Source organism: Monodelphis domestica, chromosome 5 (genome assembly GCF_027887165.1).
Source record: "Monodelphis domestica isolate mMonDom1 chromosome 5, mMonDom1.pri, whole genome shotgun sequence".
Lineage (NCBI taxonomy): Eukaryota > Metazoa > Chordata > Mammalia > Didelphimorphia > Didelphidae > Monodelphis > Monodelphis domestica.
In genome coordinates this window covers 221756932-221901110 of record NC_077231.1, presented here as the reverse complement: position 1 = coordinate 221901110, position 144179 = coordinate 221756932, and positions in this window count along the sequence as shown.

Sequence of the window (144179 nt, the reverse complement as noted above, 5' to 3'; positions counted from 1 at the left end):
TGTGAAATATGAAAGTGTGTTTGTTTGCTATTGTAATTAATTGGCCTATTGAGAATTTTGGGGATTTTGATATCTACATATTTGTACTACTGTATTTATAAAGATGAAAAAATTGTTAACCTTGTTCAATTCACTTGCCTTCTACTCACAGTGATCATGGCCAGATATTAAGAGGAAATGGATCTCATTTTTGGTGAGCAAGCCTTGCATTTTATATTTTCTTAGCTGACACAGAGTGTCAATGATTATAAGCTATATTTTTGAATTTTTTAAAGCTCTTTTATTATTATATTTTTCTTGCATGTGCAATATACTTTTTCAGGTTTTATTTTTTTTTTCTCTCCTTTTTATATTTGAAGCACATGTCACCAGCATTAAGATTTTCTTTAACTTTTTGACTTTTCAGTGCTACAAGTTTGAAATACATTTGCTAATGCATGCCCTAAAAAGCTAGAGACTATAAAAATGATGCCATTAATTATTTAATAAATTATGGGACTTTGCTTAATGATTCTGTCTGATTCCAGGACAAGATATACCCAAAAGAGCCACTGCATAGTGCCAATAGAGCATAAGGTCAAAGAGACCAACCAATCCTGGTGAAATTGATGTCACTTTGAGCCTATACAAAGAGGACTTGAACGTGTTTGGGGTTCGAGGTTGTGGCTGTTTAACATGTGTTAAAAGCAGGTCTTCCTTGTTCCACATTCTACCAAGTATCTCAAACTTGGATCCCAGAACCTTGGCTCCTATAATCTGGTCCCCTTTTCTGCCTTCCATAATGTGGTACCTTTCTGTAGTCCTGGCTACTGACTGGGTAAATGCATCATTACTTAGATCATTTTGATTGGGCCCTGATTCAAGGACCTGTTATACATTTATTTTTCTTTTACTTGGAATTTTTACACATAAGACTTTGATAGTCTATATTTTCATCCAAAGATTTTTCTTTTCTTTTTTATTTTTCTGATGTCTTTTTAATATCTCTTGACAATTGATTCATATACCTCAGCCATGCATCCCTAAGTGATCCCGGTTTTTTAATCACCCTCTTAATGGGGGGAATGTAAAAAAATATTATTATTTAAATTGCAAAGTTTAAATTCCTTTTAAGAAGAAGTTTAGGTAAAGAAGATGCTACCTCTCTGAATCCAGAACTGAACTGTTGGAGAAGCCACCATGAAGAAGCCTCCAGACCACAAGCTGCACAAAATTGAACTTTGGGTGTGGTTGATTGAACATTAATTTGTATCTGTACTTTCATGCCAAAGGGGACTGCCCCCTAACTGGCTTTTTGTCAATGCATTCAGCAATTATTGGTTTTATTCTTTTGTTTCTCTTATCCCCAAATTATTGTAATCTTTAAATTGATTATGTTTTCATGATCCTTCGGAAAAAAATTAATTTTTTCAAACAATCAAATGTGGGAATGTAAAAAATAGACTCGAATACAGGACTACAATCCCCATGAGCCTTTGCTCCACTTCCCCAGAATGCCTTGTAATCTCACCTGGGCCGAGATCAAGATGGTATTTAAGCTGATTCAAAGGCTTTTGAGGGCTCTCTCAGACTCTTGGACTTCCCTTTTGTGGCAGGCCTGGTTTTTTTTGTAGGTAAGGTTGTGTCTAGGCCACTCTATGGCCTGGACACGTGTTTCTTATCCTGTATTTTCTTTAATCCTTAATCTTCAATAAACCTCTAAAAAATATAATACTCCTTGCAGAGAGAAACTAATTTCTACCTGCCTCAGATGCCTCAGTCTCCCCTAAATTTTAATCTTTACACATGCAGGTAGAAAATTGATTGTGTGCCAGAAAAGCATGTACTCACTGAACCTATAAAATAAACGAACCTCTGTGCCATGGCAGAACACTATGTGATGCCTATATATGTGGGACTGAACACGTAGTGCTTCTCACTCTATTATTCAACTGAAATCATCACACTTGGACAGAGTGGATCATGGACCATCAGAGATACCATTGGAGGGATCTCTAAATGTTTCTGGAAGACAACATATGGTAGGATTTTGGTTTTTAATCTACTCTGCAATTTGATTCAATTTTATGGATGAGTTCATTCCATTAACATTCAGGCTCATGATTAGTAAAAATAACATGGAAATAGCTTTTGATACATGTATAACCAGTGGAATTGCTTGTTAGCTCCAGAATGGGGGAACGAAGTGGGGGAGGGGGAAATCATGAATCATGTAACCATGGAATAATATTCTAAAGAAAAAAAAAAAACATTTATAATTACCACCTGTGTATTCCCCATCAGTTTGATTTGCTCTTTTAATCCTGGCCTTTCTTCTTTCACTATTTCCTTTGACACCAGTGTTTTTCTTTTAATCAGTCCCCCTTTTCCCCACCTTATTTTTACTTTCCTTCCCACCCTCTCCCCTCTTATCCCCCTCCTATTTCTCATTAAGGTTGATTAATTGCGCCACTCCAAACCATTCTCTCCCTTTTAATACTCCCCATCCTTCACCCCTCCCCCCCTTATTCCCTTTCAACTTCTCTGTAAGGTAAGATAGGATTCTATATATCTCAATTGTCTCTTTATAGCTATTTGCAATTTTTTCTCCTTGACCTGCAAGCTCTTGAATTTGGTTATACCATTCCTGGGTGTTGTCTTTTGCTGATTTAATGTAGGGGGTGATCTGTGGATTCTTCCAATGTCTATCTTGCCCTCTCATTCAAAAATATGAGGGGAGTTTTCTTGAAAAAATTTGTTGTATTATGATGTCAAGGGTTTTTGTTGTTGTTGTTGTTGTTGTTCAATATCAATGATATTGAAGCTACAAATATACTGATTATGAGAACTTAACATTTGCTCATACATAATCCCAATTCAAGATCTTTTGAGGACAACTTTGACTATTAGAGGTTGATAACTGAGTTGTATTACCAATAGAACTGTCAATCCATATATTAATTTCTTCAGAAGACATTTTATACGCATGAGCAGTCCCATCCTTGGGCCTAAAAGCAGATGCTATTCCAGGACAAATAAACCAAGTTACCTTAACTTCATCTTGACCTGGAGTATTTTATGGTCAATGTTCATAACTTTGTGGATCAAACCATAGCTTTATACCAATTGTCCTAGAAATAACTTCACTTAAATATTTTGAAAAATGATCCTCTATTATGCAATCATTATTAAGTAATAACCTTATACTTTTTAGTATAGCTGAGATATATTGCTCTTCTTAAAATGAAATGCCACAACTTATTACTTCCACATGATCATTAACAATCCTATTAATAATTATCTCATTATTCTGCATTTACCAACTTAAAATAATAAATCAAACATTAATCCAAATTACACCCTCAAATGAACAAACAAAAACTACAAAAACTACTTTACCTTGAGAAATAAAATGAACAAAAATTTATCTTCCCCATTCATCACAACAACAATTATAGGTATTGCAACCCTACCCCTTATTATTATATTCCCCTGAATTATCTTATCATCCCCAAAATGATGATTACCAAATTGAATCCAAACCCTACAAATCTGATTAATTTGCTTAATTACTAAACAAATGATGGCAATTCACGATAAAAAAGGACAAACTTGAACCCTGATACTAATATCTTTAATTCTATTTATTGCCTCAACTAACATGTTAGGAATCCTACCATATTCATTTACACATACCACTCAATTATCCAGGAATATTGGTATAGCCATTCCACTATGAGGAGGAACAGTAATTATAGGATTCCAAAATAAACCTAAAATATCATTAGCTCATTTCTTACCCCGAGGTACTCCTACCCCTCTAATCCCAATACTAATTATTATTGAAACAGTCAGCCAATTTATTCAACCCTTGGCATTAGCAGTACTATTAACACCTAATATCACAGCAAGCTATCTACTAATTCACCTAATTAGATCCACAACCCTAGCCCTAACATAAGCATATTAACTATCACATTTTCAATCTTATTCCTTCTAACTATTTTCAAACTAGCCATAGCTATGATCCAAGCCTATGTATTTGCACTTCTAATAAGCCTATATTTACATGATAATTCATAATGACCTACCAAACCCATGCATATCACATAGTAAACCCAAGCCCATGACCACTAACAGGAGCTCTTTAAGCTTTACTTCTAAACTCAGGACTAATTATATGATTCCACTATAATTCAATAATACTTAAAATTATTGGACTAACCTCTATACTACTAACAGTGTATCAATGATGATGAGATATCGTCCGAGAAGAAAAATTTCAAGTCCATCACACCCCTGTAGTTCAAAAAGGATTATGATATGGAATAATTTTATTTATTCTATCAGAAGTTTTCTTCTTTATTATTTTTTTTAGCATTTTATCACTCTAGCCTAGATCCTACTCACGAACTTGGAGGTTGTTGACCTCCAACAGGTATTCACCCACCTAATCCACTTGAAGTTCCACCATTAAATATATCTATCCTATTAGCCTTAGGAGTATCAATTACATGAGCCCATCACAGCTTAATGGAAGGTAATCAAAAACAAATAATCCAAGCATTAACTATCACTATTCTACTAGGACTGTATTTCATAATTCTTCAAGTCATAGAATACTATGAAGCTTCATATACCATTTCTGAAGGAATCTATGTATCTACTTTTTTTTTTTTTGTAGCCACAGGCTTATATCGACATCCTTAATCGTGCCTACTTTGCCAATTCTACTTTCATTTCACCTCTACACACCATTTCAGTTTTGAAGCAACTGCTTGATACTGACATTTTGTAGATGTTGTATGATTATACCTCTATGTCTACCTTTCAGGTAGACCAATAATTCTCAAATTGTCTCTCCTGGATCTGTTTTCCAAGTCACTTGTCATTTCAATGAGATATTTCATGTTTCCTTCTTTTTTTTTTCATTATTTTGACTTTGCTTTATTAATTCTTGCTGTCTTATGAAATCATTAGCTTTTACTTGCTCAATTCTAGTCTTTAAAGATTGATTTTCAGCCACGATCTTTTGAATTTCCTTTTCAGCTTTATCTATCCTGCTTTTAATGGCTTACAGGTCAATTCTGGTCTCCAATTTGATTATTACTTCATTTGACTTCTGTGCCTCTTTTTTCCATAAGGGAAATGTTGTCTTTTAGTTATTGTCTTTTAGTATTACTTTCATTTCTTTTTTCCACTTTTCTTCCCATTTTTTTTCTTTCTTACTTGGTTCTTGAACTCTTATTTATGCTCCAGAGCTGGTAACCGATTTCCATTTTTTTGGGAAAGTTTGGATGTGTAAGAGGCAGAAATGTAAGGGATTGGACTAGGTTATTTAAGAGTATGGTAGTCAGGAATTTAATAAATTTCAAATCATTTAGCAATTTAGTTATAAAATAGTGGGAATGTGTGAAAGAGAAATGAGAAAGAGGGCAGAATAAAAAATCTAGCTTAATGAGCTAGACTATTGCTCAAGCCCTGGCTTTATTCCAGCAGGGCACCAGAAGCCCTGGCCAGAGTGCCTAAGGGTCAGTTAGCCAAGAGGTCTCCTCCTGTAAAAGCCTCCAGGGGGGCAGGACTGGGACCAGAGTTTCCCAGGTAAGGGTGAGGAAAAATAATGAGAGAACACAAAGATTGATGTCAGAAGGTTTTCTTTCGCCTTGCTGGTAGCAGGCGAATACAGGGTTATTGCAAGCTAATAACAACTTTTAAATGTACAGATCACAGAAAATGAAAGCATTCCTTTGAGATGAGTCCTGGAGAAAGTGCTAAGATGAGTCCTTGGAAAAGTGCAACATGGATTGTAGATATGACATCTGATACAGAATAAGGATTCCAGGAATTAGGGTAAGATGACAGTTCTAGGAATATAGAGAGGCACCTGGGGTATGATTCAAGCACCATCCAAGGCTCATGGAATGGTCAGCAACAACATGTCTTTTCTAGCAATAGACATTCATTACTACTATAAGAGGTCTAAAGAAGAGAAGGGAGAGGGCACTTGGGCTCTTTCTCAGACAGACTCTGTGCTGTCAATCTCTTGACAGAGGGTACTCAGATATTTATCTTAGATGGGCTCCAATTTATCAACCTTTGACATTCTCCTAGACGAGGGGCCCCTCCAGAGGCTAGTACCTCCAGGAAAGCCAGGGAAAAAGTCATCCTTTTTTTACTCACCCACGTGGTAATTCAAAGGTAGAGATTTAAAAAGAATCGCATGAAGTCCAGCATCTCAGGTCCAGTAAGCAGACTCTTTACCATTCTTCAACTTGAACTCTGAACTCTGAAGAACAAAGAACTGCCTCACAGGAAGCTTTAACTCCTTTTAAAGATGCTTCTTTGTGCCATTTCCTGTCTGTGTCTCTCATTTTATGTGGACAAATTATAGTCTATAGTTTTGTTTAGGATTGCCAAAGGGGTAGTCAGTGGTTTCTGATTCATTACCCACTTTCACAGACGTGGGTCACAGACCTCCCCCACTCAAATGTAAGTGGGGTGTATACACTTCCAATGATTAAATCTGAAAATGGACAGGGGAGAGTTAATCCCTTCTACACAGATGTATTTGCTTGTGTGTCACTCTCTGCTTTTGCTTCTGTATTTTGATCTTTTTTTCCACAGATATTCTCCAGAGTCAAGAGCTTTTTTTGCCATTGCTTATTCCTTTTTCAGGTAGAGGATTGAGATTCCTAAAAGTTCGTGGTCATTGCTTTCTTAGCTTCTATTTCACAGTGTTTTGGCTTGGTACTATCTTCCTTTCTCTGTCAGAAGCCTGAGTGAGGGGCAGGTAGATCTGTAATGATCTTTGTGTTATCTTCCTCAGCTGCTGCTACTTCTGCTGCTACTATTGATGCTACTGCTGTTGCTTCTAAAGCTCTGCACCCTACCTCCTATGGCTGGTATTTTCAAAGGTGGGTCTCTAGTGTAGCATGCTGTGGTGATTCTATCTTCTTCAGCTGCTGGGGCTGCTGCTACTGCTATGTAAAAGCAAGCTCCCTGCTATTTCCTGAATTTCACTGCCCAGATCTGGCACAATCCTTGGGGGTGAGTTTGTGATGCTTTAAGTCAGCTCCCAAGAATTTGGAGACTTCCCTAGCCCAGGTTGTCACTGGGTACTTTGTTGTATATTATAATTTGTCTCATTTGGAGTATTATTTCCATAATTATTTTTATTATAATTTTGATTATTGCTATATCTGTTATCTCTAAAATGACCATTATGCCTAAAATTTATGTTATTGCATACTTGATTCCAGTTTCTCCAATTTAAGGTTGTGTCATTTTTCCCCACATAAATAACATTTTTGGTGGTTTATGAGTAGATAACTCCAATGGGGCTATGTTCACTTCCTCATTTTCCAGTTTTTCTTTTAACATTTTATTTTCTTTCTTTAAGGCCTCCATTGATTCATAGTTCTCCTCATGGTTTTGTGCATGGCCCTTCAAAACATAGACTGCTACCTTCCTCAATTCCTTAAGATCCAGAGTCCTAATTAGGGCAGCTAGTCTTAAAGTAGTCTGTGACCACTGTACAATAATTTTCAATGAATTTTCTATGTATTTGTCTAATATCTCTTTCTCTGAACAAGTCCAGGTCTATATATCTGTTTCCCAACTCAATAAGTCTGTCCATAAACTGGGAGGGATTATCATCAATTTTTTGTTTGGTTCCTTCAAATTTTCACCATGTATCAGACATATCAGAGCAAGCTCTTATGGATGACAATAGTGCTTCTATGGCATGGTATAGTTTTGTATAATCTGCTTAAATATTGGGGTTCCATTTTGGATTTTCAATTGGCCACTGAGTTGCTCTTCTACCTAGCTCCTGACTAGCAAGAGAGATAATTTTATTTTTCTCTCTGTTTGTCAAAAAGATTGCTAATACATTTTTAATGTGTACCCAATTGAGATAAAATGTTTTGAATATTTTCTCCATTTTTTTATGATTATGATTGGTTCTTCTAGAAAAGGAGGGGTATCTTCTTTTGCATTGATTTAGATCTTGGGGAGTGAAGGGTGTTTTAAAGAGACCACGTCTCTGCTTTTATGGAAGGTAGGTACTTCCTTTAAGGGGAATAAATTTTTAACGAAATTATTTTGTGTTCCTGCCTCTAGGCTCCATGTTTGGTTTTCAATGGGTTTGGTAAAGGATAGGGAAGGGATGAGGGGGAGGAGTTATGGGCAGGTAGAGTCAGAGCAATGAAAGGTAGGGTCATGATGTGGGATGAATTGTAGGGGAGGGGCCAAGTAGAAAGGTCAGAAGACATTAGGAGCAGAAGGAGCATTTTGGGCAGGGAAGGGGGTGGGTTGAATAGGAGGAGCAAAATTGTGTAGGGCAGGGTGGGACAGAGATTCTGATAATGAGGAAGTATGGAGAGATATATCTCTCTTACTCTGAGTTTTTTTTTAAGTTCTTTTCAATGCTCTTTATAAATGCTCTGATCTCCCCTAAACTCTCCTCCACATTTTCCAGTCAACTCAAATTATACTCAAGCTAAGCTTTTAGTTCTGCAATTTGTTCAGTTGAAGAAGGGGTAATTGATTGGGTTGGACAGGAACTGCATTAAACAAGATGAGTCTGACATGAATATGTCGTTTGCATCTCTAAAATACTTAGTATATTTGTCTAGTTTCTCTTAAAGAGAGACAGATGAAATGCCACATATGCTGTCATTGTAAGTATCCCCAGGAATAGTGCTAAATAGGTCCATTGTGAAATGTTCTCTGGGACAATGAGACATTTTAAATACCAAAAAAAGTTGTTTCAGCTTGAGAATGGTATTAAAAACATTTTGAATGTATGTGTGTGTTTGTGTGTTTTTTGGTATGTTTAAATGTAATTATTAAATTGTTTGTAATTCTAGTTTTTGTCAGTAGATGGTGCGACTGGTTAGGGGGTTAGGGTCAGAGTGTGGTCTCTTTAAGGACATACATTAATTTAATCAAATTTTGGGTGGAGGGCAGACGAGGCTAAGTATAGAAGGAGCAATGGGAGGCAACTGAAGTCTTATAAAGCCTGTAATTTAATTAAGAGATTTGAGAGAGTTTTCTTCCCCCTCAGGCTAAAACACTAGAACCACATGCTTTTGATCATGTGTTTCCCTCTTTGGGCAAAAAAGTCTGGCTTTTCTGAGTTGGCCTGGGGCAATAAGAGTTTTATAAATTATTTTTTCCCTTATTTGGACTCTAAATTAACCTCAGGGTAAAAATGACCAGATTTTTCTTACTTTAATGCTGCTCTTCCTGACTTATCTCCCCAGGTTTCACTTCTCACTTAGGTTAATTCTAGAGACATGTGGGGCTTGCTAAAAAGGGAAAGGAGACTTTGAGGAGCAAAACAAGGCTAAAACTTTGTTAATTTCAGCTTGACAATCACTCTTTCTAATAACAACCGGTTAACTAACTTCCTTCAATATTCTGGAGGGGTTTTTGTTTGTTTGTTTGTTTGTTTTTGAGCTGAGAGATAAAATTCTTTTGGGCCCTGGATAGGGCATGGTGGTATAACTTTTTCCCAGATGAGGCCCTCCCTGCTAGTTTTTTCTAAGGAACAAAGCAGTCCGTTTGCTGCCAGTGAGGAAAAACAGCCAGTTTATTGTTGGTAAGGTAATTTTCAGCTATTTTTTAAAATTTATTTTAAGGAGAAAGAAAAGAAAATGAACTTACCTTTCTAGCAGTTGTAGATTGTAACTTAAAACCAGCTACTAAGAAGCTGACTTGGGGATAGTAACAAAAGTGAAGGAAAAGTCAAGAAAATTGAGGGAGATTCAGAGTACTCGTCACAACCTTTGTGGTCAGTCATAATGTGAGAATACTAAATTAAAGGTTTGGACTAAATTTATAAGAGTGTGGTTGCCAGCAATTATTATTCAAGTCAGAATGACTTCATATCAATTTGTTTATAAAATAGATGGAAAGAGTGAAAGTAAGGAAATTAGAAAGAGTAGATATTGACTCTGGCCAGGTCCAAACCAGGCAGGGCTTCAGAGACCCCAGCAAAGGGGCCCAGAGGTAAATGAAATAAGGGATCTAGCAATGAGGCTTCCTTGAAGGGAGTCAGCCTTTTTTACTCACTCATGTGGTAATTCTAAGGGAAAATTGCAGAGCAGTCCAAGTTCCCTAGCTGGAGCTTCTCTAGGGCCAAGTTTGAAGGTGAAAAAGCTGGTCACAGGAAGTTCTTGCCACTTTTAAAGACTCTTCCTTTTGTCATTTCCTGTGCCTTCCTTCCACTTTACATAGTTTTGCTTAGGACTGTCCAGTTAATGGGTTTCTAATTCTTCACTCACTATAGTACACATGGGTCACAGGCCTCCCCTACTTAAAGATAAGTGGGATGTATATGTTTCTGGTGATTAAATCTAAAAATTGGTAGGGGAGAGTTAATCCCATCTTCACACTATTTGGTACATATCTTTGTCACTTCTACTATTATCCATATATTTTGTTTAAATACTTCCTCCACAAATTAGGACCACTCACTTTAGACCTAGAATCTTCATACATTCCTACTCTGTGATTCATCATAGAATGGAAGCCATCTTTTATTTGTGAAGATGGGATGAACTCTCCCCTGCCCATTTTTAGATTTAATCACCATAAGCATTTACAACTCACTTACCCTTGAATGGGGGAGGTCTGTGACCCCCGTGTGCAATAGTGGATGATGAATCAGAATTGACTGCCTGCCCCCTGGGCAATCCTAAGCAAAGCTTTAGTTGTTATTGGTACACGTAAAATGGAATGAAGTCACAGGAAATGACGAGGTTAGAGGAAAATAATTAAAGTGTAGGTTAGATATCTTACCCTGTCCTCTCTCTGATTTTCTTACTTTCACTCTTTCTATATTTTGTAAATAAATTGCTAAAAAATTCATTTTGGAATTGATTAAATTCCTGGCAATCCTATTCTTAAATAATCTAATCTAACCTTTTATATTAACTCCTTACATTCTGACCCTTACGTATTCTTAATGGTTATGCCAGTTGAGAGTAAGCTTTCACATGTCCTACCAATGTTTGAAAGGTATTAAGTACAATTTTGAAAAGACAATCTGTTTTCTGAGCATCCATCAACTTAGATGTGTATGGAATGGTTCACCACTGATGGAATGGCCTCTTGATCTAGGCTAAAAACAGAAACATGGAATAAACTAAATACAAAATGATCCTCAGTTCCTATACAACTTTTTCTCAAAATAATGACAGTAGCAAAGAGGTGTAAAGAAGGCAAAGGGCCTAAAAATTATAATTCTCAGGTGTTTATAAAATATAATTTGGCAGTTGCTATTGTAAAATTGTCCATTGACCAGTGAGTAAATATACAAATGAAGGAATTAAATCATATCAGTTTTGATATGATATAAAATATTTTAAAAGAAAATGATAGAAAAATTACAGAATAGCTTAGAATTTCTCCTTGAAGAGATAAAGGAATAGGTAGAGTTAGTTTTAACATGTGTCCAAAGACAAAAAAGAAACAATTTCACCGGATATATGAGTGTTTGATATTCAATGTCCATGATAAGCAATTGTGAAAAAACACTATAAAAGTAATTCCAGTTTATGTGCCAACATCTCTTTCAGAGGATGATGAGGTAAAAAAAGTCTATAATGAACTAAGTAAGACTTTCCAAGTTTATCAACATAGACATTAATATTGGTGATTTCGGTAGAAGGTAGAAAAGGTTTATAATAGCAAGAAATATATAAGACATGGACCAGGCAAAAGGAATTTGTGAAGTCAGACAAATAAACGATAGTAAAGCTTCAAGGTTCTATATCATGATTATCTTAAATGAAGAAATATTTGGCAGTGATAATATGAGATGGATACAACATAATGTTAAAATCAGTTACATTTTGAAAAGACAGGAAATGACAGGTTATTGATTATGAAAGTCTTCCCTTAATTGGCTGTCTGTGTATTGTTATAAAAACAACTTGTTAACTGCGGAAGATCTTTATTCCTTTAGTCCTCTCTAGGCTTTACTTCTTCATATTAAAAGTACTTTCTGCCCTTCAGGCGGCTTCTTCTGTTTCGCTGATTTCTCTAAGAACCTCCACTTTAAGGGAGAGGCTTAGAGGGTCCGTCCATGAATTGATTCCATTATAGTCTGCTCCTGACCCTCTGTGCTCTCTACTATGACCTTGTGTAAGTATCTGCCTCTTCCTCTTTAAATATTTCCTTGCTTCCCCAAACTTAACTTTTTTCACGTGTTATCTTTTTCCATTAGAATATAAGCTCCTTAGGAATGGAAACCATCTCTTTTATCTGCTTTAATTTGTATTCCCAAAGGTTAGCATGGTATCTGCAGATAGAAAACGTTTAATAAATATTTATAGATTGATGAACAAAATCAGTACTTATGTAGTTCAAAGTTTACGGGTGTAATGTTAAGGTATTACATATGCAGCTGCTTAAATTAACTATTTGTGGTTCAAGATTTGCTCTTATAATAAGACACATTCCTCCACAGCATTTTCAAGTAAAAAGGTCAAAAGAAATAGGTTTGTTATTATTATGCATAGATCCAGCAATTTAGCTTGCAACAGAAAACACAAATATATATATATACATGAAAAATAGCAGCAATAAGAAGACAAAGATAGAAAAGAAAGATACATCACCAAAAGGGGGATATTCCAGCACCTGAATATTCCTAGCAGGGAAGCCCCTTTGTTCAGTATTTCAGGGTCCCATTCAGGAAAGCCCCAGGCAAAGCTTCCTTTCCATGGTTGAGATTTTGAGTCTACTTTCCAGAAGGGGTTTTTTATTGACCTCAAAACAAAGAAGACATTTTGCCAATTGTAATTTGCATCACTGCTTCTAGGGCCCCAGAGACCCAGCAAAGATCCTGAGCCCCTAGAAGCAGCCAGGCAACACATGTCTCAAAATGGAATCAAGAGTCATGAAGACAACACATTCTGTAAGACAAGGGTTAATCTCACGGAAGTCTCATTATCTTCCTGACGGTCAGACACTTTGGGAAGCTGCTAAGAACTCTGGCCAAAGTTCAAAGTAGCCCCAGGCTATACTTGGTAAATATGAAGCCTATAATATACAGCAGGGAAAATTTACTAAAATTATACTTTAATCCTTCCTTGGGGCAGCAAAGAGGCATGAATCCCAGGTTCTTCTTTCTGAGTCCAAGTCTGGACTTTGACACTTACCAGCTGTATGACTGGGAGCAAGTCCCTTAACCTTATTTGCCTCAGTTTCTTCATCTGTAAAATGAGCTGGAGAAGTAAATAACAAACCACTCCAGTACCATTGCCAAGAAAACCCCAAATGAGGTTATGAAGAGTCAGACACAAATGAAAACTGCCTATTCAACAAGAAAAATGTATGGTGACAAATTGATACAACCCAATCCTGCTGTTTTCAAATAAATGATTTTTAAAAATTTAAGTGTTGAAAGAATAGAATCATCTAGGGTATGGCAATCAAGTATAATTATTAATATGCTAACACTTTTATATCAGTAGTGAAGTAAAGAGAATATCTTTAAAAACCATCATGCTACTTTTTAATAATTTAGTGCTAATCCTCCCACAATGTGTCCAATTTTAATGTAGCCAAGGAATAGTTTACACTAGACTAAAGAGATCCTGATAATTCAGGACACAAAAATTTGACAGTTTCCTCATTTTCCTTGGGAAGCTAGAGGGAGCCATGGAAAGATGGCTAGGCCTCTAGTCAGGAACACTCAGTTGAAATTTGGTCTCAGACACTAGCTTTGTGACCTTGGGCAAGTAATTTAACTTGTTTGCCACCATTTCTTGATATTAATTTCCTTTACTGTCATTTTGGCCAATCCTCTGGGTGTAAGGTGGTATCTCATATTTGTTTTTATTTTAATTTCTTTAAACAGGAGGGATTTGGAACACTTTTTCATATGATTATTGATATGTTTTATTTCTTCATCTGAAAACTGCCTATTCATGTCTCTTGATCATTTGTCAATTGGGGAATGACTTCATTTCTTGTAAATTTGACTTAGTTTCTTATAGATTTGAAAACTTAGACCTACATCAAAGAATTTTTTTTAAACCCTTAACTTCTATCTTGGAGTCAAAACTGTATATTGGTTCCAAGGGAGAAGCATGGTAAGGGTTAGGCAATGGGGGTTAAGTGACTTGTCCAGGGTTACACTGGGAAGTGTCTGAGGCCAGATTGAACCTAGGATCTCCCATCTCTAGGCCTGGCTCTCAATCCACTGAGCCACTCAGCTTCCCTCCATTAAAGAATTTTGTGATAATTCCCCTCCTGCCCCCAGTTTCTTGCTTCCCTTCTAAATTGGGTTGTATTGATTTTGTTTGTACAAAACCTTTTAAATTTAATATAATCAAAATTACTAATTTTATATCTTATAATCTTTTCTATCTCTTACTTGGTCTTAAATTCCTTCCTTCCCCATATATTTGACAGGTATACTGTTCTACATTCGGCACCCACACCCCTCTGGTCCTGGGAGTCAAAGAATGCAGCTGGCCCAAGACTAGTAGTCTGTCCCCACCTCCCAAAAGCAAGGGAAGGATATGGGGCACTGGAACCTCCCCACGGATCTCAGCTCCTCTCCCTGGCTTCACCCCCAAACACAGAGGTCTGTGGAGCACTGCACACAGTCAGGGGGCAGGGGCAAGTAGTTGGGGGTGGAGCATAACACACAATGAGGGGTGGGCACTGGCACATAGTCTGGGGGGGGGAGGTGGTGCATGGCATGCAGTCCCTAAAAATTCCAAAAAGGTGTCCCCATCACTGTATAGGGTATGAGATACTGATCTAAACCCAATTTTTGCTAGACTTTTCCAATTTTCCCAGCAGTTTTTGTCAAATAGTGAGTTCTTATCCCAAAAGCTGGAATCTTTTGGTTTATTGAACACTATATTGCTGAGGTCATTTATTCTTAGTATATTCCATTGATCCACCCTTCTATCTCTTAGCCATTACCATATTGTTTTGATGATGACTTTAGTAAAGTTTAAGACCTCTTACTGCTTCACCATCTTTCACAATTTTCCCATTAGTTTCCTTGATATTCTTGATCTTTTGTTCTTCCATAAGAACTTTGTTTTTTTTTTCTTCTAATTTTATTTAAAAAAGTGTTTTGGTAGTATGATAGGTATGGCACTGAACAGGTAAATTAATTTAGGTAGAATTGTAATTTTTATTATATTAGCTCATCCTACCCATGAGTACTCATGAAAATGCTCTTCCAATTGTTCAGACCTAGTTTTAATTATTTGAAAAGTATGTGTTCATATAATTCCTGTGTTTGTCTTGGCAGATAGTTTCTCTCTCTGTCTCTCTCCCTCTCTCTCTCTCTCTCTCTTTCTCTGTTTCTCCCCCTCTCTCTCTTCTTTTCCTCTCATTCTTTCCTTCCCTCCCTCTCCTCTCTCTCTGTCTCTCTTTGTCTCTCTCTGTGTTTGAATTTACCATGCTTATATCCATGTATACACTTATTAACTCCCTTGCCAAACTATAAAATGTTTAAGAACAGAGATTATTTGGCTCTTTGTATGAATATCCCTGGTACCTAACATAGTACCTGGAAAATAGTAGGATCTTAATAAATTATTATTGTTGGACTGATATAGTATCTGGTTCTCTGTGACTGTAAATGCCAAGACTTATTTTGTGAAAAATTAAAGTTCTGTCAATTATCTCAGTAGGAAAGATTTTTAATATATTATAAAATTGTGAAGGAAAAGTTTAAAATATACTTTTAATTTCTAATAGTTCCATCACACATCATAATACATTTTGGTTATGATTGAAGAAGTGGTCTGTCTCACAAAATATATGAAAATCGAGAGTATAAAAATTTAAGAGACAGAGAATAACTTAACCATTTAATAAATTATGCTAATGTGTATTATTCATAGCATAAAAGATATTTAAGTGACAAAACAAACAAAAAAAAAACTACCTGTGGCTTCATGACTGATGATTTGAAATATCTTAAAATAATTAGAAGTTGGTGCTTTAACTAACAATATATTGATACATCCTATATTGGATGGGAAATGGAGGCAGGAAGCAGGAATTGTGCTTTACAAAATGTTAATAAAATCTATCAAACCAACAATTAAAAAATGAAAACTCTGTAAAATTAATGAAAAATTTAATTAATATTATGCTTTAAAGCTTAACAAAAGTATATTTAATTATCTCATTAGGTCCTCAAAAATATTCTTTTGAAGTGGCTGCTCTTACTAGCCATTATCCTCATCTTACATTTGAGAAAATGAGACTCAATGAGAATGACTTCTTCAGGATATTACAGCTAGTAGTCGTAGGGACATGATTTGAACCCTGGCCTTTTTGACTCTGAGTCCAGTAGACTATGGCTTTGCTGCCTTTCATACACCTTCTTTTATCATTTTTTTGTTTTGTTTTGTAATAAAAAAGAGTGTTAACCAAATCAAAATACATTTTTCCAAGTTCACAGTTTGGGACATTTTGATACAATAAAAGAATTTCATGAGAGGTACAGCTTAACTTAACAGACAGATGAGGGAACAGACCAAGTGCAGTAAAGCAACTTTCCCACTCTTACACAGGGCCAAATGAGAAAGCCAAGCTTAGAACATTCCTTTTCTGACTGCAGCTGGATGCTATTCCTACCAGAATACAATATGTTATAACTATTACAAATCCCATTGTTTACAAGTGTGAAGGAGGAAAAGTGGGTAGGAGAAAACTCCCCCAAAGAAAATCTATTTCACTGTCCAAAATAGAATTTAATTGCATATTAAGGAACTTACAATTTTGAGCCCCCATTCATTTTTAAATGGAGTACCCTTGGAACTGACATTCAAGGAGTTAATAGAGCCAGCAAATTGTGGTGTCAACAAAGAGAACAAATGATATTGGCAGGCACTTGGAATAAATAGCATCTATAGACCTGTCAAGACTCTGTCTTGAATAATGTGGTTCATTCATTTTGTTGTTTTTTTTTTCCCAATTCAATTGTAAACAGTCTTATTCTTTGCAAAAACAGGTTGGAAATACCTTTTTTTGATGATGTAGCTATAAACATGAAGACTCAATTAACTGGTAATAATTGAAATTGTTAAAAGTATTTTTCAATTCTATTTTTAGGACTTTGATAATATCTCAAAAACAAGAATCTAAGCAAGAGATGGGGGTGGGGGGGAGGGAGCAACATTTCTCAGGCCAGTAAGTTCCGAGTTATAAGAAAACAAACAGGCATATGTGAAAGTGGATGGGGGAAAGAAGAATCAAATATATTGACATTTAAACAAGTCTTAATACAATATTAAATAGATGTGTACAAAAGCATGTAAATCACATACATGTTATATATATGCACATACATATATACAAAGATATGCATATATATGTTCAAGAAGAAATGAATCATAGAGTAGTTGCTATGAAACTGGCCATAGATTTGGACAAATCACTTAATTTTTTAGTGCTCCAATTAATTCTCAAAGATTTTAATTTGCAACTAAATTCCAATATATGTCACAGAGAGACTTTTCTTTTATATAACTTTTATATAATTTAGCATTCCCTATACTGATGAAAGAATATGAAATTCTTAACTTGAAAAATACTTGTGTGTGTGTGTGTGTGTGTGTGTGTGCGCGCATGCATGCATATGTAGGGAACACAGCACAGTTCAGTTGCTAGGTCAGTCTTGTAGTCCTTCCTTGATACACATTGTCTGTCTGACTAAGGGCATGTCATTTAATCTTGTAATGTCTGATCCCTCTATCAAAGACTAATTTATAGCTACTAGCAAAACCAGTTTCAGTAGAAGGTACTTCCATGTTAATTTCCCATACCCATGGAGTCAAAGGCATAGATGTTGCACCCAAAGATACATTTAACATATGTAGATAGAAATGTAGACCCTATGATGGCAAAAAGTGAAGAAGTATGAAGTCTCTTTAAGATGGTACAAAAAGTGTTAAAGCCAACTTGAAAGTTGACATTAAAAAAATGATAAGATGATATCAACTGGTGCCATAAATTCTTGGCAAACAGAGAGAGAAGAATGGAAGCAGTGTAAGACTTTATATCTTGGGCTCAACAATTACCATAGATTTTGGCTGGAGCCATGAAATTAAAAGAGGTTTATCCTTCTGAAAAAAAAAACGATGATAAATGTGCAAAGCATATTAAAAATCGGAAACATTACCTTGCCAACAAAGGTATGGTGAAAGCTATGGTTTTTCCAGTAGCAATATATGGCAGAGAGAGTTGGACTCTGAGGAAATCTGAGCACCCCAAAACTGACACATTCAAATTGTAGTACTGAAAAAGACTCCTGAGAATCCCTTGGGCAACAAGATCAAATCAAGAAATTAATCCTGACTACTAAGTGGAAGGACAAATACTAAAGCTGAAGCTTAAATCCTTTGGTCACATTGTAGAAGACAGGAATCATTGGAAAGCATCCTTTGGGAAAGAGTGAAAGCAAAAGGAGAAGGTGACAGCAGAGGGTAATATAGTTACAGCAGAGGGTAAGATGGTTAAGTAATGCCATGGGAGAAGTGAAAATAAACTTGGAAAACTTTAGGAAATAATAGAGATTAGAAAGCCTGGGGTGTAATGGTCCATGCGGTCACAAAGAATTGGACATGGCTGAATGAATAAAAACAAAATATATTCTATTTACACTATTTATTTATAGAACCAGAGAGTATAGGCAATCATAATTTAAAATAAATATTTAACCAGAGCTAAGATTATAAAGTAGCCCACACAGAGGGTTTTACTCTTTCACAGTAAAATTTCTCTTTTCTGAAAATCTTTTTATCATCAGAATTTTTGTTTAAATTCTGAGAATTCTAAAATCCAGAGCTTTTAGGAAAAAATCCTCAGATATCAAATATATCTTGTTTACTTGGCTAATAAAGAAATTGAATAGCAAAAAGATTAATTTACTTGATCAAGGTTGTATAACTATTCCTTGGAAGACTAGGATTAGAACCTGTTTCCTGAATTCCAGTTGGCCATCTCATTAAATATCCTTATATATTCTGCCATAATACAGAGCTTGGGTATTGTTGGCATGTCTATTAATTCTGATAGGAATTAAATAGGTGTAACTAATATTTACTTCATTGTGCTCCACCTCTAGCAGAAACACATACTCAAAAGTCTTTGGAATGTCAGAGTAGTGATTGATGGAACACTTGAAACAAATAGAAAACATAGTAGAATAGTAAAATTTGATAATTGAAATATGCCCCTGAAATTTTTGAATGGAAATAATAATGGTTTCCTTTAGATGGAGCTTGAAAAAATAGTTAATATTTGAAAACAGAACTAAAAGTTCTTTCATAGGCAAATTCTATGTGAACTCTCTTAAACAAAGAAGTGTTAAATGGCTGAGTGAAGGATATTTACTTATAAAAATAGAGATGTTCAAGATATTGATAGAGGATCTTACTACCAGAAAATATAGAAATTTAATTTTAAGAGGACCAGACATTAATCAATAGAGGTTTCATAAGAAAATAGCAAAAAATGCAACATATTTTTACATGTTGGGAAAAATTTAGTGTATATCAATTATCTGAAACCATGATCAAACAGCCAGAAATATATACTAAGGATTCCATAATGGTCATTAGCTAATAGTTTCAAAATTATTTTACAGAGATCTCAGATTTATCCGTATGAATTCAATGAAATAAAATTCACTGTAAACTGTTCATCATCATAATTAGTGTACTTACTCTACATTTTTGATTCATATAACTTAAAAATAAATGTTTCCATACCAAAAACTTGTAACTTCTAAATTGTGTAGAAACAAAATTTCCCAAAGTATAGACACATAGCAGAAGAAATCAAAATCTTGCAAATTCAATAAGAAACACTTGTTCCCTCTTATCCTGTCACCTACTAAAGATGTCCTAAAGAGGCTTTATATAAACAAACCAACAGAAGATGAATCTGTATTTCATTTTTTAATTAAACCATAAATATCTATTTTTTGTACACCTGCAGAATAGTCAAGAAAACAACTGACCCTAGGACTGCTTCTAGTGAGATCCACTGAATATAAAAAATGAAAACAACAAAATAATAGCAAGTATTCATGGTATTGTAGGAAAAGCTCTAGATTGAAAGTATGAAGAACTCTATTCAAATCCCGTAAAGATTCCCAGTATGTCTATAGACAACTTAGTTCTCTGCATCTTAATTTCCTCATAACAATGAGTGTGAGACTAAATCATTTTAATAGTCCCTTCTAGCTAAATCCTGGAGTTTAATTAGTATTCTAATGTCACAAGAATTGCATTGTCAAAATGTGGTTACCAAATGTAGAAACAATATAGGAGGCTACTGAGAATACTGTGCATGTATACATAATTATTGAAGAAGTATTTGTTTTTAATTATGTTTTAAATATATATTTAAAAGAAACACATTAAATAGTTGCTCTTGACAGCAGCCAGTTCTTAGTAAAAAATAAAGTTAGTAAAGAGATTTTTCTCTTCACATATATTTAATGAATTACATTAGATGATTTCTAAGAACTCTTCTAGTTTTTCAATCCATATTTCTTACCTTCTAAGGTGAGCTCACATTTTGAGATGAAAATTTTCAAGGTAGTTCTGAAAACCAGAGATGTCACACACACACACACACACACACATACATAATGTGGTCTTTAAAATATATATTATATATTTAATATCTACCACCACAAAACATTTACATAAACAAATATATTAAAATTATATGTAAAACTAGAAATTCAACATTGTTTACAATTTGTTTTAAAATATGTAAATCATATATGTGTGGTAATACAAAAATCCTCTGCTTTTCAGTTCCCTTTGGATTCATTTTACTTGAGTACCTTTTTTCCTTGATTTTGTGACTTTTTTATTTAGTCATAGTATGTATTATTCTTGTTCTTTTTTCCTTCTCTTCATATATTTATCCTATTTTCTTTGTTTCCAATATTTGCCATTTCTAAAACTATAATACAACTCGATCACATTCAAATGTCATAATATATTTAGTCATTTCTCCCATTCACTTCATTTATGTTATTTTCAGTTATTTTATCATCACAAAGTTTCCATGAATATTTTCACATATACACAGTCAATAATTCCTTTAGGCTCTAATCCTAGTAATAAGGTCTCTAGGTCAATGAACCTGAATAGTTTTACATCTCTAAATATATATTTTCTTTTTTTTCTAAAAAAAAATTGATAGCTGGTCTACCAATTTAATATTATCCCTGCTTCTTTTTTCCATGTTCCTGTAAGCATTTTATTTGATCAACTTAACCCAACTTGTTTTCAGTTAACATATATTACCAAGACCATATTTAGTTAGATTGGTCCTTAGGCAGCAGATACAATCTGTTGCCAGAACCATCCTTTTTCCAAAACCAAGTCATTCCAGTATTGTCATACCCAGTGGAACTTTTGTTTCAATATCACAACTCTCCAGAATACAGGATTATTCCTATAGTATGAAGAATGTTAAAGTAAGGTTGTTGAAAAAAAATTATGTATTCTAAACCATAAATCTGGGTAAAAGAAACACACAAAGATGGGTTTGGTTTTTTTTGCCTTTGAACTCTCTGTTGTTACTTACCATAATGAATTATTTTGTGGGAGAGGGATTCTTAGGATACAGAATGGTGGTCATTATCATTATCACCATCATCCTATTCATCTTCTTAATTTCTTTCTTTGTTTTTGGTTATATTTATCTAGTTCTGAAAGGGGAAAGTTAAAATCTCCTACTATTATTACTTTGTTATCTATTTCCATCTGTATCTCATTTCATTTTTCCTTTAAAAATATGGATTCTATAACACTTGGTGCATACAGGTCTGATATAGACAATGCTTCATTCTCCAAAGTCCCCATCCCCCAACATAATATAGCTACCATATTTATCCCTTATCCATTTTAAACCCAACTCTGTTAGAGATAATGAATGTTATCCCTGCTTTCTCTGGATCAGTTGAGAATTAGTTTATTCTGCTCTAGACCCTTACCTTTATTCTGTGTCATATTTTCAGTGTACTTCTTTTAAATAATACATCGCCAGTTCCTCTTTTTTTAATCCTTTCTGCTATCAATTTTCTTCTCCTGGGTGAATTCATGCAATTACATTCATTGTCACAGTTACCAGCTGTACAATTTTATCTATTCCATTCCCCCTCACTGGTTGTCCTCTTTCTTTCTTTCAGCCATATCCTTCCTCCGGTATCTAATTTCTTCTTGCCTATTCACACCCTCTTCAATTTACACCCCTTCTCAAAAATCTTCCTTTATCATCTGCCTTTACCCCACTAGTTCCATATTAGCCCATCTTTCCAAAGTTCCCTTTTTTGTCCCTTCTCCCTTATCTTTTGATTCTTATCTTTCCATCTTTCCAAAAATCTCCTCTTTATCCCTACAACCATGCCCTTCTATTTCCTAATATGAGTTTGATCATAGAAATCCTTCCCCTACCTAGTCCTAAGAGGTTCTCCCTGCCCCTTCACCTTTCTCCTCACTTTTTATCCCATTCTCCTTCTCTCCTGTTTTTCTGTACAGTGTGGGAAAAAAAAATTTACTCTTCTAATGATGTATATCTCTAAATGTGGGTATGTCTCTTTATCCCAGGTCTCATGAGTCTAGGGTTCTAGTACTACAAACCCTTCATTCCCTCTTCCCCTTCTCTGGGGGAGTTCCTTATCTCATTCCTTCTCCAAATGGGATAGCCACTCCACCCTACCTCCTCATGGTCTATTCCACTAGTATTCTGGCTCATTCTATTACATTCACCTTTGATCTCAAGTTTTCTATCTATACGTAAGCCTTCAAAATACCTAGGAAGCAATCCTCTTCCTAAGGGTCAGAGAAGACATTTTTCCATATAAGAATCAGACAACATGACCCTTTCGGTTGCTTATGATTAGACTCTTATTATCTTTACATGTTTCTTATAGATTAGATTTTCTGCTGAGTTCTAGGTTTTTGGTGTATCCCCCCCATCTGTTCCACAGGAATACTTCAAAGTCTTCTGTTCATTGAATATCCATTTTTTATTTTTTATAAGTGTGCTCATATTTTATGGATATATTATTCTTGGTTGTAAACCCGGTTCCTTCACTCTATGAAATGCTGTGTTCTATGTCTTACATCCCTTTTAAGGTTATGGCTGCTAAAGTATTGTGTTACTCTAACTCCATGGAATTTAAATTGTTTTTCTCTTGTTGCTTGTAGAATTTTCTCCCTTAACCTGAGGTATACAGAAATTATCAGTGATGTTCCTGTACCTTTTCATCTTTAGGTCTCTTTGATGTGGTGATCAATAGATTCTTTAAATTTCTATTTTATATTCTGATTCTAGAATTTCTGAGCAGTTTTCCTTGATGATTTCTTGGGATATTTTACCTAAACTCTTTTTTATCATAACTATCCAGGAGTTCAACTATTCTTATGTTGTCTCTCCTTGATATATTTTCCAGATCAGTTGTTTTTGAAGGGATAATAAACATAATGACGTCTTAAGAAACTCTCTTCTGACCTCTATAATTTCATGCTATATTGTTGCTATTTGGGAATGGGTTTGTAGAGAACTATGCCAAGTCACGGGAAATGGGATGAAATAGTTATTGCTCCTGCTTCTGAGCTTTCAATTGTAGGTGCCAAGAAAAGTAAATGAATGGAGAATAAAGTTGAAGAGTAATTCTGCTTCTGGCATTGGTTTCTAGATTTGGCTTTATTCATTGAAAGAAATTGACAACAAAATTCAAGAGAATAAGTTCAATATATCATTTAAATAATTGACTGATGGAGTAAATAGATTATGAGGAATTTGGATTCTATGAGAATTATAGGACTTCAGAAGCAGTATAGGAAGAAGCCAAGTTCTACTTGGACAGTAAAAAGGGAAGATATAAGTTAATCTAGGTATCCAATATAACAACCTAGAAATCTCATTTATTGAATACCTACTATACACAGGACAATGTGCCCTGCACTGGAGGAATTAGAAACTTAATATTTTGTCCCTCCAAAATTTATATCTAGTAGGTGATGCCATATTCAGAGATAACTATTATACATATTGACTTATGGTATTTGCATTGGAGAAGTATGAAGCAAAGTATCTGAGATCTGATCATAAAAGTTATTAGTAGCAGGGACTAATTGTGAGACCTTTTAGAAGTAGTAACCTATGATTTGATCCTCAAAGAATAGGAGAAAATTCGATAACTATAAAAGAAGTGTAAGTATTGTATGACTAAGGAACACCAGAATCACAATCATAAAAAGGAAAAATTTCAAGGTGTATGTGAGAGGACAAAGTATATTCCAATTTGAGTGTATTATAGAATTCACCAAATGAGTAGCATGAGATGGAAAAGATAAGTATTTACTGTATTATAAAAGGTCTTGATTACCAGACAAATAATTTTGCATTCTATTATATAGGAAATAAGGAACCATGAAGGATTCTTAAAGAAACAATGGGGATGATCAAATTAGTAATAGTCATCAGTGTCAAAGAAATATTGGAATGAGGGGAAAGTAGAATCAGAAAGACTTGATAGGTGAATGCTGTAATAGATCAAGGAGGTAGTCATAGGGACCAGTACCAGCGTGATGATAGTAGATAGGTAAGCAAAGTACATTTTTAAAAAACACAATTAATAAATATGATAATATGGTGTAAGTGAGAGGAAAAAGGTGAAAGGTATTTAAATTTCAAATAAGAAATTAGAGAAATGGTGGTTCTAATGACAGATATAATGAAGTCAGATAGAAGAATAGATTTAAAGGTTAATAAACAAGTTCAGTTTGAGACATGTCAACTTAAGTTTGTCAAGGGGAAAGCATCATTGCAGATCTTTTAGTTTTATCAATGAAGTCACAAGGATCTGGGAAATACCAGGTACATCTGTTTCAATAGATTAAATATATCACAAATTGTGGTTTAGTTGTTTTCAAACATGTCTTATTCTTTGTGACCCTATTTGAAGCTTTCTTGACAAAGATATTGGTTTATTATTTCCTTCTCCAACTCACTTTACACATGAGGAAATTAAGAAAAACAGTGTTAAGTGATTTACCCACAGTCACACAGTTACTAAATGTCTGAGGCCATATTTGAACTTGGGAAGATGAGACTTCCTGACTCTGGTCATGGCACTCCATCCAATCACTCATCTATTTGACCATGTCACTAAAATAGTAAAAATAAAATATGTATTTGAAAGGTTTGCAAGGAAACCTTATGCAGGAAGACAATGGAATTTTGCTGGCAACAGGGGATGGGGTTCGAACCTCTAGCCAAGAAAAGCAGATAGACAGTTGAAGAGGGGTTCTTCTCCCTTCTGAACTGAAAGGGAGAGTAGCATCTTGCTGAGCTCAATCTGTTGTGATCCCTCACTGATCTGAAGAAATAAGATTAGCCATCCTTCCTCAGTCCTGGTAGATAGAGACATTTTTCCCTTTGGGAAGATAAGAGACTATTCACCCAAGAAGATTTCCATTGATCTCTTCAATAGCTGTATCTCTCTATATTAGGAAAATACAACAGCCTGACTCCACAACTTCATCAGGGACTCAGGTCCCCAGACCTGAGGCCTCAAACTATGAAGTGAATTTAGGTTAAAATAGAAATAGGGACTTCCTAATTTTCCATCTTCCCTAAACCTACCATTCCTAAACACCAAAAGAATAAATAGATCTTGTAAATCCAGAAGAAACTGAACATCTTATTCTTCGAATGTACTAAGGGGATTAAGGTAATATCTGTCAAGGGAAGAAAACAGAAACCAAAGACTGAAGGGGATTTCATTCTTACCTTTCAGCTCTAGACATTGATCAAATTTCTCATCTTCCCTTGTGTAGCTCTACTCAAGAGAGGAAGTAGTGTTCCCTTTTATCTCTTTCCTCTCTCTCTTAGGCTTTTTAAACTTTGGTTCCTGATCCTCCTCTAGTACAAAAGTGAATTTTAACATTTAATTTTAAGCTATCATATATATTGTATAAAATAAAATAACAATTTCTGTTCATAGCTTTTACTTCAGATTAGCTCCTCTAAATTCATAGTTGGCCTATTGATTAAACAAAGAGCCAAGATTTTCACCAGGCAGCATCTATATCAAACTACAGATGTCAAGGTTGTGTCTGCCTAACACTTTATCGGGGCGAATACTCAAGACCATTGCCCTGTTTATTCTTTTTTAGATTCAATGTCTTAGAAAAAGAGGGCAAATTGAATGTGGTGTGGGGGAAGGTTCTTAAATGCATATACTTGTTGCATTTGAAAAAATGATCTGTTTATTTTTGTTTAAGAATTAAAGAACTCTCACCCCAATTAACAGAAATTATGGAAGAGAACTTAAAATAGGTCTCAGGTTATATAAGCTGGAGCTGCCATTTAAATAAGTTTGCCTCATTTTTTAGTCATTTTTCTGACAAGATAAATGTGCCACTAAAATAAATGAAATAGATGTTCAGGTTTGAGGCAAAACCGATTACAATTACTCCATAATCAGTCCTCTTCCTAGCTGCCTGGAAGGATGTAGGAGCTTGGCATCTGCAATTCACTTATTAATTCCTTTTATCAGTTAAATAAAAACCTTGGATTATGGTAATATATTAGAAAGAATTCTTCTCTGCCTTTTCTGAAAATAAATTTACCAAATTTCAATATCATCCAGGATGGCAAAACCGACCCAAATATCTCCCACTTAACTTACTTAGATTGTTCTATTATTTTGTCAATATGAGTGTGTCCACTATCAGTATATTATAGTCTTTCTTTGTCTTCTTTTTTGTATAACACTATCTATAAATATACTATAGATTTTCTCAATTTTCTGGAGACTTTTGCATGGTTCTCTAATAATTTCTGGAGTTACCAGTACAATTTTAGAACTGTTCTGTTGTCCCTCATTCTTGCCACATATTCAGCCCATTTCCTTTTAAGGTCAAACATTCCTGACATGTTTTTCATGCTATCTTTCCCATGTAGCTATTTCTTGGTAATAAGGTGCAGCCTATTGATGACACCTATCAACTTTCTGCATTCTGTACAATTTTGATCCTTTTGTCCTTGATTCATAGACTATCTCTGGTTTGGAGGTAGCTGTGGAGTCTATGAGTCTTAATTGAAGCAGGAAAACAATTTCAGAAACCTGTGCAAAGATACCAAGATAAAAAATCTTGTTATATACAGTAAATAAATAGACATTAAAACTGAAATGGGCAACTAAGTGACCCCATGGACAGAGTGCCATGCCTGAAGTCAGGAAGACTCATCTTCCTGAGTTCAAATTCAATTTTTGACACTTACTAGTTCTGTGATCCTGGGCAAGTCATTTAACCCTATTTGTCTCAGTTTCCTCACTTGAAAAATGAGATAGGGAAGGAAATGGCAAAACACTCTTTTATCTTTTGTCAAGAAAACACCAAATGGAGTCACAGTCAGACAGGACTGAAAAAACTGAACAATCACAAATGGTTGAAATGAAAACTCTATGAAGTATAGTACAGTACTATGTGATCAGGCAGAAAATTGAGGTGCAAGTCAAATTATGAGAGCTTTAAGCACAAAAGAATATGGAACTTAAATTAAAATACAATAGAATAGCAATGAAACTTCTTTGCCTATGCTTGAGGAATACTCTTTTTGCCCCTCTGTGGTAAACTAAGAGGAGAAAGGTTAGATCAGAGGAAGAGATACCGGTTTGGAAACTATTGCAATAATTCAGGAAGGGATGATAAGGACTTTAACTATGGAGGTAGTTGAATGAATGGAGAAAGGTGGGTGGGAATATGTGTGAAGAGTGAGCAAGACTTTAGAGCTGATTGGCTGGAGACAGGCAGAGGGAGGAGTGTTGGTAAGAGATGGAGTTCAAGTAGACATTTATGTTATTAACATCCAAGCTAGAAGGAAAAAGAAAAGTTCAGAGTGGTGATTTGTGAGAGTAGAGGAGAACTGTTTCATGTATGTTGAATTTAAGATACCCATGCTACACTGAAATGGAAATGTCCAGCAGTCAATTCACAATGTGGGATTACAGCTCAGGAGACAGAAGATGACTAGTTAAGTATATATTGAGTAACCTTAGCATAGAGATAATGAATTTAAGGAGGCTGACAAACTCAATAACTATGGAAATAGCAAATTTCAGACATTATCTAGAAATATTCCCTTTTCTGGTTATTTTTAAGGACATCTACACTTCATAAAATTATCAATGTAAATAATTGTAATAGTTTGTACTTTGAGATGAAGAATTTAACTTTGTCACAAGTCTTAAAACTACACGTAAATAATGTAACAAATGAATAAAATAATTTGCAACTTCTACATTTATGATTTATTAAAATGAAAATTTTTACTATGATGAGGTGGGCTGGTTTTGTTAAAAAATGATGCCACTGATATTACTTCTTGCAACTCATTTTAACCCATAATTGAGATGTCTATTTTGTATGATAAGAACATTAGACACCCTATTTCATATAAATAAGATATTATAATAGTAACAATGTAACATTTTTGTCAAATCTAATGAGCTTATATCCACTCGAGCCTAGCCAAAATATAGTGTACTTTTTCATATTTTTATTTTTTGGCACAGTGTATTTTCATCAAATGAGTCTGTTAACCATTCTTGTTCAGATGGAGTAAGAATGAGTGTATGTCTATGGTCAACAAACCATTTAAAATACTTAGAATATAAAAATAAAATTTCAAATATTTCTGCATATTAATGAAATGACTAATAAATTAGACTTTAATTTTTTTAAATTTAATTTATAAGGAAATATTTTTATTAAGAAGCATAAATATTATTTTGCAAATTTATTTGTAGTTATCTTAAAATAAATATAGGAGCTTCACCTTTCTGGTATAACTGCAAAAATATGGTTGACAAGACTGTGAATTGCCAAAACTGTAAAGGTTTTGGCCAAACTTTAAAGATAATTTTTAGTGTCTTGATTTATATTAAAAATAAGTGGTCACCATGGGAAAATTCCTAAATATGAAAATACCCAAGTTAACTGCGTTTTATGGAGATTTTAATTAATACAAATGAAGGAATTAAGGGAAGAGAGAAAAAATAGTAGGAAGGGCCTAGGCCTGAGCCTTAAGAGAGACTAGTCAGTCTTTTATCACTCACCACAAGATCGTCCCAAGCAAAACTCCAGTCCTTCACTGAAATCCTCAACTCCTGAACTAAGTTCAGAGACCCAGCTCCTCCAACTAACTCCAAACTCCAACCTCCACAGCGAACTCCCTGAACTTAGTTCAAACACTTCCTTTTAAAGAGAAATTTCTCTTATGTCACCTCCCCTAAATTTTCACATCTACCAATCACAGTAGATGTTTTCCCCAGGACTGTTCACTCTTAGTTCTCATCTTCTTTTGTTATCACCTTCTCTGATTAGATCATATCTTCTGAGTACTTCACACCTCTTTGTTAAGCTTGCCTTTTGTAAGTTGCTTGACCTTTTAGTGATTAATTTAACCTTTATAAGCACTTAGCAACCTTTTGTATTAGATCTAAAAATAGACCTAGCTTAGGGTTTTTGCTTCACTATAAGTATGAGTTGGGGACTTTTCATTGCTCATTAAGGAATTTTACAACTTTATCTTCCCCTAAGGCATTGTCTGAGCAGGGTGGAGTAATTTTAAGGTTCTCAATACATTCCTGACTAAGTACCTGCATTGTTTAAAATGGGGAATAGCTTAACCAAATCTTCTAAGGTATAATCTGAGCAGTTTTAAGATTCACACTGGGTTATAAAATGAATCTGAGAAGTTGTAATGAATAATTTAATTACTCAATATTTTAAAAATATCCAAATACATTCTTTAAATGAGGGTGTTTTGTTATAGAATGTAGTTGCATTAACTTTTTAAAAATCATCACCGACAAAAAAAGCAAGTCATTCTTTTAGTTAGAATAATCCTTTAAAAGAAAACTAACATATTCCATAATATTTAATATAGGAAAAGTCCTATGGTCTGTTCCCAAATGTAGCCCAGTTTTATAAAGAACTTTACTAAAAATGGACTATATTTTAGTTGTTTATTAATTTTCTATTTTCTTGAAAAAACTATACCTTAGCTACTCATTCTTCTCAACACAAATGTTTCTCTGTGGTATATGTAATGGATCCAAATTTTGCCAGCAGCCATATCTTTAACTAGGGCCTCTACACTTTCATTTTAGGACAAAAAGCATTACAACTTTCTCACAATATATCACACACACTAAAAACCTTCAATTATATTTTAAATTCATCTCCTGTATTTATGTATACACATATATAAGTGTATCCATCAAGAATATATATTAATTTTTTGAAATCATTGACAAGGATTAAGAAAGATATTTTAAATGTGAATTTAATTGCTGAAAATTTTAAATGTCTACTCATAAAATCTCTTGAATTAAAAATTTAAAAACAATAGAATTTTTGCATGTTTTGAAATCAGTTCATTATATTGTATTAAGCAAAATAATTGACATTAAGAATTATATCAGGAGTTAGTGCCAAGATGGTGGCTTAATAGCAGTGAAACCATCCCTAGAATTCTCTCTAACAACCTTTAAATAAGCACCTCAAAAATTACTGGAGAGGGTCGTTGAATGGCTCAGAGGATTAAGAGCCAGGCCTAGAGATGGTAAATTCTAGATTTAAACCTGACCTCAGATACTTCCTAGCCATGTGACCTTGGGCAAGTCACTTAACCTCCATTGTCTAGCCCTTACCACTCTTCTGCCTTGGAACCAATACATGGTATTGATTCTAAGACAGAAGGGAAGGGTTTAAAAAAAAAAGAAAAAGAAATTGACTAGAGTCCCAAAACCAATAAGGGGATGAAGTGAAATGCCTCTTCTATGGAAAACAATTTGAAAGCTAAGCAGAAAGAGCATATTTTTCCAGGATTAGGTGAATCCAGAAGTAAAACTCCTCACAGGGACATGCAGGTTACTCAGGTTTTGATTCTAGAGACAAACCAACTTTGAGACACTGGGACCTTACCTAAGCCAACAGCAGAGCACCTGAAACCCACTCCTTGAAGTCCCAATCCCTGGCACCAGTTTCCAGGGAGGCCCAAAAGTCTGTAGCACTTAGCCCTTTCAAGCATGTAGTGAAACCCCTACACCCAGGGCTCTGAGTCCTTCAAGCCATCAGCAGAGGAGACTGAATTAGCAGTTTTCAGAACTCCTAACCCATAGGCAAAAAAAAAAAGGCTAGGAAAAGAGTAAACAGCAAAGAAATATCTAACCATAGAAAATTCCTATGGAGACAAAGAAGATCAAGGCACAGATTCAGTTGAGCACAGTAAGATCAAAGCAAACACATGCGAAAGTTCAAAGAAAAATGGGAATTGGTCTTAGGTGCTGGAAGAGCACAAAAAGAAATTTAAAAATCAAATAAGAGAGGTAGAAGAAAAATGGGAAAAAGAAATAAAAGTAATGCAAAAAGAAAATAACATTTTAAAAAGCAAAATTGGTCAAGTGGAAAAAGAGTTACACAAATCCAATGAAGGAAATATTTTCCAAAAAAACAGAATTTGCTAGTGGAAAAAGAGTCAAAATAACCCAATGAAGAAAAGTGTTCCACAAAAAATATAATTGACTAAAAAGAAAGGGAGAATCAAAAGGTCATGGAAGAAAATCATTTTAAAAAAACTAAAATTGGGTAAATAAAAGCTACTGACTTCATGAAACATGAAGAAATAATTAAATGAAATTAAAAAATGAAAAAAAATAGAAGAAAATATAAAATAACAATTGACCTAGAAAATAGACCCAGGAAGAATTATTGCACTGTTTTGTATGTCATGATGGAAAAAGTAACAAGCTTAGGCATTATGTTACAAAAAGTTATCAAAGAAAGCTTCCCTAATATGCTTGAACACGAGGACAAAAAGAAATTGAAAGAATCCACAGATCACCTCCTGCAATAAATATCCAAATAACAACTCCCAGGAATTGTATAGTTGAAGTTAAAAAGCTCCCAGGCTAAGGAGAAAACACTGTGAGCAGCCAGAAAGAGCTAATCAAATATCATGGAGCCCCAGTCAGGATTACACAGGATCTGGCAGTGTCTACATTGAAGGATCAGAAGGCTTGGAATATGATATTCTGGAAGGCAATGAAACTAGGTGTACAACCAAGAATCAACTACTCATCAAAATTGGCTATATTCTTTCAAGGGAGAAAATGGTCATTTAATAAAATAGATTTCTAAGCATTCCTGAAAAAAAAAAGTACAAACCTAAACAGAAAATTTGGTATCCAAATACAAAATGTAAAAGAAGCATAAAAAGATAAATAAGAAAGAGAAAAAATTAAGCAACTCAATATGGTTGTATTTTTCATATTCCTACATGGAAAAATGATATATGTAACTCAAAAATTTTGACATTATCATAGTACTTAGAAGATTGCATAAACATAGGGTATGGTATTAAGCTATTTAGGATGATGTGCAAAAAATATTAAGGGTTGAAAAGGAGGACTTTACTAAAATAAAAGGAAAGTAAAAAGAGGTAAGTTATATCACATAAAGAAGCTTGGGGAAGTTATTACAGTTAAGACAGAGTAAAAAGTAAAGTACAGTTAAAATAGGCAATGAATATACTAAACTATGTCTCTTTGCAGATGATATGATGGTGTTCTTAGGGAATCCTAGAGAATCAACTAAAAAACTAGTTGAAAAAATTAAAAACTCATCCTACCTAAAATAGTTTATTTATTCAGTGCCATACCAATCAAAATACCAAAAAACCTTTATAGAACAAGGGAAAAAATACAAAATTCATTTGGAAGAATAAAATCTCAAGAACATCAAGGGAACCAATGGAAAAAAATGTAAAGGATGGTTGACTAGCAGTACAAGATCTTAAACTATATTATAAAGCAACAATCATCAAAATAATGTGGTATTGGCTAAGAAATGGAATGGTGGATTGAAGGAATAGATTAGGTGTAAATGACCTCAGTAATTCAATCTAATGTTTGATAAATCCAAAGATCTCAGCTTTGGAAATAAGAATTCATTATTTGACAAAAACTACAAGGAAAAATTGGAAAAGAGTATGGCAAAAATTACATTTAGCTCAATAGCTCAAGACCTATTCCAAGATAAAATGGAAGTGGATATATGATTTAAATATGAATGATATTATTATTAAATTAGGGTTTTACCTGTTAGATCTATAGAGAAGGAAAGAATTAATGACCAAACAAGAGATGGAGAACATTACAAGATATAAAATGAATAATTGTAATTATATTAAATTTAAAAGGTTTAGTACAAACAAAATCAATTCAACTAAGATTATAATGAAAAAAAAACAAATTGGGGAAAGAGGGATTATGAAAATTTCTCTTATAAAGGTCTCATTTCCCAAATATCTGACAAAATAAATGAAACTTATAAGAATACAAGTCATTTCCAAATCAGAAATGGTCAAAGGATATGAATAGGCAGTTTAAAAGTGAAGAAATTAAAGCTATTAATAATCATATGAAAAATGTTCTAAATCACTCTTTATTACAGAAAAGCAAAATAAAACAACTTTAAGATGCCCCCTTCTGCCTATCAGATTTGCCAATATGGCAGTAAAGGTGTTAAGGGTAAAACTAGGGTTGTTGACTGAATATATTATATTAGTGGTCACCAGGGATATAAATTCAATCCCAATAAAATACTCAAGTCAGTTTGGGATTTTTATGGTGGTTTAATTACAATAGAAGGAAGAAATTAAGAAGGAGAAGAGGGAAGGGGGTATAAGATTTTTTCAGCCTAGTCTAAACCAAGGGAAGTTCAGAGGCCCTCGGCCAAGGGGCCTTCTCAGTAAATTCAATCTAGCTCAGCTTCCAACCACGAGGTCTCATCCAAGATGAGGGGATTCCTTGGAGGATAGTGCCTTTCAGGAGGTCAAGGAAAGGAGGAATCAGCCTAACCACTCACCAAGATCACTCAGGGAAGATGCCTCACCTAAAACACATTACAGAACCAAAACCCACAAGCATGCCAAGACAGTGCCCAAAGTTCCCAATGCTGCCAAGAGAGCCCAACCTCACTGAGAGAGAGAGGAAGTGATGTGAAATATATAGGCAGTTCTTTACATCACTTCCTGTGTCTCACATGTACAAATGGTAGCTTAAGCTTGGTTTAGGGTAACCAGGGGGTCTGTCAGTTGTTTCTAATTTGTCACTTGCTAGCACATGTTGGTCATAGGCCATCCTCCTCACAGTTAATCCTTAAGTGGGGCCATATACATTCCTGGTTGCTAGAATTCTAAAGACTAAGCAGAGTGGAGTAAATCGAAAATTCACAAAGGAAGATGATAAATGTTGGAGGGGATGTGGCAAAATTGGGACACTAATGTATTGCTGGTGAAATTGTGAACTGATCCATTCTGGAGGGCAATTGGGAATTATGCCCAAAGGCTATAAAAAATTAAGAATCTTTAATTCAGTCACATCACTATTAAGTCTGTATCACAAAGAGATAAAAAATGGGAAAAATAATTATAGCTTCGTTTTTGTGATGGCAAAGAATTAACCATTAAAGGGATGTCCATTAATTGGGGAATGGCTGAACAAATTGTGGCATATGATGGTGATATACTATTATACTGCAAGGAATGGTGAACAGGACAATTTCAGAAAGATCTGGAAAGACCTTTATAAACTGATGTGGAGTAGAATAAGCTGAACCAGGAAAACATTGTACATAGTACAGTGATATTATGGAATGATCAACTGTGATAGACTTAACTAGTATTAACAATACAATGATACAGGGCAATTCTAAGCGATTTATGACAAAGAATGCTATTCACTTCCATGGAAAGAACTGTTGGAGTAAGAATGTAGATTAAAATATATAATTTTTTCGCTTTTTAAAAATCTTGGTTTATGTTTTGGCATGTTGGTTTTATATGGTAATTCACTTACAAAAATGATAATACATGTGTAACACAGATTGAATCACCTGACCTGCCAGTATGGGGAAGGGAAAGAGAAGGGAGGAAGGGAGAAAAGTTCACTCATATAAATTTAGAAAACTTATGTAGATATTTATTACATGCAATTGATAAAAAATTATATCAGACACTGACTTTTTAGTTTCAAATGCTGCAAAAAACTAAATTTATCTGTATCATCAACCTATAACAATTGATTGTGACATTGTAGTTTGGGTCTGCCATTGAGATTTAATACCATGAGAACTAAAATTTAATTAATCAGCACTAATATATATTTACTTTCTTTTTATTTTTTAAATTATTTTATTTCATAAAATATTTCCTAATTATATGTATTTTTAACAATCATTAAAAACATTTTTGTTTCAAATTCCCTCTCTTCTTCATGCCTTCACTACCTTCCTTGAGAAAGCAAGAAAGAAATTTGCTATTAATTATATATGTGATGTCATGCAAAACAAATTTCCATATTAGCAATGTTCCAAAAGAAACAATTATATGAAAACAAATTTTTTAAAGTATACTTCAATCTGTACTCAGAGTTCATCAGTTTTCTCTTTTTGGAGGTAAAAACCATTTTTCATCATGAGTCTTTTGGAATTGTCTTCAGTTATTGTCTTGATCAAAGTAGTTGAATCTTTTAAAGTTGATCATCCTTATAATATTGATGTTATTTTGTAATATATACTACTGTAATATATTCACTTTGTATGAGTTCACATAAGATTTCCCAAGATTTTCTGAAGTCATTCTGCTTACATCACAATCATAAGAACAAACTTGTTTAGCCATTGCCCAATTCATGGACATCTCCTCGATTTCCAATTCTTTTCCACCACAAAAAGAACTACTATAAATATTTTTATACAAATATTTTTTTTGTTCTCTTTGGGATAAATACTTAGTAGTGTTATTGTCAAGTTAAAGGATGTACAAAGTATGCAGGACTCCTTGCCTTTTAAAAGTAGTTCCAAAATTCCCCCCAGAATAATTGGATTAGTTCATAACTCTACCAACAGCACAGTAATCCAATTTTTCCATATCTCCTCCAGCATGTGGCATTTTCTTTTTTCTGTTATGTTAGCCAATCTCATGCGTGTAAGATGGTATCTCAAAGGTGTTTTAGTTTGTATTTGTCTAATCGATAGTGATTTAGAGTGTTTTTTAAAATGTGAATATTGTTAACTTTGATTTTTTCTTTTTGGTAATTGCCTATTGCTGTTCTTTGACTATTAATTAGGAAAAGATTCTTATTTTTATAAATTTGGCTCAGTTCCCTATCTATCTAAGAAGTGAAGCCATTGCCAGAGAAACTTGCTGTCAAATATTTTTCCTGGTTTTCTCTTTTTCGATCTAATTTTGGCTGCATTACTTTTATTTATGTAAATGTTTTTTTAACTTCATGAAATCAAAGTTGTCTATTTATATCCTATGATGCTTTCTGCCTCATTTGGTCATAAACTATCCTGATCTATAGATTTGCTGAATTCATTTTTGTATGCTATCCTTATTTACTTAGGTTGTTATCTTTCATGTCTAAATCAGTTATCCATTTTGACCTTATCTTGGTATATAGTGTGAGATACTGACCTATGTCTAGTTTCTGACAAACTGCTTTCCATTTTCCCCAGTAATTTTCATAAAATAGTGAGGTTTGACCTCAAAAGCTCAGATTCTTGGGTTTATCATGACCTACACTACCATAACCATTTAGTACTCGGTATTGTTTACCTAATCTATTCCACTGACTGACTACTTTATTTCTTCGCCAACACCAGATTGTTTTAGAGAAGGAAATATTAAATGGATAAGGTAATAGTAAACCACTTGGGTATCATTGCCAAGAAAATTCCATTGACTGTTTGTCCACAGGCCAAGAAAAAATAGATATGACTGAATGACTGAACAACAATAATCATATTGCTTTGATAATAATGCTTTGTAATACAGTTTGAAACCTGTAACTGCTAAGACAACTTCCTTCACATTATTTTTTCATTCGTTCCAATTGATAGATTTCATTGATATTCTTAACTTTTTATTCTTTCAGACCAATTTTGACACAAAATTTTCTAGTTCTATAACATTTTGTATGATAGTTTGATTGGTGTGACACTATATAAGTAAATTTGCATTGGCAGAATTGTCATTTTTATGATGTTGCCTTGTCCATCCATGAATAATTAATATTTTTTCCAGTTGTTCAGATCTGTCCTTGTATAAAAAAGTATTTCATAATTGGGTTCATATAATATCTGTGTTTATCTTGGTAGATAGATCCCCATGTAATTTATATTCTTGTCTTAGTACTCTCCAGATAGAACAAAATATCATAGCATTTGACATATGGAACTATTTTACTGTAAGAATAAAATAAGGCATGACTTCATGTCCAATTTGTATCCCAGCTCTGGAGTTTTCCATCTATGTGATGTAAGGGTACCTTAATCCAAAAACTAATCCTTCTCTAGGGCTGTAGTTTCTACATCTGTAAAACAATACAGTTGGATTGTAAACTTTCTAAGGTTTCTTCAAGTTCAGAGAATAAGATCCAGGGCTGTCTAAATGGGACATACATTTTCAAATAGTAATTCAAATTTAGATGATGAGTGAACCAAAGTCCAGAAGAATTCAGTGACAATTACAAGGTGACACAAATAATAAATGCCAAAGCCAAAACTTGTACACAGGTGCTCTGAATAGAAAGGTAATATTGTTTACACTTCACTATCATGTAAATTCTAGCTTTCTTATTGATATTGTTTAAATACTCTGGCTATATCTGATAATGTTTTTGCCAATATAGTTAAATATGTTTCTATTTGCATTTATTTATTCACCATGATCACCACACCAATTTTCTGCTTTATTCTAGGTCAAAGGCATAAATAAATTTGGTTCTAAGTTCACTTGTTTTCAATAAGCTCTACATAGAAAAACATCAGCATTAATAAGGTGTCTTTATAAAATAGATTTCTTTAACAGATATTAATTTGATGTTAAATGTTTGATTGATCTGCATATCAGACCTACAACTATGTTTATTTTATCTATTCATCTTCAAAGCTTATAAAGTATTCTGACATATGCTTTTTAACATCCCTGTGATTTCACACTACTCATTATTCTATTACCTATTTATAGATTCATTTTTTGTTTCATTGACATATATGTGATTGAACCTGAATACATCCCTGATGGGAACATGTATTTATGTTGATGATTCAGCAAGGGAAGCGGGAGGAAAGGACCTCTAAAATATGTAATATAGGGCTGCTTTTCAGGAAGTGATGGATTGCTACTAAATTATATTATATAATAAGTACATTTTTCCTTAAAGTTTTAAAAGTCCTTGTATGTAAGGAGTGATGGATAGTAGTTACATCACAAGAATATGGACTACAATTTTCAAGCATGGAAATATACCAATCCAACAGTTATAGATCCTTGAATAGCCATAAGCAAAATCTTTCTTTGTAAATTTGTATTACATACTTAAGGAAACTTTTTGGGTAATGATGAGAATTCTTTATACAGGTAATAATAAAAAACTCCAATTTTATAAATCACAAGAAAAATTCAAACAATTTTTAAAGAATACTGATATACAGTGATGATTCCTCACCTATGTTCCAGAAACCCCTATGATAGGTGAAAATCCCAAAGTAGCTGTGTTATATTTATTTTATTATTTAATATATATTTTAAGGCTTTATAAATCCTTCCCATTCTCCTATAAAACTTTTCCACACTCTTGTTAATCTACAGTCATTGAGTCAATCAGCACCCAGGATACAGAACACAGAGCTATGGTTTGTTGTCTTTCGTTCCATCAGCCAATAGTGTGCCCTGATAAGTGTAACTCCCCAATACAGAATTATATATATATATATATATATATATATATATGTATACATATATATATATTAAAAAAAAAAACCCTGATACAGTGATGCCTCGATATAGCAAGCGACAACTGTACACACTTGCTTATGTCAGTATATTTTACAATTCAATAAGATGGGTTTTTATTCAATCATAGTTTGTAAGAAAATAGTACAACCTGATTAGAACTTCTAAAAAACTTATTTTTTCCCTTGTATATCCTCAGTACAGTTTTAATTAGTGTGTGATTGATGTTGGAAATACCCAAATGAGGAGTAAGCCAGCTCATCTTTGGTCTCAGCTCTGTTAACTAGTTTTATTAAATGGGGACTGTCATTTCACCCATATAGGCCACAATGTTTTTAGCTTTTTTGCTTCATTTAATTTTTTAATTTGTAAAACAAAGTAGTTTGGGCAGAAGATCTTAACGTGAGGTCCATCAACATTATTGGTGGAAAAATTATATTATCTTTATTTTCATATTGTCTAAATCAATGTTAGCATTTCCTTCCATTATGCATGTAGACAACATATCACAGAAGTATTAGAAGTTATTGATTTAAGAAAACATCTAATGCCCAGTGGACTTACGCGTCGGCTATGGGGGGTGGGGGGGAGGAAAAGAAAATGATCTATGTCTTTAACGAATAATGCTTGGAAATGATCAAATAAAATATATTTAAAAAAAAAGTTATTGATTTATAACTAATACAAATGAAAAACAATTTCATATAACACTGCATTTGTTTCAGATATCTTGTTATATCATTTATGCCCACCATTATCTTGGAATTACTAAAGTTATTTTATTCATAGAAAGGTCACATATAATTGCTGGTTTCCTGAGCAATGATGCTCATATAACTATCCTACTCAAAAGGTGAGGTTGAAGATGTTGATTTAACCAAAGATGAATTCATCGATCTTAGGGGAAAATTTTTTCCTATAAATGGAGTATATTTCAAACTTGAAAATTCTGCTGTTCCTTGAAAGAATTCCATCCCCATATTATTAATTCAACTATGAAAGTTTGAATTTGATTTGAAATAGCTTAGCTCTGTGATCAAGACTTTTCACACTTGTATTTAAAAATCAATTGAATTTTCAACAATATATATTATTACCTTTTCAAAGTTTACACCATACTTTATTGTTTTTAATCCATCTAATCAACAGTAGCTTCCAAAGACATGATTTTAAAAAAATAAATATTAATTATCTTATTTTGTAAATATAAATCTCACCTGTGTTAATAGAATGCAGTTAGAACTATATTTAAAATTAGATTTAAAAATGTAATTGGTTTATTTTTTATTCTGTGTATTTTGTTTTATATTTTCAAAAACACTGAGAACTCCATTGTCTTGACCATACTAAGAAGGAGGCCCATGACTCTTAACATCCCTCACACTTTTAACACTCTGAAGAGAAACATTAAGCATTTTATCTAAATTTATAAAACTCAAAAATGATTGTTATTAAAGTAGCTCCTTAACTAATTTCTACACTTACTATCTCTCCCTCTTTCTTTTTCCCTTCCCCACTTAGAAAGCTGAGAAGTTTCTTTTTTAGCTTTCTTTTTTAAGCCTCTTAGTTTGGGTTATGATGGAATTTTTCTTAGGAAAATGCTGTATTTCTAAAATTTCTGAGTGAGGACTAAAATCCAATAAATCTATGGTTCTTTTTTAATTTAAAAAACGTTCTCTTCTCTTCAAATGTGTTTTTAAATGTAGTTTAACAGAATCTATAAATTTTTTTAATGTAAGAAATTCTTTTATATAGAGAGAGAGCAGTTCAAATGAAATTTTTCTGATTACCAGGCCATGGGAGATTCAATCAATTAACATTTATTGTCTATTATGAGCCAGCCACTTTTTTAGCACTTTGGATACCAAAAAGAAAAAGACAAATGACAGTTCCTTCCTTCAAGGAGTTCAAAATCTAATGGGGTGGGGGGATAAAATGCAAACAAACATATATAAAACAAACTCTCTACAGAATAAATAAAAAATAATAGGCATAAAGGCAACTGGAATTAAGAGGGCCTGGGGAAGGCTTTCTATATAGAAAGAAGGACTTTAGTTAGAACTTAAAGTAATCCATAGGGGTCAGTAGTTAGAGAGGAAGAGGAGCAATAGAAACAAGTACTGACTTCATTAAAGAGAATGATAATGGAGAGACAACATATCAAAATCTATGGGATACAGCCAAAGCAGTACTCAGGGGAAATTTTATTTGAGTCACTATACCAGCAAAATAGATAGGAAAGGAATCAATGAATTGAGCTTGCAACATAAAAATTAGAAAGAGAGCAAATTAAAAATTCCCAGATAAAAACTAAATTGGGAATGCTAAAAAATTAAAGGAGAAATTAATAAAATTGAAAGTAAAAGAACTATTGAACTAATAAATAAGACTAGAAGTTGGTACATTGAAAAAAAAAACAAATAAAATAAAGTGCTGGTAAATCTAATAAAAAAGAGGGAAGAAGAGGGATAACAATCTAGGCATGAGGAAAAACTAGTGAGAATGCCAGAAGCTAAGAGATGTCCTGTTTTGTTTCTGGCACAGCCAAAAGGTCACAATCATATGTCATTGTGAGAAAAGATACACATCACTTACACTAGAGAAAAATTCCTGGAGGAAATGAAGAAAGATATGCTTCAACATGGATTCAGACTCCATGAGTTTCTTCTGTGGCTATGGATAACCTGCTTTGTTGTGAGCCTCTTGGGGTTGTCCTGGATAGTTCCATTGTTGTTTGGGGTGCAAATAAGTCCTTTCCTTCTATCTATGATCTCTTTGGAACTTAGAACTTGTAGTGGCATTTCTGAACCAAAGGGTATACATAGTTTGATGGCCCCTTGGGCATCGTTCCAAATTTCTCTCCAGAATGGTTGTATAAGTTCACAGCTCTATCAACAGTATATTAATGTCCCAGTTTTACCACATCCCTTATATTTTTCATTTTTCTTTCTTGTCATATTAGCCAGTTTGATTGGTATGGGGTGGCAAACTCAGAGTTGTTTAAAATTACATTTCTAAGATTAATAGTGCTTGGAAGCATTTTTAAAATATGGTTAACAGTAGTTTTAATTTCTTCATCTGAGAATTTCCTGTTCATATACTTTGAATTGGGTCTATTGAGAGTTTATTAAAACGTATGTTATAACGTTCAGTTTTAAAGCAGTAAAAACTTGATTTCTGTTTTCATTTCTTTAAATCTTACTTTAAATTATAACGTTCTTTTAAAGACTTCTTCAAAAGTTAGTAAAAATAAATTCATATATATATATATATATGTTGTTTAAAGAAAATTTTATCCTCCCCTCACATTTCTAGTCTTCTTACATTTTATAATCCCTTATATACTCTAGGACCTAATGGCACTGGCTTTCTTATTGTTCCCAAATAAGACATCCAATCTCCAGATCCTGGAAATTTTTATTGGTTTTGATCCATGCCTACTAATGCTTTTCTTCCTCATTTCCAGTTCTCATCTTTCCTGGTTTCCTTCAGGTCTCTGCTAAAAGCATACTTTCTACAAGATGCCTTTCTTGCTCCACCCTAATTCTACCAACTTCCCTTATGTGTTTACTTATAATTTATCCTTTAAATAACATTTTTCTACGGAAGTTTTATATAGTCTCTTCTTCTGATAGACTGTGACCTCCATGAGAACTCACAAATTCTCCATTTGAATCTACACTGCTTAAGATATTACAGTGCAATAGGTGCTTAATACACATTTATTCACTGACCAATACAGTGTATATTTTTATTGTGATATAGTAATAGATATTAATTAATGAAAGGGAAGAAAGAATTTTAGAAGGTCTAACAAGGAGGAAAAACTACCCTTCCACAAAAGTCAAAATCACCAGAGACCATCTATGGAGAGTTGAAATGTAATTTTTAATAAGTTGGTCTTACTGTGAAACACTGTTGTCCAGATACATTCTTAAATATTTGGAATCATCCAATTTTCAGTCTTTTGGGGGTATTTGCAAAAATTTTGTTTCCTCTTGTCTTTATCTATTTCCTAACTAATCTGCTGTGAATACACAAATCTGCCAGGCTTTTTGTGGGAATACAGAACATAATACAAAAAAATTTTGAGAAATCTTATTTCAAAGCAAATTTAGCTCCATGCCATTAACTATGAGGAGGGATACAATGGAATTATGAGATGTTCAGCAATAACTTTCTTTCTTCCTTTTTTAATAAATGAAAAGATTCCCAAGTACCAGTTACAAAGATAGATTCTTGAATTTAAGAGTCACTATTTAGAACCACTGGGACAAACCAAATCTGAATTTACCCGAAACTCATGTAGCAAAAAAGAATTGTTTTTCACTCATAAGTCCTTGGAGAGAAAAGTGGTATAAAAGATAGGATCTTGACGTGTAATTGTATGAACTTGAAATGAAAGAAAGATACTACAACAGATGCTTTACTCTAAGGAAGAGAATTGTCTTGGTTCCTAAATGACTGAGGAGATTTTGAGGCTGATTATAGTGCATTTCAAAGTAAAGTCCAATGTTTGAAAACATGTTTCAATCTTTTAAATATCAGATAGAGAAACATTAATTGAAGACAGACATTTTTATCCTTGTAGAATAATGAATATCTTACCACGGTTAGCATTTCCTTAGGTCAAGTGAGAAAGAAATAAAAAAAGATATAAATTCTCATGCTTTTTGCAATGTGAGGGTGATATTTAATTTCCACACCAAAAGAATACTGGCAAAAATGCATCAAAAGATACAAAGGAAAATATGTGGCTCTGGGAATATAGAGGACCAGAATTGACAACCAAAAAATTTAATAACTAAGATTTCTCTTAGATTTTACATTTGAGTTTTATACTTTAAAAAGTTCTAGAGGGTGACAGTAAACAGGAAAATAAAACTCTTAGACTTAAATTAAAGCATACTTTATACCCAGATTATAGAATTTGGAGGGCTTTTATGGAAGGCAAATCAGAAAATTTGTAATTGTTAAGATAAAATTGGAAAAAAGGTCAATTTCTACCTGCCAAATATTAATAATGAAATTTGACAACTATTGCCTAGTTAGCAAACCTGATCATTCTTTTTTGGTAGCTAGACTAATTGGGTTTTGTGGGTACAAATTGCTATGTAGTATCAATGTATTAGTCCTAGTTGAAGAAAAGTCTAATCATTTCATTTTCCATTATACTTGGACCTCAGAGTAAATGAAGAAGTATTTATCAGGACTCCATAATGAAAGATGAAGATTGATTGACATAAGAGTCTTCCAAGAGGTAGGAATTTTAAAAGGAGAGAGCCTTACTCAGTCATCAGCATTACCAAAATGATGAGCCAAGGCAAAGTACATGTTCACAAATTCAGGAGTTTGCAGCATTCCAATGATATTCCATAATAAGCTAAGATGAATGCTTATATAAGAAAGAATTCCAATAGGTCACTGACTTAACTTCCTGAAGCAGAGAGAAAAATGAAGCCATAAGGATTCAGATTGGAGAAGTTTTCTCATTCAAATTAAAGGCAGACTACACTAAAGTTTTTTGGGGGCAGTTAGGTGGTTCAGTGAATAGAGAGTCAGATCTGGAGATGGCAGGTTCTGGGTTCAAACCTAGTCTCAGACACTTCCTAACTGTCACATAGGCACTTTTGCCTAACCCTTACTATTCTTCTGCCTTAAAATCATAAAAAAATATTGATTCTAAGATGGAAGTTAAGGGTTTAAAAAAAGAAAGCTATACCTTTTCCCATAAGAATGGTTTTTGATGGAGGAGATTCTCACATAGGGGATGAGTATTCTCAGTTCTCTGAAGGTCTTACTTTCCTTTTTAAATGTTTCACATAAGTATATATATACCAATTTTCCACTATTCTTTGCTTGAATTCCTATTTGCACAGTGAAATCAGAGTAACTAACTCTAAAGGTTCCATGTTTCTTGCATAAAACATGGGTGATGAAAATTCAAATCATGTGGTGTTATTTCAAATAAACATGAACCAAAATCTATGATGAGTACACATATCTGTCAGGTGATTTTATGGGAATATAAAACATAATATGAGAACATTTTGGAAATTCCAATTTCAGTCCAAATTTGAGTCTATGCCATTAAATATCAAGAGGAATACAATGGGACATTAATAACAGGTAAGGGTTTAGTAAATACTTATATGAAAATATTTGATTGCTATTGAACTATTCTTAGCAAAACTCCATTCTATCAATACCTATAGTAAGCAACTACTGACATTCTAAAGAAGTGACATCAAATTTAAATAGAAAGGGAGGTCACTAATGCATACAAAAGGATCTTTATAGACCTCATATTGACTTGCTTTTAAAATTTAATATTATTTATTTTTTATATTTTGATTTATTTTGTCAAATATTTCCTAATTATATTTTAATCTGGTTCAGGCAGTACTCAAGAGACTTATGGACTACATGAATCTAGCTTTGCATTTGACACATATTCTAAAGAACAAAACACAAAATGGAATTAAAGGAAAAAGTATACTACTACTTTGCAAAATCTCCTCCCCACAATAGCATATATATATATAAAAGAAAGACTGCATGGAACACAGAGGATAATGATACCTTAGTCAGTCATAATTCTTTACTTGGGTTTGTGGTATAAGAAGCGATTTGAGTCCTAAATTGCTGTACACGAGATCAACAGTCTACCTTAAAATTACATCTTAAAACAGAATTCACTTATAAATCAGTTGAGAGTCTAATATTTAAACCTTATCAGAACTTAAAGCAGTTTTCAGGATTGCTAATTAGCCATTATTTTTCACCTCAGCTTTGCAATATCTGAATATATCATTGTAAACATATGCCAATAAAATAGATGAGAGCCAAGATGGTAGAGGCAGCAACTCAGCTGAATTCTCCCAACACTTGCCTTCAAATAATTTACAAATAATAAGTCAAATTGTATTTTGGATTGGTACACTGTGGGTCTTGTGTTCAGCAATTTTTTGTGTATGGATAAAATAACTAAATCATATTTAAGTTGACAAATTTTCTTACTCCTTTTTTGGGGGAAATCCTACATATGACCTATAACCTATGCTCCAAATAAAATTGTCTTTGGTTAATAAGTAGTTCAAATTGGGATGGGACATTTTCATAGCCTAAGACAACTAAAGAGGTTGGCAGGATAGGTCTGTAACACCAGGGTTAGGATTGGCCTGCAGCACACCAGCTGGAGGTGTTATAAGGGGCTTTGGCCATAGTTCCAGAGCAGAGAGGAAGAGTAGTACTCATAGCTGCAAGGAAGTAGGGGCTCTTCCTGGGTAAAAACAAGAGAACATTCCAGGGGAGTAGTGACAACACTTCTCCCTAGATCATATCACCTTGGAAGCACTGAAACTTGTAGATTGCCCTCAATAAGCTCTGGAAACAGCAGCACATAAAATCCTAAAGTTTGTGTCTTTCTCCTCCAACTCCCAGGTAAGCAGCTGAATATAGAAATCTATCTTACTCAACAGGGAATAGGGAATAAGAGAAATAGAGTAAGTGATAAAAGCGAGGGTAAATAAAAGGACACTCTACTAAGAAGCAAAATAGACATTTGAGGAGGGATAGCTTAAAAAGAAAAAGAGAGGAGGATAACAAGGGTGAGGGGGGAATAGTATGGAGGGAAATATATAATAATCATAACTGTAAATGTGAATGGGATGAACACACCCATAAAATGAAAGTGGATAGCAAAATGGGCTAGAGAGAAGAATCCCACAATATGCTGTTTATGATCCTTGAATAAGTGAGAGAGAAAAAGTTAAAATAAAAGGCTGCAACAGAATGTATGCATCATCTCAATAAAAAGTAAGGGGTAGCAATTGTGATCTCAGACAAAGAAAAAGCAAAAATAGAGATAATTAAAAGAAATAATCAAGGAAACTATATCTTGCTAAAAGGTACTAGAGACAAACAAAATTCTATCAATATTAAACATATAAGCAACATAAATGCAGACCAACCAAATTCTTAAAGGAAAAATTATATGAGGAAATAGACAGTAAAACTTTATTACTGCGATTTCAACTTTCCCCTCTTAGACTTAGATAAATCTCTCCATAAAATAAGAAAGAATTTAAGAAGAACAATATAATTTTATAAAAGTAGGGAAAATAGACTTCTGGAGAAAACTGAATGGGAATAGAAATGAATTTATATTTCTTTGCTGTAAAAGGCATTGTCACAAAATCTTAGCATGTATTAGGGCACAAAAAACTAACAACCAAATGCAAAAACCAGAAATATTAGATATGACCTTTTCAGACCATAATGCAATAAAAAAATTATATTCAATACATAGCCTTGGAAGTGTGAATTGACTGAAAAAAATTGAAACTAAATAATTTGATCCTAAAGAAGGGGAGGATTAAAGAAGGAAAAAGAAAAAGAATCAATAACTTAATAATAGAGAAATAATAATTACTCATGGGTAGGGCAAGCCAACATAATAGAAATTAGTCTTAACTAAAATAATTTACTTATTTTGTATAAAATCAAATTAATTTACTTATGTAGTTTTATGTCAATCAAATTACTTAAGAATTATTTTACAGACCTAGAAAAAATGAGAAGGAAATTTATATGGAAAATAAAAGGTTAAGAATTAAGGGAATCAGTGAAAAAAAAAAAGGGAAGGAAGGTTGTCTAATACTACCAGATCTCAAGCTGTATTACAAAGTAGTAAAGAATCTGGTACTGGATAAGAAATAGAAAACTAGATTAGAGGAATAAATTAGATACATAATACAAAATAGAAAATGACCCTAGAAATCTAACATTTGAAAATACACTCCAAAATTCAAACTTTGGGAGGCAAGAAATCACTATTTGACAAAAGTTTCTGGAATAACTCAAGAGAAGTTAGTCAGAATTTCACATCATATTCAAAGACAATGTCAAAATGGAAACATGGGTTAGACTTTTTGTGATACCAAAGAACTGAAGGGGAATTTCAACCAAATGGGAAATTAATAAGTTGTATATGATAGTGAAGGAATATTATTATATCATGAGAAATGAAAAGCAGGATTGTTTGAAAAAAATCTTTCCAAAAATTATATGAATTGCTGTGAAGTGAAGAAAGCAGAACTGGGTACATTGTAACAGCAATATTTGTGACCATGATGGATTGTGAAAGATTTGACTACTAAGATCAATGCAATCTTACAAGGTCCAAAGGAACTCAAGGAGGAAAGTGCAATCCATTTAGAGGGAGAACTGATCAAGACTGAATCAAAGTGAAGTATATCTCTTTCTTAATTTTCATTATTCCTCTTGTTTTTTTGGTAACACAGCTAATTTGGAAATGTGTTTTTTTTATAATTTCACATGCATAACTGATATATTACTTGCCTTCTCAATGGTTGGGGAGGCACTATGGGGAGGTGGGAATTTGGAAGCCAAAACTTTAAAAAATCTTAAATTAATAATACTATATAGTATTTTGCCACTTTTCTTAGTGGGGGCTGCTTTCTCTAAACATGACATTGTAGAAGCCAGGAACTCAACCTTTGTCACCATTTAGATGTGATCTGATAGACATCAGGACAGTTAAATTATCCTCCAAAAGGTATATTAAAAATAGGAGATATCCTGATTCACAGAATAAATAAATACAAAATACACAGTCAAAATCCCAGGAAGAACAGATACGTTAGATGCCATGGGCTTATGGTCAAAAACATGTAATAGGGTAAGTTATTCCTACTTCCATACTCATCCCAGAAACAATCATATGATTTATAGGCAGAAAAAAGGCTAAAGTGATGTCATACCCTTTTAGATATTCACTGTTATAGTGAGAAGCAGTTATTGTTTTGATACCAAATATTATTCTTAGCATTGTTCCTAGACATGTTTTAGCCTAGTAGACATTTCAACTTTTCTTCTTACTCATATCTTAGAGGTGTCCTTAATCAGCTATATGATGAATGAATGTTCAATAACATCTTTGGATACTTGATTGGAGTTTAAAAAAATCTTTACTAAAGAGAGGAAGAAAATTATAATTTAATTAGGGGTAATTGACTCTTTTATATGAATTTTAGGGGATGTATGAAACCCACTGAAGACATATTTATTGACACCATATGGTGTCTCCTTTATATGATGCCCAAATTATGTAGAGTAAGTCTCATCAGAACAAAATGTTTCATAAAAGGGCTTTTACTCTAAGAGTCTGCTATTTTAATTCTGTAAGCATATATTTGCCTTTATCCTACCAAGAAGTGTTTTCAAAATTACTTTGTGAAAGTATGCCAAGTGTTGCAGAAAGTAACTACTGGGAAATCATCAGTTATTTTCAAAGTAGAAATCCTCTGTCTTCTGGAAATACATAGCTTTCCAGAGCACACCTGGAATCAGATTTCAACAATCTATTTATTTCCTCATGACATGTTTTTAACTTAAAAATAATTAATGTTCTAAAAATAGGTAGATTAAATTTAAGATCCTGATTGGTAATGGTGTTTGACTTTATGGTATGAAAAGTATATTAAAGGACATTATCTCTGATTTTTCCCTTAAAGACTAATGTTTAGAAACAATAGAAAATGTTACAAAATACTGCAGTCTACAAGCTTCCATTGAAAGAAAAAAAATAGCCTCATCTTAACAAGATGGAAATTAAATATGAAATAAACATTACTAATTTTTCTTACCTCCCTCTTATTAAATTCTCAATGTAGTTTTTAGCCTTAATCTTTTTTTTTTCCAAGATTTTCTTTTCCAGGCTCTCTTCTTCCCTTTCTATGTTCTCTCTTTGTTGATCTCATGGACTGCTATGAATGCAATTAAATGAAGATAACACCTAGAAACCTTATCTGTCTATTAATGCATATTCCTGATTACCAACTGCTTGCCAGATATCTTAGTGTGAACGTAACAGATATATATCAAACTCAATATATCCACAATGGAAACCATTTATTTTTCCTCTGAAAGCTACCTATTCCTAAGTTCCACGATTGCTTTCAAGGGCACATCATTTTCTCAATCATCCAGGTTGGCCATGTAACAGATATCCTGAGTTTCCTTTGCTTCCGTTTAGTTGCCAAGTCTCATTGATTCTGCCTGCACAACATTTTTATCCATTCCCTTTTCTCTACTCCAATGCTCTCCATAATAATTCAAGACCTCACTTCTTTTCAGCTGGGGAAAATGCTTACTAGTCCTTATCTTTATATTTAGCCTCTCCCCTACACAAATGCAACCTGATATGTCTTATGGGTCTGACAATGTCATTCCCCTGCTTAAGAAGCTTCAATAATTCCCCATTACCTAAGAATAAAATATGAACTCTTCTGCTTGGCATTTAAATAGCCTGATTTGCCATTCTCTATCCTCACCCCTACGCATGCACTCTACATTCAAGCTTAACTAACCTACTTGCTATTCACAAATACAACAAATCACCAAACCTTTATTAAATGTCTACTACATGATAGACACTGCGTTTAGGTACAAAGTGAAAAGATAGAGAAAAACTGAAACAATTCTTAATTACTAAGAGCATTACTTTCTTATGTGAAGATAGCAAATATATATAAGCAAATACATAACAAGTATGCAAAGAATATTTCCAAATAAATATTGGATATTTGGGGAATGAGTACTCTAGGTTTAGGGAATGGGGAGAGTAGGAAAGCCATCATGTAAAAAAGTGGTTCATCAACTGCATCTTGAAGAAAGGGAGGGATTCTTTGGTTCATAATCAAGGATAAAAATACATCCTATGGCTGAGGGATAATCAGTGGAAGGGCAGGGAGAAGAGATAGAGTTCTGTGTGAGAGAAACAGAGAGAAAGCCAGATTGACTGGATTGCTAGAGGAAGGGAGTAGGAAGTGGTAAATCCAATTAAACTTAAAAGATAAATTGGGGCTAGTTTGTGAAGCTCTTTAAAAGTTAAACAGAGACTTTTTTATCTTAGAGACAATAAAGAATCACTGAAGTTTATAGAGATATAGGGAATAGTATATTCAGAGCTGAGTTTATGAAGGAGAATAATTATCAGTATGGATGATACTCTAGCACAAAGTCACCCTAACAAAACTTTTAAATTCTAACTGGATCAAAAATTATTAATAAATTCAATGTGAAACTAAAGAAAGTTAATTCTTTCATTCAAGAACTGACAGAAAAAGAGTGAGGCTAATGGGCAATAGAATAGGGTGCCTTTCCTGCAAATTAAATGCTGATATTCTAGGTAATAGATGTATATGTTTTTATAGGTTCTGAGTCCCCGGATAGCAAGAGTAGAGGATTCTTGAGAAATCCCCAAAGTAGTCAGAAAATCCCAGAATGGGAACCCTGACCAAACTGTGCCTAAAAGTGATACTACAGCCCATGCCTAGGTACTGGCATCTCTAACTCTCTGCCCTGAGGTACTAGAGAAGACCATGAAGAAAAATAGAGTGCTATGAAATCTAAAGAACCAGGAGGACCCAAATATAGGTGGCAGAGGTCAGTGCAAGGACCCAGGGTGAAAACAAGCAGCACAATCTCAAAATCATAGTAGGAGATAGACTGTCTCTGGCCAAAAGTCCCAATTCAGGAACTAAAAATGGAGAGATATAGAAATTGAAGAAAACAGTTAACAGTATCAAAAATTACCACCTATCTAATTCCTTATTACCTTTAAGCAGAGACAAGGAAAATAAGGATTTCCAAAGGGACTTTGGAAGACTTTAAAAAATGAAACAGAAGATTCTAAAATTAAATAAAAGTTCTTGAATAACTAAAATGAAAATTAGTTTAGAGGAGAAAGAAGAAAACTTTACCCAATAAATATACTCCCTGAAAACTAAAACAGATCCCCCAAATCCATGAGAAAGTAGTATTAGAACAATATCAAAAGACTTTTAAAAAGTAAGTAGGGGGAGAAAGATATATTATATCAAAATAACTGATGTGAAGGATAATGTAAGAAACATTAGACTCCCTGAAAGCCCTTATGAAAAAGTCTTGGTGTTTTTTTTTATCAAGAAATCATGTTGAAATTCCTTAGAACCAGATGGCAAAATGAAAATAAAAATAATATATTAATCTTCTGAAAGGGACACCACTAAAAAATTCTCATGAATGCTATTCAAAACATAGAGCACTTATGTCAAAGGGACAAAATTTGTCAAAATTCAAATTATATTAAACCAAGCTTACAATCACTTTCTTGGAGGAAAAAAACACATTTTTTTTTCTATTTTAGACTATTCTATGATAAGTTTCAAACTGTTTATTTTCATGCTAGTATGAACACGTTTTTAAGACAACAGATTATAGGTTTGAATACTGATGAAATTTCCAAGAAATCACAGAATATTTTTGCCTAAACTATGCAAAAAAATTTCATAATATTAATAGTTATTATTAACATCAAAGAGATATTGAGAGCTCTATGTTACAGATACAACAAATACATGAAAAATGGTATTGATCTACCAATATTTCTATTAGTAACCTATTACATTTACATGTAAATGTAAGAACAACAAATTTGGACTCTAACATCTTTTTCTCTTGTGACATTTTGAGAAAATGGAAGATAAGATCAAATTAGGAGTGGTTGAATTAGAAATACATTCAAAAGAAAAGTGTGCTGGAGGCAATATAATTTTGAAAGCATCAAAGCATTGATTTTCAAAGATACTGGAGGAAAAAATCATAGAGAGCATTAATAGACAAAAAGACAAGAATATCTACCAACCCATATGCCTTTCTCATCACTCTAAAACATTTATAAGGATGAACTATATATCAAGGTTCTCCTTGATGAAGATATGAAAGGGGAAAAAGTAAGTTTTCAAAACTTTCTTTTCTGTTCATTCATTTGTTTAACAAAAAATCTATCTATACTTCAATCTCCTTATAAAATTATTTTACAAAGATTACCACTTGTCTACTTTTCACCAAAACAAAATTAAAACTAAAATAATTAGTGATATTTTCTCTATCACATATGCTTTTATAAGAACAAGAGAATAGCTAGGAAAAACATGTCAGGATGAGGAATTTCAGTAGATCAAAAGAAATATAGAACAACACAAGTCTGGCTGCTAGTCCTCAAATAAAATCTGACAGCCATCTGTCTGGGCTTGAAGCTGCCCTCTAAGTGTGAGAATATAATAGCCTGTTGAAATATACTACTTCCCAGGATAGAGGACTTTTCAAAGTTCTTAAGGCTGGTAATTGCAGCATAGAGGAGATATTATATGAGTTGTTCTATTCGTTCTAGTGCAGATTAATTTCCCTTAAATACCTCTTTAGTCATGCTATTCCTCTAATCAAGTAGAGCCACGATGACCCCTTCTGTCTATTTTTTATGTCAAGTCCAAATATCTACTTTTGGAATTCATTGACTAGTCAGTCAATGGGTCCAAGTCCAAGGAAAGACAGATCAGCCTGGAAGGGACAAGCAGGCACTATTGTTTTATCTATTAGTCATATTGGACTTTTCATGATCTCATTTAGGGTTTTCTTGGCAAAGATTCTAGAATGGCTTGTCATTTCTTAATTTTACAGATAAGGAAACTGATGCAAATACAATTAAATGATTTGTCCAGGGTGAGATAGCCCAGTAAGTATCTGAGGCCAAATGTGAATTGGGGTATTCCTCGCCCCAGGTCCTTCTACCTCTAGGCCATGTATTCTACCCACTGTGCCACCTAGCTGGCCCTAGCAGATATTAGAGAACTTTCCTCATCTCATCTTACTTTAATTCTGTGCCACTCATTAATTAATTCATTTTTTCATCACACAATATTTGCTGATTACCTCTTCTGTGCTTCTTGTTTTTAGTCCTTTTTTCATCCCTGCTCACTTTTTGTGACTCCTTTTGGAGTTTTCTTGGCCAAGACACTGGAGTGGTTTATCATTTGCCTCTCCAGTTCATTTTATGGATGAGGAAATTGAGGCAGACATGATTAAGTCACTTGCCCAGTGTCACATAATTAATAAGCATCTAAGGCCAGATTTGAACTCAGGAAGATGAATCTTCATGACTCCAGGCTTAGTACTCCTCATCATACACCTTAGATGTTCCTAATTTGTAGTATGATAAATATTCTATAGACATTTGTGAGAATTAAAATTAATATACAATAACTCAAGTATTATATTTATAAGATGTATTAAAATTTAAAAAATAGAGTAAAACCTGCCTAACTTAACCACAATCTTGAGGAAGAAAAAGAGAGAGAAGAAGGAGTTTCAGAAAGCTATAACCAATCACATAACCACACAAATGTGAGGCACAGGGAAAGGGATGCTGGGAGATACAGAAGAAATTCTGGGGAAAGTATTCCTGGGGTTCATGATTTTCCAAATATACACTTTTAAGTTGTTTGTTCTAGATAAGAGGTCTACATCTCACAAAATATATGGCTAAATGAAATACAACAATACAAAATAAGTCAATGATAGTATATGCTTAATTTCCAAGGGTGATATAAACCATAAGAATTATGCATTTAAGTTCAGGAGAAGGAAGCGATTGTTCTGGACTAGTGGCAAAAGAATGAAATTCTGGTTCAAGTAATATCTAAATTTTTGGAAGGGATTTATTATTAGACTATTATTATTTAATTATTACAAATATAGGAAGAATGTCAGATAATTCAAGTAAATGGGAATAGCATATGGAAGTACAGAGACAGGAATGACCATTGCTCTTGGGGTATCTCTAGTGTTAAAGAGATGTATTCTTAGAGTGAAATAGGACATAAGGTTGAAAAGGTAGGTTGCTATAAGATTATGTAGTCTTGAAAGTTAGGGAAATTATACATGGGGAGGAAAAACTGTTAAATGAGTTTATCCTTCATCCTCTTTAAAATATTTTTAGGAGAAGGCTATAGACATTCAGGATCACATTCAGAAAAGGTCATCCAAGATACTAAACAAATTAGAGAATGTGTCACAGGAACACTGATTAAAGAAAATGGGAATATTTTGGGTGGAAAAAGAGAGATAATGAACTAGGGGTGAATAATAAAATAGACATTTTCAGCTGTGGCCAATGTGTAGAAGTTTTTCTGCTTCATAATTCTTATTTGTTATAAAATTGTGGATTTATTTTAGGGGTGGTTGTGTGGAAGAGAGAAATGTTGAAGTAAATGCAAGGATTGGATTTTCAAGGTTATCTCAGGAAAAAATGAGATAGAACTCTGGCTGCCAATAGGGGATGGGAATGGAACATCCAGCTAAGAAAAGGAGTGGAACAGTTAGAGACTGGTGGTTTTTCCTTTTTTGAATTGAAGAGGAAAGGAGCAAAATTCTCACAGAGCTACTTAACTACAAATCCCTTGTTGAGCAGAAAAAGATCCAGACTATTCATTTGTATTACAGTGGTTGGATAGAGACTCGTTTCCCTTCAGAGAAGGCAATAGCCTACCCTTCAGAAGACTTCTTCAAAGCTATATCTCTGTGCCAAGAAATATCATCATCTTGAACCTACAAAGATATTAAGATCATCTGGTACTTAGTCCCCAGACTTGAGTCTCAAACCCCTGAAGAAAACTATAGGAGGAAGTTACCTCAGGGACTTCCTGTTTCCTCTTTCTTAATTTATTATACCCAACCCCTTATCTAATAAATAGCTATATTCAACTTATTCAGAACTCAGGCATCTTAAATGTACTAAAAGGAGAATCATAGATACAATCAACTAAAGAAGAAAGAGATTGAAGGGGATTTTCTCTTACCCTTCAGCTCCAGTCAGATCTGACTCCATTTTCCAAACAGCTCTAGCTGAGGGAGGGAGAATTGGTGTTACTCTTTTTCTGTTTCCTCTCTCTCAATTACCTGTCAAAACTTTGGTCCCTGATTCCCTGGTAGTTTAGTAGGAAATGCATAGTAAGTGATAATGATGTCCTCCAAAAAGAAAAAGAATATCAATGAAACCTTTTTTTTAATATACAATAAGGAAGTGAGCAGGTAGGGACTCAAGAAGACCAGCATTGATTACTACTATATTAAATTTAAAATTGTTTTCAAAAATAAATTAAAAGTCATTAATAATTCCATTATTTGGGGGTATGGAAACATTTATTTGAACTGATTATGCTTTTTAACAGCTGGTCAACAACAATCAACAGCTCTACATATATATATAGTATCAAAATAAATGGTGTCAAAAAAGTGGAAAAAACAAGAAATAAGGAGCTATCTGAGGTGTTTAACAAAACTTCCAAAGCAATGGTTGCTTCTGATAGCTGTCAAGTTCAGTCTTAAAAAAAACAAAACAACTTTTTTAAATGTTAAAATTTGAGGCACTGTATAAAAGAAAAACATCAATGATCATTTCCTGTTTCACAAGCAACTTTAACTTATTTCTTTTAAAGAAATAAACATTTGTACATTTTTGTCAGAAAAGTAACACAGTGGATGTTTCCCCAACCTTATCTTTTCCCACCTTGATTCTACTGAATAGTTTCATTTTTGTCTTCATGGTGCATATACTGGGATTTAATCTATAACTGTACTGTGTTCTCACATTTATTTTATTCTGATTGCTGTATGCAATAAAGAAATACAAAAGAAAAAATTTAAAAATCACTGCTTTTAAAGTCCTATGAAGCAATTCAGATACCTCTTTGTTGTTCGTCCTACCTTTTTTTCATTTTTGCATTATCATCAATATATTTAGAAGAGCTGACCAGTGGAAGGTAGCAAATGTTAAATAGTATAATCAGTTGACATCCTTCTCCCACCTAATCTCCATCAGAACAGGTACACATTTCTTTAGCTATTGGACTGGTTCACTTTATCTGCCTAAAAGAAAGCTAGAGGAAAGATTCTGGAAGCATTTCAAAATTTCAGAAGATGCTGCTGCTAGAGAATAATAATTATGTCCAGCTATTCAGGACTTGTGAAATGCTAGGACAATGGTATACTACTGTGGCATTAAATTATAAATATGAATACAAAGAATGATTTGTACAAAGCTTTGAAGGATGGGAAAAATACCCAGACTCAAATGTCACACGATTTACCTCAAAGAGTTCTTATACTCAGAAAATCTGAGATAGAGTTCTAGCCTGGCTATTTACTAAGTCAATTTAGTTAATCATTCAACAAGAATTTAAGTATTTACCATAGACCAGGCACTGTTGTAAGAGATGGGGAATTAAAAAGAGTCATAGGCAGTCATTACTTTCAAGAAATTCAAAGTCTAATGGAGGAGAAACCACATGAAAACCACTCTGTCTAAATAAACCATAAATAGGAGAAAGGAAAATAATCAGCAGAGAGAATGCTCTACATTAAGATGGACTGGGAAATATTCCTGTAAGAACCCAAGGAAAATAATGATTATCCTGAAAGAGTGATCATCCATGAAAAATGCTACAGAGAAGTTGGAAAAGAGAGACTATTACAATTCCAATTGACATGGCAATAAAGAAATAATTTGCAATCTTGGAAGTTTTATTCAAGTTGTGGGAATAGAAGTCAAATTATTAAAAGATGATAACAATAAGTATCACAAAATCTCCCTCCACCCTACCACCCTAGGCATTTTTTTATGAAAGGGAAAAGATATGTATGATATTAATTTGAGTACAAGATTGGGTCTAGTGAATGTCCATTTGTTTTTGTCTATTTGGAATTTAAATGATGTAGAGATTTATTTGTCTTTGTAGACTATAAGGAAGGAACCAGTGGATAAGGCAAGGCTGTGGAATAGACAGGAAGTGATTGAAAGGTCCAACTGCTGTAAGGTGAAGACATTGCTTTGGCCCATGTCTCTGATAATCATCACTCCTGAATATTGTTGCCACTTGTTTCTGCAACACATTGTTTTACATTACATGGGCATTCCATTTTGACCAACTCATGACTAACATCACAGATGTAGTTTTTACCACTTCTCCAACTTATCAGCTGGTTGGGATCTATATAGCAAGCATAGGTAGCTATCGTCTTCAGTGAGGTTGCTAGGTGGATAGAGTGTTGGACCTAGAATTAGAAATTCAAATTCAGTCTCAGACACTTGCTTTGTGTCCCTGAACAGGTCACTTTACTCTGCTTACCTTAGTTTCCTCATCTGTAAAATGAGTTGTAGAAGGAAATTGCAAAACACCCTAATATCTTTGCCAAGAAAACCCCAATGGGTTCATGATGGAAACAACTGAATGACAGCAAATATAATGAGCAAAAAGGTGGCCTGAATACTCCATAGAGAAATGCCCCCCCCTTAAGTTTTCTAACTCTTTCTTGGAGTTAGGACCCTAGGTTTATCTAAGACACTTTCAGCAACATAGTACTCCATACTTTTAAAAATATTTTCACATATTAAATTGTAAAATGTTAGATTTTATAATAACCTTCAGGATGATTTGGTCTAATATATTCACTTGAGAGAGGACAAAATATAGAATTCTCTGTAAAGGAAAAAAAATGACTTGACTAAAGTCATACATTGAGTCATTGGTAGAGTTTCCCCTATGTCATTTGTTTCTATAACAATCTAGAAAAGTAGAAAGGGAAATTATTATATTTATGTTTACAGATGATGAGAATGAGACACAAAGTGGGTCAGTAATTTGTATGTAGCCAGCTGGTTTGTGGCAGGATAAGAAGTAAGTTTCTAGATTCTTCTTGAACACCTAAAATTGAATTAAAAAACTAAATACTTCTGAAATTTACAAGGAGCTAACAAGGAGAAGGTGCTTATTACTTAGGTGACATGATGGTTCAGCAGGGGAAGAATAATGAAGAATGCTTCAGTTGGAACCAAAGTCTTTCAGTGGACTGTGCCAGCCTGATCGGCCCTGAAATGAAGTTCTTAGTGGTCTGTTTGTTCAGCCTCTGTTCAACAATCAGCCAGTCAATGAGCCGTCAATCAATAAGCATTTATTAAGCTTTTACTATGTTGCAGACACATTGTTAAAGGTTGTGGGTGCAAAGAAAGGCAAAAACAAAGGGAAAAATCTAAAAAAAAAGTTGAGTACAAAGTATTGAGGAGATCCACAGATCCCTAAGAACAATAAGATAAACAAGTGGGATTTTGAAGTTTTATCTGAACTTCAGTGAAGCAAATTCAGGAACTAGGTGAAAGGAGCTTAAATAAGCTACAGGTATCACAGAGTGGAGTTCATAATGCAACTTTTTATATTCTAGGCAACTGTTAATTTGCATGTGTCATCATGTTAGTGCTATTCTTTGACCCTAACCCTTGTTGCTACCCTTGTGGGCCTGACAGGTTGATTTTTTGGAGAATTTGATTAATATTGGAAGGAGTATCCCTTGAATAAAAGAGATGGACACTATATAAGCATCTAGTTTAAAAGTAAAAAATTCTATCACCTAGACTTTTTCACACAAAATATTGGAATATTTGACTTTTTACCATCCCTTTCTTAAATGGTCTTAATGAAATTTCTTAATCTCATTAGCACTCAGTTTGGGGGTTGGCTTTTGTTTTGTTTTTAGTAATTTTGGAAATAATGAGACTTTGAGAATATGGCTCCAATATTGAGCTTTGGTTTTAATCTTGATTAGGACCTCAGTTCACATTGACTATTGGAGAAACAAGAATAAACACAAACAAGGGCTTTTGAGATACGAAATCAGATGAGAATATATTATTGATACTTCATTTCCCATTTATGAAGAATCATAGTATTCCAGTAATAGAGAAGCTGAGTGGCATGGTGACCAGTGGAGAAAAAAAATGTCAGAGACCTAGCCACGAAGGAGTCACCTCCTTTCAGGATCAAGGCAAACACTGGGGCAAAGGAGCCAAAAATCAAGGAAATCATGCATACTGAAAGCTGCCCTGTGTTTCTGTTTCATTAATTGGTGGTAGATTGGAATAAACTCATAATTGCTGTAGTACAAATGAATTTGCCTGGAGAAGAATAACCACAATTTTGGGCTTCAAGGATGAGAGCAGTATTTTTTCATGGTATGGCCACTGTAGTGTAGGACTTAAATATACACAGTAATAGTTTGAAGCATTAAGAACAAGATCTTTCCCCAAAAGCTAAATGGGAAGCTGCTGGGCTCATTTTAAATCAGTAGTATCAAACTCAAAAAGAAAAAGGGGGTCCTTAAACATATAAATAAAAATCCAAAATGTATATATAAACTTAGTTTAAAAATGAGGCATTATCTATATTTTATTGTGTTTTTATTTATTTTGTTAAAAATTTCCCCCATTACATTTTAGCATGGTTTAGGCTATATTGGGGAGGGTGGTGAGGCCACATGTCACTCCTGGGCCCTTCTACCCCTGGTAGATCACTGCCTCAGTCAAGTCTGACAGGGTTGCCTGAAATCTCAGTCACTTTGGTGCTATTCACTCCTGAATTTTAAACATTTCAAATGATTTCTTCAGCAACAATGTCAATACCCACTTTAACAATTGTTATAAGCAGGGTATTGGATAAGTCATTTTATTCCTTCTGGCCCTCTGTTTGCTCATTTATTAAATTAGGGTCTTGTGCTAGCTGATGCTTCCCAACTGGGAATCTGTAATTTTGTACCTTGTCAATTTATTTCAGTAAAGGGATTGTGTACATGGGGAGTTTCCTACATCAACAAAATCCTAACTAGATATACACAACCTCAAAAGCAAGAACTTTAGGTAAAATTATTTGAAGAATGAAATTGGTACATTTTATAGAATATCACTTTGTTGCCTTGTGCCTAATGCTAAAAACATGAAGTATTTAAGTGCCTGCCAGATGTCAGACACCGTTTTAGACAATAGAGATACAAAGGCAGAAAAAATTAATATTTATTTGTGATAGACCTATATTTCTCAACTTAAAATGTTTCTGTCAGGGGTCCTCAGTCTAGAAGACCTAATCTAGCTCTGCCATTAAGGTATTATGGGGCCTCTCTGGGTCTAAGATTCCTCTTTTGTAAAACAATAGGGGTCTGGAAAATTCCAGCCCTAATATTTGGTTGTTCATAATTTTAGCAGTTTTAAGGCATGTTTCTATAACTGAGTTTTTAGCACATGATGCTATCAAGGCAAGGTTATATTTTTTGTTTTAGTTTTGTTTTTTCAGAGGGAGGGTACAACCTGTGACTTACAGAAAAAGCTCAAATTGAATGGAATTAGAATTTGTCATTTGAGTTATAGCTTCATTTCTGTCTTTTCCCTTTTCTAATTTCTGAGCAAGTGAACAAAAAATGATATTTCTCAAAAATACAAACAGTCTTGCAGACAAAGCTTGTTGAACAGACAAATTAAAGCATGCCTGTCGGCTTCTATGGGTGCCTTCATGATTTATGTGGTCTCAGGTCAATAATATTAATCTATCCCTTCACAAATGCATCATTCACTAAGCTTTGATCAAGTCAATGCTATTATTCCCTCTCTATTCTTTGAACATCTGCTGTCTACCCATTCTTTTTTCTTTTACTTCTTTCTATCTATTTGTGTCAGGAGAAGACAGGCCTTCTGCAAAAAACTGGGAAGTAACTGCTGGCAAAAAAGCAGTCACAAAAGGGAATTATATTAAAATCATTGAGCAAGTATGAAGGTAAAGAAATTTTCATGAACTCAATTTAAGATATACTATATTCTGTATAACAGATTAATGCTTAATTTATCTCATTTTAAGAATATGTATGACTCAGTAGACTCAAATTGTGGGGAAAAACTCAGGAAGAATAAAAGAAACCAAAATATTACTTCTTTCACATGCTATCCACCAATTTTAATAATAATTTCGGGAGAAATTAGTAAATTCTTTTTTTAATCCAAGAGGCAATAAGGCATCTTGTTTCTCTGGCTATTGTCTGGGCTTACCCTGTGATAAAAAATACCTTGCAAATATTAGTTTCACAGAAATAACAAATTTCAGTAGAAGATCTCCAAACTCTTGATTATACAGAACATGTCAATTTTCTCCTGGGGAAGTTGTTTATGAAATTATGTATCTCTCTTTTTCTAATCTTGTACCTTGAAAAAATGGTTCTTGCTCAAATAAACAAGAACCTCACTTTAGATCTATTTTGAATTTCCTTTTTGAAGAAATAAAAATTTTTTGTTCTTTGTTCATATGGGTCTGTCTTGTTATTTCTAAAGCTTTATATATTTTATGTATTTTTAAACTCTCAAATAAATGAATATTGTGAGAGATTTTGTTTTGGTTTCAAAATCAACCATTTATTTTTTTAATGTAACTCCTTAACCATGATAGCTAGAGATATTTATAATTATGCAGATTATCAGCAGAACAAGGGATGGATGACTTCAAGGGTGGCCCTAAGAAATGCTAGCCTTTGGGATCAGACAAATCCTAGGAATCTCTTCTATCCAGTCTGTGAAAAGGTAAAGCTGTAAGGTAGTAGATGAGTTAGAAGAGAGGGGAAAAAACACCTCAAACTCTTAATATAATCCCCATTAGTCCCAAGGATGTAACAGTGCTTGCTTCATGGCAAAAGCAACTATAGCAGAATTACTGAACAATAATTCTCTTTTTAGCTACCCTATGAAAGCTGAGAGGAAAAGAAATTTGGTTCTTTGATTCTCCAATATAGCCCATGGAAGGTCTAGGACATCCTAATCCAACTCCCACTTCCACTAATATAGGAGGCCCCTGGAGATTGGCTATATGATTTCCTAAAGTCCCTAGGGGTACTGTGGAAGGATTAGGAACAATTTTTAATGCATATGGCTCAAATCCCATTCGTATAATTTCCTACAAGATAATAATAAATACAGTTGTTAACATTTATGAAGTGATCCTCTCTCTATATGACAGACATTGTTGTCTAAACATTCAATAACTATTTTTTTATTTGATCCTCACAACTCTGAGGTAAGTACTATTAATATTTCTATTTTAAAGGTGAAGAAACTGAGGGAAATAGGGATTGGGTGATTTGTCCCAAATCATAAAGCCAGTTGGTATATGGATTTGCATTTGTACTATGTTTTGCTATCTGATTATCACTTGAAAATCATTTAGTCACCTATACTTAGATAGTTCTTTATAAGCAGGTATTTACTTAACTAGTGTAGTAAGAATGCTTGGTCCAAAATATTTTCTCAGAGATCTGTGACATAGAGAGTCTATGGGAAAGCAAACTCAAATTTAGAAAGCACATTCAGCAGAAGGATAACTTTGCTCCTTGTTTCTAGAATTCCTATTCTCCCACTTATGATGTGCTTAAGAAGTTCCTCATAGGTATGGTGTAGTCTCTTTTCTGGACTCCTTGTAGAGGCATAAGTTCAGTTTATCCTTTGCTCCAGATGATGTAGACATCACAACTAACTTATCCAAGAATGCCAGTTAGGTCACTGATGGAAATATGGAAAATCTAACATCTTTTGGAACCTATGAAGATGGAAAGTTCTCTTCCATTCAAAGAAGAATGGGAAGAAGATCTAGCCAAGGCAAGTGCCTAGGTCTCTTTCACTGCCATTTGTGAAGAAAAAGTGTGGGGAGTTATAATTCTTTCATAACTAAAAACAAACAAACAGAATAGCATATTCATCCAGGAATAATGCTCTTAAATACTGATAAACAACCTGCTAGAGGAACAAGAACAAGGGATATGAACAAAATTCAAAATATTATACGATAAAGTCAAGAAAGTCATGAATGGAAAAATCTTGTAGCAGCTATATGAATAGTTATAGCTTTCCAAAGCTTCTTAAATTCAATATTTTAAGAGTTATTAACTCTTTTTTCCTAGTCTATCTCAGTTTCCTGATAACTTTGTACAATTTCATCACAAATGGATGACTTGAAAATAGTGTCTGTTTCACTGTACCCTATCAATGAAAAATCCAAAGAAATAAGAAAAACAACTCAAAGCATATTTCCAGTGCTGTTTGTGACAAACGTGTCACTTCATGACTTTAATTTTAAATTATTCAAATTTCTTCAATAAACATTAAGAATCTTCCAAGTACAGTTTAGAAGGCACTGATCTGTCCAAAAAGTTGCTCTTATAATTTAGATATCTGAGTCTAGATATCTAATGTATAGCTAGATGTATACCTAAATTTTAAAACTTATATCTCCCCCAAGGTTCAGATGTGATATCTGCTCATGCCCTCACTTCCCGAATTTATATCCTTATGTTTTCAGATCCTTTATTCAGTGTGTACCAAAACTCTTGGTTAAGCTTTACTCTTAAAATTATTTTACTAAATGATTTTATGAAATTTACTTTATCAGTAAAGTTTAAAACTACATTAAGAGTTTTGGGATACCTAGAACAAAAAAGTACTTTTATATTAAGTAAAATTTAAATCAAGCATTTTTAATGCTAAAACATTTATGAAAAACTTTAAAGTAAATGATATTTAGTGCATTAGGCAATCTCTAGTATTTTACTAACTTTATTCCTATTTTGCCCCCCTTTCTCCATAAATACAATAAGATAACCATAAATACATAAATACAAAAGAAAGAGTAGACACTTTCACTTATCTAACTTGGGGGAAGAAGCCTTTTTCAGCATTTATTTTCTCCAACTTGCACATGCTTAATATCAAAGATCATCATACTTATTTTTTTCAACTGCAAAAAAGCTACTCTAATCTCCCAAAGGAAGATTTGCCAATGGAGGAAAGAGTGCCATTCATCTATCTTTCAAGAAATATTCCACCATTACTCACATCTATTCTCAAGCTGTGTGTTGACTAAATCTACATACAATTATTATTTTTAACTTACCATATTCCTTTTATATAGAAAAAATGCTTTAGAATTTCAGTAGCAAATTCATTATGATTCAATGCAGTATCAAAAAATATAGAACTTTACTTTAAAGCACTATTTGAAACAAAAGAGTCTTATATAGATTTGTATGTTTATAACACTTCTGTTCTCTTGTATACATAGGTGGCAAAAGGGAAAGAGTGCTGTACTGGAAACTGAATTCAAATGTGACCTCAGACACTAAGTACCTGTACGACCCTATGTGAGTCAGTTAACTTCTATTTGCCTCTTTTATTTAACTGTAAAATTAAGATAATAAAAGAACCTACCTCCCAGAATTGTTGTGAGGATCAAATGAGATAAAAATTATGAAGCATTTATCACAGTGTCTGGCAGATATAGAGTGCTATACAAATACTAGATATTATTATCATTATTACCAATAGAATTTATCAAACTACAAAAATCAGTACTATTTTAATACTTAAACATTGTTTAAGTTTTTTATTATTATTTAGTATTTTTTAATTTTATTTATTTTTTATTTTATTAATTATATATAATTATTAATTAAGTATAAACAAAATCTAATACAATCTTTCTTATACTAGTAATAAATGACTTTGTCTAATCATCCTTATTCCATGTCTCACAAATTTTATTTTTTAATATTTAGTATTGCTATTATCTTAATAAATAAAGTATAGCGATTAATCTGAAGAATTTAGAATAGGTAGTCCTCCTAGACAAAAATTCCATGATGACATCAAATAGTCAATATGGTCACTACTAGGTCTCTATTCCAAAGAAACCAAAGAAAGGGGGAAAGGACCTACTCATACAAAATATTTATAACTGCTTTCTTGTGTGAGATGGCAAAAAACCATAAACTGAAAGAATATTCATCAATTGAAGAATGGCTGAACAAGTTGTGCTATCTGATTATAATAGAAAAAGACTGTGCCATAAGAAATAAAAAAACAAGTTGAGCACCAAAAAACTGTAAAGACATAAAAAGTGCAGCAAAGTGAGGAGCAGGAGAATATTGTACACAATAACAGCAAAAAATAGGCTAAGCAACTGTGAGAAAAAACTATTATCAGCAATGTAAGGATGAAGGACTATGCCAAGAGACTCATAAAGCAAAAGGGTACTCACTTCCATAGAAGGAACTGACAGTCTAAATGTAGATTGAAGGATACCATTCTTTATTTCCTCCAAGAATTTTTCTCTAGTGCAAGTGATTTGTATCTTCTTTCACAATATGATGAATATAGAAATATATATTATATGAAGACACTTATACAACCTATATCATATACTTCCCACCTTGGGGAGGGTAGAGGGATAGCAGAGAAGGAGAGCATGTGGATAACAAAATATCAGAAATGGTTATTAAAAATTGTATCTATATGTAATCTGGGGAAAAAGTAAAATAAATAAAAGAAAAAGTAGTTGTAAACTTTGAAACAAAAGGTGAATTTTTTGTTTACCTGTTTTCATTTTTCTATTACATTGAAATCAGTCTTTGCAATCCGTTTTGGACAGTCAGTTTTCACCATCACGGAGGGATTTCCAGCTCATAATCCAAACAGAAAAGGTATCTCCTAGATTGTCAAGGTACTCCAGATTCATCTCTTTGTAGATACTATAGTACTGATCGTGTTATATTCCAGAATATTGCAAAGCCTCCTAAATGATCACTCAAGCATTCATTTTGATTACTATGGAATGGAAAACTGAAGCAAGTTTTGGACTTTCTGCCACTCAAGTGGAAGAAACAGCAGTTGGAATGTTAGAGACAAAATATTGACAAGGATGACAGTTGGTGGTGGGAGGGGCTTCTGGAGTGGCAGTTGATCTGATGCTCTCTCTCCTGGCCCTCTGACTGGAAGGAGCATTCTCTCCCTGTCTCAGGATAGAAGATCCTCTATTCCTAGATATTTCCCAACTGTCTGCTTTACCTGGATTCCTCTGATCATGTCATTGAACAAAAGGATTGAAGGGGAATGGTTTGAATTGTAAGACCTGCCTGTAGGGGCATCTGTCCAAAGAAACAAGGCCAACCAGCACTGAAGGTCAGAATCTTTTCTTCCTCTTGCTGTCTACTGCTAAGACCTTGAACTTAAGAAAGCTAGCACAGCTTAGCTTGGACAGGAGTAATAGAAACCCTCCACAAGCCTGTGAGGCCTGACCTCAGCTCAAAAGCTGAGAGAGACTCAAACTCAATATAGGGAAATCGCGATTCCCTCTTCACTGATACCTCCCCAATCCAAACTTGTTATTAATATTTATCTTTATTTAAATAACCTGCAGTCAGATAAGAGGACTGTCATTTCAGGGGGACTTGGAGGGAGCAGAAACCAAGGACAGCCATTCAACATAAATGGTCCTTATTGGACCCCTGCTGGGTGACCTTGGTCCAGGGAGAGGCTTGTCCCTCAGGGGGGTCCATAATTACCTAATCTGGGGTATCTTCAACATCAATCCATAGAGAAGACATTCCTGCAGGCTATCGTAAGTGGCCCATTTCTTGGGAACCCCAATTTTCAAAGATAGCCTCTCAGCAGGAGGCATCTCTCTCCTTTTACCTCACCAGCAGCCATATTCCCTCTCTCCCTTCAATCCCTCCATTCCCTGTTACAAAACCTTCCATTACCCCCTGTACCTCTTCAATCTCCTCAACAATCCTTATAAAAATTACATTACTAACTCAAAAAATTTCATAAATTATATGGATAAAAATGGATGAATCATGGACATACTATTCATATTCTCATGCATTTGGGTGAACAGATCATCAAAATATTCCATCTGTACACATACCTCAGACACATATTATAACATCAGTAGTTATCTGGGACAAGAATGGGAAAAGAGGAAAAGTACACAGTTTTGCCAAAATAAATTGTTTAGTTTTTTTTTTTTAACTATTACCTTCCATCTTGGAGTCAATACAGTGTATTGGCTCTAAGGCAGAAGAGTGGTAAGGGCTAGGCAATGGGGGTTAAGTGACTTGTCCAGGGTCACACAGCTGGGAAGTGTCTGAGGCCAGATTTGAACCTAGGACCTCCCTTCTCTGGGTCTGACTCTCAATCCACTGAGCCACCCAGGTTCCCCCAAAGAAATTGTTTAGTACTTTTAATGACTCCAAATTTCTCTCTGAAACAAAAACTCTTCAATTTAACAATAGCATTCTTCCAGTGGTCTTGTAGGCTTAGTCAAGGAACACTATAGTTCTCTGAAAAATAAAATATAAGCATTGCCCAAAAGACAATAGAGACAGATGAGAGATTTTTGGAATATCAAATGAGATCTAAATCAGTGCTTCATAAAATGTTATTTATTCATAGTAATATTATTATTATTATATTAAGTAGGTTAAAATGCTTTCCTACTAAATAATTGTACAAGAGAAATGTTATATAGGATGCCATCATAAAAATGCATGATGAGAAAATAAGAATTAGTTTGGCTGTTGATGTGGCAAGAGATTGTATTTATGGAATATTGAGTCATTTAGAGGAAATATGTTGGATAGGCCTCTCATGGTACATGTGCAGGAGAATATAGACTAGTATCACCAAGGATAAAAAGTGATGGATTGGTTATAATTTGTACCTTGGATGCAGTATTAATATCAATATGATCACAAATTCTGTGAATATTAAAACTGCTCAGACTCTACCTGAGAAGATTTGGTTAAGCTATTCCCCATTTTAAACAATGCAGGTACTTAGTCAGGAATGTATTGAGAACCTTAAAATTATTCTACCCTGCTCAGACAGTGCCTTAGGGGAAGATAAAGTTGTAAAATTCCTGATGGAACAATGAAAAGTCCCTAACTTATACTTATAGTAAAGCTAGAACTTTAAGCTAGGTCTATTTTTAGATCTAAAAAATTAATCACTAAAAAGTTAAGCAACTTATAAAAATGGCAAGCTTAACAAAAGATGTGTGAAGTTTTAGTCTACCCAGAGAAGGTGAGAACTAAAGAGTGGTGAGAACTAAGAATGGGCAGTCCTGGGAAAAGCATCTACTGTGATTGGGAGATGTGAAAATTTAGGGGAGGTGACATAAGAGAACATTTATAAGGAAGGGACTTATTGAATTTGAGTTAGTGAGAGTTGTTGTTTTTTTTTTGTTTGTTTGTTTTTTTTAGTTGGAGTTTGGAGTTAGTTGGAGGAGCTGGGTCTCTGAAACTCAGTTCAGGAGTTGAGGATTTCAATGAAGGACTGGAGTTTTGCTTGGGACAAATCTTGTGGTGAGTGGATAAAAGACTGACTAGTCTCTCTTAAGACACAGGCCTAGGCCAATTGACCTAGGCCATTCCTACTATTTTCTCTTACTCTGTCTCTCTCTCTTCCCTTAATTCCTTCATTTGTATTAATTAAAATCTCCATAAAACCCAGCTGACTTGGATATTTTCATATTTGGGAATTTTTCCCATGGCAATCACTTATTTTTGATTAAAATCAAGACACTAAAATTATCTTTATAGTTTTGGCAATTCAGTCTTGAAACCCACATTTTCATGGTCACAGTTTATGGTAGACAATGTAGGTTATGACAAAAACCCTCAAAAATTTCTGTGAAATCTCTTTCCTTTCTCTATTTATTACTTGTTAGTCAGTCTTTTAAACGTGCTAACTCAGCTTCAAAACACAGCTGGAAGAGCAGGTGAGTAAAAAACATTTCAATTTCTCCTTAAATTAAATAGAACACAGCTGTTTTAAATCTTAACAACAGGACCCTAAAGTCCTGGCTAGGAGAGCTGTTTCTAAATATCCTTTCCTTTAGGGAACAACTGCCTAAATTAGGATTAAGGGAAACCTGGGAAAAGCTCTTGGCTTTGTCTTGCTCCTCCCATGTTTACTTTAGAAATATGTGGATACAGCCAGTTCACAACATACTTAACAACTGGCCCATCAGCTCCATGACCAAACTTGTAAAATTCGTATTCGTTGCCTCTCTGAAATTGTTCATACCAGGGAGCTTATGGCAAAGTACAATCGACACACTACTCCCCCTTGGGATTTTGATTGTTATAGCTGTAATGTTGTATATCCTTACGAAACCCACTTCTCAGTCAAACCAACCAAGTGTTCCTTCTACTACTCAACAAAATGCAGAAATAAATACTCGGCTTGAGCTTATAGAGGAAAGTCAGGGGGAAATCCTAGCTTTTATGAGAAACATTAAAAGAGAGTTAAGAACATTATCAGAATCTCTGTCCCACCTTGCTCTGGACACTAGCCCTCCTCGCCAACCCACTGCTCCTGCTGCCAACTCCGCCTCAGAACCCCCTGCTCCTAACCAACCCACCCCTCCCCCTGCCCATGCTTCTGATCCCACACCCTCCATTATAAGTTCACACCCCACACATGCTTTTGACCCTACCACCTCCACCCTGAGTTCACACCCCACCCATACTGACCATCCTAATGCCTCCACCTTAAGTTCACACCCTACTCATTCATCCAACCCTAACACCTCTGCATCCTTTCCCCCAGTTAATGAGACTTCTTCCTTGGCCCCTCCTTCCCACCCTGCCCAATTTAATTCTCATAGCCTTCTTGCCTCTGATCCTTCTGGCACTATGGGACAACAACAAACCCTCCCCCCTAGTGTGCCCAACCCTTCTTTTTCTCATACCTACTCCATTGAGAATGGATTAAGAAGCCTAGAAACAGAAACAGGAATGCCAAATAATTCAGATAGGTTATTTCCTTTAAGGGAAGTACCCACTTTTAATAAAGATGGAAATTTGGTATCTATAAGACATCACACACCTTTTAACCCAGAGGATTTAAATAAATTTAAGGAAGATCTTCCATCATTTGAGGAAGAACCAATATTAATTATAAAAATAAATTAGAGAATATATTCAGAACTTTTGACCCCACTTGGATGGATGTTGAAAATTTGTTAGAGACATTTTTAACAAAAAGAGAAAAAAACAATATTGTCTCTGGCTAATCAGAAACGAGTTAGAAGAGGACATTATTGGCTAACTGAAGATCCACATTGGAACCCCAATGTTGAACTAGATCACACAAAACTAAACCAGGCCAGAGAAGCATTATTGACAGCCATGAGAGCTTGCCCTGATAGACCTGAAAATGGTCAAAATTTGAATGAAACCAACAAGAAATTGATGAGACCCCCTCCCAGTTTATGGACAGACTTATTGATGTAGGAAATACATAGATGGACTTTGATTTATCCAAAAAAAGGGACATTAGGCAAATGCATAGGCAATTCATTGAGAATTGTTGTTCAGTGGTAAAAGACTACTTTAAAACTAGCTGTCCTAATTGGGACTCTATGGACCTCGAAGAATTGAGAAGAGTAGCAAACTATTTTTATAAGGGTCGTGTAAAAAGACCTGAGGAACACAATACATTAGTGGAAGACTTAAAGAAAGAAATTGAAATGTTAAAGAGACAATTGAAAAATAAGGGAGAGACTAAAACCCCTTTGCAGGAATCCACAGATGAATTAGTAACCTGCCACTTCTATGGGAAGAAGGGTCATAGAATGATAGAATGTAGAACTTTTCTCAAGATTATCAGAAGGAATAAGCAGGTTAATAACAACTTTAGAAATAATAACTATAGAAATGATGATAATGATCATATAAACCAGAATTTTAGAAATTTTAGAAATTATAATAGTGACTATAGAAATAACTATAATGACTATAGAAATAAGAATTTTAGAAACAAAAATTATAGAAATAGGAATTGGGAAAATAATGACAATGCTCCAAATGAAGAAAATGATAACACTCAACAACAATATATAAGAAATGGTGCTCATCCAAAAAATACTCGAGGTACTAAAAAACCTCAGGTGTGTGCCCTTCAGGGGGGTGCACAAGGAACTTCCCAAACACAATAAAGGTGTCTGCGGAGGAAGTCTGGGGCACAGGAATCAGAGGATACAACCTTTGATTTTCTAGACCCTGATGTCCTATTATCCCTATCCACTTCCATCCCTGTACTAATGAACACCATGTTACCTTAAAGGTGTGTAACACCTATTATGATTGTTTCTTAGACACTAGAGCTACCAGGTCTATATTAAAGAATGTACCTGATATAAATTGTTATTCCATTGACTCACAAAGTATAGTGGGAGTATCTGGAATATTCCAAAGAGTTAAAAAAACTTCCCCCTAGAATGGTGTTTGTTGGACCCCTAGAGATACAACATTCCTTCCTTTTGATACCTGACTCCCCTTTAAATTTGCTGGGGAGGGACTTTCTATGCAAACTCAGAGCTACAATAACTTGCTACCCAGATGGTTCTTTATCATTGGAAGTACCGGAGGAATCTTTAAATTTACTCCCTGTACTTCTCTCAGAGGGCCAAGAGGCAAAAGAGCCTCCCACTTTTTAAATACTTGAAGATATACTGGAGTCTCTTTGGACTTCATCTTCTTCCAATGTAGGCTTACTTAAATCTGCTATTCCTGTGCAGATAAAAACTAAATTTAGCCCACCTCCTTCCATTCCTCAGTATCCCCTCTCAAAAGAGGCAATTGAGGATATTACCCCAGTAATTAACTCGTTAATTAACCAAGGAATAATAATCCCTTGCAAATCTGAATACAACACACCCATCCTGCCCATTAAAAAACAAAACAAAACAAAAAGAAGGCCCGATGGCAAGCACCTCTATAGATTCGTACAGAATCTGAGGGATGTAAATAACCACGTTATAAAGAGACACTCCGTAGTTTCTAACATAAATACTATTATTTCCTGTATTCCTAGCACAGCTACATGCTTTACAGTAGCAGACTTGTGCTCAGCTTTCTTTTCCATACCTATACATGAGAACTCCAGGCAAATTTTTGCTTTTACCTGGAAGGACTCACAAGGTACATGGAGTAATTTGCTGCAGGGTTATATGGAAAGCCCAAGTTTATTTGAGCAAATTTTGAGCCAAGACACAGATAATATAACATTTAAAAATAGCAAATTAATCAAATATGTAGATGATTTACTCTTGGCTTCAACAGATGCAGAAACATGTCAGGAAGATAGTAAACCCCTTCTTTTGGAATTGTACAAAAGAGGGCATAAAATCTCAAAGGATAAAATTCAATCTCAATAAAGTTCAAAATCTCAAAGGATAAAGTCTCCCTAAAGTAGAATATTTGGGGTTCATCCTGACTGCAGGTGTTTAGTATTTCTCCAAAACAAATTGAGAATATTCAAAATTTAAGTGCTCCTACCACTAAGAAACAGTTGAGAGCAGTTTTAGGAGCAACAGGATTTTGCAGACAATGGATTTCTTGCTATGGGGAAATTACTAAACCCTTTATAGCACTAACAAAGGATTTGGTCCCTGAACCCCTCAAATTGGAGCCAGAACACTTGTCAGCTCTATCAGATCTAAAACAGGCTATCCTGTCTGCCCCCAGTCTAGGCATCCCAGATTACAACAAGCCATTTACTTTGTATGTACATGAGTGAAGAGGGGTAGCTTTAGGTGTTTTAACTCAGACTTTGGGATCTTCTCAGCACCCAATTGCTTATTATTCTGCCCAGCTGGACCCAGTAGCATCAGGATCACCAACATGTCTTAGAGGAGTAGCTGCTACGGCCTTACTAGTGACAAAAATGGTTGACCTAGTATTGGGATGCCCATTAGCAATCATGTGCCCACATGAGGTAGAAGCATTGTTGCTAAGGCATAGAACACAGGCATTCTCAGATCAGAGAATTACAAGGTATGAAATAGCCCTCATTTTTGCGGTCACAAATCACATAGTGTAAGTATAATATTCATAAGTAATTCCTTGGCATTTCTACTTCACTTTGTAATTGAATCAATGATCTACTCATTTTACCTGTTTGTTGAACCCTAACACAGCCTAAATGTCAATCATCACATTATAAGTCAGTCATTGAAAGAGGTGAAGAAATGACCCAAGCAATCCCTTCCAAATAACCAGTCTATCCCAGATGTCCAGACACAGAAAGAGCTTATCCATGTAGACTACTTCCCCAGCTACTTGAAGAACATTACCAATGTGGTAATATTTCTATTTTGCCAAAGAAAACAAGAGGAGAAAAATGGACAACGAACATTGGATCTGTACAAGATCAAATACTTTTTGACACCTTCCCTCAAAGCCAAGAATTAACTATTGTTTTCCTCCTCTCCCCTAAATGACTGAAAAGTCAACTGAAGCAAAACTTGTAAAACTTGTGAGCTGGGTTAGCTGAGTGAACTGAAATCAATTTGAAACTGTGATTGATTGATTTATTAAATACTTCACTATTGGTCAGAAATGGATTCATCCTTGCAAGTAGAGATTATTTCATTTATTTTATTTCTATCTTCAGTGCCTAGCACAGTACCTGGCATATGGTAAGTAATTAAAATGTCCATTGATTGATTTGTCCTTTCATTCTCTATAGTTCCAAGAATAGAAAGCATGTCAAAATGCTAAAACTTCTCCAATAACCATGAAATAACAGGTGGCTGGGTTATTCAGTGCCAAAATCAAATAGTCTGCAATTATAGAACAATATTAACATCTTTGATTATCCTAAGGAAATAAATAGCTATATAGAATGTAATCTAACCATAAATAAGATGAACAATCCAGAGTGATTATCAGCTAAGCTACCATACTCCCATCATTTGGGACTTATAGTGTTTTCTATAAATACCCCATTGTATTCATGAAGCTCAATTCATTTTTGCATAAAAAGTCTTTCCCATCTCTTGGTCATTTTGAATATAAGCTCATCTAGTTCTTCAATAAATCAAGAAGCATTTATGGTTAGGTCACAAGTAGTGGAAATAATGAATACCCTGAAGTGACCACCTGCATTTAAATTTGCATTATTCAGAGTTCTAATTTAATTATGTAAATATGGAAATTGATTCCAGTCAAATATGTAGTGACATTTCAAAATATATGTCCACTTCAAGGGATTCATTATTCACACTAATCCGGACTTAGATATATTAAACACCTACTATATTCCAAAAAATATGGCACCCTTCCAGGTGTGTGTTTTGTTATTTAGTTATTTCAGTTGTGTCCTATTCTTTGTAACCCCATTTGGGGATTTCTTGGCAAAGATACTGGAATGGTCTGATATTTCCTTCTCCAGCTCATTTTATAGATGAGGAAACTAAAGAAAACAGGAATGAATGACTTATCCAGGGTCACACAGCTAATATCTCAGGATAGATTTGAACTCTCATCTTCCTTACTCAAGACCTGGTGCTCTATACACTGAGCCATCAAGCTGCCCCATAATGTATATCATTTTCCCCCTTTCCATCTTTTTGTTCCTTCTCCCTCTAAAAAAGGGCTTAATCTTGACATACTTACATTTGATTGAATAAAAATTCCCCGTAGTTCATTCCTATATTTATATATTTGTTTAGTGTATATACATATATATATGTATATATATATATATATATATATATATATATATATATATATATATATATATATATATATATATATATATATATATATATATATATATATATATATTAATTCTTCTGTTTGTTCCAGCAGGTCTGTCTTTGCTTTTATAATGTTAGAGGACAGGCCCATATAAAGCATTTTAGCAGAATACTAAAAATAATTAAGTGTTCAAAAATGCTTTTTTGATGATGATGATGATGAAAACATTCTGAGGATTAATTAAGATTAAAACATGATTTTCCCCCAAAGAATGGCATTTTGGGGTAACTAAACATTCAAATGACTATGTTCTTGTCCATTTCTGCAAATATAAATTGATAGTACTTTAAAAAAAAAACTTTTTTCATCTTATTACTCATTCTGATCCCAACTTCAAACATTTTAAAGATTTTCAAATTTTATAAGCCACACTTTGTGAAAAAGAACTCAAAGAATCATATTTCCCCCCCATTTTCATTGAGACAACTAAGCTGCTATATTTTAATTACATTTTATCAGTACAAACCTCATAAATTTGACACCTCTGGATTTTAATAAAGTCTGCTAGCACATACAGTATATTTCCTCAGTTGAAAAATATATATATATGTATATATAATAACTGTGCTTTACCAGGGGGTACAGTCACTTCCTACTTTGCTGAATTGCACTTGAAAGTAGGTGGTAATAAGGATGCATACTTCCCCTTTATTCTTTAGGTATATGCCATCACAACAGTGACTTTGCTTCTACTTTCTTCTTCTTTACTTTAATGATCCTTAAAAAATGAAACCCTTATTCCAGTGCATATTGTGGCATTGTTGTTGTTCAGTTCTTTTTCCCATCATGTTAGATTCTTCATGACCCCATTTGGGTTTTTTTTGGCAAAGATACTGGAGTAGTTTGCCATTTCCTTCTCCAGGTCATTTGCCAGATGAGGAAACTGAGGCAAACTTAAGTGACTTGCCAAGGATTCCACAGCTAATGCCTGAGACCAAATCTAAACCCAGGAAGATGTCTTCCTGAATCTAAGCCCAGCACTCTATCCACTGGATCACTGTACTCATTTCTCAGTTTCCTGTAGGGCTACTTGAATGTCAGTAAAAACACAATGTGTGCAGTATGTGTGTAGTGTTCATGTAGAATAACACATTGGGGGTCCATTAATATATTAAGTAGCCCTAGAGGAACCTGGAAATGGAGTTTCTTAGTACCACATTTAGTCATGCTGATGAAAGAAAATTGTTGCAAGCATTTCAGGTACTGAATCAATTCACAAGGATTTATTAAAAACCTACCAAATGCTATGTGATGCAGATACAAAGGCAGTCTGTCTTCAAGAAGCTTATGTTCCACCAGAAGCAACAACATGAACACATAAATACATTCCATCGCTCATCTTAATGCCTCTCTAATGATTGTCTCCATCACTTAAAATGAATTTACTCACCTCCACATCTTGGAATTCCTGGTTTTCATTAAGAGTTAACCCTTTCTAATTCTCCAAAAGGGTTAGAACTCTTCTTCCCAAAACAATCTTCTATAATTTTTGCCACATTATATATTAATAATGTATGTGTTCAAACACTCTCCACACAACTAACACTAGATCTGAACAATTGGAAAAACATTAACTGCTCATGGGTAGGACAAGCTAACATAATAAAAATGACCATCCTACCCAAATTCATCTATTTATTTAGTGCCATACCCATCAAAACTTCCAAAAAACTTCATTACGGAATTAGAAAAAACCATAAAAAAGTTCATTTGGAAGAACAAAAGATCAAGGATATCCAGGGAAATAATGAAAAAAAAATGCAAAGGAAGGCAGCCTTGCAGTCCCAGATCTCAAACTATATTACAAAGCAGTGGTCATCAAAACAATTTGGTACTGGCTAAGAGACAGAAAGGAGGATTAGTGGAATAGACTTGGCATAAATGATCTCAGCAAAACAGTCTATGACAAATCTAAAGACCCCAGCTTTGGGGACAAAAATCCACTATTTGATAAAAATTGCTGGGAAAATTGGAAGACAGTGTGGGAGAGATTAGGCTTGGATCAACACCTCACACCCTACACCAAGATAAACTCAGAATGGGTGAATGACCTGAACGTAAAGAAGGAAACTTAGGTGAACACAGAATTGTATATATGTCAGACCTTTGGCAAGGGAATAATTTTAAAACCAACCAAGCAAGAGTCATAAAATGAAAAATAAATAATTTTGACTACATCAAATTAAAAAGTTTCTGTATGAGCAAAACCAATGTAACCAAAACCAGAAGGGAAATAACAAACTGGGAAACAATCTTCATAACAAAAAACTCTAACAAAGGTCTAATTACTCAAATTTATAAAGAGCTAAACCAATTGTACAAAAAAATCAAGCCATTCTCCAGTTGATAAATGGGCAAGGGACATGAACAGGCAATTTTCAAAGAAATCAAAACCATTAAAAAGCACATGAAAAAGTGTTCTAAATCTCTAATAATCAGAGATGCAAATCAAAACAACTCTGAGGTGTCACCTCACACCTAGCAGAGTGGCTAAAATGACAGCAAAGGAAAGTAATGAATGCTAGAGGGGATGTGGCAAAGTAGGGACATTAATTCATTGCTGGTGGAATTGTGAATTGATCCAACAATTCTGGAGGACAATTTGGAACTATGCCCAAAGGGCACTAAAAGACTGTCTGCCCTTTGATCCAGCCATAGCACTGCTGGGTCTGTACCCCAAAGAGATAATAAGGAAAAAGACTTGTACAAGAATATTCATAGCTGCACTCTTTATGGTGGCCAAAAATTGGAAAATGAGGGGATGCCCTTCGATTGGGGAATGGCTGAACAAATTGTGGTATATGTTGGTGATGGAATACTATTGTGCTCAAAGGAATAATAAAGTGGAGGAATTCCATGGAGACTGGAACAATCTCCAAAAGGTGTTGCAGAGCGAGAGGAGCAGAAACAGGAGAACACTGTACACAGAGACAGATACACTGTGGTACAATCAAAGGTAATGGACTTCTCCACTGGTGGTAATGCAGTGACCCTGAATAACCTAGAGTGGTACAGGAGAAAAAACACTATTCACATCTAGAGGAAAAACTGTGGGAGTGAAAACACCAAAGAAAAACTACTGCTTAATGGCATGGGTCGAAGGGGATATGCATGGGGAAATAGACTACAAATGAACATTCTATTGCAAATACCAACAATATGGAAAGAGGTTCTGATCAAGAACACATGCAATGCCTAGTCAAACTGCGCATTGGCTATGGGAGGGGTGGAGGAGGGGAAGGAGGGAAATAAAATGATTTTTGTAACCAAGGAACAATGTTTGAAATTAAAAATATAAAAAAAAGAACTGGGGGTTATTTGGGGGTTTTGGTTATATATGAGTATACTCTTACAACAACATCTAGTATGGAAGTGTGTTTTGCATGAAAATTAAAATAAAATAAAAAAGAACTGAGGGGAATAATTTTAAAAAATAATGTATCTGTTCTATGCCAAAAGAATGAAAGCCCTTTGAAGACAGAGATTTTTTTTTGTCTTTTTATCTCCAGTGATTAGAAAAGTTCTCAGTATATAATAGATACTTAATAAATGCTTGTTAACTAATAATATATGATATATTAAAACACAAATATATATGTATATATTATTTCCTATATATGTACATAAATAATGATGAGATAGTAGCAACGACAGAATTAGGGAGATCTGGGTATCTCTGATATAAGAGGTGACACAGAGATAGTTTGGGCAGATGATAAGGAATTGTATTTCAAACAGAGGAAGACAGCCTGTGAAATAGCACAAGAAATGGAAAAAAGGATAAAGAAAGGGAAGGAGATCATTTTTTCTGGCATATGTGAAAAGAAGTAATGGATATTAAGCCTGGAAAAGTTTGATTGAACTGATGTTTACTAACTTAAATTCCTATGTAGGTTAGATTCCCCTTGGAATTTTATATGTAAAACTGTGAATGAAAAAAAAAATCATTCACATAGTTTTTTCAAAGACTATTTAGTTGATTTTTAAAAATCTTAATAAAGAGACTTAACATTTAATAGTATTCTGTCATTTTCCCTTGGTTTCTCTTATTTAACAATTACCTGTAGAAATAATAACAAGGTATAAAATAATCTCATTTAAGTTTTGCTCTATTGGTCATTTTGTGGTAGGTGGATTATATCAATTTCTGAGTCATGTCATGAAATCAGGGGTTAAAAATGCAGACAAAATGAAAAGTTTTAATTTTTAAGGATTTTTGCTTCTTAATGCTAGGAATCCAAAAAAGAAAAAATATATATAATCTATAACACCGAATTGAGTTATAGAAATGGTATTTTGCTACTTTGTTACTTTTGTTGAAGAATATTTTTGGCTGCCTATTACAGACAATATGTTTTGCAATATGATTTAGCAGATATACTAATGATAATTTAGTATACTGATATATGATTCTATCTAGCAGGACTAATGACTGTATTTCCTTGTGCATTTGGGTTTCAAAGCAAAATCTTCTGTCTTCCAGCCCAGTTCTGTTTGTACTAACAAGTGATTCCAAGCATAGAACTCTAAGAAAAATTAATTATCTTCAAGGCTAACCCTTCATTATATGAATAAAAAATATTTTTTTACCCAAGGTCATAGAGTTGTTAAGTTGAGGTTAATGGTTCCCTATTAGTGCAGGACCAAATATAAAATCCTTTCTTTCTTTGTGAAAAGCTTCACAATCTGGACCCTTCCCACCTTTCTAGTCTTCTCCTTTAATCCTTGATAAAGACACTTGACTTCTTGATTTTCCTCACAGAGAACATTCCATCTCTTAACTCCTTGACTTTTCACTGGATGTTGCCTATATTCAGAATGCATTCCCCCTCCTCACCTCTGGCTCTTGTCAAGCTTGAATTCCAATCTCCCCTTTGTAAGATGAAAGATGAGAAAGATTGTGACCCCCAAGGGCACACAAATTAGTACAGGCACCAGGTCAAAAATCTAGACTAACTCCTTGTACTTTCCATTATATTTCCCTCTCTATTTTAATAATTGTCCTAAAAAAAGTTTTTTTTATTTCATTAGATTATTCAATAATAATAATAGTGATAATAACTTTTGTTTATATAACACTTTTTAGATTGAAAGATATACAAACTATTTTTAAATAGTAATTCATTTTATCTTCCCAACTCAGTCATTAAGAAGTAATTTAAACTTGGTTTTCTCATTTGTAAAATAAGAGACTTAAATTAGTTTTTTTCTGAAGTTCCTTCTAGATCTATAGCCCAAGAATATCTGAATTTCTGGATGGCTTAAGTAATCTAATACCCAAAAATAAAATGATAACATAATAATAAAATATTAATAAATAAATTATAAATTACAAATAATAAAATGTGAATTTTATTTTATATAAGGATACTTTCTCCATAGCACCTTATTGCTCACAGACTCCAGGTAAAGAATTCTTGTTATAATCACGTATCTAGAAGGCTACTGTGCCCAATTCCAATCCAAGAAGGATCCACAGCACAGTATGAATCACATTTTTAATAGCCACCTTCTTTTCAACATTTTTAAGGCAAATACAAATCACATCAGGTTGAAATTTAAAATCATGTCTGACATGGGGTTGGAGTAAAGGAATCACTAAAATGAAATTTCTAGCCATAGGGTAGAATACATAAGGAAGGATAGTTAGGTAATTAATTTTAAATATAATGGTTTAATTTGGGTTTTTTTTTGTGTAGGTCTATAAACCTACCAATATGCCTCTTTCTCTTCTTGTTGACTGCCTCCCTGAATTAGTCAAGGCACAACAGTTTTGGATCTTTCAGGCAATCAGAATAATATCATTTCAGGTCACGAGGGATTTTAAAGGGTACCTTCTCCAGCTCTCTTATTGAACAGAGCTCTAGGCAGGGTGAGTGACTTGCCACAGGTCACACAGCTAGTATGTAAGAAAGCTAGAAATTCAACGTTGAATCCTAGGCTATTCACTCTCTGCACTAATCTCAATTATTATATAGAAGCAGTAATTGGAAACTAAACAAATTTAGTTCATTCCAATCTTCAAACTGGCAAATTGAACTTCATTCCAATAAATTATCTTGACAAAATGACCATTTATCTGAAAAGGACTGAATTTTTACCATCAGCTTTTCCTTCTACAGGAGAAAGACATCATATTTTTAATTGGAAGCTACAATGAGGTTCAGAGCAAGAAAGATCCCTCCAATTTTCCCTCCCCTAGAGAAGACTCTATCTAGACTTCTTTCTGCCTTTCTGACATCAGCACCTTCCATCCTAGGCTTACTTGGTGCCTTGATTTTTTCTCAATTCTTTCTACATCTCTCTTCACTGAAATGTAGGTTTTTCTGTTTCATACTCTCAAGAAAACTGGTATCCTCCAGCTAACCTGATGATAGGAATGCTGTCATTGATGGGGCTGACACTAATGGTAAGATTCCTGACAGGTGAAGGTGCAGAACTTTGAGGCAGATGGGAACTTCTGAATCTCCTCCTGGGATGCATCTCCAAAACTGTTAGTTACAGAAGAATGTAACCAGACAGTGGAGGTTAGATTAGAAAGCTTCTGAAATCTCTTTGCATTCAGGTTCTGAGATTCTGTGATCTGACTTTAGATTGTTTACTAATAGAGTTGATTTATGCTTATAACCTATTTTATCTTCATAGGGAAAAAAAAAGTGAATAAACTAGAAGTCAAGGTTTCTGACTTTGAGTTCCAGCTGTGTTCATATTTGTGTAACTTTACCAAAATAACATTACTTTGAGCTCAGTTTCCTTATCTGTAAAATCAGTGAATTGGATTAAATCACTAACTAGTCAGCTTTAACTATCCACAAAAATTGGATATAGTTTTCAATTTTGGGTCTTGCAGGGAGTTTTAATCATCATTTTAGTTTAAACTCTTCATTTTGTAGATGAGGAAAATGAGGTCCAGAAAAGCTATGAATTCGCAAAAACTAGAAACCAGTTACAGAGAGAGCTAGACCATAATCCATACCTTTTGATTCTTTATTCTAGTACTTTTTTTTTACATTACTACTATATCATAGTAAATGGTAAATTGACAATTGTACTCAGACATAAGGGGACTTGAATAAGACAATCAAATCTACTTTTGGTCACTGAAACTTTTAAATCCCATAAGAGTGTTCTTGTCTTTGTGTCTATTTCTGTGTCTATTAGTGTAATTAAAAAAAAATCAATTCTGTTTGCTTTGTGACTCTAATTGTTGTGGACAGGGAGCAGAGAAGGGGGCAGGGGCAGGAAGCTTTTCTGTATCTTTATCTGTGTTTAGTGAATAATTTTTCTGTCCTAGTTCAGGTTAGAAATTTGCCACACAATAGATTTAGAAATAATCGACAATATTTTAAAGCAATGTAAGATTCTAGAGCAAATTCATAATCTTTGTGTATGTATATATGTGTGTGTGTGTGTGGTAGAGGGGTCTCCTCAGGCAACATCTTGTGACGGAATTTAAAATATCAACAAGTGTCTGTGTCTCTTTGCTTCATGATTTTTACTTTTTGAACAGTAACAGAATTTATTAACAGTAATACCTCCTATTGAGTAAGAAGGCCCCTGTGACATATTTAGTAAGGGATTTGGGGGCTTCCTGCCCCTTTAATTCTTGAAGAGCAAATCACCCAGTTTGACTTGGCATTAATTAATGGTCTCCCACCCACACTTAGATGGCTAAATATTGCTGTTGTAAATGAGGTACTCTATGAGGTCACAGTGAAGTTTTTTGTTTGTTTATTCGTTTACTATGGGAACAAAGAATAGCAAGAGTTCTCCCTAAGATAACACCAGGGCCAAGCACACTTTTTTCCTTCAAAAAGAGACAATTATAACCACATTGCCCAAAAATTGTAGAAAGAAAAAAAAAACAGGAACCCAGTAATGAGAATGATCTTGTTGGGAGGATCCCTAAGGCTAACCTTAATAAAGCATGAAGGGGAAGGGGTGAGGTCTGTGGATTTCACAGAAAGATTTTCTTTTTTCCAATTTCTTCCCAGGTCCTCTCTTCACTCTCTCTTTTCTATTAGTTTTAGCTAAGGGAGGAAAAAAATAATTGAGGGAAACAGCAGCTAGAGAGTCCATTTTCTTCCCTTTTTGTTTTTAAAGAAAATTAGACTCATTGGGGTTTTCTTTCTTTTTGAAGTTCTTCCTCCTACTATTTATTTTCAGTGTCTAATCAAATGCATCTGTTCCTCAGGGGCTTTCACACTACATGTATAACACAAAAAGTTTTCCCATTTGAAGGGCATTGTAAAGTTTGCATAACTGATTTAACTGGGAAAGAATTAAAGTGAAACAAACCACCTGAGTAAACTAGCTTCAAACAAACAATTAAAGTTTGCGCATTTAGCTAATATCACTGGAAATATTTGTAAAAGTTAAAGTGTAATTTATAAAGATGTGCAAAGTTTATTGTATTTTTTCCCTGGTTAACCACACATTTAACAAGTGTTAGAGATTTCTAAATTCAAGTATATTCAGAATTATATGTTAATTAAATGTTAGTTATCAGCTTTCATGCTGAAGTGCTAGAGCTTTCATTATAAATTGTGAATTTTCACAGAAATATAGAAGCCATAAATATTATCTTTAAGTTAAAATGTGTCTTTTAAGATTCATGTACTGGAAGCAATTAAACTTTCTAACACATGTATATATTATTAATATATACCTACTTATCCTACTGTTTAAAAAATAATTTAAACTGAACTTGAATGCATGAAGATTCAGATGTTTATTACCTTATCATTCTATCTCTTTCTTCCACAGAATACTTGAAAGACTTTTCGTTTTCCCAAAATCTCCACATGTCCACTAATAGTGGTATAGAATGCTGGTGATACATTTATTCCAAATAAAAAAATGTATTATGTTGACTTCTCTTGATCAAGAAAATATTACTAAAGTCTCCTTTTGGAAAAAATGGGGAAAAAAGAGCTTTTCTCTTATTCCTTAAAACATTATTCCCGAGGCAGAGTCAAGATGGCGGCTTAGCAAGGAGCAAACGTTCAGACCTCAGAAAACCCTTCCTCACTGATTACAAACTGAATGCTCTTAGGGCACCGAAATTCAAACTGAACAACAGGACAGAGGCAGGGAACCCTCCTTCTGGACTCAAATAAAAAGGTATGTCCCCCAAAAGCCGGAATCTGAGAATACTCAGTTCTAAAGGGAAGGCAGAGGGAAGGTCCCAGGACCCCTCCCCCCGCAACCCAGAGGGCTGAGCCCCCAGTGGCAGCGGGAACCTCTGAGCAGGCAAAGGTGCTGGTTTGGAGGGTATACCTTGTAAGCAGTGGGGCACCGGGTTTGGAGTGTCCAGTGTGGACAGCGGGGAGGAAGCCAGAGGCCTGGACCATGGCTGGGTCCCTCCATTGGGCTCCAGTCTCACCATTGCCTCGGGGCACATCCAGACCAATCCAGTTGAACATAATCCCATCAGGACTCCTCAGAGCTCAGGGAGGTGGGCAAAGGCACTGGGGAACCTTGCAGACAGCTGAGAAGCAGCTGGAGAGAAATGGAGAGAGCCTGGGCAGCCCAGCCTTCCAGGAGTTTTCAGCCTCAGAGCATAAACAGCCCAACCCAGTTGAACTTAATCTGATCAAAAGCCTCCAGAGGACAGGGAAGCTAACATTCCTCTCCTAGAGACTGTACCAAGAGATCTGACAAAGCTCCAAGAGGGGAGACTGACAGCCCCAAAACAAAAAAAAAATGAGAGGAGCAAGGTCACAGACAAATACAGGGAGCAAAGAAGGGGTAAACTCGAGCAAACAGCAGAAAAAAGAAGAAAGAAATTACAATAGACAGCTTCTGCACAGGTAATGAGCAAAGAGCGAATGAAACAGAGGGAGAGGGATCAGGAAAGGAAAAATCAGAAATCCCAGCGAATTGGACACAGGCTTTGGAAGAACTCAAAATGCAATTCAAAACACAATTAATAGAGGCTGAAGACAATTGGGAAAAGAACTTAAAAACTAAGATAAGTCATCTAGAAACAGAGGCACTTGAAATAAAACAAGAAAATAGTGTCTTGAAAGCCAAAATCAACCAGCTGGAAAATGAGGCAAAGGAGATGAAAGACGAGACAAAGCAGATGAAAGATGAGGTGAAGAAGATGAAAGATGACCTCCAAAGAAAATCTGACCAAAAAGAAAAGGACGACCAAAAAACTAAGGATGAAATCCAGTCTTTAAGAATCAGAATACAACAACTAGAATCAAGTGACCTCACAAGGCAGCAGGACACTATAAAACAAAACCAAAAGAATGAAAAAATTGAGGAAAATATAAAGCATCTCATTCACAAAACAGAGGATTTTGAAAATCATTCAAGGAGAGACAATTTAAGAATCATTGGCCTACCAGAAGACCATGACAAAAGAAAAAGCCTGGACATTATATTACAGGAAATTAAAGAAAACTGCCCTGATATCCTAGAACAAGAGGGAAAAGTGGAGATTGATAGAATCCACAGATCACCTCCTGTACTTAATCCCCAACTGACAATACCCAGGAATGCTAGAGCCAAATTCAAGAACTATCAGACCAAAGAAAAGATATTACAAGCTGCTAAGAAGAAGTCCTTCAGATACCAAGGAACCACAGTGAGAATAATTCAGGATCTGGCTGCATCCACACTGAAAAAAAAAAGGCATGGAATATGATATTCTGGAAAGCAAGGGAACTAGGCTGCAACCAAGAATCAACTACCCAGCAAAACTGACTATATTCTTACAGGGGAAAGTATGGTCATTCAACAACATAGAAGAATTTCAAGAATTCGTAAAGAAAAGACCAGACCTGAACAGAAAATTTGATGTCCAAACACAGAACTCAAGAGAATCATCAAAAGGTATTTAATAAAGAGAGGAAAAAAGAAAAACAAAACAAAACAAACAAAAAAAATTTTTAAGAGATTCAGTAAGTTAAAATGATATGTATCCCTATAAGAAAAGAGGTCATTGGTAACTCTTAAAAACTGTTGTAATTACCTGGGCAGCAAAAAGAAGTACACTTAGAGGGAACAGTGACAAACTGTATAGGATGAAAGGACAAGACATAAATAGGTATATGCATGCAAAAATATATACACATGAGTATGCATATATATATATTTACATATATATATATAACTAGAGCTTAAAATAGGTTAATATTAAAAGAAATGGGAAAAGAAACAAATGGGGGTAAATTTATATGTCATAAAGAAACTCATGATGGAAGGGGGGAGAACATCAATACACTGGAAGGGTAAAGAGGTCAGTGACAGGAAATACTCAACTTTTACGTGCTTTGAAATTGACTCAAAGAGGGAAAAACAATCCAATCCATTGGGGGCAGAGAATAGATTTGCGCCCTATAGGGGAGTAGAATGGTAACAAATGGTCTGGTGGGGAGGGAAGCAGTACAAGAGAGGGAGGGGGCGGGGGGTTAATTTTAGAAAGACTACAGGGAAAATAAGGGGGGGGAATAAGAAGGGAGCAGGGTAGAAAGAGAAGTAAAATAAGGGTAGGAACAAGGATGACTGTTTAAAAGCAAACATTGGTGTAGAAGGAAATAATGAAAGAAGAACAGGCAGGAACAGGAGCAGAAATCAAAATGCTGAGAAATACACAGCTAGTAATCATAACTCTGAATGTGAATGGAATGAATTCACCCATAAAACACAAGCGATAGCAGAGTGGATTAGAATCCAAAACCCTACCTAAAAGGAATAATAAAGTGGAGGAATTCCATGGAGACTGGAATAACCCCCAGGAAGTGATGCAGAGAGAAAGGAGCAGAACCAGGAAAACATTGTACACAGAGACTGACACACTGTAGTACAATCGAAGGTAATGGACTTCTCCAGTGTCCCTGAACAATCTGCAGGGATCTAAAAAACACTATTCACAAGTAGAGGATAAACTGTGGGAGTTAAAACACCGAGGAAAAGGAACTGCTTGACTACAGGGGTGGAGGGGATATGACTGAGGAGAGACTCTAAATGAACACTCTAATGCAAATATTAACAACATGGAAATGGGTTTGAATCAAGAACACATGTGATACCCAGTGGAATCACGCATTGGCTATGGGAGAGGTGGTGGGAGGGTGGGGAGGGAAGAAAAGAAAATGATCTTTGTTTCCAATGAATAATGTTTGGAAATGACCAAATAAAATAATGTTTAAAAAAACATTATTCCCATGGTTTAGTTCTAGCCAGAGAAGAGAACAATTTCAACTTGTTGGAATGTAATCAGATTCAAAAAGTGAAGGGTAAAGACCTATTCCAAAGAATATGGTCACACTTCTCTAGAGTGAGACAGGGAGCTACCTATTCTGCCAACCTAGGAGCTCAGCAAATAAAACATTCTAATAGGATGAAGTTGAAGGATTGTCTTAGCTTATTCTTTTGTCTGAAGAAGTCCATTTCTAGGTAGTTAATGGCAAAATGCACTTAGAAACTTATGTCAAACACTCAAATGGACACAAAATATAATTTTTTAGGGGAATTCCTTCTAATGATACAGATCACAAACCATTTCCTCCACTAACTTTGCTTCAGAAGGTGGGCTAAACATGTTAGAAGCATTCCTCTTATTTTCTTAACATTGTTAAGGGAACAGAAGAGTGTTCCTTTTTGTTATCCCTTCTTCTTACTACATGACCGGTCTGCCTTTTTTTTTTTCTGTAATACATTTCCTTGATGACACATTTACCATCAGTCTCTTGATTGCCCTCTCTTTGGTATCAATGTCTAATTCTCTGAAGATTCACTATCTCATTGCAATATGACAAAATATTGGCATTAAAATATTTTTTTCCAAAGACAATGGTTAGGTTCATTAAAGGAACTGGGCAGTTTTCCAAAGGCATCCTTTCTTGTTTAATGTCAAGCCATTGTCTATAGGTTCTGTCTGAGAGAGAGGGAGATATAGACACAGTGATATTGTGTGAAAGAGAGACAGAAAAGGTCCAAAGACAGTTAATTCAATGGCATGACATGACAAAACAAACAACATCAAGAGACTCAGAAGTGGTCTCAAAGTGAGTAAGAGAACCAGAAGAGAGGAGTGTCATGAAAACCCAGAGAGTTTAGAATATCAACAAGTAGAAAATAATCAGTAATAAAAAAGAGGAGGAGGACTGAGACTAAGAAAACATCATTTGGATTAAAAATTCAGAGATCACTAGTTAAATTTGAGGGGATGATTTTCATTGAATCGTTAGAATTCAGATAATATAAATGAGAGATGTCAGAGAAGTAGTATAAGCAAAGGCTGTCTCAAGTAGTCTAGCCATGAAGGGGAGAAGATATATAGGACAACAAGTTGTTGAAATAATTGGATTAAGTGGACAGTCTTATTTTGTTTGCTTTATTCTGTTGAGGTTTTTGTTTTTATTTATAAAATGGGGAAGACGTGGGTATGTTTTAGGCATCAATGAGGCAGTTAATAGATATGAAGAGATAGAAGATAAGAGAATGGGATAACTGTGGGTCTAATTAGCTAGAGAAGTTGGGAAGGGATGTGATTAAAAATATATGAGGAGAAGTTTGATATGACAAGAAGTATCGACCTTCTATGAAACTGTAGTGAAACAGCATAGGATTAAGGAAGACATTTAAATGGAAATAAATGAAGAGGAAGGGACATAGGAATCTCTAAATAATTTTATTTTGTTTTTTTTGGGGGGAGGATTTTTTTGGAGTTTGGGATAAGTTTCTTTTTATGTGAGAAAGGAAGAAAATACTATTGGAGAGTTGAAGAGTGAAGAGGTTTAGAATAGCTGCTATGGAAAGGTAGGATAGAGATTAATTGGATAGTAATCAAATGTTTACCATGCTGCAATGAGGGCCCAGTTAAGAGGAGATGACATTTTGAAATATGCCCATCCAGCAATGTCTTTATTTTATTTAGCTCTATTCAATGGTACAGGAATTTTAAAAAAATGAGAGGAGCACTGTGAGAGTATACCAAGGTTAGGCTTTGGCCAACTATGATCAACAGTAAAACAAAGGGTAAGGGAAATAGGGTGAAAAATAGCAGAGTTGAGTTGGTTCACAAAGGGGTTAAGATAGAGAAGAGATGCTAGCTAGTGCCAGAGTAATGACCTAACAAAAAGCTTAATTATTGAGGAGTCTAATGTCACAATGAAGATTTAAAAAAATGATAGAGCTAATGAGACATAGGGAAAGAAAAAATACAATGGTATTAATAAACATTTGTGGATGATAGCAAAGTCATGAGTATAACCATATCTCAGTGGAGCTAAAGTGTAGAGTAAGACTAAGTCATGTGTATTGAATAAATTAAGGAATTGAAGTTAAAGTATTTGAAGAAGTCTCAATATGTATGTGAAATTTCCCTTCTTTGTACATAAGAAATAGGAAGAAGAGAAAACTATGAACCAGAAAACAGAACATCCTGGAGAAGGAAGGAGAATGACCTAGAGAATTTCTAGGATCCAGGATCTGGATTGAATGATAAATTTAGATAGAGTGAATCTCAAAGGAAGAAAAGTTGCTTTGTGAAGGTATACTGTCAAGGATGTCCTGTATTTTATGTATAGTTTTCCTGGAAGCTGTGTTATTGATTTTTCTCATGACTTTTATAAAGAAAGGTTTCTCTCAGCAACTCAAGGGAGTATCCAAAAAGCCTTGTAGGAAAGAATCATCATCCAAGGCATTTATAACATCAAATATAAATGCATGTGGGGGCAGGTAGGTGGCTCAGTAGCTGAGAGCCAGGCCTAGAGATGGGAGGTTCTGGGTTCAGATTTAGCCTCAGACATTTCCTACCTCAGTGATCCTGGGCAAGTCACATTACCTCCTTTGCCTAGCCCTTACTGCTCTTCTGCCCTGGAATCAATAAACTGTATTGATTCGAAGTCTGAAGGTAAGCATTTAAAAATGTATATATCGTATATAAATATGCACATGAATATATTTATATATAATAAACAGATACAGAGACATAACTTTAGATTATATAACACCATGTAACTGCTAACAATTTGGAGATAGCAGGGAGTATTATAACTTTTTAAAGAGTTATTTTTTTTTATGATATCTCACTCAACAACTTTTCCACAATTAACTTTTTTTCTCACTGAAGAAGCGGTGGAAAGGATGAGAAAGGTTAATTTAGATCTCCATTCCAGTGAATATTTTAGGTCAGTGAAAAGATTGAGAATTTAATAGTTGAAAGAAAAAATTACTTTCTCTAGTGGCTTCTTCCTAAGGAATGGGAATTTAACAAATTTTTTCCCATTGTCAGATGGGGACATGACACATTATAAGACAGATATAAGTAGAGAACAGACAGAATATTTTATTGTATAAGCAAGATAGTCCTCAGGAAAGACTTGATCAATTCAATCCAGTTTGGGGGGAAGGAGAGAGAGAAAGAGACAGAGACAGAGACAGAGAGACAGAGACAGAGAGAGACAGAGAGAGACAGAGAGACAGAGACAGAGACAGAGAGAGAGATTTAGGGGAAAATGGCACCCACAAAACAGTAACTAAGAAATGATTCAGGGTACCAATTAGAGAATAGCTAAGATTTTGGTGAAAAACCACTGTGGAGTAACAGGACTGGCAAGAAGCAAAGAGTAATAATGACTTGCCATAGAGAACATTTTTTTTGAGGAGAAAATTGCGACAAAAAACTCGACATGGTAGAATACTCAGAGAACTTCCCCTTAGGAGACATCCTAGACCCTTTTTGTCATAACCTCATCACCCCTGCACTCCAATCTCCAAAGCATTCAATGGTCACCTATTGCACAAGGTCTTTTTAAAAAAATTATTTAAATTAAAATATCTGTGTTTTCTTCTCCTCCCTTTTCCCTATGAGAGAATGCATTTGACAAAAAGATATATGTATATGGAAAACATATATATGGCTTGCTTATTTCTATTTATCAGTTCTTTCTCTGGAAGTGGACAGACACAAATAATTACTCAAAAAATATTTCTGTTGCTATATATAATGTTCTCTTGGTCCTGGTCACTTCACTTTTCAAAATTTCACATAAGTTTTTATATTTCTTTTTGTTGTTTTTGTTTACATTTTTCTTTTAAAATTTTAATTATTTTTTCCCAATCATATGTAGATGCAATGTTTAATATTTTTTTCTGACATTTTGCAATCCATGTTTTCTCTGTCTCTTTCCTTTTCCAAGAAGGCAGGTAATAAGATTTTGTTATACACATACTATCATATAATTCATATTTTCATGTTCATCATGTTATAAAAAAAGACACATATTGCTTACACTAGAGAAAAATCGATAAAGAATGGTATGCTTCAAACTGCATTCAGACTCTGTCAGTGCCTTCATTGGAGATGATAGCCTTTTTTTTTGTCATGAATCTCTTGGAATTATTTTGGATCTTTGACTTATTGAGAGTAGTAAAGTCATTCACAGTTGATAATTATACATTATCGTTATCACTGCATAAATTTTTCTCCTACTTATGCTTACTTTACTTTGTATCACTTCATATAAGTTTTTCAAAGTTGTTTTTTGCTTATGATCACCATGTTTGTCATTTATTTTCACACAATAGTATTCCACTAAAAGAATAAAACACAACTTGTTCAACCATTCCCCAATTGATGGACATCCCTTCAATTTCAAATTCTTTGCCACCACAAGAAAAACTGTGACAAATATCTTCGTACAATTTTTTGGGCTAGATCCTTTCCCTCATTAAATATTGTATTCTATCCCTTCTGATCCTTTTAGGTAAATACTTTTAGGTCCTATCTAATCTTGATTGTGGTCCACAGTATTTTTTTTTCTTCTGTCTGTTTGTAGCATGTTATCCTTGACTTGGGATTTCTGGTAGTTGGCTATAATAGTTCAGGGATTTTTAAATTTTTTTTTTTCAGGAAGTGATTGATGGGTTTTTTCCAATTTCTATTTTCTCTTCTAGTTTAAGAACATCAGAGTAGTTTTCCCTGATAATTTCTTTCAATATGATATCTAAGTTCTTTTTGCGTTCAAGCAATTCAATGATTCTAAGATTATTCTATCCTTGATCTATTTTCCAGGTCATTTGTTTTTCTGGCAAGAGATTTCAAATTTTCTTCTATTTTTTCACTCTTTTGAGTTTATTTTATTTTTTGTTTGTTTGTTTTGCTGTCATGCAGTTGTTAGCTTCCATTTATCCAATTCTAATTTTTAGGCTGCCATTTTTTTTCCTTTGAGACTTGTTCTTTCTTTCATAGAGAGTTATTTCCCTGTTTGAAGAAACTATTTTCTTCAGTAAATTTTAATTCTAAGTTGTTGATTTTTTCTATTATTTCCTTTTCTAAATTTTTTTCTTAGTTCTTATTATTTTTCTAATCTTTTTAGAATTTTTCCAGGTGTTTGTTTTGAGCTTGACATTCATTTACATTTTTTGAGGCTTCACACATTTAATTTTAATATTGTTATTCTCTTATGAACTTCTATTTTTATCATCTTTCTTATTGAGATATTTTTCTAGACATTGACTTTTTCTCTGTCTCCTGCTTATTTGGGAGTCATCCCTCTCCCCTTGGTTTTGCCTATATGCTGAAACTTACCTCCATTCCTGGGGTGGATGAAATAGTGTCCCATGCTTTTACTGTGCCTGAAGTGGGTTCAGCAGTCTGGGTCCCAGATTCAACACTCTGCAGAGGCAGCCTAGTAGGCCTGCTATAGGAATTTTGCAACTATTCAGTTCAACTGGTTGAAGTTGGGTTTCCTCAATTACACTGAGGCTGGACCTTGTTGGCTGAGTTCCTCCAATTGCTGCCTGTGTTACGTTATGCATGGCCTATATACTGTCCAGATTATTCATGACCTCTTTCTTCCTACTTTTGTTTGTTCGGTATTGTGTTGGTTTCTGCTCTTACTATGATGAGTCTAGACCAAGTTGGCTGTTCCCTTTCTACTGCCATTTGTACTATATTGATTCTGAGTCATGTATAAATTAAAATTAATATGTAATAATTAAAATATATTTCAAGAGATTTATTATCATTAGAAATAAAGGAATAAAAAGGTAACAAAATAAAACCAACCACATGCTCATGGCTAATCAGCCTCTTTAAAATCCTCTCTTACCACCATCACCATGCTGAAAGAAAGCCAAAAGAGCCCAGAGCAGGAATTTCAACTGAATTTTATCCTCTATCTATAGGAAGTATATAACGACATAATGATATGGGCTCCAGGGAAATATAGTTTTTTAGGATAACAGATTTTCAAATATACATTCCCCCTGATGATCATTGGAAGAGTAGACTCTAACCCAAGTGAGGAAAGTTTTCAGATTCATGGTTCCCCTTAAGGCAGAGAAGATTATGGCTGTTGATATCACCTTAAACAAGATGATTAAAGCAGCATTTAAACAACCGATCAAGGAAAAGGGTCTAGATCTAGTTATGGGCAAGGACAATGGGCAATCAGAGAATGAACCTCAGGAAACTGAAGGTGGTAGTAGAAATGAAAACCAGGCTACTAATGACCCTGAAAAAAGCTGCCTATTGAAGGAAGTCACCAAGCTAACAACTAATGGTGGTGTTATTCACTCAAAGGCCCATAGATAATTCATTCCTCAGGAATTTGAGTCCATTAAATGCCATTTTCCAAAATTTGTGGACAATCCTTTTATATTCCACAAGGAGTTGAAGAGAGCATTTCGGATCTTTGATCCAGATTTCAATGATGTTGAATTCCTTTTATCAGAAGTGTTTAGCCCCCATGAAAAAAGGCAATTTTGGGGAAAAAAAAACTGGGTCTGAAAGCAATTTGACCAGCTGTCCTACTGTGGGTCAAAGAATGGATATGGGCTTTGCCAATCCAACTAGCATGTCTTACCTTAGATGATGCAGGGAGGATTTACTGCAAGCCATTAAACAATGCTGTTCCAAACCTAGGCATGGTCCAAGTTTGACAAGATAAGGCAGGATAAAGGGGAACATCCTGCCACATACCTAGACCATTTGTCAGAGATGGCAAAGGCAATCTTAGGTTTAGAAGCAGATAATGAAGAGACAGTTGACCATGTTTGTAGACAATTTCTTAGAGGATGCACACCCAATTTGAGGACATTTTTCAAGAACTATTTCCCTAAATATGACTCAGTTTCCCTAATTAAATTGAGAGAGGCTGCAGGTTACCTATTTGAAAACAATTCAGATCAGATTAAGGAAGTTCAAGACCTGAAAGATAAGTTAGAGAGGACTGAAAAGGATTTGAAACAGAAAGAAATTGAAGAAATTAAAAATTGGAACAGGGTTAGGACATACACAAAACCTGTTTCCCAGAAACCTAGTTACCAGGCAAGATCAGTGCAAAGAGAAACTAGGGAGTGTTTCTTTTGTCATCATAAAGGACACTTGATTAGAAACTGTTTATTGAAGAAGAAAAAAAGAGAGTAATAACAGAGATAAACATACTGCAGAAACTAGGTACAGAAAGTTCACTTGCTGTTCTCATTGCAAGCTAAAGTCCTCACAGCAAGCTCCTGACTTGAAGGGAATGCAAAAGGCAATAGAAACTGGAGCTAAGCCTAAGTATTCAGATATGGTTAGAAGGGAGTTATGAAGTCAGGCCCATAAGACATGTAGTGTGACACTTTGTGATGACAATAAGGCTGCAGTTGAAAATAATAGAAATAAGTTGGGAAATAGTGTGAAATTGGTGAAAGAAAGTGACCCTGTGAATGATAGCCATTGCAATAAAGCAAGAGAAAGGCAGAGCCAGATTAAAGAAAATGAGGCAGAAATTAATGAAATAACATCTCAAATTGTAAATGAAATGAAAGATTTTGATAAGAGTTGTATAGTAACAACATAGGAAAAGTCTGTAAAGGAAATCAAATCATTCCTAGAAAACTTTTTCCAGTGTAGAGTGGATAATGGGATTGAATTATGCAAAAAGAAAAAGAAACGAGTCACAAGAACTCAAGAAAAAGTTAGTGACTGATACAGAGACTCATAATTTCAATTCCCTAAAAGTTGCTGTTAATAAAGATGACAAGGCTCTAAAAACATTCATAGATACAATCCCACCAAACTTAGTTAATTCTCACAAGAGCTTTGTGGGAGAGGTACCCTTTGTAAATACATGTAATTTGAATCCAGGACCTGAGACTTTCCATCTAGTACTGAGTGATTTAGTTAAGGAAAAAGTGACTGATAATGGAGCTGAATTTACTTTTGAAAATAAACCTATTCAAAGTATTGGAGGTGACATTTCAGTTAAATTTGAATCTGGGGATGGAATGGCAGACTTAGTAACAACCAAGGATTCATTTAGTGACAGCTAGTCATAAGCCAGAGGACAGCAGTCATTGTAAGAAGAAACAGTTTCACCTCAGTTTACTTTTCTCTATTTCAATTCTTCCCCCTTAGGAAGATATTAATAAACACAGGGATCACTCAGGGATGCATGGCTGAGTTATGAGGTATATGGATCATTTGGCAAAAGAAAATCAAAAAGATCAAAAAATCCAAATAAAAGGGAAAAATAACTTCTGGATAAAATATAGAATATCAAAGTCTTATGTGTAAAAATTCTAAGTAAAGGAAAATAAACCTATAACATGTCCTTGAATCAGGGCCCAGTTAAAGTGATTTAAGCAACTTATCTATTTATTTAGTGCCATACCCATCGAACTTCCAAAAACCTTCTTTACGGAATTAGAAAAAACCATAACAAAGTTCCTTTGGAAGAACAAAAGATCAAGGATATCCAGGGAAATAATGAAAAAAAGGCAAAGGAAGGCGGCCTTGCAATCCCAGATCTCAAACTATACTATGAAGCAGTGGTCATCAAAACAATTTGGTACTGGCTAAGAGACAGAAAGGAGGATCAGTGGAATAGACTTGGCGTAAGTGACCTCAGCAAAACAGTCTATCACAAATCTAAAGACCCCAGATTTTGGGACAAAAATCCACAATTTGATAAAATTGCTGGGAAAATTGGAAGATAGTTGGGAGAGATTAAACTTGGACCAACACCTCAAACCCTACACCAAGATAAACTCAAAATGGGTGAATGACCTGAATGTAAAGAAGGAAACTATAAGCAAATTAGGCGAATACAGAACAGTATACTTGTCAGATCTTTGGGAATGGAAAGACTTTAAAACCAAACAAGAGCTAGAAAAAAATCATAAAATGTAAAATCAATAACTTTGATTACATCAAATTAAAAAGGTTTTGTACAAACAAAACTAATGCATTCAAAATTAGAAGGGAAACAATCTTCATTACAAAAAACGTCTGACAAAGGTCTAATTACTCAAATTTATAAAGAGCTAAACCAGTTGTACAAAAAATAAATCAAAAATATTAATAAGCACATGAAAAAGTGTTCTAAATCTCTTATAATCAGAGAAATTCAAATGAAAACAACTCTGAGGTATCCCCTCATACCTAGCAGATTGGCTAACATGACAGCTATGGAAAGTAATAAATAAAAAGAGGGGATGTGGCAAAGTTGGGACATTAATGCATTGCTGGTGAAGTTTTGAATTGATCCAACCATTCAATTTGGAACTATGCCCAAAGGGCACTACAAGACTGTCTGCCCTTTGATCCAGCCATAGCACTGCTGGGTTTTGTTGTGGTGAAAATCACCTTTAAAGGTTGTTAAAGTATTAATTTATGGTCGCCAGGGAAATCAGCTATGTAATTCCCTAAATGAAACACTCAAGTCAGAATGGACTTTATAGTGGTTTAATCACAACGGGAGTAAGAAAAGGGAGAGGGAGAAAAGGAGAGAGGAGGAAAGGGAAAGAGGTTAACTCAATCTTCTAATAGAGTCAGAGGGAGTTTTTAGGCCTGGAAGGCCAAGGTAAAGAAGGGAATCAGTCCTTGACTCATGTGACCAATCTGAAAGAAGCTATCTGTGGGCCTCCTCTCTGCTCAAGCTCCTTGCAGGAACTCGCCTCTCGCCCTGTCCACAGGAAGTGAGCAAATTCCAGAGGCTGTTCCCTACCTCATTTCCTATGCCTCACAAGTGCCAATGGTGGCTCTAGCTTGACCTAGGACTGCCCAGAGGTCTGTCCTTTTTTGCACATGTATGTTGAGGGCCATATTCTCAAATAATTAAATCTTGAGCTTTTTGCTGCAGCTCTTCCTAATCTCTACCTGAGTAGGGTGGAGATTGCAGTTTCCAAGACTTGACTCTGTTACTCCAAGTATCTCTATTGTCATTGATCGGGAAATAGCTAAATGCCATCCTCCAAAGAATGGTCTGAACAGGGTGGAGTAGTTTTGAAATTCACAGTTTGTACCCCAAAGAGATAATAAGGAAAAAGACTTGCACAAGAATATTCATAGCTGCACTCTTTATGGTGGCAAAAAAAAGGAAAATGAGGGGATGCCCATCAATTGGGGAACGACTGAACAAATTGTGGTATATGTTGGTGATGGAATACTATTGTGCTCAAAGGAATAATAAAGGGGATGAATTTCATGGAGACTGGAACAACCTCCAGGAAGTGATGCAGAGTGAGAGGAGCAGAACCAGGAGAACATTGTACACAGAGACTGATACATTGTGGTACAATTGAAGGTAATGGACTCCTCCATTGATGGTAATGCAATGACCCTGAACAACCTAGAGGGGTACAGGAGTAAAAACACTATCCACATCCAGAGGAAAAATTGTGGGAGTAAAAACACTAAAGAAAAACTAGTTCTTAATGACATGAATCAAAGGGGATATGAATGGGGAAATAGACTCCAATTGAACACCCTATTGCAAATACCAACAACATGGAAAGAGGTTCTGATCAAGAACACAGGCAATACCCAGTCAAACTGTGCATTGGCTATAGGAGGGGTGGGAAAGGGAGGGAGGGAAATAAAATTATTTTTGTAACCAAAAAAAAAAAAGAAATTCAAATGAAAGATACTCCCTCTTGGGAGCCATCCAGGGGTACCATGCTCTAGGAACAACTTCCCGGATCCTCTGGTATGAGACTGTTGTGTCCCATCCATTCACATTTTTACAAATGTAGATGTTCGGATATAATTGTACTTCACTTCAGCTACTAAAATGGACCCTTTACCTCTTGTTACAAATAACTCAGAGGGGAGCATCTGGGTAGCTCATTGGATTGAGAGTCAGGCCTAGAGATGGGAGGTACTGGGTTCAAATCTGGCCTCAGACACTTCCCAGCTGTGTGACCCTGTGCAAGTCCCTTGACCCCCATTGCCTAGCCCTTATCACTCTTCTGCTTTGTAACCAATATTAATTCCAAGATGGAAGGTAAGGCTTTATAAAGGCAGAGGCAGGCAAAATGATCAGAGTTACTGAAAAAAATCTAAACATCATATCTAAAGATCCCTTAAAAGTCAATTTGAGATATTTAGCTCATTAAATTTTCCAGAGGTTGTTAACAAGCATTATGGAGTCCATCTGTCATCTATGTGACAACTAACAAAGCCAAAATGGAAAAAGAAAACATTTTTATGGGCTTATATAATGATATTTTGTACAATATAGTTATAGGGGAAAGGTAACAGAATATATCTAAAAGCTAAAACACAGTAGATTAAAATGATTCAATGTAACAGAATAGTATTGATCAGATTAATATATGAACTTAAAACAACCAAATTAAATTGTATATAAAACAATCAGCAAAAATATAATAAAATACAGAGACTTTCATATACATATACAATAGAGTCTGAAAAGGTTAAAACTTTTCACCTCCTCTCCCATTAAGTCTTATTCAGTACTTCCTCCTTGTACCCCAGCAATATTGGTCCTCTTTGCTGGCTCTAAATGTTGTTCTGGACTAGAACACTGCTTTATCCCTTCTTCTGTTAGTTCTGTCACTCCAGCACTCATTTTGAGGTATTTTTGTTCTTTTTTGATCATTTGGAAGGTTGTTGGCAGGCTTTAATTTCATTTATTACTTCATCTTCTTGGTCTGATCTGCTATTGCTACTATCATAGTGGCTATTGCTGCTACTTTTTCTTTTTTTTTTAAATTTAACCTATTTTTTTATTTCTTATCGTGCATTAGTATTCCTTCACAATTATATCTCATAACTTGTTTAGTCATATTACAATTGACGAACCTTCCTTCAATTTCCATTTCTTTGTCAATGGAAAGAGGGCTGCTATAAATATATTAGAATGTATGGTTTATTTTCCTTTTTTTCCTGATCACTTTAGGAAATAAATTGAATAGAGGTATTAGTAAGTCAAAAGGTATAAAGTTATACAGTTACATAATTATTTGGGAATAATTCCAGATTGGTCTCATAAAATGGTTGGATCAGTTTGCAGTTCTTTTAACAGCGTATTAGAATCCCCATTTTTCTATATTATCTCCAACATTTGTCATTTTCCCCTTTTATCATTTTAGTCAATATGATAGGTATTAAATGATATGTCAGACTTGTGATTTGTAATTTTCTAATCTAAAATAATTTAGAGCATTTTTCATATGGTTAAATATAGCTTTAATTTCCTTATTCAAAAACTGTGTTTATGTCTTCTGACAATTTATCAATTGGTATATGACTCATATTCTTATGAATTTGACAAAGTTATATATATATATATATATATACATGCATATATATGTATTAGATATGAGAACTCTAACCAAGAAACTATCTATAAATGTGTTTTCCAATTTAATGTTTTCATTCTAATCTTGGCTGCATTATTTTTATTTGTACAAAACTTATAAATTTAAAGTATTCAAAATTATCTGTCATATCCTATGATGCTTTCTATCCCTTGTTTATTCATAAATTCTTCTCTTATCCATACATATGATAGGTAATATGTTCTCTGTTCTTTTAATTTGCTTATAATATCTCCTTTTATTCCTAGGTCAAGTATCCATTTTGATAATATTTTGGTACTGGAATTCACACACAGAGAAAGAATATGGATGAGGAACCAAATGGTGAATGCCTACTAGTAAGCAGTTATCTGATTTCTATGGTTTGATAAGCATGAGGTTCAGAGTGATTATCCTTTTCTTATTTTGGACACCTGGCCCAGATGAAAGTGTATCCACAAATATTTTCCTGGAGTTGAATTTCCTTACTTCTCTGATTTTAAAATGTATATGTATAGTATAATGTATAGTATTGTATATGTATATAGTGTAATATATGTATAGTAATGTATAGTATAATGGTAGTATATTAAACATACATACTGACTATTTCTCTGCCTACTTTTCCTTTCCTCCCTCAGAATATATTCTGATTAAATCAATAAGTATTTATTAAGAACTTAATAGATGTGAAGAATTTTTCTTATCACTACAGTGGAGATAAAATAAAATTCCTGCCACTCTTCATAGATTTTTCAACCTTTGACATTTCTATTGTATTGAAAAGAGAAAATGTAAGATTTTTGATGAGATCCAGGAAGAGAGAGGGTCTATGGAATTCACTAGGAACACATCTGTAAGACTCGAAATACAAGGACATGAGTTATCTGATGTACTGAATGCAAATGCAGAAGAGCTGCAATAAAAATTAGTTATATTACTCTGTAATAATGAAATAGTGAATTAACATGAATAGATATCATACATATATGACATGGATAATATACACATGCACTTTTTTCATTCTGCAACATAAAATAGTAATGATTGTTTCTTTCAAGCTTTTTCAGTGTTAAAGAAAAAGCTGAGGGAAAAGAGAACAAGAAATAATAAATGTACTGCTGCTTACATGCAAATATGTCTCTAAGATTAATACAATGCACTAGCTAGCTTGCAAATGTGCATTAATCTGTTTTGAACTGCTTAGGAATAATATTGCACTCTGTTTCAAATTACTTTAAAATGTATGTTCTTGGGAAAGGATATGATCACTTTAAGAACAAGCTGTGGGTTTAAAGGAAAAGATATAAACTACAGAGAATTTGTACCTTCTAGTAAAGAAATAAATTTTATGTTAATTTAGAATTATCTGATGAGAAAGGAAAACAGAGAGAGAGAGAGACAGAGAGAGAGAGAGAGAGAGAGAGAGAGAGAGAGAGAGAGAGAGAGTTTATAGGGCTGGCTGCCAAGGAATTTACTAGATAGAAAAGAAACATCATGAAGTTGTGAAGTTGAGATTTTTGGTTTGAGGGAAATGTTTAGTTTTTAGTTTTTTTTGGTTAAGCTCTTCAACAGACCAGTCTTACATTGTGATGATTTTTGTTGTTGTTTTGTTCCTTTTTTTCTGTTTAGAACACTCAACAAATTAAACATCTTTATGTTTTTCCATAAAGTAAAAGTTTTTAATTACATGCTAAATCTGTCCCATTTTCCCAAACAGCTTAGTCTCACAGCAGTTCACCCAGTCATATTCATTCATATTCTGGGAAACATTAGTGTGTCATATTGTTTTCTACAAAACATGAGCTCCCAAGTCCGAATTTGTCTGTAGTTCTCACTTCTAATGTATCTGAATCAGAGTAGAGCTTCTCTCTTTTTCATTAATGGTAGTTAGGTTGTTTGTGTTTCTGATTTTTTCCAGATTATATGTCAATGAAAAATTTAATAATTACTTTCTAAAATTTTGCAATCCATGTTCTTTCCCTTCATCCTATCCTACCCCATTCCATGCCCTTCCTCTCCAAGAAAGTAGGTAAGATGATATAGACATGCATTATCATTCAATATATATTTCTGTGTTCATCACGTTGTGAAAAAAGACATATATCACATAGGAAATAAAATGAGTGATACTATGCTTCCATCAGTTCCTTCTATGGTGGTGGATAACTTTTTGTGATCATGAGTCCCTTCGAGTTGTCTTGGATTCTTAAATTGCTGATAACTGTTAAATCATTCACAATTGATCATCATACATTACTGTTACTATGTAAAACATTCTCCTGGTTCTGCTTACTTCCCTTTGCATCACTTCATGTAAGCTTTTCAAGGGATCATCTTGTTCATCAATTCTTATGGCAAAATATCACTATTTGTTCAGATAATCCCCAATTGACCCCCCTGAACATCAATTTCTAGATCTTTGCCACCACAAAAAGAGCTGTTATAAGTATTTTTGTATAAGTAGATTTTTCCTCCTATCTTTCATCTCTTTAGGAGACAGATCTAGTATGATATTACTGGGTCAAAGGGTTTAAGCTAAAAAAAGTTTTAATTTCTTTAAAAAAAGTTTTAATTTCTTCATCTGAGAATTTCCAGTTGATAACCTTTGCCCATTTCTCAATTAGGGAATGTTTGGGTAACTGTTAATAAGAATCAAAAGGAATCATTCTGAAGTGAATGTTAGGAAAAAAATCAATTTTTTTTCTTTGATAGGCTATAAGAAAGTTTGCAAAATCTTCTCTTAATAGGCAAGGTAAATAAAAGCTACATACAAAAGTTTTAGATGTTATAATTCCCTAAAACTCAGCATCTTTCAATGTCTTACTGATCATTATGTGCTTGTTAAAACATTAAAAAATAAAATTTTATTGATGTACATTTTTACATTACCAAATTTTCCTCACTATACCACTCTCTTTCCATATCACAGATCCATAACATATAACAAATAATACAGGGTATGACAAAAATCTTAGTGTGCTTTTCAGCCAGTAAAGTTTATTATTTTTATTTGTAGAATGAATAATTTTTAATCTATTTAAGCTTAAAGTTGCATTAATCATTCAAGATATTCTGCATTTTTAAAGAAAGGAAAATGGATAATCTAATTAATACATAAAAATCATGAAAAAGTGTATAATGTTTCACACTTGTGGAATTCCCACCTACCTCTGCAAGGTGGTGAAGTGAGAGTTTCATTTTTCCATACTTGTTGTTTTTTTTAAAATAAATTTACAAGACTCATTTTTCATGCACTTTGGTTGTTTTCTCTCTTTACATTTCTATTATAATATATATATATACACATATATATATGCACATATATATATATATACACATATATATTTTTTCCTTGACTCTGTTTACTTCACTGTATAGCAGTTCATATAAATCTATGTTTCTCTGTTTATCATATTTATCTTTTTTAACAACACTGCAATTCCATAACACTGTTGTAAAATACTATGTTAATGATGTTAAGCCCACCATTTCCCAGTTGGTGGGCTTCTTAGATTTGTTTCTAATTCTCTGTTATTGTACAGATTTATATAAAAATGTTGATATAAATATTTTGATGCATATGAAGATTTTCTAATCAATCAGTACTCTGGATTATAAGCCTAGTTCTCTGGATGAAAGTTTATAGATATTTTAGTTTTTATTTATATAATCCAAATTGTTTTCCAAAATGGTTATATTAATTTACAACTCTGCCAACAATGTCCTAGGGTAGCTTTGTTCCTGAAATCTAGTATATAGACTATTTCCATATTTTGTCATCTTTTCCAGTGGCCTGATACCTGCTTATTAATAGAGATGGTGAACTGAGAATGCAGACAGAGACAATGCTTTTTGTTGTTCTTGGTCATCTAGGGAATTTGTTTTTCCTGATTTTGCCAAATTGGTATATAAAAAGGGTATAAGTCACTATGTGCAAAAATGCTTCAAGTAATTAATAATCAATAATTCACCTCACATACAGCACTTATGCAAATGTGATATTTTAAAAATGAGAAGTCTATTTTGTACATCTTGTGGTAAGGTATATATGCTCATTAATTGTCAGTGAAGCTGTGAACTAGTCTAACTAATAGACTATTCTTAGAAGAAATCTGAAAATATCCCAAGAAAGTACATAAAATATCTGAACCTATTGACCATGAAATTCCACTGAAAGAATATACCTAAAACAATTAAAAAGAAAAACCCTAAATATAAAAAAATTGATGTGTTTTTTTATAAAAGAAAAGAATAGGAAACAGAGACAAATGTTAGAAATAACTAAATAATTTGATATACATGAATATAAAGGAATGTTTCTGAGCTTTAAAAATAATGAACATACATAATACTGAGAAGAAAAGAAAGATATTTGAACTGATGTTAACACTGAATTAGCAGTACCATAAAGCACAAATGTATTACCTACACCTCATATCAATCCGGGGGCAATTTCCCTGTGTTATAGTCATTGATATGGCATGCTGCCTACATGGAAGGAGATATGTTGACTAGACAAATGAGTTTTAGAGGTGGATGCATTTCTAAAGTGTTTGGTGACTGAAAAAAATGTGTGGAATTTTGGATGGAAAACTATAGATTTCCCTAGAGTCCCAGATATGTCCTTTGATGCCTGTTGACTACAAGAGAGACTCTAAAAGATGGTTAAGAACCATTCTCCTTACCATCTCCACCAATCTGAACTCAAATCATTTTCTCTTTGATTAAGCTGGACATTTATCTTTTTCCAAAGTTTAAAAGCTAACTAATTCTAGTATAAAATATGAATGTAATAACCTTCCTTTCCCACAGGCCACCAGACTTCTCCTTTTCTTAATGTCACAACCCTATGGTATTTAATATTGTAGAAGTAATGCAAAACATAATTCCTTATTGGTTGAGAGATCACTGTGCTGGTTAATTCATTTTTTGCAGAAATCGTTTGCAATGACGGGGAACTATGAGCAAGGAACACTGTATATAATGCAAGACTTTTTCAATATGTTGCTTAGTTTTGCTGATCCGTTTTTTCTTTTGTTATTCCTTGTGTAAGATTAAAATGAATAACTAATAACTCCAAGTATTATATGTTATAAAGTTTATTAATAATCACTTGAAATAGAAACAAAATAAACTAAAAGAAATAGAAGTTCAAACACAATTATCTAACAAAAAGTAAACCCACATGTGTAGATTCTCCTGCCTGGCATAAAGACCCCTTCCCAGCCACGATCAGGGGAAAAGAGAGAGAGGTGGGGTCACACACAAACTTTATCTCCAAAATGTAAGGATTGAATGTGAGAAGGAAAATGAGATGCTGGGATTTATAGTTCCAGAGAGTAAATTCTAATTACACGCTTTTAAAAAGGGATGGCTTTCTGGGAGGGATGAATACATTTAGAAATATGGATTATCTAAAAAGATATTGAAAATATAAAAAAAAATAAAAATTGGTGGAATAAAGGCAAAGATTTGAAGTCTCTGAAATTATTCTCCAAACAACTTTAAAATGACACCTAAAATGAATTCTAGATGACAGAACTAACAAAAGAATGGAGAAAAGCAATTTGCCATCATAAGACAACTCAGAAGGATGATAGGAAAGGTCTGAGTTTTTTTGAGGTGGGAATGAAGTACATTACATTGCAGGAAGAAGATACTCATAACTCCTAATAATTTTATCATTATTAGAGCAGTTAGAAGGATAGAAGGCACAAGTTCACGACGACTTTGTTAGGAAGATATTAAAAAAAATAAGTAGTGAGAATAAGGGATGTACTGGGGAAAGGGGGAAGAGAAAGGTAGAAGGAAGTAAATTATCTGATATAAAAGATGTACTTAAGGAAAAACTTTTATAGTGGAGGGGAAGATGGGGTTGGGGAATAGCAGGCAAAGAATGAACTTTACTGTCATTGAAAGAGAGACTAGCATACATGCTCATTTGTGTACAGAAATATATATTATCCCACATGAAGGTAGGAGGGGAGGGAAAGAAAAGTGAGAGATGATTAGGGGAGGTAGGGGTCAAAAAGAAAAATATATTTAAGAGAGCCAGGGTGAAAGGAGACAAAAAATGGAAAAATATAGGGAGGGAAATGGATGGAGAGAAATATACAATAACTATAACTGTAAATGAGAATGGGATGAAATCATCCATAACATGTAAGCATATATCAGTGTATTAAAAAACAGAATTCTACAATATGTTATTTGAAGAACCCACACATGAGGCAGAGAGATATACACAGAATAAAAGTAAAGGACTTGGGGAGAATCTATTATGCTTCAGTGGAAGTAAAAAATGTGGGGACAGTAATCATATTCTCATACAAAGCAAAAGCCCAAATAAATCTAATTAAAAGAGATAATCGCTTTTGCACAAACAAAACCAATGTAACTAAAATCAGAAGGGAAACAACAAACTGGGAAAAAATCTTCATAGAAACCTCTGACAAAGGTTTAATTACTCAAATTTATAAAGAACTAAATCAACTGTACAAAAAATCAAGCCATTCTCCAATTGATAAATGGGCAAGGGACATGAACAGGCAGTTCGCAGCCAAAGAAATCAAAACTATTAACAAGCACATGAAGAAGTGCTCTACATCTCTTATAATCAGAGAGATGCAAATCAAAACAACTCTGAGGTATCACCTCACACCTAGCAGATTGGCTAACATAACAGCAAAGGAAAGTAATGAATGCTGGAGGGGATGTGGCAAAGTAGGGACATTAATTCATTGCTGGTGGAGTTGTGAACTGATCCAACCATTCTGGAGGGCAATTTGGAACTATGCCCAAAGGGCGACAAAAGAACATCTACCCTTTGATCCAGCCATAGCACTGCTGGGTCTGTACCCCAAAGTGATAATGGATAAAAAGACTTGTACAAAAATATTCATAGCTGCACTCTTTGTGGTGGCCAAAAACTGGAAAACGAGGGGATGCCCATCAATTGGGGAATGGCTGAGCAAATTGTGGTATATGTTGGTGATGGAATACTATTGTGCTAAAAGGAATAATAAAGTGGATGAATTCCATGGAGACTGGAACAACCTCCAGGAAGTGATGCAGAGCGAGAGGAGCAGAACCAGGAGAACATTGTACACAGAGACTAATACACTGTGGTATAATCGAACGTAATGGACTTCTCCATTAGTGGCGGTGTAATGTCCCTGAACAATTTGCAGGGATCTAAGAGAAAAAAACATCATTCATAAGCAGAGGATAAGCTGTGGGAGTAGAAACACCGAAGAAAAGCAACTGCCTGAATACAGAGGTTGAGGGGACATGACAGAGGAGAGACTCTAAATGAACACTCTAATGAAAATATTATCAACATAGCAATGGATTCAAATCAAGAAAACATGTAATGCCCAGTGGATTTACATGTCGGCTATGGGGGGTGGGGGGGAGGAAAAGAAAATGATCTATGTCTTTAATGAATAATGCTTGGAAATGATCAAATAAAATAAAAAAAAATTTCCTTAAAAAAAAGAGATAATCAGGAAAATATATTTCATAAATATATTTAAAATTTATTTTATATTATATATACATTATATATATAATTATACATTTAAAAATATAAAAATATATTACAATGAAGCAATATTATTACCAAATGTATATGCACCAATGATAAAGTACCAAATTTTAAAAGGAATATTTAAATGTTACAGAAGGAAATAGAAGAACTATACTAATTGGGAACCTCAACTTTACCTTCTCAGAACTAGATAAATCTAACCCAAAATTAAATAAGAAAGGAGTAAGGAGATAAATAGAATTTTAGAAAAGTTTGCTATGAAAGAATTCTAGAGAAAAATGAATGGGAGGAGAAAGGAATATATACTCTTTTCTCAGTGGTATATGGTGGTACCCAAAAATTGATCATGTACTAGAGTATAAAAACCTTACTACCAAATGCAGAAAAACAGAAATATTATAGGTATCATTTTCATATTATAATGCAATAGATTATCTTTAATAAAGGGCCATGGAAATAAAGATGAAAAATTAATTGGGAATTAAATAATCTAATACTAAAAATTAGGTGGATCAAAGAATAAATCATAGAATCAATTAATAATTTCATTAAAGAGAATGAGAACAATAAGAAAACACCACAATTTTGTGGGAATGAAGGCAAAGAAGTATTTTGGGGAAGTTTCATACCTTTAAAAGTTTACATCAATAAAATAAAGTTCAGGTCAATGAATTTGTAATTGAGTATACAACAACAAAACTAGTAATAAAATAGCTCATTTAAAATCTATTATTAAACACCAAATTAAAAATTCTGAAAAATCAGAGGAGAGACTAAGATAATTGAAAGAAAACTATTGAACTATTAAAAAAACCTAAAAGCTGGTGTTATGGAAAAATATTATATATATAACTATTATAATAAATAATGTGAATAAATTAAAATAAATTAAATTGATCAATTTGTTTAATATTAGCACACTTGATCATTTCATTAAGAAAAACAACAAAATTCATATGATTATCTCAATAGATGCAAAAATATTTTGACAAAATACAGTATTCATTCATATTAAAAATATCAGAGAACATAGAAATAAATGCATCTTCCCTTAAAATTATAAGTAGAACTAAGCTAAAAGTATTAGAAAGCATTATTTGTAATCAGGATAAGCTATAAGGCTTTCCAAGAAGATTAGAGTTGTAGCAAGCCCATTGTCACCACTATTATTTAATGTTGCTCTAGAAATGCTTGCTCTAGTAATAGAAGAAAAAAAGAAGAAAAAGAAATAAAAAAGAAAAAAAGAAGAAAATAAAAGAAAAAAAGGAGCTTAAGGAATTAGAGCAAGCATTGCATATGATATGAGATGATACCTTGAAGAATCCTAGATAAGAAATTAGGAAACTAGTCAATATAATTAAAAATTTTAGCAAAGGACATAAAATAAGCCAATATCAATATTTCCATTCTTTTTTACCAATCAATTCTAGCTGCAAGAGATAGAAAAAATTAAATTTATATCCATTTAAAATAACTGTAGACAACATATAATATTTAGAAACTATATGAATACAATGTCAAAACAATTTTTGCACAAATCAATTCAGAACTGAACAAATGGAAAAATGTTCATTTCTCATGGGTAGGCTGAGAAACTATAATAAAAAGGAGAAATCTACCTAAATTAACTTACGTATAGAGTACCATATAAATCAAATTATCCCAAACTTTTTTGCATAGCTAGAAAAGAATAAAATAAAATACCAAGATAAAACGAAAATGGATACTTGAATTAGACAAAAAGGGTGATGTTATATTCAAATTAGGGGAATATAGAATAATTTGCATGCCAGATTTATGACCAAAGAAGAAATAGAGAGCATGACTGTATAAACTGAATAATTTAGTTATATTAAATGAAAAAATAAAAGGTTTGCACAAATAAAATCAACATAACCAAGATTTAATAGAAAGTAGAAAAGTGTGAGGTAAAATTTTTACAGCAAATTTCTCCAACAAAAGTCTAATTTCTCAAAAAATATGGAGAATTGAGTCAAATTTATAAAAATACAAATCATTCTTAAAATTTAAAATGATATAACAATATGAAAAATGCTATCTAACTCCAGAAAAAAAGGACTGATGATGTATGAATATACATTGAAGAATACTATTTTTTACTTTATTTTTTATGTTTTTATATATTTTCAAAACATGGCTAATGTTAGGGGTAAAATTTAAGTTTGAGACTGAATATATATATTTTAGTGGTCACCAGGGGTTTAAATTCTAAATCCCAATGAAATACTCAAATCAGAATGAAATTTATGGTGGTTTATTTACAATAGAAGGAAGAAATTAAGAATGAGGGAGAGAGAGGGAAAAGGGAAGATCTGCTCTGGCCTCATCTGAGCCAGGGGGAGTTCACAGGCCTTAGCCAAGGGGCCTTCCCAGAAGATAAAATCTAGCTCGGCTTCCAGGCATGAGGCCTCCTCCAAGATGAGGGGTTTCCTTGGAGGCTAGTGGCTCCATAAAGAGCCAAGGAGAAGGGGAGTCAGCCTTAACACTCTTAACACTTACCACATGGTTACCTCAGGGAAGCAGTCTGAGGTCCCAAGCTGGAGCTCCTCCAAGTCAAGTCCCATTCACAGGAAGTGATGCAAAATATAAAAGCAGTTCTTTACATCACTTCCTGTGTTTCATGGGTTCCATTGGTGACTTAAACTTGGCTTTGGAAAGGCCAGGAAGTCAGTCATTTGTTTCTGCTTTGTCACTTGCTAGCACACGCGGGTCATAGACCATCTTCCTCCATACTAAATCCTTAAGTGGGGGTGTGTGCATTCCTGGTTGCTAGAATTCTAAAGACTAAGCAGGGTGGAGTAAATCTAAAATTCACACTAGCATGGAAATATATTTTTCATGACTCCATATGTATAACCTATACCAAATGGCCTCTTTCTCAAAGAGAGGGAAGGTTAGCCAGGGAGGGAAATAATTTGGAAAGAATTTTTAATTATTTTCTTATAACTAAGAACAAAATATATAATTAAAAATATATTCAATAGAACTGATTTTTTCAGTAATACATGGTGTTTCAAAATTCTTAGTCCAACTTAAAGCACACTGAGACATTTTGGACATGTTGTCCAAAAAATAGTATTTATCTATTCATTCAACTAATTTTGATACACAAACTGTATTATCACCCATTTCAGCTAGACCATTTCTCTCTACTTCGATTAATTTTGAAACAAAAACTTTTACTATTTTAAAATGGTATAAAGACTACTTCAGTATAGTACACCTTTTAGATATCATTTATATATCACTGGTTTATGTTTTCATTAACTAGTCTGGAAATTAATTAAATAAGAAGTCAACTGACAGGTTGTCATAATCCCCTTAGCTAAATTAGTAAGGTGAAATGAATGTAAGAAAAACAAATGTCCACATTTGAATTTGAATAAACAAGTTTCTAAGTTCAAAATTTGTGCTAGAGTTTGATGTGTAGACAAACATTTTGGAAAAGATCTGAAGATTTTAAATTAATTATAAGCAATTAAATTTACTCTATGACATTACAGCAAAAAAGATCCATTTTATATTAGACTTAATTAAGGAGTTATTAAGTAAGGAAGGAATAAGATAATAACTTACAATTCTAATTACCAAGTGGCCTTATTAGGCCACCTATGTCATAATGTCGTTTGTTCCAGGTCATTTAAAAAACAAGATAGTAATAAACAAAATATTCTGGAAAAGGTGATATACAACTGTCTAATTTAAAAATCCATTTGAGGAAATAGGAGTGCTTAGCTTGGAAAAGGGAAATCCTTTTGGGTCAGAATACCCAATTCCAAATATTAAAAAAAAATTTAGGGTGTCTATGAGAAACTAGATTTGTGTGGTTTGAACCCAGGAAGAAAAGATCTAGGAATAGTTTTTGGTAGTTGCAGAGAGGTAAAGTTATTTTACATGACTTTTCATTTCTATCAAATATAGATTCTGTGATTCCATGAAGTGAGTTTTCCAAAGTCACAAGGTCAGAACCATAACCTGAACTATATAGTTTCACATGCTCCAAACAGAAAACTATACCATTCTCTCTTCTATTCTAGAGATTGTTAAGCCATTTGCTCACTATTTATTCTTCCTTTTGAGTAACTTTTAAGATAAAATTCCCTGTGGGGAAAATGCTGAAAGATATTAATAACCACTTATTAATGACTTAATTTGATGCTGTCCCAGAAGGGCATTATCAGGCAACCCCTCAGCAATAAGTTTGTGGAGAATGATTGATGTCTCACTATTTGGGAAATATTGCAAGCAGGTTTTCTAACCTTGCCCTTTACCATTCAGCAAAAGTTTAAACCAGAGTTCCAAGTGAAGAGACTAAAAGGCAATCTTAATGTTATGGAGTCATAGATCATTAGCACTGAGGGACATTGGCTATCACTCTGTCTAATCTTATTTAAGAAATGAGAAAACGAAGGAAGAGAGAGGTGAGTTTCTCAGCATCCCACAGCTAATCTCCCCTGGTTGTTTTTGATAAAGGAGTTCTCAATGATGGGACTCTCCAACCTGAATACAATTTCTAAATCACAGAGCTCTCATACCTAAACACAAAAACAAAGTAGATTAAAGAAAATAAATCTAATTTCTCCTATGGTGTATTACTCCCTTGGAACATCATTCCATCTATTGAGTTACTATATTGGGATGTCATTCCTGAATAATTTTATCTGTGAAATGTGTTCCTATATTTTCAAATTGTGTTTTAATTGTTGAGAGAAAGGTTGGGGGGAAGTCATAGCATCTACTATATTCCAGGTACACAGTACAAATGTCAGAATGGTGTAGTTGTATAAAGAGAGGCCTCAGAGCCACAAAACCTGAGCTAGACCCCTGACTCTGTCCTTCAGCAAGTTGCATGAGCTTGGGCAAACTACTAAATTTTGTGAGTCCCAGTTTCATCATCAGGAAAATACGAAGAGTAGATTAGATAAATTCTAAATGACCTTTTGCATCTAACTTGTCAATGTTCATTTAATGAATGAAAAGTATTTCAGAGAATTATAGTATAAAGCTGATGGAAAGCAGAACTTAGGATTTGATTTTTTTAATAATATAAAATAGTAATAATATCTTAAAATTCTAGTTCCCAAACATTTCGTATACATAAGAAAACATCTATGAATTACAAACTTCAAGTGTCATCATAACAATTCAGAAAACTAAGGGCTGGATGCATTAAATGCCTTGTCTAACAGTTTAATTTTGGATCCAGGAAATGAATTCAGGCCTTTAGATTCCAAGTACAACTGTCTTTTGCTGATTTTAGGATTTAAAAAAAAATCTCTAAATATCAACTTTTTTTTCAGTTGAAAAATTTTATATAATTAATTAATTTAGAAAAAATTTCCATGGTTACATGATTCATGCTTTTTCCCTCCCCCTCCTCCCCAAGGCTGACATGAAATTCTACTGGGTTTTATATGTGTCATAGATCACTACCCATTTCCATTAAATATAAACTTTTAATAAGCATTACTTGGGGGCAGTTAGGTGGCTCAGTGGATTGAGAACCAGATCCAGAGATGGGAGATTTGGGGTTCAAATGTGGCCCCAGCTGTATGAACCTGGGTAGACTACTTAACTCCCATTGCCTAGCCTTTACCACTCTTCTGACTTGGAACCAATATCTAGTACTGATTCTAAGACAGAAGTTAAGAGTTTTAAAAAATAAGCATTATTAACTAATTCTGGAATTTGAGGTAGAGGTAAATAAACTGTGTAAGCAGTGGAAAAGGGAAAAGATATTATTTGAGGAAAAGGTACAGATCTTCATGTTTGGGGACTTTCTTCAACTATTCAGGGAGGAAAATAACAAAGAGAATTTTGCTTGTTTTCTCCTTTGATATTTAAGCAAAGCAGATGGAGAAGAGCTGCTGTGTCCCAGAGCTAGAGGGGCAAACCGCCAGGAAGGTTTTTATTTGTCTATTTATTTTAAATGTGGAGCTATATCAAGCCTTGGAGTTCTGTTCTTTCTAAGCATAGCCCAGGAGGTTTCTGATTCCAAAAGAATTGAGATGAGTATGCAACTTAGTGATGTTTCAAGAAAATAAGACTTAAGTTAGAATAAAATATTTAGATAATGACAGAAATTTATTATAGAAATAATGTAATCTAAACTTCTCATTTTAGGAATAAAAAAGAAGTCACAAAATGATTGGTGATGGTACATAGTTTCTTAGCTAGTCATTGGCAGAACTTGAATGATAACCTGAACTTGCTGACACCTGAACATGTTCTTTTTAAAATAAATGTTTTCCATGATTCCATGATTCTGTTTTGTCTCCTTCCTTCTTCTTTCCCCACTCCTGGAGTTGACAAGTAATTCCATTGGGTTATACATGTATTATCATTCCAAACCTATTTCAATATTATTCATTTTTGTAATAGAGTAATCTTTTAAAATCTAAACCCCAAATCATATACACATAAAAACAAGTGATAAATCATATTTCTACTCCCACCATTCTTTCTCTAGGTGTGGATAGCATTCTCTTCATAAGTCCAAAAGAATTGTCCTTGGATCATTGCATTGTTTTTAATAGCAGTCAATTACATTTGGTCATCCCACAATGTTTCAGTTTCTGTGTATAATATTATCCTAGTTCTGCTTATTTCACTCCATATAAGTTCATGGAAGTCTTCCTAGTTTTTATAAAAATCAAGCAGTTCATCATTCCTTATAGCACAATAGTATTCTATCACCATCTATACCACAATTTTTTCAGCTATTCCCCAATTGAGGAATATTCCCTTATTATCCTTTTTCTTTTGCCACCAGAAAAAGCACAGCTATAAATATCTTTGTACAAACAGAATCTTTCTCATTTAAAAAAATCTCTTTGGGATACAAACCAATAGTGATATTGCTGGATCAAAGGACATGCAGTCTTTTAAACCCCTTTGGGCATAATTCCAAATTGCCTCCCAGAATGGTTAGATCAATTCATAATTCCACCAGCAATGTATTAGTGTCCCAATTTTGCCACATCCTCTCCAACATTTATTACTTTCTTTTACTGTTACATTGGCCAATCTGCTAGATGTAACATAGTACCTCCGAGTTGTTTTGATTTTCATTTCTCTAATCAGGAGGGATTTAGAACACTTTTATATGATTATTGATAGTTTTTATTTCTTTATCTAGAAACCGAATTTTTTCCCCAGTTTGTTGCTTCCCTTCTAATTTTGGTTGCATTGGTGTTCATTGGTGTTGTTTTTACAAAGCCTTTTTAATTTCATATCATCAAAATTATTCATTTTATATCTTGTAATGTTCTCTATCTCTTGCTTGGTATTAAATTCTTTCCTTTCCCTTAGCTATGACAGGTAGACTATCGAATATTGCCCTTATTTACCAATAATATCACTCTTTATGTTTAAGTTATATGTACATTTTGAACTTATCTTGGTATAGGGTGTGAGATATTGACCTAAAAATAATTTTTGCAAGGCCGTTTTCCAATTCTCCCAGCATTTTTTGTCAAATAGTAGACTCATTCCCAAAATTTGGATCTTTGGGTTTATCAAACACAATATTGCTAAAGTTATTTAACCCATGTCTATTACATTGATCTACTCTTCTTTCTTAGTCAGTACCAGATTGTTTTGATGATCACTGCTTTATGGTACAGTTTAAGTTCTGATACTGCTAGGTCACCATCCTTCTCATTTTTTTCATTATCCTAGATATCCTTGATTTTTTTGTTCTTTCAGATAAATTCTGTTATTATTTTTCAAATTCTGTAAAATAATTTTGGTAGTTTGATAGTTATGACACTGAATAAGTAAATTAATTTGGGTAGGATGGTCATTTTTTATTATATTAACTCATCCTACCCATGAGCAATTAATGTTTTTCCAAGTGTTTAGAACTAATTTTAATTGTGTGGAAAGTGTTTCATAATTGTGTTCATATAATTCCTGTGTTTATCTGGGCAGATGGATTCCCAAATATTTTATATTGTCTAGAGTGATTTTTAAATATTGTTTTTCTTTCTAACTCTTGCTGCTGTGTTTTCTTGAAAATACATAGAAATGCTGATGATTTATGTGAGTTTATTTTGTATCCTCCTTCTTACTAAAGTTATTCATTTTTCCACTAGCTTTTTAGTTGATATTCTAGAATTCTCTAAGTATACCATCATATCATCTGTAAAGAGTGATAGTTTACTTTTTTCATTGTCTACTTTAATTCCTTCTATTTCTTTTTCTTCTCTATTTACTACCACTAAAATTTCTAATACAATGTTAAATAATAGTGGTAATATTGGACATTCTTGCTTCACTTCTCATTTTATTTTTAAGGCTTCTAACTTATCCCCATTGCAGATGATACTTGCTGATAGTTTTAAGTAAATCATACTTATATTGAGGCAAGGCCCTTTTATTCCTATACTTATTCATATTCTCAATAGGAATGGGTATTGTATTTTGTCAATTTTTTTCTGCCTCTATTGAGATAATTATGTGATTTCTATTAGTTTGATTATTAATATGGTCAATTATGCAGATGTTTTTCCAAATATTAAACTAACCTTGCATTCCCTGTTATAAATCTTACCTGGTCATAGTAAAAAAATCCATGTGATAACTAACTAGTCTCTTTGCTAGTATTTTATTTAAGATTTTTGTATTTATGTTCATTAAGGAGAATGATCTGTCTGGCTTGGGTATCAGTACCATATTTATGTAATAAAAGAATTTGGTAAGACTCTTTACTTATTTTGTCAGATAGTTTGTAAAGTATTGGGATTAGTTGTTATTTAAATATTTGCTAGAATATACTTGTGAATCCAACTAGCCCTAGGGATTTTTTCCTGGGGAATTCATTGATAGCTTGCTAAATATGTCCTTTTGAGAAGCACTATACTTCCCCTTTTCAGGATATATAAAAATAGTTTAAGTTTATCGAGAATAAGGGAGAAAGTACATACTACCTATTTCTCATGTTTCTACAGATTGTATAAACCCTTGAATTTCTCAGTTAAATGGAAAGAGTGATTCATGTGTTTAGTTATCTTAATAAAGTTATAAATATATAATTAGGTTACATTTAATATTTGTTTCTTTAGGAAGAGAGAATGAGATAGATGTACCAAGAACTGAACTCAATACAAAAATGAAACCAACTTATTTTAGCAAATATGTTAAACAAATGGTGGGTTACTGACATATAAATAATTTGAGGATTTAAAGATTAAAATTTAGGGGAGACTGAGGCAGGTAGAAATTAGTTTCTCTCTGCAAGGAGTATTATATTTTTAGAGATTTATTGAAGATTAAGGATTAAAGAAAATACAGGATAAAGAAAACGTGCTTAGGCCAGAGAGGCCTAGACAAGACCTCACCTACATTATGGAAAGAGCCACGTCTGCCCCAAAACAGAAGTCCAAAAAGAGAGCCCAAAAGCCTTTGCAATCAGCTTAAATCCCTTATTGATCTTGGCCCAGGTGAGATTACAAAGCATTCTGGGGAAGTGGAGCAAAGGCTTGTGGGAGTTGAAGTCCAGAGTTCAAATCCAATTTTACAAGGATCAATTTATTAGGCATAATAAAATCACTGAATTAACAGAGAAAAGATCAGAAGTAATCCCAATTTGTAGGAAAGAATAAAGAAGACATTATATTTAATTATAACAGCCTAAACCCAATGTCTGTACAAATACCTTGTTAACAAAAAAATGGATAAAAGTAAAGACATTAAATCTAATGATCCAAATTTCTTAGAGATGTTTTTTCTATTTATCACATCAATCAAATCATAAGATCTCAGACCTTGTCCCTGTCAACAAACACTTGATGACCTTGCTAACTAAAAAGAGATTATAGACAGGGTCAACACTTTCTATCTGCCTGTCTTTTTGGTCTGAATTCTTTGGAATATGATGCCCTTTCCAGAATAAGTTTATCACCAAAAATCATGCTGTTTTCCTCAACACTGAATACTCAACAAACATCTTACTAACTTCCTTAACTTCTCCTTTCTGATGGGAGGGCTGGAGGGTAGAACATTAGATTGCATTGAAACTTTTTCTTTGTTAGAGGGAATGATCAGGACTTTGTGACTTCCATTTTCCATTTACAGTTTTCCTTAGTCTGAACACAAAATAAGATTCTTACATGCTGGGTAGTGTGAATTGCAAAACTACTCCACCCTATTCAGATCATTCTTTAGAAGATCGGATTTTGCTATTTCCTGATCAATAACAATAGAGATACTTGGAATAACTGAATCAGGTCTTGGAAACTACATTCTCCACCCTACTCAGTGTAACAAGATTAGGAAGGGCTGCAGCAAACTCAAGATTTAATTATTTGAGAATATGGCCTTCAACAGACATGTGCAAAAAAGGACAGACCTCTGGGCAGTCCTAGGTCAAGCTAGAGCCACCATTGGCACATGTGAGATGCAGGAAGTGAGGTAGAGAACAGCCTCTGGAGTTCTTGGGACTTCCTGTGAGGAGGGCTAGAGTTCAATTAGAGGCTGGTACTTGAAGTTGGAGGAGCCCCACAGACTGCTTTCCTTCAGATTGGTCATGTGAGTGATAAGGACTGATCCCTTTCCCTGCCTTGACTATCCAAGGCCTTAAAGCCCACTATGGCTCAGCCTGAGCCAGAGTGGTTCTCAGTTAAACTTCTTTCCTTCTCTTCCTCTTTCCTTCTCTCTGTCTCTCTGTCTCTCTGTCTCTGTCTCTGTCTCTGTCTCTGTCTCTGTCTCTGTCTCTGTCTCTGTCTCTGTCTCTGTCTCTGTCTCTGTCTCTGTCTCTGTCTCTGTCTCTCTCTCTCTCTCTCTCTCTCTCTCTCTCTCTCTCTCTTTCCCTCTCTCTCTCTCTCTCCCTCTCTCTCTCTCTCTCCCTCTCTTTCCCTCTAATACTTTCTTCCTCCTGTTGTAATTAAAACACCATAAAATTTTGCCAGCTGACTTGAGTGTTTCATTTGGGAATTACATAAGTGAATTCCTTGGCAACCTTAAATTAAAATATATCAGTCTTTTAAAAGTGATTTCAATATCACAGTAGCCCTTTATGTTCATTCCACTCCCTTTCTGCTTCCTTTTTGTCTCCCCTTTAACTTCTCCTCTGCACCATTAGACTGTAAACTCCTTAAGGGTAGGGACATATTTCTTTTTCTTATTTGCAACCCCAGTAATTAGGACAGTGCCTGACACAGTAGGCACTTAATAAATATTCATTGAATTAAGCAGAATTGAATTTAGAACATAAATTCATTTGTAAGTTTTGGAAGACCATCTCACAAAAAAGAATGAATGTAAGATAAAGAAGGCTGTGAAAAATTTGACCCACCTTCATATAATACTCAATGTCTTTATAATTGAAACTGAGAAAATATGATATAAATGAAAAAGATGTCCCAATATTGTCATCATTGATGGAACTATAGTAACATTTTTGGAATCTACCACTTTAGTATTTAATGAGTTTCAGAAAAAATAAAAAATTGAATCAAAACAAAAAAAAAATGGGATCTTGGGAAAAGGAGTAAGACTAACCAAGTACAGGTATAGGAAATCAATGCTGAGAGTAACAATTTTAAAAGACATTCAGCCATCAATTCTCAAGATATTTCAAAGGATTGAAAGTTCTAAAAGAATGAAAAAATATATAGGTCATATCACAAAAACAAAGTAGTATCAATCTTATGTCTATTTTTTATGTTTATAAAACCTTAATGAGAATGCTCTATATACATATGAAACTTATCAACGGTTCCTTTGAGGAAATTTGAGAAGTGAATAAGCAGACTTATGGATATAGATATTAACTAGGAAGATATATCATTACTAAAAATATTTGCACACTATCATGAAGAATGTGATGCAGAAAGATAAAAAGAAATGTGATTTTCTTATAGACAATGAAAGTTTATTCTTATTTTTTATAAGAGATGTTAATTGAACTGACCTCTAGAACACTACACAATATCTCAGGAAGATCTATGGCCAGAAGTTATAATCACCAATGTTTAGAAGAAAAGTTAAAAGAGAAAAGAATTGAATGAGAATTCCATTTGTACAAATGATAACATACTATATAATGGTAGCCCAAATGCTTTAACATGTATTTATGTATGTATATATATGTATTTATGCATATATGTATATATACACATGTGTGTATATATGTGTGTATATAAATACACACACACACACACACACACACACATATATATACACACACACACACTTTTTTTTACAGGCAACACAATTGACCGATGAGCTGGACATAGTTGGGAAATGTTACAGTATTGGTTACTTCTTTCCACTGAAGTCCTATTTTTTTTTTTACCAAGAGTCTCATGCTTTTTTCTCAAGCTTTTTGACAATCATAGAATTAAATGATTTTAGAAGATTCATGATCTTAGGTTGACACAAAGATCAGTAGAAAAATGCTTGATATATTTAAGAAGATATATAGTTTTGAAAATGACTTAATCAGAAAAAAATAGTGTTAAAGACATCATCATCCTGTGTCAAGAAAGTTCATTCCCTCCCCCTCCTGAATAGCTTGACCTTTCCATCAAGCATTCCTGAAATAACACAGTTGCACCAGGTTTGTGTCCCTCAACATGCTCTAAGTTAATAAAAGTCATGGCTTTGGGCTTGTGAGGGAGAGAACTGAGAAGAGAAGGAAGAAGGAAGCAGTTGGGAACAAAGCAGGCAGATGAGAGGGATGGAGGAAGAGACATGCAGGGTAGGGTCCACGTGGTCAGATTACTTATAGGAATGATTGTCTACCCTTTCCAATAAACTTTAGAAAATATATATCTGGGTAGAACTATTATTTCAGTTCTTACAATCCTTAATACATGTATAAAGATAAAGGTATTCCTATCATAAAGTAAGCATCATACTGTTAAGCATGAAATATTAATGTATTCAGAGGAAATCTTATAGCAAATTAAATCTTCTATGTAGGATTTTGGAATGATAGAGACAAATTATACAGAATAAGTTGTCATCTCATTCTAAGAAGAAAAATTTTATAATATTATGAATCAATAAAATATACATATATATTGAATAATATTTTGACTAGATTATGTTTTGTCTGATTTCTCACTTGTTCCTATTAGAGAAACATTATTATCTGATGAAACTGTGATCCAAAATCCAGGATACCAACTGTTGGCAGCTACTGGCAGTTCAGATTTAATATTTGGAAGGAAATAAGGCTCTTTAAGGTTTACCTTGAAACTTTAACTTCCTTAAATGATGGAAAATATGTTTTCTCCTTGATGAAAAAGGGAAAGACATGTAACAATATTCAATGATGCTCAAAGAGAAGTTTTTAAGAATTTGTTGAGAAAAGGATCACAAAGAAAATGAGAATTGCCTGTAAAATGAAAATGCAATATCGGTGTGTTTGAATAGTAAAATCTCTTTGCAAAGAAATATATGTGTATTTTAAAGTTTTCATTAGAAAAAGAGATCAGAGAAACAATGTCCAAGCTATTTTTGAATCCTTCTATTTTATAGACATGAGTATAAATGCAACACACAAGCTCTCTATTTGCTCTTAGAACTACCCCATAAAGAATAAGGCTAGAATGATATTGTAAAATAGATATGGGATCTTATACTTTCCATATGTCCTACATTTTGTCAAGTAGCTTTTGTCTAAGTTAATCATCTATGTTATCCAATGGACAGCTATGCAGCAGTCAGTAGTTCCTTTATTTATAATTGGTACAGAGTTCAAAATACATTTTGAATTTATTGATATTCCCTATACAGATAGACTAGATCAAGGGATGGTTAAAAGCAAACCATTTCTTTAGTTGAATTTTAAAGCACAAAACAGTCTTGATGATATATACAAACAAGAGAGAGAACTTGTAAGAATAATTTAACCAGAAAGTCAAAATGATGTAGTAGGGAAAACAAGAAACCAAAGAGTTATAGAATCTAAAATCTAATCTGCAATATCCTTTTGACTAATTGGTTCACAATAAGCAAGTTGTATAGGGTCCTAGGATATTTATAACTATGAAGGATCTTAAGGATCAACCATTCTCCCTTAGTGCATTCCTTAAAGGTGAACTTTAGTTTTGTATATCTAGTTCCTTTCCCAGTGTCTTGCACAATATAGGTGCTTAATAAATGTCTGTTGAATTGAATTGAAGTGTAATCCTTTTTTTTTGTAGAGAAATAATAAGAGGTATAAAAGTGACTATCACTAGGTTTTACAGCTAGTTTGTAGCAGAATGCAAAGCATACTAGACCAAGAAGGCAAAAAGATCTAGGTTTTAATACTTTCCCACTAAATATCTACATGTCTTTGACTATATCACTTCCATTTTGGGGGCTTTCATTTCCTCATTTCAATTCAAGGCAAGGTTTAGGAGATATCCAAAGTCTTTTTCAGTCCTAAAACATTATAATTTTCTAGAACCTAGGATTTTTGTTTTTCTTTCTTTACTATATATCTTCTGTCTCTCTTCATTTCTTTGTGCCTCATTTTTTTTTCACATGGAAAATTTACCATTACATTACAATTCATTATTTGCCTCCTAGAGGTATCTCGAAAATAAAAGGAATACAAATGTGCAATTGCACAAATGTAAAACTGCCATATAAATTGAAGATGTAACCTATGCCTGATAAACTAGCATAATACAGTGCCCAGAATGCTAAGCTTGAAATCAGAGAAACTGGTTCAAATCTATCTCTGATCCTTACCAGTTTAATGATCCCAGGCAATTTATTTCATATTTGTATGTCTCAGAAAATTCTCTCTGTCTTAATTCCTCAAAGTAAGATGTAGGGTGAAATCTGTCTTAATGGAAGGAATTTCCAATACCAGGAGTTTTCTCATGGTACCTTCTTCACAGATTCTTTCAATATTCCAGCAATCCATTCAATAGGGCTAAGGCCTCATTCTTCCTCTTTTGGTAGATAAATCTACCACAGGCCCAGTTATACCACTAATAGGTTTATATGCCCAAAAGTTTAAAAATAGGCAGAAAGAACCTGCCCATAAAAAATATTTATAGCAGCTTTTTATAGTAAAAAATAATTGAAAACTGAGGAGATGCCCATCACTTGGGGATGGCTGAACAAGTTTTAGTATATGTTTATAATGGAATATTCCTGTGGCATAAGACATGACAAACAAAATAAAAAATTCTGAAAAGACACATAATATGATGCAAAGTGAAGTCAATAGAACCAGGAGAATATTTTACATAGTAAAAAAATAGTGTTTGATGATCAACTGTGACCAACTTAATTACTAGCAACAAGGCAAGGATCCAGGACAACTCTGAGGGGCTCATGATGAAGATCCATTGTCATAGAAGGAATAGATGGAGTCTGAATGCAGATTGAAATATAGGCCATTCTTTGCTATATTTCTTCCATGATTTTTTCTACTGTGGGCAATGCGTGTCTTGTTTCACTGCATAACAAGCATGAGATTATGTTTTATATGACAATAAATGTACAACCTATATCATATTACTTGTCTTCTTGGGAAGAGGTGAGGGGTAAAAGGGAATAAGAGAACATGGATTGCAAAGTGTCGAAAAATAAAAGTATAAATTGTATTGACAGGTAATCATTAAAAATAAATTTAAAAAATCTACCACATTTTTATAACAAATGTCATCTTTATAAACAAAATGTCATCTACCTTCATTAACTATAAGACTTAAAGTTAAATGTAAATGTGGCAGGTGAGTAGGGTAAAGGATAGGGAAATACTTATAATATGAACCCACAAAACACCCACTTTAAAGAGTGATGATTCTCCATTTAGTAACAATTATTTTAAGAATGAAATTATACATTTGGTATATTTCATGTTAACTACCATTACCCTACACAATTGAATTCATTCGTGAACAATCTTCTAGCTTTAAAGGAAATTAATTTCTAGATATTAAATAATCAGAACATTGACTGTGTATTGTTCAATTCAAAGACATTTAATTTCCATGTTGATTGTTTCCAGAGTCTACAGAACTGCTTTTGATATCTAAATAACACAGGCTTGTCTTCCTTAATGATAAAATGCAAAAATAAATAGAAATGGATAATGGATAAAAATAGCACCTATCAAACTTCTTAAATAGGAAAGATTTAATTACAAATATGGTGTTTATCGGCACACCAAGGAAAGTCACTTCTTTAAAAGCTGACCCTAATTGTAGACAATTTTATGAGATTTCTTTTGTACTGTACTGCCAGGTGTCATATACATCTTTCTTTTTTACCTCATTCTGGCAAATTGTATTGGAGAGAGGAATAAATAATGCTCCTGTACATTGATTTATAGGAACTCTGGAGATATAGTTCTACCAGAAAATTTCAGGAAACCTTCAGGCCCCAGTCACTAGATCAAAGGTGGCTGTATCTTATTCTTTGTCAACAAGCCAAGCCAGAGGCTGATAATAGAAAGACCCATTTCCTTAATGTCATCACTTTAATGGAGTTTGATGTGTTTTCATCCCTATGGATCTGTATTCAAATATCACACAAAATTGATTGCCAAAAGTCAACCAACTGCTTATTCCAGGATCCTGGATCTAGAAAGCACAGTGAGACAAGTAAGAATGAGTAGCTACATACACAAGAACTGTACAGTTTTAGGCAAGAAGCCCTGAATCTAACTCCCAGTTTTATTTGGAATGTATACCACTCTTCCACAGAACACACTGAACCTTGATTTTTTTCCTCTTTGGTCATGATTTCAGAAACTGCTTCTTTAGTTACAACACTCCTAGAAGCAGAAATCCTGCTTATTTTACCTTTAAATTTAGTCCATAACTAAACAAAAAATTAAAGACAATCTCCTAGCTGGATAAATAAAGGAAGATTAGGATAGAAAGCAGCAAATTTGAAATTCAATTCAGTGAGTGTTTCTTCACTGACTGCTCTGTGCTCATAATTATCTAAGTTCTATAGTAAATATCTAAATAATACTGTACATATTCTACTTTATCAGACTAAAGTCTCCTTGGATAAGATGTACACCAATGAAACAATTCAAAAGCAATACAAGACATTACATGATTAAATATCAAAGTGTATTACATAAAGGTACTAGGCAGGATCCAAGAAGAAAAAGATTAATTCTGGAAAGGCTTCTTAATGGATCTGGTAAGTAATGAAGAGGAAAATGGAATTAGGTGGAAAAAGAGCAACATGCCAATAGACATATAAGTTGAAAATAAGAATGGCAATAAAGGCACAGTGAAGAAATTAGTTGGCCAAGAAGAGAAGATTCCCAAAGCAAAATCAAATCATAGAAACACATAGTTTGAACTACACAGAACCTTACGGAATAATCTAATCCAATTTTTCATTTATAGATGAAGAACCTGACACCCAGAAAAATGAATTTCTTTTCAATAAGAAATATCTAAAATAAGATTCAGATTTAGCTTTCATGAATCTAAATTCAAGAATAGGAACTGGTTTGGAGAGGTGACATAGAGTAAATTATAAAGGACCTAGAAAGCCAAACTGAGGAATTTAGATTTTATCCTTAGAGTGATGAGGAAAAATTTAAGATATTTGAGTAACAGAGACACATGATAAAAGGAATGTTTTAAGATTGACTTGGCAATTGTATGTAGGATGAGATATAGTGGGAGGAGGCTATAGTCATACAAATAAGGAATCCATGACTGACATTGACATAGTTGTGACTTTTATCAAGAAAGTCACAAGAAAAGGAACAATAAGAATAAATGGTATGTATGGAAAAGCAAAAGTAGAAGCACTGGGAGGAGAGAGAGAAAAAAAAAGAAACTTACTTAGAAGACAAAAAAAGAGAAGAGAGCTATTCAAAAGAGTAGCAAAGGGTGCTTTTTGGTGAAGTGCATTACTAATTGACTCAAATACCATAGCTGTCCTGTAGCATACTTTGCTTCTATGATTTAGAAAGCATATTGCATTGGGAGTCAGAATACCTGGATTATGGCTCACCAGAATGAGCTTAGATAAATCATTTCTTGGGTTTCAGTTTTTTCATCGATGGGCTGATGTAGTTTGGACATAAGTTATCATCCAGCTCTAGCATCTTTCAGTCTTATGAATGGGAGGCCCTATTTAGCCTCTTTTAACCTTTACCATCTATAATATCTACTACCACAGATAGTAGGATTTTTTTTTATTTTGTATTGTTAGTTTAGTTTAGTTTAGTTTAGTTTTCCCATGAAGACTGAATGTTTCTTGAAGACAGATTTTTATACTTTTTTTTTCCTATATGGAGCAACTAAGTAGAGCAGTGGATAGAATGCCAGGCTTGGATTCTTCTTGAGTTCAAATCAGCCTCAAAAAACCCTCAATGAGTCACTTAACACTGTTTATCTCAGTTTCCTTTTCTGTAAAACGAACTAGAGAAGGAGATGGCAAACCACTTCTGCATCTTTGGCCAGAAAATCCTAAATGGAGTCACAAAGCATTGAGACTGATGGAGCATGTAGTAGTTATTTGATAAACATTTGATTGAGTGATTTAGCAAAATTTCTAGAGGAAACTATTTCCAGACCCTTTGAGACAGATTAGAAAAATATAATGAAAGCCTTAAATAACTACTCTGAAACTAATGGCATTTCCTACTTTTCAAAGAGCATGAATCACTGTTTTATTTTACCTGGTCTCTCTGTTTCAAGTAATTAGTCAAGAAACCATTCTTCAAGTTCTATTCTGTTTGAATATACTTTAACTACTCAGTAGAACAGAGCCATGGACTTTTAAGAAGTGAATCTGTGGCAAATAGAAGACTATGCTATATGTAAATAAATCTACTAGCATGGTAAATATAAGATCTTTGGTACTTTGGGGCAAACTTATTGTTTTTAAGAGCAGGTACCTAGACCAGAAAATTCAAGAAAACAAGACATGACTGGAAGTTTATTACAGGTTTATTATATTGCTGATAGAAGACAAAAAGTTCCCTACCTTCTTGTAGCAGAAAAGAATTGGTTATCTGAATGCAGACTGAAGCCTAGTTGAAGGTGATGGGTTAAAAGTAAGTATCCTCAGGAAAATAAAAATTCTACCTCTATTATATTAATCTGAGTAAGCTGGAAGCTCAGAAGTGAGCCAGAAATATCAGCATAATGGGAAGAAGCAGAACTAGAAACCTAAATTGATTGGAGGTGATAATCTGAGATGCAACATAAAGGAACAAGGTAGAAAAACAAGGAATATCAAAATAGAGCAGACAAGGATCAAAACTAGAGAGAAACTGTATGAAAAGCTCAAAAAAACTAGGCTATTTTAGAGACATTCTGAAAATGAGTACTACTGTTTATTTTTTGAGCCTGGGCTTTTCATCTCACAAAGGCTGAAAATTCAGGAAAATTACTTAGACTCATCAACCCAGTGCTTGCTAGAATAAATAATTTAACTTGATGTTTCTGACTTCACCCCTGGATTAATGCATAATGTGCTGATGGGTCTGTCTGCCTCAAATTTCTTCCCATCGATTCTTCATTCAGCCAATGAAGTGATCTACCTTAAACACAATTGTGACCATACACACACACACAAACACACATGCATACACACACACACACACACACACACACACACTCAATTAACTCCAGCGCTTCTTATAGCTTTTAGGAAAAATACAAAAATGTTCAGTTCAGTAATCAAAGTCCTTTATAATCCAGTCCTGGCTTGCCTTTCAAGGCTTCTTATACCTTACTGATCAACATGTACTCCTCAATTCAGCAACACTGGTTTCCTGACTCTTTCATAAACAAAGCACTCTACCAAAAAATGAGCCAAATGGATGATATGGCAGCCAAAAAAAGTCAGTGATGAAATTAATAGACTTAAAAATGGAAGCAACTAGATAGCACAGTACATAAACCATCAAGTCTGAAATCAGGAGAACATGGGCTTTTCCTAGCTGTGTGTCAGGGCAAGTCACTTAACCCCTACTGTTTAGCCCTTGATGTTCTTCTGTCTTAAAATTGATAGTAAGACCAAACCTAAGGTGGGAGAGAGAGAGAGACAGACAGACAGACAGACAGACAGAGACAGAGACAGAGACAGAGGAAGAGAGAGAGATTTCTAAATTTTGTTTTGAGGGGGAAAGATTTGACAAAAATGAGAAAGATAATTGTTCCATTTTTCAAATCATAACTGGAATAGTTAACAGTTCTCAGTGACATATTTTAGAAAAATACTTGACAAGCTAGAGAGTATCCAGTATAGGATAGTAATGAAGGAACTTGGGATATTTAGCCTATAGAAAGGAAAAGGAAAGACAAGACTTAGGATATAATACCTGTGTTTAGGTATTTGAAAAGTCTGCATAAAGGAGAGCAATGTTTGCTTGACCTATGATAATAGAATTATAAATATTGAGGATTGTAAAGTTATAGAGGAACAAATTTCAATTCAATATCTAGGGTGAAAAATGTTAGGTCTTTCCAAAAGCAGAGTGGTCTTCTTTGGGAAACAATGAACTGTCTCTAACTGGAAATTTTCAAATGGTGGACTAGTGACCACTTGTCAGTGATGTGGTAGAAAAGATTCTTCTCTGAAATTTGAGGTTCCATCCAATTCTGTTTTTTTTTTTATTTTCTTGAGATTGGGAAATAAAATAGAGCTGAACTAAGTAGTATATAATTAGAATTCTTTCCCCCAAAACTCTCTTTCCCAGCTTCTCAAGTTCCTACTCTACATAACATGCTAATGTGGGGAGGATATAAGTTTTGTATAGTTCTTCACTCTTTCCCTCTTCTCCCAGAAACAGGGCTGTGGAAGTAGGGTAAGGTGAGAGGCAGGAGAATTTTACTCAGGTGTTTTTTACAAGTTCTTTTTATTTCTTCTACTTCAAGTGATTATTAATAAACTTTATATAAAATATACTTGGAGTTATTGGATATTAATTTAAATTTTACAGTAGTAATTAATAATATTTGAAATATATTGAACTGTATATGTCTTTCTAAATTATATTTTCTTAAAATATGCATGTGAAATATTAGTAATTGATCATGATAATTTATTATTTTAATAAGCTTTTATTTATAAAATAGTATACTTTACTATATTATACACTAATCCATGCTTTCAATTATCTATAACTCAGGGAAAACCTAGATGATTCACAACGGAGTATAATATCTAATCATCTTTTTGCATATGTGTGTGGATATGCACACACACATATATGTTTATGATAGGTGTACTACCTTGAATTTAATTAATTAATTATCAGATTATTTAAAACCGGGTTCAACATTCCCCTTTTCTAGGAAGACCCTTCTGACTAACCATTAACTCCTATCTATTATGATAATTTCCTTTGTTTATGTTTCCTCAACATTCATGTATAGAGTTTTTTCCAAGCCATCCAATGTATGTCCTTTCAAAAAAAAAAAAGGACAAGATAGGAAGTTCTCTAAGAGTCCCCACATTTAAGGGCTTGATTTGTGAAGGACAATTTAGTAACGGAGTAGTCAGCTCATGTCTTTGACTATCCAGGCTTAAGGGAAAAGAAATTGATTTTTTAGAATTATTCATTAGTAGATGTATCACAAATTCAAGAGAGGAAAAGTAAAGGAGTTGATCCAGAACTAGTTCAAGAAACTCCTAAAGAATTCAGAAAAGGCAAGGTTGTTGCAGAAGAGACCCAGAATAAATAGTGGTAGAGAAATCAAAGAAACTTCATTGTAGCTATTGCCAAAGTTCACTTGTGTCTTTAGAATTTGGTATCTAATAAAGAGAAAATAAAACTAGTAATTATAAACTGAATCATAATAACTAGAATATAATAATGTTTTAATTCAATGAATTATATGGTGGTGCAAATGGATGGAATGGAAAACTGGAAGCCAAGGAATGTGGGCTGCTTTTAGAAACATATCATTCACTTATTATACATTTATAAAGTACATATTCTGTTCTAGGGACTAAAGGAAATCTAGAGATTTAAGGTCCCTTCCCTCAGGGTTTAAAAAACCATCATGACAGAGAATGACTATGCAAATAATTATAATACAAAATAATAGATTTTTTCTTCTTGTTTTTTTTTTATCCCCAGTGCATGAATTACATAGCAATAATTTCCTCTTCTGATTCAGTCAAATATGACTTTTTGTGACTCCATTTGAGATTTTCTTTTTTTTAATGATTTTTACTTTTTTTTAAAAATATTTTCTCATGGTTACATGATTCATGTTCTCTTCCTCCCCTTTTCCCTCTCCCCTCCCAGAGCTGACAAGCAATTCAACTGGTTTATACATGTATTATCACTCAAAACATATTTACATATTAATTTTTGTAATAATCTTTTAAATTCAAAACAACAAATCATATACCCATATAAATAAGTGATAAATCATGTTTTCTTTTGCATTTTTTCTTCAGTTGTTCTTTCTCTCAATGTGGATAGCATTCTTTCTCATAGGTCCCTCAGAATTGTCTTGGATAATGATCCATTGCTTTTAGTAGCAAAGTCTATTACATTTGTTCATCCCACAATGTTTCGGTTACAGTGTACAATGTTTGCCTGGTTCTGCTCATTTCACTCCACATCAGTTTATGTAGGTCTTTCCAGTACTTATAGAAATCAAGCAATTCACCATTCCTTTTAGCACAATAGTATTCCATCACCAACATATACCACAATTTGTTCAGCCATTCCCCAATTGAAGGGCATCCCTTCATTTTTCAACTTTTTTGCCACCACAAAAAGTGCAGCTACAAATAGTTTTGTACAAACAGAACCATCCCAATTTAAAAAAAAATTTTTTTCTCTTTGGCGTACAAGCCAGAACAAAGAACTGGCTTCATGGAGGTGACATGTAAGTTGCATCTTGAACCCTGGGTAGAATTTAATAGACACACTGAATGTGTGACCCAAGAAATAGAGGTAAGGGAGTAAGAAATTATTGCCTCGTGGGCCGAATATATTGTGAGATGATCTTAAACAGGCAGGTAACAATTTGTTCACAGATTGTGGCGGTCCTGTATTATTAAGCAAAATTTCATATAGAAAACTTTTTTTAAATCATGAAAACCACATGATGATTTTTTTATTTGTTCCAAAGGTGGTGGTCAGGAGATGTGTAAAGCCATGAATGGTTATATATCTAATAATTTAATATATAACAATATAATTATATATAATAAAATTATAATATACAATAATATATACACATAGATATAATACATATACACACATGTTATATATCCACATGTATACATATTTATGTGTGTGTGAATGTAAGTGTCATGTTCTAAGTCCATATTGACATTGTGATATAAGAAACAAACGCTGGACCGCCATACTGGTATACTAAAAAATACTGCCATCTCACAAAAGGAACACAGGGAAAAAAATGCTCTGAAGTCTTAATATGGATGAGGCAATGGTGCAAAGATCTTTAATAGTAGATCAGTGACCTAGTCCAAAATGACACCAGAGAGATATGGTTGTAGTACAGTTTAACAGTTTAATTAAATTTCTGAGAAAGTCAGTAACAAGGAGCGATTGACTTACCTTACCAGGATATCACAAGAGCTATAAGTACGACATTTAAAGGTTGATTTAAGGGCGGTTGTTTTCCCTTTCCCTTTTGGAAAGGGATAGAGATAGAGACAGAACCTGCAATTTCATTGCTTTCAAACTCACAGGTAAGCAAACTCCCTCTATCAATGAAACTTGACAACTTTTTTCAAGTTATAGTCTTAGTGAGTTGCCTAAAGCAGAAATCTGAGACACACTGCCCCTGGCTGAATGCTGCCTGTAATGCTCCTGAGTATAGCTGGAACCAGATTAAAATATAACAATAAATAAAACTACAACAGAACATAGAAAAATGTTGATATATTATTTTCTAAGAAAATATGCACTTGCAGAGATGCTTATGCATGATGTAATGACCTATTTCAATTTGAGTTGACATCACTAGTCTAGAGCATTTAATTAAATTAAATAATTTGCCCAGTGTTTAAATAGTTTGTGTTAGAGGCTAGACTGAACTCAGTTCTTCCTGGTTTCTAGAAATGCTTTCTGGAAAGACACAAAATAGCAAAACCTATATACCTGTATACAAATGCCAAAAAGAAATTGATTTCTTAGCAGGGTTTGAAATAAGTAGGATAAAAAATTTTAAGGTGAATGAGAATATCCATATTTCTTTCCATAAATGTTTGTTTAACAAAAATGTAGCAATATGATCCTCTACTGAAGTCCCCCTCTTATGCCTCTGTGATGGTTTTTTTGATAAGACCTGGTCTGACCAAACACCTTGAAAGGAGGTTTAAAGCTTTAAAGATTCTGGGAATTGCAATTCTTGGGAAGAATTGTTTAATTATTATATATTCCAGAATCCCTAATTATTACTCTAAATACTGGTTCCTAAATTTTCTCAGTTTTAAAAAACTAAATAACAGAAACACTATCATTATTCTATTTTCTAGAATTAGACAAATGTATGATATACTTATTTCCATCTACCTCTAGTTAACATGCTAATTCCAATCATGTTAAGATCATTAATAAAACATGGCTTATTTAAGGATATTCCAAATTTAGGTTCTTTTTCATTTCTCAAAACATGTTGATGTATTTATTTTCCCTGTAGGCTATAACTTTTCTTGTTCTAGTATTAGTTATTTGTCCTTTTCAAAAATCTTGCCTTCTCATCTTGTCTTAATGAAATCCACAAAAGTAAAACCTAAAGTTTAGAAAAAAGTTTACAATTTAAAGTTAAATTCATCTTGACCTTGATTAATTCTTCACTTTCCCCAATTTCCTTTCAGTTTTATTATGACATGATAATCAAGTAATATTTAGTATCATCATACTTCACAATTTCAAGGCTTCATGATTTTCTTATAGTGGACACTCACTTCACCAAAACTGGGCACATTTCTTCCATGGATTAAAATACTGTCTGCAGGAATAAGTGAAGACCACAATTCATCATTCTTTAGCCAACCTTCTAGCATCTTTAAACTTAACTACTTTTAGATTTGTACTTCTGTATCAATATTTGGAGACTTGGGACAGTTAGGTAGCTCAGGGGAAAGAAAGTCAGGCATAAAGATGTGAGTTCTTGGGTTCAAACCTGGCCTTGGATATTCCTCAATCTGTGTCTCTGGACAAGTCTATATCTTATGGCCTCTTGCCTTGGAGCCTATACTTAGTACCAATTATAAGACAGAAGGTAAGGGTTTAAAAAAATCTGGAAACTTGCTAGTTTGCTAGTATTAGGGTCAGGGATTTTCGCCCACCACCACGGAAGACCATAAGACAATGCAATCAAGCAAAAGGGTCATTTATTGAATTGGTGTGCACCAGCAGCACACACTAGGGGAGCCCCGCCATAGAGTTCCAATCGTAGTCTGGGGATGCTGGGATATATATCCCCTCCAGCATGCATAGCCCCCCAGTCCCTATCTGGTACATACCATTGTTGGAATGTTTGCCATCATTTATGGTCCCTAAGTTCTTATCTGGGACCTACTGCTGCTGGGACCTTTGACATATTAACTTCCAAGGTCCGGCAATTTCCTGCTCAGGCCCCTAAGTTCTTATCTTGCACCTACTGCTGGGATCTTTGACATATTAACTGCCAAGGCCCGGCAGTTTCCTGCTCCCTCAGTAGGAACTGCAAATACTTCAGCTCAGATAGAAAAATCTTGAGAACTTGGGATCATCTCTATTTCATAAAGGAGTTCCAATTATCATTTTTGTTAAAATTCTGGGCTATCTGCCTTGAAACAAGTCCCAATTTACTAAAAACCCTGGAAGTTCTACTTTTTCCTATTAAATGCTACATCAAATTTATTGAGAGGAAAGGTATTCTTTGAGAATATGGCAACTGGCCTTGTTCTGTCACACAAAGATGGCAGGCTAGAGAGAACTCATACCCTTGTCCCTCAAATATTGATATCCTGGGACAAAACCCTGGTCACAACAGACTAGTGACAGTTCTGACTATATAATAACACCTACCTAGATACCCAAGGAAAAATGTGTTTTTCGTTAAGAAAAAAAGTGACGAAATAAAACGAGAGAGCTGTCTAAAAAATAAAATACCATAGGGAATTATAAGAGCACTAGACACCTCTACCAAAAACTCAGATGAAGGGAGGAGTAAGAGCCCAAATCATGATTGATGGCAAAAACAGAGTAGGGAAAAAGAATCTGAGGGTAATCCTACCACAGAAACTTCAAATGTAATTATATTTTAGAAATTATTATGGCATTTTGAACAGAATAGTAGCATAAACTTCAATAAAAAAGCTATAATATACTTAAGAACTCTAACTTTTAAATAGAACTGGTAATGTTAAATTCTGATCATTCTAAGAGGCAAATAACCAAAAAAAAATTCTTGATTAAAAAGAATGTTTTCAAGATGATCTGCTTACATCATGAGCATAGTTATTTTTTTGTGTTTAATAAAGCTTGTTTCATGAACAAGATAAAATATTAATAAAGTTATATTTTTTTGATGGAAATGACAAAGGGAATACAAATCTGATAATAAAAGATGTTTCTCAAGGGCTTTTTTCTGTAGGAGTCGCAAAACGTTAACTCTTTACTCTGAAGCCAAAATGTATTTCTTCTTCTGTCTCTGACTTATAAAGGTTCTTCTCTAGGAATATCTATAAAAAGAGGCCCCATTCTCTTAAAGCATTCCCTGTCTACGAGGTAGCTTAGACTATTCTTGCTACTCCATTTTTCAAACAAGGAAATTTGAGTCCAAAAAAGTTGAAGTGAATGATCTAAAGTCATACAGCCACTTGGCAGTGGAGCTGGGATTTGGTGTCTATACTCATATCACAGTAGTCTTTCCATTATGATATTCAATCTGTTTCTCTTGAATTTCTTCCTCTTCTTAATTAATTCCTTTACTGTTTGAGGTTGCCTCAGTGTTACTTTCTCTTCAATAAGCTTTAGACTCTTGGGGGCAAGAATATGCCTTATACTTCTTTTGTATTCATCATGGCAACTAGTAGAGTGCTGAGCATATAAATGATGCTCAATCAATAATTGTTTAATTTAATTGAAATTGAGAAGTAGGAGAACATTGTGATTAAAAACAAAGTGTGTGAATGCAAGTACTAAACATCAGTGCTTTTCAAAGTCTGAATTTAAACCTTGGCTGTTGGATTTAGCAACAGTTAGTCATATTATTTTCATTTGCTTCCTATGAGACTCAAAGAACTTTAAGTGCCATGAAGAAAAATGCCCCATCTAATAATAAAGAACTATTGAATATAGTTCACTTGACTGATTGTCCCTCATGGCTTGTATACTAAGGCAGCTTGGAAAAAAAGAACAGAATGGCTGCCAAATATGACTTTCAAATCAAGGACACTTACATGTCAGCTCAATCTATTATTTCAAATTCACCTCAATGTTATAGTTTATTCTGATGAAACGTTGTGGCACATAGAATAATTTTAGCTATAAAGGAATTTAGATTCAAGCTAGTTCAATTATTGTGTAGATAAGGAAACAATGGACCAAATACATTAAGTCAGTAGCTGTATGGTATAGTATAGAAAAGCAATGGATTTACTTGGTGTTTGAATTCTAAGTTTAGTACTTACTAGCTCTGTGACTTTGAGGAAGTTATTTAATTTCTCTCCTGGTTTCCTTAAATATAAAATGAGAATAATTACATTTCTACAAAGGCCTATAATAATGCTTCATAGTGGCATTGAGATGACCCTATCTATACATTGTACCCACAGAACAGAAGCTTTGAAATGATCTATCATATTATAAAAGCTTTAAGGTATTACAAGAAATGGACTACTTTATGCTTTTTTTGGGGGGGGGGTAGCCTAACTAAGTAGAGTGAGGAATTCATTAAACAGTGAAACACAGAGAAATACAAAATTACTTTGTTTGCTAAAACTTGATTTGGGGGTGATACTGGTAGGTAGAATGGAGAATAGAAAAGAGAGAGAAGATGCTAAGACTTAACAGTTTTTAGATTGTTTGTAATTATTCATTTAACTACTGTTCCTATAAATGTGAGAGCCTTGTCCACTGATCACTGAACAGGACATATGATAAGAGATAAAAGATATTAACAATCTAGAAATCTCTCATGCTAAAGGAAACCAGAAGTCCAAAATAAAATTGCTGGTAAATTGAAGGAAATTCTCTTAGAAACCTCCCAAGTTCTCTTAGAAAAGGCAAATACAGGAACTGGTGAAGTTAATTTGATTTGCCTTTACAGGTAAAATGAACTGTGGTTTCTTAAGATGTTTAGTAATTTTGTCTCCTAGAACTCATAATGAAGATTAATTTTTAAATCATTATGAAAATAATGCTGTTATGAATAGCTTATATTCAAATAACTATTGAATAGGTAATTGAAATCATGCCATAAATTTGATAAGACTTGAAATTAAATCCATAGATACTTTAATATTGTATAACTTCAATTCAAAATTGAACATTAGGTGGGATAGCAAAAAAATAAAAAATTGCTCAGAATTAAGAAATAAAATCTAGATCTATTTATTATGAATATTTTCTGCCAGAGTGCTAGATAAGGGTGGATATTTAGATGGCTGAATAGCAATAGAGATAAAACCAAACAGATTACACTTTAATCAAAAAGAAAGGCTGGTTTCACTTTTGGGAATCATTTCTAAATCTAGTTTGTATATATGTTCAGCCTATCAACTTGTTAGAACAAAGGTTAAAATATATACCAAATTAGAAGAATAAAAATAATAAAAAATTACTTAACTCTAATCATCCCTTTTGTCTGTTGATCCCCACTCCAAGCCTTCAAAGAAAAAAAATGGAAAAACAAATAGCACAGAATGATATCAGTTCCTAGAGAAGTTTAGTTGATATGCCAGGTACCACAGTTAGGAGAACAAAAGAAACTAGAAACCCTTAGGAAGAAAGAATTTACATTCTTAACAGGAGAGGCAAAAGGAACTCAGTGAAATAATCATTTAGAATATAAGCATTTAGAAAATTTTATGGAAGAGGATGAGAGAAAAAATTGAGAATAATCTTTTATTCTTCTGATTCTCATTCAAAGGGAAAATGCAATAGAATGAAAAACAAAGCTATCAAAATTTTAGTGTGACAATATTTAAAATCACATCATCCCAAAGCCATTTAAGAATTAATCTAACAGTAATATATGAAAGTGGGAAAAATTGGGGAAATCCATAAATATTTCCATAACAAAATATTTTTCTTCATCAATGACAATAGTTACTACACATTTTGATTCTAAAATCATAGTTCTTTTTGTGATTAATGAGGAAACAGAAATAGCTTTTAAGTAAACTGAAGGTCAGGTGTAGCAATCCCTTATACAAAGAGGAAGTCTATTATAAAGATTACACACTTTTGAAAGTATTGATTCCAAAGATATCTTAAAGAGGAGTGGTTGACAAAACCTTCAAATTAGTCTCTCTACAATCAAAACAAGGTGATAGAGTATTTATAATTGACAACTAAAAACATGTGAGTACTTTCTCATCTTGACAAAATTTTAATGATAATAATCTGCATACACATCAAGGACCTCTTTAATGAAGTCATGAGAAGAAAATTAAACTTTTGTTTACAAAGTACTTTGCAACAACATATTTTAGTAGATTTTATTAAATCAAAGTTCTTTTCCTATTCCTTTCAGACACTAAACTATTCACTTACTAAAAAAGTAATCTTTTACCAACTGATATAATTATTTTCTCTATAGTAAGACACTTTTTCTGCCCCTTTCAACATCAAATTGTGAAAGGGTAACATCTTAAAGGAGCATTATCTTACATCATAAATCACCCTGAATTACATAGATTCCACTAAAACATAATAAGAAATTTGTTGGCCCCCTATTAACTGGACAAACAAATTTATATATGATTTTTTTTTACTAAGTTACTTAAATTTTGCCTAAATTAAAAAAAAATAAAAAGCAAAATCTGAATCTCTGAGTGGTCTTGAAATCCTCTAGCCCAAACAGTTTTATACCGGATGAAACAGATCAAGGAAATGGCATGCCTCAAATCATACAGATAATAAAGAGGAAAACTAAGGTTTGAATCTGTGTTTTCTGATGCTAAATCCATTGCTGTTTTCACTATAGTAGTTGGGCTAAAGCTTGTGTATGCCTCTTTAAAAGGCCCCAAAAGAATGTACCCAGAAGAGAATTTAGAACTTTCTAGCTCTAATTTACAATAGTCACCCCATTTGTAAATTTACCATTGGTAGAAAACAAAGGAGATCCAAAGATGTGTGATGCAACAGGAGTTTGCAAGCATTGTAGAGTAGGGTGTGAAGCTTTCTTGTCCTCCTAACACCTGCCACCCCAAACAGTCAAAAATAAATCCAGACAAGAGTTGAAAGTGAAACTAGACAATTTTTGGGGCAGGGAACAGATCAAATAGTTTAGAATCAATAATATAACCCCTGAGGCAGGATTAGCAATCTCAACTTGTTATCTAAGACTCAAAGTCTACATCCTGGAGGCTCCTAACCCTCCAGCTGGCACAGCTACTGAGTAGATACTGGGGACCTGATCCAAAGGACATGACATCAAGTCTTGCTTCAACGAGGTGAGGGATATTGGATCTGGGGAAAACAGAATGGATGCCTATTGTCCAGAATTGAGAAGTGAGAAAGGAGTGTATATTGGTGAGTGTGGTTACTGAATGACTGGCAGTTGTGATTACTCCTAGGAGAACAGGATACCTGGTTGTCACCATAGAGGTTACCTGTCTACTTATAGTGGCAGGGGTAGAAATGTCAGCCAGCCAGCTCTTGTTGGAGCATAGGAGATCAGTCATGGACTGGGGCTTGAACAGGGACCAAGGGAATATATCAGACCCCGGGCTATAAAACTTGGAATAGCCAAATATGGCTCAGGAAAAAATAAACACAAAAAATTCCTAAAACCTAATATGGCATACTCCAGCACTATAAGAAACCTGGGAGTCCAGCAAAATACCAATAATTAAGTCTATTGACCTATCTGCTAAATTAAAAAAAAAAGCAGCCAAAAGAAAAAGAACCCAACTGCTGATAGCTACTATTGGGACAAAGACATTGTCTCAAATTCAGAAGACATTGAAGTAAAAACACCTACTTCAAAAATACCAAAGAAACACAATCATTAGCCAGAAACTTTAAAAAGATCTTTTGGAGGTTTTAAAAAGAACTAAAAAACTAAATGAGAAAAAAACCTAGGAAAAAAATAAGAGCAAAGCAAAAAAAAAATCAAGAAATTTATGAAAGTAAGTTCACCCAAATGGAACAAGTTTTCAAGAATCACATGAAAGAAAATAATACATTCAAATTTAAAATTATACAAGGACAAGCTGGTAATCTCTTAAGACAATAAGAAATAATAAAGCAAAATCAAAAGGAGTAGAAAATATGAATCATTTTATCCCAAAAACGACTGATCTGGAAAATAGATTAAGCATGAACAAGATAAGAATATTTGCACTGCTGGAACGAAACTACAATAAAAAAAAAAAGAATTCAGATGCCATACTCCAAGAAATCATCAAGGACAACTATCCAGAAATCCTAGAATCAGAGGGTAAAATAGAAATGGAAAGAATCCACTCATCACCAACTCAAAGAGACCCAAAGATGAAAATGCACAGGAACATCATTGCTAAGTTCTATTGCTTAAGGAACATACTATAAATACTATAAGCTACAAGAAGAAAAAAAATTAAATGTCATGAAGCTAAAGTCAGAGTAACACAAGGCTTATCAGCCTCAGCAGTAAAAGAATACCATATATAGAACACAGAATTTCATAGAGCAAAAGAACTGAGCTTACAACCAAAAATAACATTATCTAGTAAAAGTAAAAATAATTATAAAAGGCCAAAAATGGATGTGTAATTAAATAAAGTAGTTGCAACTATTTCTGGGAGAAAAATCCTTAACTCAATAGAAATTTTTTTTATGAGAAATATACAAAGTTAATGAAAAAAAGACTCATCATAAGCAACCCAAAATGTCAAAATGTTTGTATGGGAAAATGTCTTATATGGGAAAATGTTATTTAGGTCTGCTGAGAATGACCTTATTGGCTGAGTATTTTGAAGGTTTATTATATATGAATGGAAAAATTGAGGTCAAGGTAAATACAATGGGATGAGTCAGAATGGTAGTAGAGTAGATCAGGAGGAGGGAGGATAGAATGACTATCTTATATGGAGGAGGAATGAGTGAAAGAACTGCCAGGAAAAAGGGAAGGAATGGGTGGAGGGCAGTTAGTACTAGAACCCTACTTTCATCAGATCTGGGATAAAGAGAAACACAACACAAATAGTACAAAGAGTAAAAATCTTAACATAGAGAAAAAAAAAGGAAGGAAAGGGGAAGGAATAAGGAAGGAGCTGGGATAGGATAATGGCGGGACCAAGCAAATAAATGTGACAGAGATCAATAAATGTCTAAATGTTATTACATCATAAATCCATTTTAGGACCAGGCCCTGGAAGCCATTCCCCCAAATTCCAGTCTCACCATTTTCCTTGGCTCCTAACCTGGCAAGAGAGTAATGAAAATGGTACCCAAATTGAAGTCATACTCTTTCACTTAGGTAGGCATTGTGGTACCCAGGAAAGTATATACTTGATTTCAAGTCAAGAGTTGTGAATTCAAACCATTCTTTGACACTTACAACCTGGGTGACCTTGGGCAAGTTACTTGATTTCTCTGGGATTCAGTTTCCTCATCTGAAAAAAGAAAGGGTAGAATAAAACAGTCTTTGAGGACCTTTCTAGCTCTAAATCTATAATCCTTAGAAAAAGTTAGATGAAATTAGAATTTTGTAATATAATAAGTGAGTTCTCATAGTTATAGTAAATATCAGTCCCCTAATATACAACCACCAGTGAGATACTACCACATTAGGAAGACAAAGACAAAATTAAAAGCACCTTTGGGAAGGATTGAGAGTAAAACATTCCTACTCTGCCCCAGGAGCCAAAGAAAGGCTAGTAAATGAGGCAGAATTTTTTAAATGAAAGATAACTATTTCCTTACCATTTAACTACAAAGCCAAAATTGACAGGCTGTATTAATTGACAAAGGCTCTGAACCATCTGGAATGAAATCTGTTCCAGTTGAAGATAGTGTGTATCTTTAGGAATGAGTCACTGATATTCTTTTACAGATAATTGCTCAGTGGTTCTAAACTTCAAGAGATCACATGAGAACCTGAAGATAAAATCAGTGGTAGGTATTTGAGTAAAGAAGCAACATAGGCAACAAACTACAAAAGGGTCCATATAAAGCAGATCTCATATGGAGATCCTACTGACAAAAATTGCCTACAGAGCAAGTTCATGAAGGCTATAGTGTTCAGCAATAAATGCAAAAACTAATTATAATCATTTCAGGTATAGTTAGCCTGAAGTATGTCAGCATGTTAGACTGCCAGTGGACTTCAAGTATTCACAAAAGACATCATTAAAAGCTGTCAATTTAATAGTAAATATCTAATGTTAAGTGAGTTTTCAAAAGTTATTTATCCTAATGTTTTTAATATATTTTATGTACCTGCCTAATAATAAGGTGTGAGAATCCCATAATAAAGTAGGGAATCCATTCAGAGGTCAATGAACAAGATCAAACTGGAAACCTCAGAAACCACATAAGAAAACTTAATCTGGGGATTTTCTGGCTTACATTTTATGGAATGAACTGAAGTCAGAAGTACACAAACATTCATTCACTTCAAAACTAGATCAGATTGAGAGTTTCGGAAAGTTTTTCCAATGCCAATCTGTCCCTCTTTGAACCCATTCTGCACCTTGCATGAATTCAACTTAATAAATATTTGCTGAGTAACTACTATGGGCAAGTTTTTACTAGACTAATTCTTGCTTCTACTCCCTTCACTTATAATAAGCCCTGACCTCTGCTTTTTTATTTGTTTTACATATACTTTAAATCTTGTTCTAATCTTGACCTTTTATGAAATGTTCCTTGACTATCTCAACCCTCATTTATATTGCCTTTCTTTAAAATACTGAAGCCCTTGTACATAAACATAAATTTGAATTTGGTTGGTTTCTTTTGCCACTGGCCATTTTTTCATGTATTTCTAGCTTTTCTCTTTAAATATTTTACAAACTTGTCTGATGAAGTGATGAGGCCATTCTTCATACTGACACAGAAGAAAGAATACTTGTCCAAATTTCAATCTCTTATGGTTTATTTTTCCCCTACAAAATTCACTTCATTTCTCTGGGCATTGGTTTTCTCTTATGTAAAATCAGGGAGTTGAACTAGCAAACTTGCTAAGGTTCTTTCCAGTTCTAAAACGGTGATCCTATGAAATTATATTCCTCCACAACAGCAATAATGCTAAGGACATAGAAACTGGACAAGAAATGCTTCTTGAGTGATAGATTGATTTACTGGAATCCTTCTTTCTAGTAATTTGCTACTCCCTATGACTTCCCTTTAAGATACAAAGAAAATCTGACTCTGAAATTGTCCAAGTGGAAAACAACCTATGGTATGGACAGCCAGGTGTGTGAATTTATATGCAAATAAATTTATGTCCAAACTATTTTTATATGTGAATTAACAAAAAGCCCCAAATCCCACAGTAAGTAATTTATGAAACTAAGCTATTCCAGAGAAAACTAAAATTATAAGAAAGGAATGACAACTTTCTATTCCCCAATTGCTATCTTGTATTCCTAAAATCAATAGAAATTGTATTGCATAATTATACAATTACATTGTAGTTGAAGGGGACACTATAATGAAGCAGGAAAGGGCATTTTGTTAGATTGACAAGAGAATTTTTTTTAAAGATGGTGAACAAGGCAACATAGCTGGACGGAATACTTGACATTTTCCCATCATTTGGAAAACACAAGAGCCAGACATCTTAGCTAAATCATATATCTCTTAATGATTACTTTTGAGATAATCACTTCTAAAAACCAAGAGGGGAAAAAAGCAAGTAGTGCATAAGATTGGGGACTTTATATAAAACAAACATGCATAAATTTCTCACAGGTATCAATATTATCAAAAGATTTCAAATTTGAGCAAATCAGAAAGGCCTAGGCCCCATCATTACAGGTATTGATGTTACTAAATAATATGATAATTTTATATAATATATATATATATAATATATATATATATATATAATTTAAATGAATTCTCTGGGTTTTGCAAGCCAATCTGCAGACTGCAAAGTTGAGGGCTCCTCTTGACTGGGGGTGGTGACTTAGGTGAAATAATGATGACTGGGAGACAACTTTCATATTCAACCTGCAGTACAAGGTTTCACAGAGGAACTGTTCCACCTTGGCTGAGGCTTGACTTTATTTTATACCCTCAAGATCACACATCTACTTGGCACACAGTTTCATTCTCAACATACATGTTTCCATAGAACCTAGCAATAGGTGTGAAGTCTAAGGAAATAGTCAACAAAACATTGTTGCTAAGTGCAGGGTCAGAGGGTAGAATCAACATGACCCAGATACAGGTTGCGGAATTCAGAACACAGATTTGCCAGAAGGTTTTATGCCTAGAAAAGAGGGTTCTGTCTAAGTGGGTATATAAAAAGCCTTAGGTTCAATTTTGTAAGTGGGATCTCCTGGTAAAATTCTGGGGGGACATAGTAGGATATCTGTATTAACCCTCCAAGCGTGTTGCTCTCATCTATTTTTCCCGGGGCTAAGTAAGAATAATAATCATAGAAATTCCAATAAGAAGGGGATGTTAATAAGGAAAGTCACGGGGGAGGGGTGGGGGGGTGTGCAGTTCAGTGGATGTTTCCATCCTTCCTGGGGGCTGCTTTGCAGTTCCTGGTTTCCATGTGTGACTGTGTCAAACAGCATGGTCTTTGATGGTTCCCACCATCTAGGGAAATGATTTTTCTGTTACTAAACAATGAATTGTTTTTAAATTATTAATGTATACTATAATTATAATGTATATTGTAATAAATGGTGGAAAATGGGGAATATTTTTTCATGATTTAAAAAAAATTTTTTCCAAACTGATTCATATATCTCATAACTTAGCCATGCATCCCTCAGTGATCCCCGTGTTTGTGATTATTCACCTCAGGGGGGCCAAGTTACTGTTGTGAACTTTGATTTAAATTTGAGCAATTTTAGGATAAGAAACTTGCTACCTCCCGGAATCTAGAATGTGCCATGAAGATAGATGCCTGCAGAGACCACATGCTGGACCAGAAGATCCAGAGTGAAGTTTAGGATGTGAATTGAACTATTTTTTTTGGGGGGGGGGATGAATTTGTTTTGAATGTATACTCATGCTAAAGGGGACTGGCTCAAAATTGGCTTTTTGTCAACCTAGTAATCATTGGTTTTGTTCTCTTTTCCTTTTATTCACAAATTATTGCAATTTTAAAGTTGATTATGTTTCCATGATCCTTTTGGGGAAACTGATTTCCCCAAAAGGATCATAGGGAGAATATATGTATAAATGGAGATTTTGAGCCTTTGGACTTCATCCCCCAGATATTCCTTAGTATTTCCCAAAATTCCATTTTCCTGCATCCCCATGTTTTGTGTGATTGTATTTAAGTGTCTGTAACTCCTCCTTTGTGCTCTCTTGGACCTGCAACCAGGCTGAAGACAGGCAGTCTTTTGTTTTAGTTACTAATAATAAAACTTTATAAAATATAATATTTAATTATTGATTATTAATTTAAAAAACCCACACTGACTAAGGCAGAAGAGAAAGAATCATTAAAAAGAGAGAACTGAGAAAAATTGGGGGCTAATTTCCTTTACAGTTACAAGAAAGACTTGGGTTGGCTCTTAAGACACTGATGACATTTTAAAATTTTCTTTGTTTCAATTATGACTCTATATTATCTCTTTTTTGTTGTTGTTAAAAGAAAACAATTATATTATGCTTTGTGTTATAGGAAAATACTTAATGTGAAAATATATAGCTAGATTGTCATTATGAATCCTCTGATTCTGATGTAGTGCTTGATGGATAGAGCACTAGATATGAAGTGAAGAATTCTCAAGTTCAAATCTGGCCTCATGCATC